This window comes from Megalobrama amblycephala, linkage group LG17, assembly GCF_018812025.1.
Source record: "Megalobrama amblycephala isolate DHTTF-2021 linkage group LG17, ASM1881202v1, whole genome shotgun sequence".
NCBI classification, from domain to species: Eukaryota; Metazoa; Chordata; class Actinopteri; order Cypriniformes; family Xenocyprididae; genus Megalobrama; species Megalobrama amblycephala.
The window spans coordinates 44,666,310-44,810,488 of record NC_063060.1 but is presented as its reverse complement, the minus strand read 5'-3'; the positions used below and the strand labels follow the sequence as shown (position 1 = coordinate 44,810,488).

Below are 144,179 nucleotides of genomic sequence, written 5' to 3'. Positions count from 1 at the left end.
GAGGAAACTGAGGCTTCAACAGCTCTGGCCGAACTGTGATATAAACAAAACACTATTGGATATTTTAAAAAGAAGAGGAGCTGTTCGATGTCCTGCCCTGTCTTCCTGTTTCATTGGAAATTACATCAACACAATGAATAATGCTGTGCGTTCCAAGGAACTTCAGTGGACATTTAAAGGGATCATGAATTGAGAAATCAACTTTTCATTGAGCTTTTGATATATATGAGGTCATCATACTATAAGAATATTCTGTAAGTTTCAGGACTGAAAACTTCCTTGTTAGTCCAATAAAAGCTTTTACTGACACCAGACCCAGAGAATGACTGATCCTGGAATGTGCCTATCTATGATAAGTGAAACTCCGCCTCTGCAGAAGAATTCAAGGCCTACTTCATCATTGCAACATTAGCCCCGCCCACTGGCGTGTTAGTGAGATGAGGACAAAAGAAGAGCGATATAAAATAACATTACTTTTCAAAGGATCCTAATGCTATGTGAATGTGAATGTCTCAGTTGAGTTTTATTTATTAGTATTGTCACGTATGCACTGAGACTTGCGGGTTAGATCCAATTGCAGCTTTAATAAGGGTAATCCAAAATCGTAGTCATCCATGCAATAGTCAAACTTCATATAAACAGTCCACACATGAAGCCAGAAAACAAACAATGAAACAGCAAAACAAGAATCCAGTGTGCTCAGACATGCATGTAACAATAGCTAAAACTCGACAACAAAGGCAGAAACAAACTCAGTATAAATAGACAGACACTAATAACATAATACAAGATAGCTGGGTGCAATGAAGTGATAATGAGTCCGGGAAGTGGGTTATGGAAAATGAAGTCCGAAGTGGTGAGGCAATGGTCCGGGGTGGAGTGCCCTCTGGTGGCTAACCAGGACACTCAAACTGGTGATCATGACAAGTATTCAGTATTTAACTGTGGATTCTTTGGTAAATCAATGGCATTTCGGCACAGGCTTTGCAAACAGACTTTTACGATATGGAAAGTAATGCGACAACATGTCAGTAACTGTTAATTCTAATGCCTGATCTGATATTAATCATTCATGTACAGTCAGATGATCTTTGTCTGTGTGTCACTAAATCAAACCAGTGACTAAACGCTCAACTTCACCTTGTTTCACTTAGTAGGATGAAAATAATCTGTTATTTAAATGGTGGTTAAATTATATATATATATATATATATATATATATATATATGTAGAAACTGATCAAAGAACGCTCCCTTTACAATAGCTGGAGCTGTCAATCAAACAGTGTGAGTTTATCAGTGACTGAGTTCTGGAAAAACTCCCGTTTTATTCAACAAATCTCTTTGTCATCGCATTTGCACTGTTAGTGATGATAGTGTGCAGAAATTGAGTTGAATGACGAGATCACTGCTTTCATGCACTCAAAAACGTCTGTGATCGACTACAATGTTCATCACTGCAACCTTTCATGCCACAATCTAAATATAATGGCATTGATCTAAATGTGATGCAACACTTTTCACGATTAGTAAACCTTGAGAGCTTTAATAGTAAAAACATGCTTAACGTTTTTGAGATTGTGATACTTAGCTATTTCAAATGGAAAGATGTTAGCCAATCACAGCAGTGGGCGTTTACACTGAAGTCTCACAGCAGACACGCCCCTTAAAACAGAGCGTTCAAATCACATTAAAATCATGGGTGATTTTAATAATTGTATATTGGAAAAATCGGTAAAGAACATGTATGGGTATGTCATGTGTCCAACTAGGTATGAAAGGACATTGGACCAATGCTATGGCTCTATTAAGGGAGCATACAAAGCTTCTCTATTACCTCCTTTGAGTTCGTCAGATCATAATTGTATTCATCAAATTCCATGTTATACTACTGAACTGAAGAGGGGAAAAGTTGAAACGAAAACTGTGAAATCTTGGACTGATAAGCTCTATTGAGAGTTTAAGAGGATGTTTTGATTGTACCTTATGGAATGTTTTTATGGATTCATCTGCTGATATTGATGAGCTTAATGATGTGGTTAGTTCCTGGGTAACTTATTGTGTTGACTCTGTCATTCCTGAGAAAGTTGTTAAGATATATCCAAATAGTAAGCCATGGGTGAGCACCAGTCTTAAGGGTCTGTTGATTAAGAAAAGAACGACTTTTCAATGAGGGGATTTGCTTGAAGTTAAAAATGTACAGAAATTAATTAGACAAGAAATTAGGAGGAAAAAAATATGTTATAAGGAAAAAGTGGAGATTAAATGAAGAACAAACTGTATGGGCTCAGTATGGGATAGTCTTAAATTAATGACGGGCCTAAATAATGGATGTAGAAAACCAGTGAAAGTAACCGGCTATGAGCGAGATAGTGCCCTTGCAGAGGATTTTGAATGGTGGCATGAGGCATGAGTTCTATATCTGCTCTCAAGAGGGAAGTTTATTTGTTTCTTTTAATGTAAAAATGTAGTCAATCTTTTTAAACAATGTAAAATTAAAGTGAGTCCTGGTCCGGATGGAATAAGATAGGGTCCTGAAACAGTGTGCAGAAGAATTGGGTCCAATCTTTACTTATATTTTTAATTGGTCTTTTGAGGTTCAGTATGTACCAAAACTTTGGAAACAGTCGATCATTATTCCAGTAGCAAAAAAATTATTGTCCTAAAGGCTTGACAGATTATAGACCTGTCTCCTTGACCTCACTTGTAATGAAGGTATTTGAGAAATTAGTAAAAGAGGTATTATTGGAAAAAACTAAACCATTTCTTGATCTGATGCAATTTGCCTACAGGGTGGGGAGAGGTGTGCAGGATGCAACACTGACCTTACTGGACCTGTTATAAACATCTGGAGGGTAGTAGTAACCATGCAAGGCTATTATTTGTAGATTTTTCATCTGCATTTCGGATGCAAGAATGCCCGCTTGGTTACTAGACTTCCTTACAAATAGGTCTCAGAGGGTAAGAATTAATTGTGTTTTGTCAAGCCCTATAATTACATCTATTGGCTCCCCATAGGGGTGTGTACTCTCTCCTCTTCTCTATATCCTATACACAATTGAGTGTCGTAGTCAGCTTGAGAATCGGTACAGTCTTAAGTTTGCTGATGATACAGTTATTGTAAGTTTGTTGGTTGGTGAGGAAGGGAGGGAACACGGGCCTATTGTCGAGTATTTTGCAAATTGGTGTCGAGAGGCGGGTCTACTTCTGAATGCTGGGAAAACCAAGGACATGTGCATTGACCTGCGGCGAAATCAGACAGCAGCTCCATGTACTAGTGTCGATAATCATTTGATTGAACTGGTCGAAAGTTATAAGTACCTAGGTACTATTATCGATAATAAACTCAATTTTGCAGAGAATACCGATAGATTGTGTATGATGAGCCAACAAAGACTTTATTGTTTGCAGAAACATTGATGACTGCTTTTTATAAGGCATATATTGAATCGATTTGTTGGTTTGCCTCTTTAAAAGTCAAACAGAAGAATTCTCTATCAAAGGTTTGAATAACTGCAGTAAAGTATTGGGTGTGAAATTGCCTGGGTTGTCAGATTTGTTTGATATTCAGGTGATAAAGAAAGCGCATCACATCATATCTGACACATCTTACCCTCTTTATGAATCATTTCAGACCCTCCCCTCAGGATCTTTGTATAGGGTCCCTCTAGTTAAGACAAACAGATTCAAATTTCCGTTTGTTCCATATGCTATTAACTTGCTTTATTCAAATAGGAAGAGGTCATTTTTTTTGTTGTTTTTTGTTTTTAAATGTGCTATTAATGTGGTGTATTTGTCTGTCTTGTACGTGGTGCTATCATGCTGCAGAACAAATTGCCCTAAGGGGGACAATAAAGTTTACAATACAATACAAATCAGAGGGCTAAAATCAGGGTAGGAAAAATGCCTTTTATTTCTAAATGATGACAATTTTTGATGTAAAAATCATACTAACATTATAAATGCACCCCAGGAAACATTATAAAACAATAAAACAGCGTAGTTCGTGGTGCCTTTAACTGTTTTCTATGTGAATATACTGTAAAATGTAATTTAGCAGAATTTTCAGCATCATTACTCCAGTGTTCAGTGTCACATGATCCTTCGGAAATCATTCTAATAGGATGATTTGCTGCTCAAATGACATTTCTTCTTATCATCAGTGTTGAAAAACAATTATTGCTTAATATTTTTGTGAAAACCATGTTTTTTCAGGATTCTTTGATGAAGAGAAAGTTCAAAAGAACTGCATTTATTTGAAGCATACATCATTTTTAACATTATAAATGTCTTTACTGCTGAAATTATTAGCAGTATTTTTTTTATCTTTCACAAAAAAAGTTGGAAAACTTACCTGGCCCCAGACTTGTATGTAAACTCACATCTTTGTGGTACAGTAGATGTAACTGAGAAAGTGTCGTCAAGTAGGGCTAGTGTTAACCATACACCTAAATCCAAAACCATTGATCTAAAAACCCATTAGAAATTCCCGTAGTGAATTAGCCTTCCATGATGGCCTACAAACTAACTTTTAATGACTGAACAGCTCCGTACTGTTATGCTAACACAGCAAATTCTGTTCGTCAGGGTGGTTACAGCGCCAGCTTCCTATTGGCTGAGGGGATACTGGGGATTTGCACTCAGCATGACCCAATATTGAACAGGTGATTGTAAGGATTTGATTCTTATATTGAAAATGAGCCTGTGTGGTTTCCTCTCCAGCTTAAGAGAAAAGCACACAGGGAGTGTACGGAGAGATGAAACAGATTAGCGCGAGTCAACATGTTCTCTTCCTCCTTCACTCCCCTTCATTTTCTCTCCTCTCACGCTCAGTTTTCCGAGCCAGCCTATATAAATAGCATGCGATCCATCTATTATGTCTGTGCGTCTCCACTCTCCCCGGATCCTGTTTAGCTTCTCAGCTCTCCTTGAGAGCCCTGTTGCAAAAGCAGCATTAAAGAGTTTTCTGGAAGCACCAATGTTCCCATAGAATAGTCTGATTTAATTTAGTGCTTCCAGGAATATTCTGGAAGACTCTCTGCAAGGCTAAAAAACATCACAAAAAAGAAATGTGTTCCACCCTGTTTTTGTGTGTGTCCCTTTAAATGCAAATGAGCTGCTGCTCCCCGCCCCCTTTCCAGAAGAGGGCGGAGCTTTAACAGCTCAACAACAACAAAGCAGGAGAATCTCACACAGCCAAAATGAGGATTGTCAGTAACGGTGTTCAGCCTTACATTGTTCAAACCGGAGTCGACACTGATGGAGAGACTCAGGAAGAAGTTACAACTTTTAGACGTTTCTGAATGGTTAGTGGATAAATTGATGTAGTTGCTGTGGAGTTGATTCAACTCATCCACTAGCATGTGCCGTCATGTTCATCTTTTGTGTTGAATTGACCCTCGTTTGTGAAGCAGTCCGGTGTAAAATGACGGCATGACAACAACACTCTACTACAACAACTCTTCCTCTTCTCTAAAGCAGCCCAACATGACCCCGCCCCCTTTGTTGTGTGTTCTAGGGGGCGGGGTTTATGTACATTTTGGGGTTTGTGATGTCACTAACCCAGGAAGAAGCTCGTTGTAGTCCTTACCAGCTGTTTGTTGTAGTCATTAAAAAGTGATTTCTGTAAAAGAAAATATCTCTCTTTGCATTGAACTTTGAACGTCATAACTTTGCAGATGTTGTTTATGTTCAAACAGCAACATTACACACTAACTAAAGTTAAAAAAGTGAAATCATAATCAACCACCCCTTTAATATGCAAACAAAAAGTTTAAATGGTCACAGTCACACTTGTATTGAAATGAATGGGAAGCGAATTTCATCTAGTGGAAGCGTTTGGTACTGCACCCAAACAAAATCTTACTGAAAGATAATTTTTTGAGTTATCACCCTCAAATTTGGAATACAACTTGTTTAGATTTTTAGTTTTGATTTTCTCACAATTTTTGAGTAAAACATGTTTTGGAAAATATATATTTCATATAAAATTTAAAAATAGTATTTTTATGCATTTTTCATAATAATAAACTTAAACTTCTATAACTTTTTTTGTTGTTGTTGTATTTCTTAACATTAGTTAATGCACTGTGAGCTAACGTGAACAATGAATGAATAAATACAGTAATAAATGTATTGCTCATTGTTCATTTCAGTTAATGCATTTATTTCTAGTAAATTTTAACAAGAAACAAAGCTGTGATTCATTCCCTGCCATCTTCCAACAAATCAATAAATGAGTACATAAAAATAATTAAAAGAAAAAAAAAAAAAATGATAAAAGGAAATAGTGGTTGCCATGGAAACAGAGGGGCTCAACATAAAAATGAGAGTGACAGGTGGGGGTGTCTGGTGTCTTTCTGACATCTGCAATATGGCACAGTGACAGCTGGAAATCCCCCCCATCTACACCTCAATTCTCTTTATGAAATCTGATGCATTAAAAGATTCTGGCCACGATATAAATAAATGAGGCATAATCTTCAATGTCACCTCACTAAATGGTGTCCTATTAACATTACAGGTTAGCATGGCTTTGGTTTAATGATTTGTGCCATTTGCTAATGAGTGTTAATGTTAAACCAGCCCCTGTGTCAGCATTTATTATTCAGCACCAGATTGGACCTCAGAGTTAAAGAATTGGAAAATTACTCATATTAAGCATGTGCAGCAGAATCAATTTGTGGTGTTCGCCGAGATTCAACTGAATTAGGGATGTGCTTTGATATGACTTGCTCGCTGTTCAGTTTCTTTTTCCCACAAACCCTTCTCCTAATGACTCCATGCAGACACTGGAAAAAGTGAAGCCCTCTTAATTTGAAAAACGCAGAACAGGCCCTTGGGTTCATCTGTGTCTGTGCTGGTGCTGCTCAAATTAGGTTAATTAGCTCTCACAGCCAGGAGAAATTCTTAATGAGGTCTGAGCTACCAAACACTCTGGGTGAGCGCGCATGCGTATAAGAAGCATTCAAAACCCGCTTTAACCCTCTGGAGTCTGAGGCTGATTTGGGGCCTGGAGAAGTTTTGACATGCCCTGACATTTGTGCTTTTTTCAGTTGTTCATAAACATATAAATGACAAAAGTGTCATTACACTGTATTCAGCACAAACTAGGCTACAATAATATGTGAGGAACATGTATGTACATGTTTGTGTTTTTGAAGGAATAATGTTTATGCGTGGTTATTGAAAAAACAAAAAACTTAAGTCACTGAAATAAGGCCAAAAAAAGTATAGTAAATCTGTGTTTACAATACTTTAGGGTATTGGAGGTTGTAAACTAGAGTTTTTGCTTCAAAATTATGTAAAAATTATGCTGCCTACTCCTTCATATAAAACAATATATTGATTTAGTTTTTGTAAGACACTTTTTGCCAAGAAACACAGTATGCGTGGAGGCGTGAATCACCACTGAATAATGGGCCATTCTCACCTGAGAAGACAAAAGAATTGGATAGTAATGAGCTGAAATGACTTGCATATTAATGAGGCATTTCAGTCAGGTAGGCTGTGAAAAAAACCTTCTGTGATGTCTCAAGCTCATCATGATATATGAAACATACAGAAAAATATTATTACAATATAAAGTAATGGTTTTATATTATACTTTAAAATATAATGTATTTCTGTGATGCAAAGAGTCTGAATATAGGCTTTTAGTTTAAAAGCATGCACATTTGGAGAAATATTGGATTCTCATATGCTTATGTCAATTTTCTATACAGAGGAGTTATTTAATATTCATTGTCATTACTATGAGCGCTGGTGTTTTCAATTCATCCTTGAAGTCGGAGGGCGCTCTCTGTGCATTTTTAGTCCACAAATTCATCTAAAAGAAGAAGAGGCTATTCCATGAATGGAGTTTCCAATTCATACTGCAGCGTTTCATACTGCATACGGCGCGTTTTCAGACCTCAGAGTGTTAAGCCCAAAGTATACATACTTATGCAATAAATATACACAAATATCGTCACCAGAATAGTGTACTGTATGCGTCTCGCCTGAGAAATGGAAAATTAGTTCAATGTGACCTCAGTATCTGCTAATAAGAAAGCTATAAGAACTGTTAGAATTTGCTCTGCTTTTAGGACTATTTGTGAAAAATTTTATTTCATATAATAAAAAAATAATTGAATATATATATATATATATATATATATATATATATATATATATATATATATATATATATATATATATATATAAAATGTTGTTGTTTTTGTTTTGGTGTTGCTTCTGTATTATTGTTATTGTTATAAAAAAACAAAAAACAAAAAAAACAAAACACAAAGCATTGAATTTGTTTTGCACAAATCAGTTGTCCCACAAGGTGGCAACACTGACCCCGGCCGTTGTTTCACAGCAGAAAACGAAGATGGAACAACTACAAAATACCAGAATTTAGCGATTTTGTCACTAGATTTAGTGACTTCCTCGCCACTTTTTAGACTTTTTCAAAATTTTAGGGACAAATCTAGCAACTTCTTGGACAAACCTTGTCTAGATTCTTATTTTGCCCTCTGAACTATATTCATATTTATATAGATCAATGAATTTGCCATTATGATGTCATCTAGTGACATTTAGCTACAAGTTTTAGCTACTTTTAATTGAAAGCATTTGGCAACACTGACTGCAACAACAGCACCTCTGGGTGTCCAGCGCATGTTTACAAGGAAAACAATGGAAAAGCAATGTAAAAATGTGTTTTTTTCAAAAATGTCAGTACATTCACACTGTTTAGTACACAAAAATCGCATCCTTACAGGTGACGGAGAAAGGCTGTTTCTTCAGTTCTAACAGCGCTTATCATGAACAGAGCCATAGACATAAAGGACTTTAGAAAACGTCTCATTATATAAAGCAGGCTTATGCTTTAATAAATGACAAATGAATAAGTAGCTAGATTCACCCTCATACTAGACAAACTGCTCTAAAGAAATCCAAAATTTGAGCACTTTGCCATATTGTGCCATCAGCCCGTTTCACAGTGCAGATTCTCGGCCTTCACAGAGGATGTGTTAAAGGCAGAGGTATTAGAGGTATTATTTTTGCAGGTCACTTTAGGGGCTCCATACATATTATACCTTCAGTAGGCCTTTTTTTCCACTGTGTATATTACTAATGATGAGACTTGATCCACACAGTATCAAGCGTGAACCTGAAACACATGCACACATGGGCTACATGTGCTCTGTGAAGATGACAGATCTCATTTTTATGATTCAGGCTCCGGTGGCCTTGCTTCATTGTATGAAGAGGTGGACTGGCAGTAAAAGTTAATAGTGTAATAAATTGTGAGCTGTAAACGATTGGCAGTACCCTGCAGACTGAGACAATGTGACAGATTGGACTTTCGGTCAGGAGTGAAGCAGGACTGGCATGAACACAAACGTGACATCACAAGCCTCGTGTTATATACCGCTTCATTCTTCTTCATCATGGATTAATATGTATTAATATGCCATCATTAGCATTCATTACACACCGTCATTAGCTCAAACTGCCTTTCTTCCAATATGATCTGATGCTAGCAGCATATTCATTTCCAGTTCTGACTGAAACTTTTTTATTTGTAATACTCTTAATGTGCAATTAATATGCACTTGCAATTTCCAGCCAAAATAACTATTTCATGATATAAACTGTCACCAAGATATAAACATTATAAATATAAAACTTTTCATACAGTAATAGTCTATACTACTTACCTGACATCTTACTACATCTAACACGCCACACACACACACACACACACACACACACACACACACACACACACACACACACACACACACACACACACACACACACACTATAACATTTAAGAGTGAGTGATTACAGGATCCTGCTTTGAGGTTTTATTTTATGTTTCTTGTTAACAGGCTATCTGGAGACCTCTAGAGGCATTCAAGAGTCAACACATCCTCTCTGAACTGACTGCCTGAAGCAGTTGAAGGCTGCCCTCTGCCGGCTGAATATAGTCATTACAAGTGATGATGTCATGCACAAGTCCATCATATACATGAGTCTGAAGAAACACATTACAAACACTCATGTTACTGTAATTAAGTAGTTTTTAATCAGAAATTGTACTATTTAAAGTAGTTTGAAAACGGTTTACTTTTACTTGAGTAAAGTTTAAGCAATGTATCTGTACTTTTACTATGCTATTTTTCCTCTGTTAGTGGCAGGTATATGTAAAAATATGTAACTATTCTAGTAAAATATAAAACAGTTTTGCTCAGTTATTCTCAGCTCTAAAATATTTTATCAGCATATTGCACTCTTTGTTGTATAGTAGCCTATTTGAAGTCATAATTTACACACACCTTACAGAATCTGCAACAAATGTATAATAATCCACAAAATATAATAATAGCTGCATTTGCACAAATGAAGCAGTTCAAAAGTTTACATACACTTAATTTAATTTTGATTCTCAGTAATGTTTCATTACATGATGGTTTTTATGATAAATCCCATGTTTGTCCTGTTCTGCCCACAGTTCCTCAGAAAAAATCCTCCATTCTTTGGTTTTCCAGCATCTTCTGCATATTTTAACCCTTCCCAGCAGTGTATAATTTTTTAGATCCATATTTTCACACTGATGACAACTGACATATAGGCTAATCAATCACTGTTCAATAAATGTATTTATTTGTGTAATTAACATGTTTAATAATCAACAGAGCATTCAAGTGCAGACAGAGTGCCTTCAGAAAGATGCCAGATTATTCTATAATTCTAAAAACTTTTAAAGATGCTTGGATTAAATTCACATTCCTCATTCACTTGAAATAAAATTATATTACATAATGTGTTTGTTTATTTTTATTCGTCATGTGGGATAGAATGTGATATTATGTGCGTTAAACTATCTTCCTCCTAGCTCTTCCATTAAAAAGAGTTGCAATACTCCAGATTTCCAAAATACAAAACTTTAATCCAGTTGATATAGGCTAAAACAATCTTGAGATGCTTTGGGAAGAGTGTTTATGTGTATGTGTGTTGTTTCCTACAAAGAAATGTAGAAAATACAATAGGTTACACACTATCACTGAATTAAATGACATAGGTACGGTGTTCATATTAGGACTTACTCACACCTCGGTCATACAACGAAAAGGAGTCATGCCTCAGACTAAAAGGCTTCAGTCATCGGACAAAACGGCATCGCGCCTCAGACTGAAAGGCTTCAGGTCTCAGGAAAAACGACGTCAGGTTTCAGGTCTCGTACAATTAGGCATCGAACTAAACAGCCTCAGACCAAAAGGCTTCAGACGAAAAGGCATCGGATGAAACAGAGACTAAAAGGCATCTTTTTTTTCTTTTTCTTTTTTTTTTTTTTTTCTATAGCCTAACTTTCTATTGGCTTTTATCCCATCATATGTCGTCCTTCAGTTGTCTTTTTCTTTACTGTTACTATTCCCAAATTAATGTAAGGGGTATGCGTGCATGTTAATTATGTAGAATCTATCTGTTGATGGTATTCGTGTAGGCTATTTATGTAATCCCTTGGCGAATAAGAAAAGAAAAGAACAGAAAAGAACATGCTGATTTTCACATTGGTCTGCAGAAAAACAGCAACGGGCTGAATGAAAATGTAAATGTGACTCTTCCAACCAGATAGTGGTATTCTGTTTTTATTGTTATTTTTTATGCATTCCATTTTTATTCTTATGTATTTATTTCCTTTTTATGTAAAGCACTTTGAATTACCATTATATATGAAATATGCTAAATAAATAAAATTGCCTTGCCTTGCCTTGCCTAATCGACTCTCTGACAGTAGGTGGCGCTGGAACAGCAGAAATAAAGCCGTTTCCTTGGTAACCTCTGTACACAAAGCAGCTGTACTTAAAACAACGCATTCAAATAGCTCGAAATATTTTTTTTACCTCTCTTATAAAAATTAACCATGGGTTTACTACAATAAAACAAAATGGCTATTGTAGTTAACCATGGTAAACACAAATTAACCATGGTTTTGCTATACTATTGTTTAAGGTATTTATAGTAAAATTATTGTTATACAAATAGCCTATCAATCCGACAAAAAAAAAAAAATCATAGTCACACACTTTTAACCATGGTTAATTTTCGTATGTGTTCACGATAGTTTGCAATGCAAGCTAGTTGCAATGTGTTATTTTGCTAACTTTTTATAGCCTACATGCAAATAAAACTAGTGAATAATACAAATTTACAAAATAATCTCAGTGGGATATGTTTTATACAGGTTAGTGACCGTAACATTTAACAGAAAACTGCGTGCACGTGACATCACATTGAGGCGGGGCAATTCGCTTCTTTCTAAGTAAGTTTCATCTGATGCCTTTTAATGCCTTTTAGTCTGAGGCCGTTTTGTCTGATGCCTTTTTGTCTGAGTCTGTTTAGTTCGATGCCTAATTGTACGAGACCTGAAACCTGACGTCGTTTTTCCTGAGACCTGAAGCCTTTCAGTCTGAGGCGCGATGCCGTTTTGTCCGATGACTGAAGCCTTTTAGTCTGAGGCATGACTTCTTTTCGTTGTATGACCAAGGTGTGAAGAAGTCCTAATATGAACACCGTACATAGGCTATAAATCATAGGCTAATTCTTATCAATAGGCTATACATTGAGTGACATAGTGAAGTAAACGAACACTGAAACTGCGATGATTAAAATAGCGTCTTAAAGATACACAGTAAGGTGCAAACAGAATACTATACTGTGACATCAAAATTTGTTTTAAAGGCAGGGTAGGTAAAAAATTTTGTTCCAATTTGTTTAAACTTTCTATATATATACATGCATAATTAAAATGTAAGAACTCTGATAAAAAGAGTATAAAAATCGAGTGACTCTAGACCGTTTAATCTGTATTAGACACAGCTCATTATTTCCATCCGGGACGAAACATAGGACTGGCTTAGGCGACTGTCACTCTCTCGCAACCATGGCAACCACCCTTTTGCCACACATGACCTGCCCACTTGCGTGCGCACGTTTGATTTGGGGAATTCAAGAGGCATGGATCCTAGGAATACCAAAACAATGGCAGAGAAACAGCAAGCAAAATTCACAGTACCGGCCTATGCAGTTAGTGAAGGCAAACCAGGCAAAAAAGGAAGACAGTAACAGTACAAGAAAAGGCAATGAACAAAAAGTCTTTGGATAAACAAAGAAATAAAACGCGAGTTAATATCGGCGTGGCTTTCCAGCGATGGCGAGAACTGAGGGAACTCAAGGGGCTGAAAAGTGACTCCTTGATGGCTTTATTTCTGCTGGACAGGTAAATCTTTCTTTTTGTATTTTGATCATACATATTTTTTTGTTTATTTGTTCATGAAGCATGTGTCATTAGCACACGTAGCTGCGTAATATAGCTAACATAACATTACTCAGCGAGCCGTTGTAGAGACGATAAATAATCTATAGGCTTAGCTCAAGATGATAGCTATAGTGTTGAATTGTGCATAATTTTGCTTTAGATAACTAAATACATGTTTAACAGATAGTAGGCCTAACGTTACTCCGCATCTAGGAACTTTTCTTAGAACTATATTTACCCTCTGTCTAACTCTTTTACCATGTTCACCTGTAAGCTTACCTGCACGTTTTTTTTCGCCTTTGTTTTGTTTTTATATTCTCTACCTATGTTTACTGATGTCTTTATCTTGTATCTGTGTGTGTCGTACACACTTTGTTGTATGTGTGTGTTATTATTTTGTGTCTGCAATGCAGTTGTGAGTTGATATTTGAGTGTATGTTACTCTGTTTATCTGTAGAACAACGTATATGTTATGAATCTTACACGAAATTCATCTTCATCACAGTGTAAATGATGGTAATGGAAAAACGTGTATCATGCAACCTGTTTTTAGCTTTGCCTTATAGATAACTAGCTCGTTAGCGAATCAAAAAATATATATTTTAAACTTTACCAATATCAATATGCTAGCTTGATAGTGAGTACTAAAATACATCTTGTTTGTTTATCTTCATAATTATAAAGTTATTTTTATTACATGTGATTCTGACATGATGTCACTACATGCACTGTGCTCCTTCCTCTCCGCTCGTCTCAGGTAAATAATGCGTCTTCCAGGGTAGCGTTTCCCAAAAGCATCGTAAGCCTAAGATGATCGTAGCTCCATTGGTTTCAATGGAGCTACGATCAACTTAAGCTTACGATGCTTTTGGGAAACACAGCCCAGCTCAGTGGTCGGAGTCGCACGTTCATGCGTTTTGGGGGCGTGGCTTTGGAAGGAGCCCAGAAGGGAGGGGGTGGAGTGAATGGAAATAATGAGCTGTCTTTAAAACAGTCGTGAGAGGTCTACAGACACTCGATTTTTATACTTTCTTTTTCAGAGTACTTACATTTTAATTATGTATTGATATATAAATAAAGTTTAAACAAATTTTGAAAAAAAGTTTTTTTATACATTTTTTACCTACCCTGCCTTTAATAAGCAATAAGTTTAGTATCACACCGAACTATTGCGGTAGTGAAACTGTGTGTCATGCATCTAGCAGCCAGAACGTGACGATAACCAGTGGGACTTAGAGTGGGAAGTGAAAGTGCCCTTCGCGGCCGCATCACTAACCATCACGAGAAAACAAGATAGAAAAAAAATAAATAATAATAATAACCCATGGCCGTTTAGGGCTTCCGTATGTTCGGGTCTCCGTACGAACAAGCCAGACAAAAGATCGAATGGACGGCTACAGGCCCCCCTTCAGGCCGAATAACTACCTACCTGGCCACACCTACAAGTAGCCACTTCACCGGTGTTATGAAATATTCTGTGTCTGAGATTTTCGGTGACACTGGGCGGAGCTTACATGAATATTTACGAGTTTCCTGTTTTGAGTTAAAGCGCCACTGAAAATGTTAGTGGACTGTCCTTGGATCACAGAACCGTTTTCTGTAACGTGATTGTGTTTCCGCGTCGAATGAATTTATGATTCTTTTTTTATTAATAACGTTTATGTATGCTCAATTGTTTGTAGGTTACATTGTGTCGTGAGATATACTTTAGTAGTGATTACAGTCACTGGTGGTCTATCATTAGGAAATTAGCCAACATCGATTTTGTTTGTTTTAGTAGGCTAGAACTGTTTTGATTTTATTTTAGTTCGTTTGAGAAGATAACTTGTATAAATGTATCTGTGGTTGCATAATAAAAGTTTCAGTTGTGATTGTGTCATTCCCTATTGCTTTCTCAGATAGCCTGCATAACTTTAACCAGACATTATTATTTTGAAAACACATTGAGAGTTATATTTATGTTCCGTTTATGTTTTTGACTTGCATTAATTAATGTAAACCTTCTTTATCCTTTTCTGCAAAACGCACAATGCTCTATATATGAACAGAAACATGATGAGACAGTGATATTAGCTTCCCTGCAGCACTTTCACAAGGTTTTATTTTAATGCGCTTTCCACAACAATTAAAATGTTAAAATTGAATTACAAGTGGTTAAATTGATCAGCTACAAAACTAAAAGTTACTAATGCAGGTTTTATTTAAAAAATATTTAGGCTATATGGAGAAGACAATTGTATGAGGAGTATGAGGAATATTATTGTTATGTGGATAATCAGACATATATACATACTGTGATTGTTCTGTCATTTATTAATTGCTTGCTCAGTTGGTAAATATTTTTAAAGAGACTTTATTAAATCCTAAAGTTAAGTGTTATTTTTTTCATATTATAAGGAAACATTCTCGATCTTTTTTCGCACAAAAAGATGCATTTCATTGACAAAAACAATTTTTAATGTGGAAAAAACATGAAGCACTGTGAATCAGGATTCAGTTTAACATTGATATGAAACTATATATGAAACTAAATGATCAAACCTGCAGTAAATTCACAATGAAATGTTTTAGTTATATTCTACAAGCTTTCCATAACAATTTTAAATTACGTTTATTTAGCAGATAAAAAAATAGCCATGTAGTCATTTGCATATCTGTAATATCTAAGATGAAAGTAAATAATGAGAGTAGTTTCATTCTGAATAAAAAAGAGCAACTGATTCTGTGTTGGAATTTTATTCACAAATGAGAAGTCACGACATATGACATATTTAATTAGCAAAAACACTTGTATTTAAACACACTTTAACACACTTTACACAGGGTCTTGTGATCCCAGACAGATGAAAGTTTGGTCTGCTCTTGTGATCCCAGTGATACCAGCCTTTGCTACTGACACATTCAATCTGAAATATATAATAAAATATCATTACTACAAACATGTATTATTAACATTTTTAATACACTGTCATGTTCAAAACAAAGTGAAAAATAAAAGTGTCTGCTTTGTCTGGTGTACAGGGATATTTATTGGCAAAAGTCATATTTGGGAATGAAAGAATATTGGCTATAGGTATTATATTAGTTATCACATGCGTAATTCACCGTGGCCTATTTGGATAGTCATTAAACTATATTTAAAGTACATTAACATGTTTTCTAGCATGTGTGCAATTTTTGAAACATATTACATATAGAAATTCAAGTCTACCCAGATAGAAGTGCTTCTGAAAACTAGGAAAGTTCACTGCTGCCTTCACCACAGGAGTTTACAATTAATATTATTATGCTACCATACATTTCGGCAAACTTTTAAAACTATATGTTTAAAAGACTCAAGCTAATACAGAAATAGGCTACTTAAAACGCTATTGGCTCGTTTAGCGAATCCTAATGACACCTCTAGCGAATCATTGGCTGTGTTTGTATCAAACATAGCTAACACATGACAGACACAACACAATATAGCTTATATATAAAATCTTGTGCATCAATAACAGTTAGAATATAAGCTTGACTCCGCTTAACGCTAAAACATATGCTAATTACCTTTAATGTAAGCCGAAGAGCGTGCACTAACATTTTCAGTGGCGCTTTAACTCTAAACAGGAAACTCTTGAATATTCATGTAAGCTCCGCCCAGTGTCACCGAAAATCTCAGACACCGAATATTTCATAACACCGGCTACTTATATATAAAAAGATTCAGTAACTTCGGAGGTATAAAATACAGATTAAGTATTTAAATATGCACATATGTACATAAATTAGTAAAGATAAAATCATCCAAATAAATTATAAACAGAATAAATCAAAATGTTTATTTTAAGGCTGTTTGTAAATCCTGCAGCTGTCAACTGTGATATAAAATTGAGTAGGGTTGCCAGATCTATGCAACAAAACTAACCCAAAGGCCAATCAAAAGTTGGTTTTGTGCTGGATAGTTTTACGTTTTTCTGGGAGCCCATGACATGTCTCGTCCTAAATGCAAGTGAAAGTGAATCTTTAGAGCTGTTGTTTCCTCATTCTCATTTCAACAGACAGAATGGATTATTTAACAGACAGAATATCTTTAAATCTGTAATAAAGTCGCTTATAAACGTTTAGGCAGGAATTATGTGTAGCTACTCAATTGAAAAGCTGTAGGATTTCGGTATGTATGATATTATTCATCCTGAAAAAAAATGAACAACATCTCTTGTGTGTTTCTGCAGACTGTGATTCTTCAAAAGTCTAAAGATCATTTGTGTTTACTTGACTAACCTTATGTGTTTGAGTGAATGATCTTCTCCAGCTCTCAAGATCATTCAGCTGAGATATAAAGGCTGTTTGATTATTTAGTTTTTGTGATTGTTTGTCACTTCCTGTTCAGATCCATCATGGATGACACACACACATCCAGAAATGAAGATTATTTTCCAGGACACAGGTACTTTTACTTACACATTAAATAGCCTTTAATGTTATACATTATATTACTGTCTAGAAAAAAAAAAAAAAAAAATCTGTAGGCTATGTTTTTTTTTTTTTTTTTTTTTTTCGTTTATTGAAAACAATAAGCCTCCTTGAGTGCTTTTTATTAATTTTTTTTTGAGATCTTATCTTATTTTGATGATTGTAATCATAAATGATGCTCTGTCTTAGCTCAGTTCATCAGAAGAGATCAGAACCAGAGTCCAGCTGTGTGTCTATGAAGAGTGATGTGTCTATGGATCATCCAATGGAGTTTAAGAGTGGAGATACACTGCCTGGTCTCAGGTATATTTCTATGAAAAAATATGATTATAGTATGTCATTTTATATTATAATGCATTTTGTACAAGAGATTACATTCTTCTTGTGCTTTTGTGCTTTCTTTGTAGGTATTTATCTTTATTTTTTTAACTTTATAATTTAATACCCCCCCCACACACACATATACATACAGCTGATGCGAAAGTTTGTGAACCACTTGCAGAATCTGTGAAAATGTGAATAATTTTAACAAAATAAGAGAGATCATACAAAATGCATGTTATTTTTTATTTAGTACTGTCCTGAGTAAGATATTTTACATAAAAGATGTTTACATTTAGTCCACAAGACAAAAAAGTAGCTGAATTTATTAAAATAACCCCATTCATAAGTTTGGGAACCATTGATTCTTCATACTGTGTGTGGTTACCTGATGATCCACGACTGTTTTTATGTTTTTTTTTTTTTTTTTGTGATGGTTGTTCATGAGTCTCTTGTTTGTTCTGAGCAGTTAAAATTAACTCTGTTCTTCAGAAAAATCCTCCAGATCCTGCAGATTCTTCAGTTTACAAGCATTTTTTTTGCATATTTGAACCCTTTCCAACAATGACTGAATGATTTTGAGATCTGTCTTTTCACACTGAGGACAACTGAGGGACTCAAACTCAACTATTAAAAAAGGTTCAAACATTCACTGATGCTCCAGAAGGAAACACGATGCATTAAGAGTCGGGGGGTGAAAACTTTTTGAATTCAAATATCAAGGTAAATTGTACTTAATTTGTCTTCCGGGAAACATGCTTCCGAAGGGCAGTACTAAATGAAAAAAAAAAAATCAACAAAGTAAGAAATTTGGACTTCTTCATCCTGTTCAAAAGTTTTCACCCCTCAGCTCTTAATGCATCGTGTTTCCTTCTGGAGCATCAGTGAATGTTTGAACCTTTTTTAATAGTTGAGTTTGAGTCCCTCAGTTGTCCTCAGTGTGAAAAGATGGATCTCAAAATCAGTCAGTCACTGCTGGAAAGGGTTCAAATATGTAAAAAATGCTGGAAAACTGATGAATCTGCAGGAGCTGGAGGATTTTTCTGAAGAACAGAGCTCAGTTTAACTGCTCAGGACAAACAAGAGACTCATGAACAACCATCACAAAACACAAAAACAGTCGTAGATCATCAGGTAACCACACACAGTATTGAGAATCAATGGTTCACATACTTATGAATGGGGTTATTTTAATAAATTCAGCTACTTTTTTTGTCTTGTGGACTAAATGCAAACATATTTTATGTAAAATATCTTACTCAGGACAGTACTAAATAAAAAACAACATGCAATTTGTATGATCTCTCTTATTTTGTTAAAATTATTCACATTTTCACAGATTCTGCAAGTGGTTCACAAACTTTTGCATACCACTGTATATGGAAGGACATGATTATAAAGTGCTCTTTAACGTTTAACTTGATTTTTTAATGATAAATAAATAAATGAGTTGTTGAAAACAGTAATTTGAAATATTAACATTAATCTCTCTCTTAGCTCAGTTCATCAGAAGAGATCAGAACCAGAGTTCTGCTGTGTGTCTATGAAGAGTGATGTGTCTATGGATCATCCAATGGAGTTTAAGAGTGGAGATACACTGCCTGGTCTCAGGTATATTTCTATAAAAAAATATGATTATAGTATGTCATTTTATATTATAATGCATTTTCTACAAGATATTACATTCTTGTGCTTTTTTGTGGGTATTTTTCTCAATATTATTTTTATTAGTTTTATAACAGCAAACACCCCTCACCCCATCCCAAAAATTTTATGGGTATTTTTATCTTTACTTTATAATGTAACACACTTTAAAGTGATTTATTTAAGGATAAGTAAATAAATGAGTTGTTAAATACACTAATTTTAAATATTAACATTAATCTCTCTCTGTTTTAGCTCAGTTCATCAGAAGAGATCAGAACCAGAGTCCAGCTGTGTGTCTATGAAGAGTGACATGCCTATAGATCAGCCAATATATGTAAAGAGTGGAGATACACAGCCTGGTCTCAGGTAAATCATTTCTATAACAGATATTTGAATTTGAATATATAATACAGAACTAGGCATTGTGCTTATTAAACCATGTAATAATGTGGAGTTTTTATTTTGCAGTCATAAAGCCTACAGCCTCAACACATTTAGATCAAACCTGAGGGAGAAGTTTCAGTGTCTGAATGAAGGAACAGCAAAGCAGGGAAACCCAACACTCCTGAATGAGATCTACACAGAGCTCTACATCACAGAGAGTGAAAGTGGAGAGATCAATAATGAGCATGAGGTGAGACAGATTGAGACACAATCCAGGAGAGCAGGAACAGAGGACACACCGATCAAATGCAATGATATCTTTAGACCTTTACCTGGACAAGACAAACCCATCAGAACTGTTCTGACAAAGGGAGTCGCTGGCATTGGAAAAACAGTCTCTGTGCAGAAGTTCATCCTGGACTGGACTGAAGGGAAAGAGAATCAGGACGTCCAGCTCATATTTCCACTTCCTTTCAGAGAGCTGAACTTGATGAAGGACAAAACACTCAGTCTTTCAGATCTTCTTCATGCATTTTTCCCTGAAACCAAAGAAATGGAAATATCCAGTGAAGAATATAAAGTGTTGTTCATCTTTGATGGTCTGGATGAGTGTCGTCTGTCTCTGAAATTTAAGAGCAAAGTGAAACTGTGTAAAATGTCTGAATTAGCCTCAGTGGATGAGCTGCTGATGAACCTCATTGCGGGGAATCTGCTTCCCTCTTCTCTCATCTGGATCACCTCCAGGCCAGCAGCAGCTGATCTCATCCCCTCTGAGTGTGTCCATCGAGGGACAGAGGTACGAGGCTTCAATGGGCCACAGAAGGAGGAATACTTCAGGAAGAGAATCAGTGATCAGAGTCTGTCCGACAGGATCATCTCACACCTGAAGTCATCAAGAAGCCTTCACATCATGTGCCACATCCCAGTGTTCTGCTGGATCTCAGCCACTGTTCTAGAGAAGATGTTGAGTAAAGCAAAGAGAGGAGAGATTCCCAAGACTCTCACTCAAATGTACACACACTTCCTGATCATTCAGACCAACATCAAACATGAGAAGGACTATCAGAAGAAAGATGAAGACATGATTCTCAAACTGGGGAAACTGGCTTTTCGGCAGCTTGTGAAAGGAAACCTGATATTCTATGAGGAAGACCTGAGAGAGTGTGGCATTGATGCGACAGAAGCATCAGTGTACTCAGGATTGTGCACTCAGATCTTCAGAGAGGAGTTGGGCTTGTATCAGGGGAAAGTCTTCTGCTTTGTTCATTTGAGCATCCAGGAACATCTAGCAGCTCTATATGCACACATTTACTGTACAAACAAGAAAAGAAATGTGTTTGAAAAAAACAAACAAAGACTTTTTTCTAAAATTTCAAACCAGAAGAAATATCATTCATTATCTGAGTTGCATCATATAGCTCTAAATAAGGCCTTTAAGAGTAATAATGGACATCTGGACCTTTTCCTGCGTTTCCTTCTGGGTCTCTCATTGGAGTTCAATCAGACTCTCTTACAAAAACTAATAACACAGACAGGAAGCTGCTCCTACAACAAAGAGGAAACAGTTAAGTACATCAAACAGAAGATTGGGGAGAATCCCTCTACAGAGAGATCCATCAATCTGTTCCACTGTCTGAATGAACTGGGTGATGATTCACTGATGCAGGAGATCCAACGTTATCTGAAATCTGGAAAAATAGGAGAAACCAAACTCTCCTCTTCACAGTGGTCAGCTCTGGTTTATGTGTTGCTGACATCAGAACAGATGATGGAAGTTTTCAATCTAAAACCGTTTATTGGAGAACAAAATACAGCAGATGAAGTTCTTCAGAAGCTGCTGCCTGTGGTTAAAGAATCCAGATCAGCTCAGTAAGAAACACTGACATCACTCCACTTTCAAATCATGATCATACTGTATAATGAATTTAGTTTGTGCTGTTTTATAGTTTGATGATAAACCAAATAGAAGAGTGTTTGTGGCATTAAATGTAAAAATCTATTAAATGCAGTTGTTGGGATAAAATATTAGTGTGATGCATTAAAAATTAGACAAGGTGATTAATTTATACAAATATTTTTTAAACATTACACATTTAGATATAAACACTCATCATACGAACCTCAACAATGGTGACAACAAAATATTCAGATAAACAGATCAACTCAACATCACAAAACAAGCTCTTAAAAAGTCACAAGAAAAACAACAGCAAAAATAAAAGCGGAAAAAGACAATTAAGACAATTCAGCTTCATAACTTATTATTGATGCAGTGAATGCTGGGAGCTATTGATGAGTTTTGTACTATGCTGTTACCCAGCATGCACTGAAGCATAAAGATTTTAATTGATTGTTACCATTGATGAGTTTCATGTGCTGTTTGTTGATGTCTGTGAGTCTGCGTTCCTGATTATCACAGTACTGCTGGATTTCATGGTGTAGTATCACAGGGATGGTAGTGCGCAACAAAATATCAGTCATTAGACTTGAAAATGTAACAGGATGTTAAAGTAACCTTTAAGTAACCCCATGATAACTGTTTTATCTGTTATTCTTTAATTAGTGACCTACATTATATGTAGTTTAATTCAGAGCACTGATAATCCAGATTTGGTCATCTGGATCATTAACACTCTGAGGTCTGAAAATGCGCCGGCGCGTTTTGCAGGGTTTTTTTCACATTGCAGCAAAACAGACTTAAAATACTCCATCATTTTTTGTCATAGAGACATAAGTAATATATCAATTGAAACTATAGAATATCTTCTTTTATTTGTATACACTCAGAGTAAAAACAAAATGTTGTGCTTTTTGTAAAATAAAGAAAACTAACATGATGCATGATTTCTCCTCTCCCTCTGAACGAAGTCCAATCTGATAGTTCTCAGAAAATGAACTGTAACTTAGTGAATACTAATCACAGAAAAATTAAACTTATGTCTAAAAAAACGTTAAGATGTCAGGTTTTAAATCATGTAAGTCAAATCGAAAACAAACCTTCTGTGTTTATGTAATCTGTATGAAAAGAGAGCCATGTCAGAAGTCCGTGATTCAGCTCATTATCTGCTAATGCGGCCACGCCCACAGAGCCAGCGTTATTCAGACGCAAATTCAGAGGCAATACATGCATTCATCGTCTCAATCGTGGATTTATTGTCTTGAAAAGTGTTTATCTGGATGTAAAAGTCATGGTTAGCGATCTCTAGAAGACATGCAGTTAGTTCCTGTTTTCTTTTCTTCTATAGATGAATTTTAGATGAGTTTTTGTTTCTTTAGCGCCCTCCGGCTGCAGTATGAATTGGAAACTCCATTCATGGAATAGCCTCTTCTTCTTTTAGATGAATTTGTGGACTAAAAATGCACAGAGAGCGCCCTCCGACTTCAAGGATGAATTGAAAACACCAGCGCTCATAGTAATGACAATGAATATTAAATAAATATAACTCCTCTGTATAGAAAATTGACATAAGCATATGAGAATCCAATATTTCTCCAAATGTGCATGCTTTTAAACTAAAAGCCTATATTCAGACTCTTTGCATCACAGAAATACATTATATTTTAAAGTATAATATAAAACCATTACTTTATATTGTAATAATATTTTTCTGTATGTTTCATATATCATGATGAGCTTGAGACATCACAGAAGGTTTTTTTCACAGCCTACCTGACTGAAATGCCTAATTAATATGCAAGTCATTTCAGCTCATTACTATCCAATTCTTTTGTCTTCTCAGGTGAGAATGGCCCATTATTCAGTGGTGATTCACGCCTCCACGCATACTGTGTTTCTTGGCAAAAAGTGTCTTACAAAAACTAAATCAATGTATTGTTTTATACGAAGGAGTAGGCAGCATAATTTTTACATAATTTTGAAGCAAAAACTCTAGCCCTGCATCCCAATGTGCATACTGTCCACCCTATCCGCCCTAAATAGTATTGAATATTACTAGTGTCACATACTATTTAGGATGGATAGTATGCACATTGAGACGCAGGCTAGTTTACAACCTCCAATACCCTAAAGTATTGTAAACACAGATTTAATATATATTTTTGGCCTTATTTCAGTGACTTAAGTTTTTTGTTTTTTCAATAACCACGCATAAATGTTATTCCTTCAAAAACACAAACATGTGCACACATGTTCCTCACATATTATTGTAGCCTAGTTTGTGCTGAATACAGTGTAATGACACTTTTTCCATTAATATGTTTATGAACAACTGAAAAAAGGACAAATGTCAGGGCATGTCAAAACTTCTCCAGGCCCCAAATCAGCCTCAGACTCCAGAGGGTTAAATGAATCATTTGATCTTTACATAAAATAGTGGGTAAACCACACAGGTCAGATGCTTTATGAAGAGTTGAATTATTGAAGCATTTTGCACTTTTATAATCTAAAGGAAGACAATTAATTTTGTGCTATAGCCTTAAATTCTTAAATTCAATAATCATTGAATATATCTGTTTTTTTTTGCCTCAAATACATCACTACAGTTAAAGATACAGTCAAAAGTTATCTGTGCTTCAGAACCCTGCCTGATAAACCCATTATATTACTGTTTGTTTTGTACTCTACACAGGCTACAGTTCTGTAATCTCACCGCTCATTCCTGTAAAAGTTTGTCTTCAGCTCTACAATCCTCAAACATGTTCCTGAGAGAGCTGGACTTCAGTAACAATGACCTGCAGGATTCAGGGGTGAAGCTTCTTTCTGATGGACTGAAGAGTCCAAAATGTCAGCTGCAGATACTGAGGTAAATGGTTTTCCATAAAATCACAAAAAAAACTACCATTAAATTTTGTCACTAAATATGACATCTGCTCTCAATGAATTGCCATAACAAGAGTGGTAGTGGTATTAAATGTGAAAATCTGTTAAATGCAGTTGATGTGATAAAAATATTAGTGTGATGCATTAAAAATTAGACAAGGTGACTCGTTTGTACAAATATTTATTTAAACATTACACATTTAAATATAAACACTCGTCATACAAACCTCAACAATGGTGACAACAAAATATTCAGATAAACAGATCAACTCAACAAAACAAGCTCTTAAAAAGTCACAAGAAAAACAACAGCAAAAAATAAAGCAGAAAAATTCAGCAATTCAGACAAAAAAAGACAATTCAGCTTCATAACTTATTATTGATGCAGTGCATGCTGGGAGCCATTGAATGAGTTTTGTACTATGCTGTTACCCAGCATGCACTGCAGCATAAAGCTTTTAATTGATTTTTACCATTGATGAGTTTCATGTGGGGTTTGTTGATGTCTGTGAGTCAAAATAATACAGTAGTTAATAACTTTTGCTCTTTGCATCTTTTTAACATTTTTAACATCTGATAAACCCATTATATCGCTGTTTGTTTTGTATTCTACAAAGGCTACAGTCCTGTAATCTCACTGCTCATTCCTGTGAGAGTTTGTCTTCAGCTCTACAATCTGTTAAATGCAGTTGCTGTGATCAAAATATTAGTGTGATGCATTAAAAATTAGACAAGGTGACTCATTTGTACAAATATTTTTTTAAACATTACACATTTAGATATAAACACTCGTCATACAAACCTCAACAATGGTGGCAACAAAATATTCAAATAAACAGATCAACTCAACAAAACAAGCTCTTAAAAAGTCACAAGAAAAATGAGAGCAAAAGTAAAAGCAGAAAAATTTAAGACAATTCAGCTTCAAAACTTATTATTGATGCAGTGCATGCTGGGAGCCATTGATGAGTTTTGTACTATACTGTTACCCAGCATGCACTGCAGCATAAAGCTTTTAATTGATTGTTACCATTGATGAGTTTCATGTGCTGTTTGTTGATTTCTGTGAGTCAAAATAATACAGTAATTAATAACTTTTGCTCTTTGCATGTTTTTAACATTTTTAACATCTGATAAACGCATTATATCACTGTTTGTTTTGTATTCTACAAAGGCTACAGTCCTGTAATCTCACTGCTCATAACTGTGAGAGTTTGTCTTCTGCTCTACAATCCTCAAACATGTTCCTGAAAGAGCTGGACCTGAGTAACAATGACCTGCAGGATTCAGGAGTGGAGCTTCTTTCAAATGGACTGAAGAGTCAAAAATGTCAACTGCAGATACTGAGGTAAATGGTTTTCCATGAAATCACAAAAAACTACCATTACATTTTGTCACTAAATGTGACATCTGCTCTCAATGAAATGCCATAATGGGAGACAAAACAAAATTTGCAGGAATGTGATTTTCCCCACATAATGTGTGCATTCTCCAAACTGATAAGTGACTCGAAAAATTTGTTTAGGGTAGGAAGATGAGTGGACAGTTTGATGATGGAAATCATGACATGGTCTGAAACAATTACTACAGATACTGCAAAATGATGTTTTTCATATAAATGTATGAAATGCATGGATTGCTTCCGTCATACAAACTGGTAACACCATCTAGTGGCTGTGTGCGAGACACCTCAAATGGCAATTGTATGAAATAATGTTACTTGTCAGTTGGACGGCATTTTTTTTTTTTTAAAGAATTCTAACAATGCCTGGCTGAGAGAATGGGATATGGCTTATTATGATTATCAAATTATGAAGGTTGCTATGTATTTTTTATAAATATACATTCTGAAATTTGCATGTTTCAGAGTGAAGTGAGGCACTGCATTAATTTACACACGAGAAGCTCATGATCCTGTTTTCAGCATTTCAGAGCAGCTGAAGTCACAGTAAATACTGCAAACTCCTGCAAGTGAGTTTGGGCCACTAAAAACATGGACGTAAAAAAAAAAATTACAATTTTTCCAGTTTTCGAATTTTGTCTTCTAAGCAATTGTGAAGCATTAATGTGTGTCACTATTTGTTATTAGCTCCCTGTTTTTTTCTGCTAAAAAAAGAGCTTTAGTTATTTTAAATTAAAAGTTAAAGTTTTTAAATGTATTCAAGAGAAACGAATAAGGAATTTATTAGCACTGCATTTGAACTATTTGTAAATAATATTTTATTGTAAAATATGCACAAATTCCCTCAAAGTTCTTTGTCAATGTTTTTTGTGTCATCATATTCAATTAAAAATTTAATGAATCACATAAACTATATTTTCAATTGGAAAAAAAAAACAATGAAATTTGAAAAAAGTAGGTTATTTAAGTTTTTTATTGGTTAAACATAAATAATGCCTACTGAATGGATGAAATAGATATAAATGATTGAAAAATGCACACAAATATAAATGTCTGTTGAATTCACTACTGTTACAACCGGCTCTTAATTATATCATGAACAAGAGGCAACACGGACGGGCAAGTAGAGAAAAGGAATTATTTATTTAACAAAATAACATATTTAACAAAAGTATTCAAACAATCAGTAGTCAGTATGTGAAGAGTGCATGGAAGAGGACTGTAAGCTCAAGGTCTGCATGGATGTTAACACAAAATAAACTGAATAACAATCAGAGTCGCTCGGTCAGGTGCTGTCACATCGTAACGCGCTTCCCTCCAATCCACCATGCTGGAATTCTTATAGCCCCAATAATGAGCCTCAGGTGGATAAAACCACACCCCCACGAACGTCATACCTGCAAACCAAACAAAACAAGAAAACACAGGCCCAGAACCAGTGTTGGGCAGTAACGCATTACTAGTAACGCATTACTGTAACGCATTACTGTAACGCAGTTACTTTTGACAGTAATTAATACTGTAACGCATTACTTTTTAAATAAATTAACTCTGTTACCGTTACCATATGGTGCGTTGTCAGTTACTTTTTTAAATGAATTAATTTTGGCTGAAGTGTAGCCTACAGCCTAACCTGTTTACAGCAGCGACGCATTGTAGGATTGGTGGATGCCAACCACTGTAAACAAGAAGACGCACTGTGGGCCTGTTTCCGTTTATTCCGTTTATAAGTATGTGCGGCAGTCATGGCGAGTCAAGGCGAGAGCAAGATGAGTTTCTCAAAGTGGAAATATGCTCATTATTTCACTTTAGTTGAGCATAAAGACAAAAACCTTTTAATCAAATGTAAGCTGTGTCTTTCTGGTTCGAAGGTCCTATCTACTGCGATAAACAGCAACTCCAATCTGTTGAAGCACCTCCAGAAACGTTATTCATTTAAGCCATTAGTTGACTAATCACATTTATATTAATTTAATTTCTTAAATACTGGAGAGAATAAACCATAATAATGATCGTAATATAGGCTATAGCGCACGCATAAAGCTTGCCACAAAGAACCGGCAAAATTAATGATTATGAATGTGACCAAAACAACAAGGAGACATTTTAATTGTTTATTAATAAAGTAATGTTTTCTGAATCAGTGTCGGCTGCGAAGATGAAGTTGACATTGCTGACTCTCATCATCTCCGTATACTGGATGCGCTTAGAGAGAAAATGCACATTTCATTCGGATTAGGCTACGTAATCAGAGTAGCCTATTTCTTTTCGTTTTTAGATATTTCAAGCTTTCTATAGATATATTTCTCATGTATGTGAGGCAAGCAGCCGCTGAGTTTCAGTTCATTTAGCCTATAAGTCACGCTCCAGTTTACGCGCCAGTGATCGCGCCCAAGCCTGCCATGATTATATTGTCTGCTACATTTGCTTCTTATTTATTAAATCCAGGCAATTGGTTGATGAAACATTGATTAAAGTTCACAAAGCTCACAAAGTTAAACAAAATTCACTTTAAAAGGCTTTCTACGAAACAAAACTTAATGAAGTGTTTAAAATCATGTCTGACCCACTCCATGCCTCCCGATATATTGCGCATCTTATGATGCATCTACTCATGCTGTTTGCTTTTCATAATCAAGTAAATGAATTTAAAACATAACATAGGACTATTTAAACATAAATATGAAACTACATTTTCTTTAATGGCTACCAACACGTATTGTACAGTACAGAGAAATTTCATAAGCAAGAGCGGATCATGAGTCACGAGTCGGATCAAGAATAATTTATTCTTAGACTTATATTTAATATTGGGGGCATTCAAGTTATTTGACATATTTAATTTTTTTTTTAAAGTAACGCAGTAGTTACTTTCCCTGGTAATTAGTTACTTTTCTAATGATGTAACTCATTTACTAACTTCGTTACTATTTGTGAGAAGTAACTAGTAACTATAACTAATTACTTTTTTAAAGTAACGTGCCCAACACTGCCCAGAACTGACTGGGCCCTAACATCTCCCCCCCAAAAAAATTCTTCTTTCCTCAATACTTTTATTACTACATTAAAATATCAGTACTGGCCAAATTAGCAACCCCAAACACAATCCTTATAATCAAAAGCAAGCAGTAAAATGACAGCCATCCACCTTTAGCTTTGTATGGAATGTAGAACAGTCAATGGATTTTGATCCGAATAAATTTCAATTTGAGCTCCGACCCCTACATACACATCAAAACATTGAAGACTCCATATTAAGGCAAGTCCTTCCTTCTCAATAACCGAATAATTCGCTTGATAGGATTTAAACTTACGCGAAAAATAAGTCACTGGGTGATCGACCTCATCCATTCCAGTTTGAAGGAGAACCCCACCTGCCCCGATTTGGCTGGCATCCACTTGGATCTTAAAAGGTTTATCGAATTGCGGCGCTGCCAAAATCGGAGCAGAGGACAGCAAAAGCTTGACATTATCAAAAGCTTTTTGACAACCTGAAGACCAAACAAACGTTAACGGGCACACAACAGATGAGAAATTTGGGCAAAAAGCCTGATAATACCCAGCCATACCCAGAAAGCGCATTAATTCTTTTTTCGTAGAAGGCACAGGAAATTTCTCAATAGCACGCACTTTTTTTTGCAACGGGCGAATGCTACCTTGTCCCACCTCCCTTCCCAGATAGACCACAGTTGCTTTCGTGAATTCACATTTGGCCAAATTGACTGTAAGATGTGCTTCAGCGAAACGGGAAAACAAAGCGCAAACTCGTTCCAAATGCTGTTCCCAGGTATCGCTATAAATAATTACGTCATCTAAATAAAATGCGCAGCCCACAAGTCCCCATACAACACGGTTCATGAGTCTTTGAAACGTCGCCGGCGTGTTTCTTAATCCGAAACTCAAACTCATAATGATTAGCTAAATCATTATCCAATAAATACTGAACTTCAACCTCTAATGCCCGTTGCTTCTCAATTGGCCCACGATAAAAGCGCTGACGAATTGGTAACACGTCACCAACATCCACATCATGCTCAATTAAATGAGTACGCGATGGGGCATCCCCAAACAAAACTAGAAATTCGTCTATAATCTTTATTAACTCTCTCTGCTGAAAACTAGACAGATGGGTCATTAAACTATCCAATTTGAGTAAAGTTACAGAATTTCTCAATCTAGGTTGCAAGACACAGTCTGCAGGAGCTTCAACTTCCTCCATTACCCCCGGCACAATACCATTCCCCTCGGAAACTGGTAACACAGCAGTGATTTTAGATTCTTCACAATCACGAGAGAAATATGGCTTTAAAAGATTGACATGACAGAGCTGCACAGACTTTTTTCCAATCGAGTGTAGAAATAAAATAATTCAACTCCAACAGGCACTGAGTGACAGTATATGGCCCTGAGAATTTTGCCCGAAATGGCGAAGCAGGCAAAGGTAATAATACCAAAACCTGGTTGCCCAGAGAATACTCTCGCATTTCAAAGTCATGATCAAATAATTGCTTCATTTTTTTCTGTTTTCTCCAAATTCTCTCGTGCAGCTTGGCCCGCCAAATCTCCTTCTAAACCCATTCACACAATCCAATAAACTTATTGGAGGCTCCTTCCACTTCAAATTATCCTGTAAAACGGCTAACGGACCACAAACTTTATGCCCGAAAACCAGGCAGTTGGGACTAAAACATAAACTAGATCGAGTTACCTCTCGTGCTGCCAAGAGAAGCCAAGGAACTCCTTCCTCCCAGTCACGACCCAGTTCAGTGCAATAAGCGCACAACAGAGCTTTCAGCATCTGGTGAAAATGCTCCAGAGCGCTCTGGCTTTGTGGATGGAATGTGCTTGTTGATGTCGCACCCGTAACTGTTTCAATATCTCTGCAAACATTTTAGAGGTAAAATTTGTTCCCCGGTCACTTTAGATAATTCTTGGGATACCAAAAATGGCAATAAATTGTAAGAGAGCTTTGACCACGGCCTTGGTGGTATTGTTCCGCAACGGAAAAGCCGCGGGATATCGGGTGTTTTGACACATGACTGTCAACAAGAATTTATTCCCTGATTTTGAGGGAGGCAACGGTCCCACACAATAGATCAAAAGATGCTCAAACAGTTGCCCTATAGCTGGAATGGGACATAACGGGGCCGATTTAAGAGGTTGATTTGGTTTACCTGTCATTTGACATACGTGACACGTTTTAGTAAACTTAGGAACATATTTTTTTAACAGGGGCCAATAAAAATGTTTTAAAATTTGGTCATAAGTTTTGTAGGAAATCAACCCAAATAATTAATCAAAAATGTAATTAAATTACACTGAATAAGAACTGGATTAACAGTAAATGATTCAGAATCAATATTTAACACTTTTTTTCAATTATTCATCCACCGAAAAATTGAGGTTACAGTATTTTTACCAATTCTGGACAAAATTATTATTCCGTGGCCAACAGTAATAATAATTTGTTATCAATATTAATTATAATTATGATTATGAGCAAGGTAGCATGATCTTTGTTTAAGGCAGCAATTTGGTAAGCACAGCACAAGACACTGTATGTATGGAAAATCAAACAAGACTTTATTGAACTAAATCTACTACGCACAAACTAATCTAATGAAAAACATATACTCACACACACACACACACACACACATACATTCATTCAGTTACAGGGAAATGGTGAGGTTATTGTTTGGAGGTGAATAGATTCCCCAATTGTTTAGCTTTTAACAAGTTTCTCTGACCGTAACCTGAGAGAATTAATACACGAGCAATTCAACCATAGTTTAATTTGCTTAATATAATTGCACCAGCTCAGCAAAATTAGGAGACCTGTGTTACTTGCGGTGGCTGCTCCTTTAAGCACGTGTTCCCTTCGTGATGGAGTTGAAGGAAGCGGCGTGGCTCGGTCAAGAGTTCTGAAGGACGACGTCCGTGGGGAAGTAGTTGGCTTTGCAGAAAATGGAGTCTTCGTTGAATAGCTGGGTTTACGCGTTGCTGCGTGAGTGTCTCTCTGCGTCTCAAGGAGTTGCTGGAAACAGAGGACTTTTGGTGAGTCCTTGGCTGCGAAGTTCAATGAAGTTTCTTGCAGGGGTTTGAGTGAGTCTTGAAGTGGTTTGGCTTGCAGGCAGTACGATGTTCGGTCCGCCGCCTCAGCGAAGGCCAAGACGAAGTGCAAAAGCAAAAGCCATTTCACAATGCGCGGTATTGAGTTTTGAACGGTTTGTTGGTTCCGTCTTTCCGATTGTTTTAGCCAATCAGGTCCTGTTTTGGGCAGGGTCCAACGCCCAGTTCTCCTGTCCTTCTATGCAATTAGCATACTGTCCTTACAGTCCTTTGTTCTCAAACTTAGGGATTTTGGTCAGAACTTTGAGAATTTAATTTTGCTTGTTCAGAAGTCATACATCTCACATAAATCAATTTTGCATCAAAATACTTAATTCTTAATTCTTAATTCTTCAAATTTACCAGTAATCAATATTTAAAACACACAGAAAGAATTACATACATTCCATGAACAAAATAATACATGCTTAATACGTATGATATGTTAGAGACTGCTTTTTGGTGATAAGTTCATATCTCTGGCAGTATTTTTCTAAATTGTCTCTGTTGTCTCTGAAACTTTGGAATGTCTTTTGAAATGCAAAGCTGGGCAGAGGGAAAGTTTCTTGTGGGTGATTCCCATGGTGCCTTGCTGTGATCTTCACCTCGAGATGTGTCACAGGACTGAGTTTCCTGATAACAATGAATTTACACCTTGTGTCCTGGTGTTTGCTGATCCATCTGTTTTCTTAAAGTCAACACAGCGAAAGAGAGTCTCTTTGATCTTTTGCTCTGTTACTACAATCAAATGCATTTGTAATTAAGCAGACATTGAGGGGCCATCTTCGATCAGCCATTTTAGTTCCCAGGTCCAACTTTATGGCTCACAAATGTGACCAGTCACGGAAAGTAGGGACACAAGTCGGTTTTGGGGGATTTTGAGTTATTCACAGATTCTGAAAGTGCAGTCTCCAAGCTTTCCAACGATGTGTGACACATGGAAATCTGATAATATTTGGAGAAGTTGTGGCCATTTGAAGGTAGGCAATCAAGAAAGCTCAAGAGGGAGAAAAACCCCTTTAAAGTTTGTGCAGTTCTCACCTGTTCTCACCTGCTGGGAGTGACAATAGGGCTCATTTACATCTCATTTAGATAAGCCATACCCCCTGTAAAGCTGCATGGACCGCATACTATTAATAATAAAGGTTAATGTGCATTGTAAATGTCAGTAATTGATTTTTTTTTACTTTTATAAAAATGATTTAGAGGCTGAAATATGTGACTTTTTTGTCAAAACTCTATTTGAACTTGTGCATTGTAGATAACATGTTGCAAGACACTCCTTTAAAATCTGCCCATCATTTTTAATGTTATTATTTTAATGTTTATGTAAAGAAAAAGTACATATTGATGCTAATTTTATTTTTTATTTGCTGGTTTTCCACATAAAACTTGGTGAATTGACTTTTTGAACAGGATTCTATGATAACCGTGATCATTTTGGTCACTAATCATGAAATGAAATGTTCTCACCTGAGAAGCCTGTTAAAGAAGAATAGGCAATCCAGGAAATAACTGGACTAACAGAGGCCAGAGATCGCTAACTATGGCTATTCAAAACACTTTTCAAGACAATAAATACACGATTGAGGCGATGTATGCATGTATTGACTGAATTTGCGTCTGAATAGCGCTGGCTCCGTGGGTGTGGCCGCATTAGCGGATAATGAGCTGAATCACGGACTTCTGACATGGCTCTCTTTTCATACAGATTACATAAACACAGAAGGTTTGTTTTCGATTTGACTTACAAATTTTAAAACTTGACATTTCAACGTTTTTTCAGACATAAGTATAATTTTTTTATGATTAGTATTCACTAAGTTACAGTTCATTTTCTGAGAACTATCAGATTGGACTTCGTTCAGAGGGAGATGAGAGATCACGCATCATGTTAGTTTTCTTTATTTTTCAAAAAGCACAACATTTTGTTTTTACTCTGAGTGTACACAAATAAAAGAAGACATTCTATAGTTTCAATTGATATATATTACTTATGTCTCTATGACAAAATATGATGGAGTATTTTAAGTCTGTTTTGCTGCAATGTGAAAAAAAACCTGCAAAACGCGCCGGCGTGTTACCCGACTCCAGAGAGGTAATGTCTTATTATGCCGCTTTCATCGTCGCTCAGATCGTCTTCAGAATCAGTGAGCGCTTGTTCATAAGCATCCGGCTTGTCGAAGAAGTACTTCAAAACATTTTCGGTGTAATTTTGATATCAGCTAGAGCCGGCCAGAGCGCTGCATAATAAGTAGCCACGCTTCCCAGTATGGAAATACACACAGACAATGACACGCCCCTACTGCGTGCTAGAATCTCCGAAAAACAAGCCGATTTCGACCTCAAAATGTACGCTTTTAAATATACCAATACTGCTATCTCAAACACGGAAAGGCTTCTTCATTATCTCAACTAACAGATTCTGCAAAAAAACGAAAATCACCAATTTTGAAAAAAAATGCTTCTTTCTCATTTTGCTCGAGAGTTGTGCTGCCGACTTGTGTCCCTGGATTTCATGACGGGTCACAAATGGTTCAGTAAGGGAATGAGTTGACTCTTTGATCTTTGGAATGTGGAGTTTGTGGTAATTTGGTGGGCTTTGTTCTGGAATAATCCTACAGTTTTCTTTACAACCAAATGTCCCCCAACAGGACCATGTGCTACATTAAGCACCACCTCTCGCAACTTCATGGGAACTACCACCTGCACCAAGGACTCACCCCCGCTATTCTCGCTCTGGAACATCCATTTCTGTAACAGCATTCCATCTTTCACAAAATAGCCAGTGGCTGCACTTTGCACCTCATCTGGGGACAGAACAGAGTCAAATAAACTAGCCAATGTAGGGTCTTCCCGCTGCGCGGCTACCAACTCTGCATGAGAAAAAGCTGGGAGAAGAGAAAGACCAGGAACAGCATAATTACAGGACTTCAGCAAAGGAGTTTGATCAAATTCTCCCTGAACAGAATTACAAGCTGCTTTTGTTTTAAAACGAGTCACAGCACATGAAGAAAACAAATTGACAGTAGATAGTGGAGCGACAATGGGTAACGAAGACACATCTGGCCACACACGCTCTCCAGCCAAAATATTACCCAAAATCATATCCACTACCTTTACTGGCAAGGATGGGCGAACACCCATAATTACCTCACCCTTTACCAATTCAGATAGTAAAACAACCTTGTGCAATGGAACGGACATACATGCAAGTGCTATTCCTTGAACTAGCACATTTCTTTCCAAACTTGAGGCTGCTGAAAACGGTAGGGTAGATTCTAAAATAAATGATTCCGAAGCACTGGTATCACGCAGGATCTTAACAGGTACATTCTCACCTCCCCCCGACAATGAAACAAACCCATCTGTTACAAATGGAACATAACTTGGATTTAATCCAGTCAAACCTTCATTCTGTGGGAAAACCTGAAACAGCTTACCTGCAGAATACAGCTCAGGGTGAACACAATCAGTCAGTAATACTGGTGAGGAAACATTTTGCGATCTTATTAAACCCTTACCTCGAATTTGTTTATTTCTGAGCACAGGACATTCCTTTTTCCAATGCCCTTCCTCAAAGCAGTAACGGCACATGGAGTCAGGAATAAGTCTTGGAGGCCCATTATGCACTCTCTCTGTATTTAATAAATCAGGTTTCCGAAAATTAGACTTTTTTTTAGTCTAGTGATTTTCACTAGACTTCTATTCACTCGAAAATCACCAACCCTATTTTTGTGTGTTATCACGAAATCATCAGCTAACACTGCAGCCTCCCCAGCAGTCTTAGGCTTGTTCTCATTAATATAGGTAGCGATATTATCAGGATTAATACTTTTAAGCTGCTCAGTGAGAATCAATTCTCGCAGGCTCTCAAATGTATGCACATTAGAGGTAGAGCACCAACGATCAAAATGAGTGGCTAATTCACAAAGAACTTCAACATGGGTTTGTCGCAAAATTTTTTTCCAAGTGCAAAAATGTAATCGATATCCGCAATATGAGGATGTGCAATAATGTTGATTGTGCAATGTATTTTCTTTCTTTTTTTTATATGAAATGTGTTTGTCCATGTATTGGCCCTTTGTGACCCCAGCCCCCGGGACAACGGGTGGAAATTAGCCTTCGGCTACAATCCGGTGTGTTTACATTCATGTACTATCATGTCTGTCCATTAACACATACTGTCCCTATCAAATAAATATATAAATAAAAATTCTAACATTTCCCTTCGCTGTTCAAATGATTACTCATCGAAAAATCAAATCTCCGTGATCCCACATCAGCCGTTTCCGACACATCAGTTATCACGCCACAATCAATCAATTTCTTTTTGATCAATGCTCTCAACTCATCTTTTCGTAAGCGTTTATCGATCCCCACCTATTTGTAACTTTCTACAATCCCCCATAATTGCTGCTTCAAACACACATTAAATTTTTTTCTGACGGGGAATTAACGAAATCTTCTAACAAAGTCATCTCTAAACAAATTCCAAAGTAGCCCAGTAACTGATAAATATACTACGTCATTAACAAACATCAGACACGATAAAACAATCCGGCTCATAACCAAATCTCCCCCTAAATATCCCACCCCCACAACTAACTAACTCAACCCTAACTCTTCAGTGTTTTCCCAAGAGTCGAGCCTCTTTAAGCAACTAATTCCGCTGGCGCAGAGCTGAACAATCAGTCCAGACCTGCAACCACGGCCGTGCACTCAACCCAGGAATACACACACACACACACAAAAAAAAACTATAACCTATCTGGGGAGCATAACAAATCATCATTTATGAGCCGCATTGACTTACCCGTCCGAAGCCAAACACGAACGACCTCCTTACCACGAGTGCACCTGATTCTTTTCACCAATTACCACGCCATGTGCCTCTTGAGAAAAAAAAGATGGCCCCCATATGTTACAACCAGCTCTTAATTTTACCATTAACAAGAGGCAACATGGACGGGCAAGTAGAGAAAAGGAATTATTTATTTAACAAAATAACATATTTAACAAAAGTATTCAAGCAATCAGTAGTCAGTATGTGAATGTTAGTAGTGAAGAGGACTGTAAGCTCAAGGTCTGCATGGATGTTAACACAAAATCAACAGAAAAACAATCGGAGTCTCTCGGTCAGGTGCTGTCACATCGTAACGCGCTTCCCTCCAATCCACCATGCTGGAATTCTTATAGCCCCAATAATGAACCTCAGGTGGATGAAACCACACCCCCATGAACGTCATACCTGCAAACCAAACAAAACAAGAAAACACAGGCCCAGAACTGACTGGGCCCTAACAACTACATTATTAAAAGTAAATGAATACCTTTACTCTAGTACATTTCCACAGACACCTTAGTTAATTTTGTGTCTGAATTTACAGAAAATACCTGCAAATGCAAAAGTGTGTGATAGTGACTGATCTGATTGTCAAACTAATGTCATATTTGCTGTTGCTGTGTGTGTTTGTAGGCTCTCTGGCTGTATGGTGACAGAAAAAGGCTGTGGTTATGTGTCTTCAACTCTGAGTTCAAACCCCTCACACCTGAGGGAGCTGGATCTGAGCTACAATCACCCAGGAGATTCAGGAGTCAAGCTGCTCTCTGACAAACTCAACCATCCAAACTACAGACTGGACAAACTCAAGTAAGTCAAGCTAGAGGAGTTTTGTAACAAGCTTAGCTTTAGTTATACTTCAGAGATATTCAATGCTTGAATCTGATTGGTTGACCAACATTCTAAGGTGTGCTAATTATTTTCCAGTAAACACACAGCTAAAGTTGTTCTAAGCAGGTCTTGATCCCTTTTACAGTTCAATATAACTTTCCAAAAATATTGAAAAGTTATATCAAAGGTCCTTACAACCTACAACAAAACAACTAAACCTACAAAGAAAATGATCAAGCAAATAATATAACAAACAACAGGATAAAAAATTACAAATTATTTCCATTATTTTACCACAAAATTATGTTTTATTTTCTCTGGAAAGCACACACTTTCTCCTAGGGCTGTCGCAGTGAAGGCATTTCCTTTGCAGGGATTTTGTGTGGCTCAACATCACAATATTTATAATAAAACACAGATTCATGTATGAATGAAACAAGTCTCATTCATTAAGCATGTGTACGCATAAATGTGTGTGTGAAATCTGCATACAAATGTTTTTACAAACAAATCATGATTCGTCAACATTTGCTCTAAAATGAATTCTAAATTTATGAAAAAATGTGAAATGCAAAAATCACATTCATAAATATGTGACTTGACCTGAAGAAGGACAGATGAAGGTATTCGCAAACGCTCAATCAATATCTCTCTGTCTATATAGGCTTGTTCAGTGCGAATCTATGGTGCCTCTGTACTAATCACAATACAAAGTATTGAGCAGGACAGAGTAGAGACCTGAGCGAGACGGATATGTTACCTTCTCCCGCCCACAACATTAATGTTTTGTCCAGCTCCCAGTTTGTAGTAAAGTTTCGCCTAGCCACAACCTATAATGCTTCTGATATTATAAATAATAAATTATTCACAAACCATTGTTAATTTAACATAAAAGCAAGCATAGGCTATGTGTACATGGTTTGGCATGGCAGAATGCCATGAGCTCTCCCTTTATAATTCCTAAAAAGCTGACATCAGTTCATTAGAATCTCACAAAACTCTGTTATAATCAATGAAGCTGACTGCACAATAAATCTTTCATAATGTCTACACTTTGTTATAATTTGAGGATTCACTAGCAGAATGCAGCACTGAGCAAAAACTCTGGCATTTTGAGCAGTGAGTGGATTCTAACTTACATACATCTTATTGGCCACTGTGTCCAAGAAAACAACAGATATGTCTGTCATTGGGTACATTGCTCAATGTTGCAAAAACATGTTATAAATCAAAACTCTGTCTATGCTTGCACCTGTTAATCATTTTTATTTTATTTTAGTTCTTGTTGCTGCAACAGATGAATAACAATTTATTTGTTGTTAGATATTTTATTTTTCTATTTTGCGGGAGTACTGCATTTTTTTTTTTTTTCGCAATCCCCACGCGCACTTCACCATCAAATCTTGTCTCATGGCGCACTCTGTTGCATCGGGTCCTGTGGGAGTGCTTGTCTCTAGTACAGAGTCTTAAAGGGGACCTATTGTGTGCCTTTTTTGCAAGATGTCATTTAACTCTTTAAGACCTGAAAGCATTTTTAGAGTGTTTTTTTTTTCCTCCTGAGCAACATGCACAAAAATAAAGATTCAAAACTATAGCAAGAAGAGTCAAAAGGTTGGTTATATACAGTATATTAATAGAACACAGGTTGTTGGCTAAAAGTTTTGTTTCTACAATGACAATAGCGGGAGGATAAAAAACTGACAGCACTGCTTGGATATTATAACTAAAACTGCTGCATTTTGAAAAATTATACTTTGGACTTGGGCTCATTTGTTTGTTAGATATATATGATCATATACAGTTTTACAACATAAACCCTGCTCAGGTTGCATAATTTTTTGAAGAACGATGATGGAGAGCAGATCATTCAAAAGAAATGTGATGCAGTTCCAACCACGTCCAGCCTCTTTTCCCATTTTCAGTTATCCGGGAGTGACATGTGGTGATGCGCTAATAAGATGGCAGCAGCCTCATTTTCTCTTCAAAAATGCTCTTCAGAAATCAACGGGTGACGTCACGGACACTACGTCCATATTTTTTTACAGTCTATGGGTACTTCTCAGCACTCGTTAAGAGTTTATCAAAATGGTTGGATGCATTAAAAGTCTGAGTTTCTAAGCTTCAAAATGATACCTATTTTGTGTTATTCCACATTGGAAAACGAGCATGGATGGTTCCGGGAACATTGGATACACATTGCATCCCAGAAAGATGTTTTTAGCCAAGTATGTTACATCATTCTGTGAGTAATATCTTGTGATCAACACAATAGATTGTTGATTTGGGCTCATTTTAATCATGATAATCTGCTGTAAATAATGATTTTCTGCAATCTGTCCATGTTTCATGAAGTTATGAGTAAAAACACCATGTGAAATCTACATATTTGTATTCAGTTAGCGGCTGTGCTGTTTTTGTTGTAAACGCATATTACTCAGACTCATTGGAGGCTAAAAACAATGCAATAGGAGCATTTTGGAGGCTCGATCTGAACGTGTAAAGTCTGTGATTTTGTATGCAAAAGAATTATTGTACTGCCTATTTGCTTTGTTTATATTGGCTCTTAAACAGAGACACACAAACAGAAACACTGACGCTCCTGTATGTCTTAAAGGGTTAAGTCACAGATGTCCCCAGAATGTGTCTGTGATGTTTCAGTTCTAAATACCCACAGATAATTTATTATGCATGTTGTAAATAACCATTTTGATTGCAAGCAAAAACATGCTGTTTTCATGCATGTGTCTTTAAATGTAAATGAGCTGCTGCTTCCCGCCCCCCTATCCAGAATAATGCCTGTCTTTGATACTTTGCCAAATACTAACAACATCTGCTTGGTTTTGATTATTATCTATATCACAATCACTGTACAAATTCCCTCCTCATGCATGTGCAAGTCAAACTTGTTTTATCTGGTGCGTGCGCAGGACATTTTGTTTCGGCAGCGTCCAGTAGCAGAGTTATGTTATATGAGTTTTCTGGCTTTGTTTATTCCTTAAAGGTCCCATGGCATGAGAATATCACTTTATGAGATTTTTTAACATTTAATATGGGTAACACTTTAGAATACTGTATCGTACTTACTGCATAACTAATAAGGAATTACTGCAGAATTAATCGGTAGTTCGTCATTAACACTCAAGTAACTACTATTAACTACTAAGGAATATGTGTTAACTAATCAGTATGTCATAGCGTTTTTTAATTGTGTTAAGTAACTATTAGTTAATCAGTAACTAATCAATTCAGTCATGCCTCCTGAAGAACTACGATTAAGTAACTACTAATTCAGCTTCAGGAGGAATAACTATTAAGTAACTATTAATGAACTGTGAAACTCAGTATCAGGTTATGGCCCTTTCTTCTTTACTACTAATGTTAGTTGATTTACTTAGATTTATGCCTACTGTACTGATATATATATATATATATATATATATATATATATATATATATATATATATATATATATATATATATATATATCAGTATATATATATGCTCTGCAAATATTGTTAAACATTCGTTCATTTGTGCCACTGTATGTTTCTGTCGGTGGGTGCTATAATGTTGCACGTCTTGCATCACATGCAGGTCAAAGTTTGAGCGCACACATGTAATATCTGTGAGTTTTGTAATATCTCCCGTTTTGCAAGAGAAAAGGGACTGGGATTCCAACTGTCAGCGGAGAGGTACATCGCTCTCGCATTATAACAATGCGCTGGCGACACTTAAACTAAACACTGTAGATACCACATTAATGAACTGTAGAATTAGAAGAAAGTTGTTTATTCATTTATGTTTTTTAAACGAATGGTGAATTCTTCGTGTTTTTCCTCGTGCTCGACCATTTCCGTGGATGGCGCTTGAGAGTGTTAATTTTTTTATTCAAGTGTTGTCTGCAACCAGAAAATCAGGATGGATCCGTGACCTGCCAATACCTCAGGTATGTTTATGGCCTTATATATATTTTGTGTCTGTTTTTACTCAAGATATTTCACATTACTATTATAAAGTGATGCCAAATGAGTTCTGTATTTAAGGCAATGATCATTACCACATCATGCTCAAAGAATTACTTCAAACCCACTGATAATTAATAAAGAATTACCAAATCATTCTCAAGGAATTACTAAGAACCTGGAACAGTATTCTAAAGTGAAAACAATGGGAACCCATTGATAATTAATGAAGAATTACCACATCATTCTCAAGGAATTACTAAGAACCTGGAACAGTATTCTAAAGTGAAAACAATGGGAACCCATTGATAATTAATGAAGAATTACCACATCATTCTCAAGGAACTACTAAGAACCTGGAACAGTATTCTAAAGTGAAAACAATGGGAACCCATTGATAATTAATGAAGAATTACCACATCATTCTCAAGGAATTACTAAGAACCTGGAACAGTATTCTAAAGTGAAAACAATGGGAACCCATTGATAATTAATGAAGAATTACCACATCATTCTCAAGGAATTACTAAGAACCTGGAACAGTATTCTAAAGTGAAAACAATGGGAACCCATTGATAATTAATGAAGAATTACCACATCATTCTCAAGGAATTACTAAGAACCTGGAACAGTATTCTAAAGTGAAAACAATGGGAACCCATTGATAATTAATGAAGAATTACCACATCATTCTCAAGGAATTACTAAGAACCTGGAACAGTATTCTAAAGTGAAAATATCCTTGTGCATAAGTAATAAAGCCTAAAGTAGTACTAACATAAAAAATGTAATTTTACTTTAAAAGATGACACATTTTAAGAACATTTACATTTATTTCAGTGTTAATAACATTTTCAAAAAAAAATATATAGAGATTTCCATACAACAAAACAATGAAAAAAGTGAACACTAAAACAAGAAAACAATACCAAAATTTTACATCAGATTACTAGGAACTTACCAAATATAACAACAGAAGACAGCAAATATGTGTATGCCTAACTTCAACTTTCAGCCAATGGTTCTCTAATACATCTAATTCATGTTATTTTTTTCTGGCAAAGTCAATAAGCATGCCATTCTTCTTTTTTTCCTCGATGATGCTTCGAAGTGGCTCCCTTGTGCACATTTCTTTGCACTGTTTGGCAAACTCTGACAGTTTCTGGCCTCTGTGGAACTTTTCACGCAATGTCTTGTAGGCTTCAGCATCACAATACTCCAGCTCTGCTATCGCTGCCGTATCCACAACCGTTTTTCGATCCACCCCACACTTGTGGTACGACACATTGATGTCCTAAGACACGAAACGATCGGTTTTTGTGAGAAACCGAACGGTATTTATATCAATTTTTAACTCTAATACACCACTATGTCCAACTGCCTTCATCCTTCCATGACGGAAGTGATCTCTAGCACACGTTGAAGTCTACGCGCGCGACATCACTTCCGTCCAGAATGCAATTTGACCTTATTAACATGGAGGATGAAGGCAGTTGGACATAGTGAATCAGAATCAGAATCAGAAAGAGCTTTATTGCCAGGTATGTTGTTTACACATACTAGGAATTTGTTTTAGTGACAGAAGCTCCACAGTGCAACAGAGTAACAGCGACAAGACAAGACACATAATAAAAAGAATAAAATAATAATATACAAATTTACAAGATAGACAAAGTGCAAAAAATGCAAAAGACAATATATATTATAGACAATTGTATGTACAATTATGTGTGCAAATTGAGATATAAATAAGTGTTTTAAGTAAATAATATGTAATAGTGTTGTGTGTTCCGTGTTTGTCAAGTGTTCATGAGATGGATCGCTTGAGAGAAGAAACTGTTCCTGTGTCTGGTCGTTCTGGTGCTCAGGGCTCTGTAGCGTCGACCGGATGGCAACAGTTCAAAGAGGGAGTGTGCTGGATGTGAGGGGTCCAGAGTGATCTTCTTTGCCCTTTTTCTCACTCTGGATAAGTACAGTTCTTGGAGAGTGGGGAGGGTTGTGCCAATGATTCGCTCAGCAGACCGGACTACCCTCTGTAGTCTTCTGAGGTCAGATTTGGTAGCTGAGCTGAACCAGACGATAATTGAAGTGCAGAGGATGGATTCAATGATGGCAGAGTAGAACTGTTTCAGCAGCTCCTGTGGTAGGTTGAACTTCCTCAGCTGGCGAAGGAAGTACAACCTCTGCTGGGCCTTTTTCACAATGGACTCGATGTGGTTGTCCCACTTCAGGTCCTGGGAGATGGTGGTGCCCAGGAACCTGAATGACTCCACTGCAGTCACAGTGCTGTTCATGATGGTGAGTGGGGGGAGAGCAGGTGGGTTTTTCCTGAAGTCCACGATCATCTCCACTGTCTTGAGCGTGTTGAGCTCCAGGTTGTTAAGACTGCACCAGAAAGCCAGCTGTTCAACCTCCAGTCTGTAAGCAGACTCGTCACCGTCCTGGATGAGGCCGATCAGTGTGGTGTCATCCGCAAACTTCAGGAGCTTGACAGAGGGGTCTTTAGAGGTGCAGTCGTTGGTGTAGAGGGAGAAGAGCAGTGGGGAGAGGACACAGCCCTGAGGGGCGCCGGTGCTGATGGTGAGGGTGCTGGATGAGAATTTCCCCAGCCTCACTAGCTGCTGCCTGTCTGTCAGGAAGCTGGTGATCCACTGACAGACAGAGGTGGGCACGGAGAGCTGAGTTAGTTTAGGCTGGAGGAGTGATGGGACAATGGTGTTAAAAGCAGAGCTGAAGTCCACAAACAGGATCCTCACATAAGACCCTGGTCTGTCCAGATGCTGGAGAACATAATGCAGTCCCATATTGACTGCATCATCCACAGACCTGTTTGCTCAGTAAGCAAACTGCAGGGGGTCCAGTAAGGGTCCAGTGATGTCCTTCAGAAAAGCCAGAACCAGTCTTTCAAATGACTTCATGGCCACAGACGTTAGAGCCACAGGTCTGTAGTCATTTAGTCCAGTAATTTTGGGTTTCTTTGGGACGGGGATGATGGTGGAGCGTTTGAAGCATGAGGGGACTTCGCACAGCTCCAGTGATCTGTTGAAGATCTGTGTGAAGATGGGGGCCAGCTGGTCAGCGCAGGTTTTCAGACAGGCTGGTGAAACGCTGTCTGGGCCTGGTGCCTTTCTTCTCTTGTTCTTTCTGAAGACCTGGCGCACGTCATCTTCACTGAACTGAATTGCAGGTGTGGGGGAGAGTGGGGTTGATGGAGGTGTGAATGGTGATTTTTCAAACCTGCAATAAAACCCATTCAGATCGTCTGCCAGTCGTTGATTCTCCACAGAGCTGGGGGATGGTGGCTTGTAATTGGTGATGTCTTTCAGACCTTTCCACACTGAAGCTGTGTCATTAGAAGAGAACTGATTCCGAAGTTTATCAGAATAATTCCTCTTTGCCACTCTGATCTCCTTTTCCAGTGTGTATTTGGCCTGTTTGTACAAGACTCTGTCCCCTTTTCTGCGAGCATCTTCTTTGGCCTGACGGAGCTGGCTGAGTTTTGCAGTGAACCAGGGTTTGTCATTGTTGTAAGATAAATGAGTCTTTGTAGGAATGCACAGATCCTCACAGAAACTGATATATGATGTAACAGTCTCTGTGAGCTCGTCCAGATCGGTGGCAGCAACTTCAAAAACACTCCAATCAGTCCATTCGAAACAGGCTTGTAAAGCCCGCTCTGTTTCGGTGGTCCATCTCTTTACAGTCTTTGCTACAGGTTTAGCTGATTTCAGTTTCTGCCTGTAGGTTGGTATGAGATGAACTAAACAGTGATCAGAGAGCCCCAAAGCTGCCCGTGGGACAGAGTGATATGCATCCTTTATTGCTGTGTAACAATGGTCGAGTATATTACTGTCTCTGGTGGGACAAGTAACATGCTGTCTGTATTTGGGCAGTTCACGTGAGAGAATCGCTTTATTAAAGTCCCCAAGAATGATTAGAACAGAGTCCGGGTGTTGTTGCTCGCTCTCTGTGATCATATCAGCGAGTAACTGTAAAGCCGAGCTCACGTGCGCTTGCGGAGGAATGTAGACGCTCACCAGAATGAACGAGCAAAACTCCCGCGGCGAATAGAACGGTTTGCAGTTAATGAAGAGTGTTTCAAGATCTGGACAGCACATCTTCTTTAACACCGTTACATCTGAACACCACCTTTCGTTGATGTAAAAGCACGTCCCGCCGCCGCGCGATTTCCCCGTTGATTCTGCGTCGCGATCTGATCTAAACAGCTGAAAGCCCGGCAGACATAACACGCTGTCCGGAATGGCGTCGTTCAGCCAGGTTTCCGTGAAGCACAGAGCAGCCGAGTTCGAGAAATCCTTATTTGTCCGGGAGAGCAGAAGGAGTTCGTCCGTTTTGTTGGGCAGAGAGCGGAGATTCGCCAGATGGATGCTAGGCAGCGGCGTTCTTAATCCGCGCTGTCTGAGCTTCACGAGGGCGCCGGCGCGCTTTCCCCGTCTGCGCGTCCTGAAGCGTCTAAACAGCGCTGCCGCTCCGCCGACTACAACATTCAACAAAACGTCTGAATAATCGAAATCCGGTAAAAGATTTTGTGGTGTGAACTGCCGAATGTTCAGCAGTTCATCCCTGGTAAAACTGATGGTGTTTGAAAAACAGAAAACAGGAAAAACTAACAAAAACAGAACAAACACTGAAGAGCTAAGCACTGTGGCTGCCATGCGCGGCGCCATCTTGTGTGTATTAGAGTGTGTATTGTAGTGGTGTATTAGAGTTAAAAAATGATATAAATACCGTTCGGTTTCTCACAAAAACCGATCGTTTCGTGTCTTAGGACATCAATGTGTCGTAATACAAGTGTGGGGTGGATCGAAAAACAGTTGTGGATACGGCAGCGATAGCAGAGCTGGAGTATTGTGATGCTGAAGCCTACAAGACATTGCGTGAAAAGTTCCACAGAGGCCAGAAACTGTCAGAGTTTGCCAAACAGTGCAAAGAAATGTGCACAAGGGAGCCACTTCGAAGCATCATCGAGGAAAAAAGAAGAATGGCATGCTTATTGACTTTGCCAGAAAAAAATAACATGAATTAGATGTATTAGAGAACCATTGGCTGAAAGTTGAAGTTTAGGCATACACATATTTGCTGTCTTCTGTTGTTATATTTGGTAAGTTCCTAGTAATCTGATGTAAATTTTGGTATTGTTTTCTTGTTTTTAGTGTTCACTTTTTTCATTGTTTTGTAGTATGGAAATATTTTTTTTTTTTTTTTTTTGAAAATGTTATTAACACTGCAATAAATGTAAATGTTCTTAAAATGTGTCATCTTTTAAAGTAAAATTACATTTTTTATGTTAGTACTACTTTAGGCTTTATTACTTATGCACAAGGATATTTTCACTTTAGAATACTGTTCCAGGTTCTTAATAATTCCTTGAGAATGTTGTGGTAATTATTTATTAATTATCAATGGGTTCCCATTGTTTTCACTTTAGAATACTGTTCCAGGTTCTTAGTAATTCCTTGAGAATGATGTGGTAATTCTTCATTAATTATCAATGGGTCCCATTGTTTTCACTTTAGAATACTGTTCCAGGTTCTTAGTAGTTCCTTGAGAATGATGTGGTAATTCTTCATTAATTATCAATGGGTTCCCATTGTTTTCACTTTAGAATACTGTTCCAGGTTCTTAGTAATTCCTTGAGAATGATGTGGTAATTCTTCATTAACTATCAATGGGTTCCCATTGTTTTCACTTTAGAATACTGTTCCAGGTTCTTAGTAATTCCTTGAGAATGATGTGGTAATTCTCTATTAATTATCAGTGGGTTTGAAGTAATTCTTTGAGCATGATGTGGTAATGATCATTGCCTTAAATACAGAACTCATTTGGCATCACTTTATAATAGTAATGTGAAATATCTTGAGTAAGAACAGACACAAAATATATATAAGGCCATAAACATACCTGAGGTATTGGCAGGTCACGGATCCATCCTGATTTTCTGGTTGCAGACAACACTTGAATAAAAAAATTAACACTCTCAAGCGCCATCCACGGAAATGGTCGAGCACGAGGAAAAACACGAAGAATTCACCATTCGTTTAAAAAACATAAATGAATAAACAACTTTCTTCTAATTCTACAGTTCATTAATGTGGTATCTACAGTGTTTAGTTTAAGTGTCGCCAGCGCATTGTTATGATGCGAGAGCGATGTACCTCTCCGCTGACAGTTGGAATCCCAGTCCCTTTTCTCTTGCAAAACGGGAGATATTACAAAACTCACAGATATTACATGTGTGCGCTCAAACTTTGACCTGCATGTGATGCAAGACGTGCAACATTATAGCACCCACCGACAGAAACATACAGTGGCGCAAATGAACGAATGTTTAACAATATTTGCAGAGCATATATATATACTGATATATATATATTAGTAAATCAACTAACATTAGTAGTAAAGAAGAAAGGGCCATAACCTGATACTGAGTTTCACAGTTCATTAATAGTTACTTAATAGTTATTCCTCCTGAAGCTGAATTAGTAGTTACTTAATCGTAGTTCTTCAGGAGGCATGACTGAATTGATTAGTTACTGATTAACTAATAGTTACTTAACACAATTAAAAAACGCTATGACATACTGATTAGTTAACACATATTCCTTAGTAGTTAATAGTAGTTACTTGAGTGTTAATGACGAACTACCGATTAATTCTGCAGTAATTCCTTATTAGTTATGCAGTAAGTACGATACAGTATTCTAAAGTGTTACCTTAATATGAGTTCCCCTAGCCTGCCTATGGTCCCCCAGTGGCTAGAAAAGGCGATGGGTGCACCAAGGGTATTTTGCTTCGCCTTTGTGAAAATGAAAGCTCAGACGGCCCAATCTGGAATCTTCCCTATTTGTCGTCATACGGGGAAAGGTTACCTCCCCTTTCTCTGCTTTGCCCGCCTATGAGAAAATGAGCTACTACAGTGGAGGAGAGCGCAATATTTTTTTTTTTCCTCGAAAGACATCATGGCTTGGAAAGGAGCGAAGCATGGCAGTTGCTCAGTGTCTGGATGTATAAATGAACACCTTAGTATTTTTTTAGTTCCTTCATCCAAGCCATTGTGAAACAGTGGGTTAATTTTATTTTCTCTGGTAATGCGCCGATACAACTTCCCAAATTTTTGTATGTCTGCGCCACACATTTCACAGACGACTGGCCAATACAGCCCAGTTACTATCGCTAATGTAAAGTTAGATAACATCAAGTATGTGTGTAAATACACACACTGTAATGCAAGTGTTGTACATTTTTTTGTTGTTTGGATAACCATTTCCATTTTGCAGAGCTTGATGTAATTGTAATAAAGAAAGATTGTAAAAACTTTTAAGATATATGAAATATAACACATGTAAACAAATAAATGATGTTGGCATGGTAGCACATTTTTCACAAAGGCACCTATCCAAAACGGTAGATGTAATTATGGCAGAGGTCTGACTAATATAGTGGTGCTGGTTAGTGTCTGTAGCTGATATAAAAAAAAAAAAAAAAAAAAAAAAAATATATATATATATATATATATACACACAATAGCAAATCAGAGCAACATGAAAAGCCAACAACATAGGCTAGCGTTAGCTACATGATAACTGTAACAGCATACATAAACAAACCAACTAAACACATTATTTACATGAACAGAATCTTTGATCAATTTCATGCATCCTTGCTGTATAATTTTTTTTTTTTTTTTTAAGTACAAAAATCATACTAATTCGGAACTATTGAACAGTAGAATATAATGAAATGTTTAATAAAACAGAACAATGACCAATTCTAACCGCATCAGAACATTAAATAGACCATAAATCATTCCTCTGGGATACATCAGTAGATCTCTGCATGATCTCTGAACTTCTGGATCTTCTCCTCTTTCCATCATCACAGTCTCCAGCATTACAGAGTCATGATTTAATAGAAGTTTCCAGTGTGATACAGACACAGTATTTTAAACTAACCATTCGGAGAAGTCCTGCTGTAGCCGCTGAGTTGCAACTTCTTCATCCGGTGCTTCTCCATCCAGATCAGATTCTAGGTCAAACTGAACAGCTTGAACGACTGTGTGTCTACGAGCCATTGCGATATATCCACTGTCAACATTAGCGCATGGTACAGTGGCCACAAGCTGGTTAAGGCCACACCCACCCTCCACCTTGCCCCGCCTCTCTCTTCCTCATTAGCATTTAAAGCTACAGACACAGAAATGGCACGTCCTGAGGAAAGCTCATTGTGGGACTGGCTCGTAGTGGCTGAAATTCTGCACCAAAGCTGAATTTCGGGAAAGAGACTTCAGATACAGTACTACGGACCACTTAGGCCTATATAAAAGCATCCAAAAAGTAGCACGTCATGGGACTTTTAAAAGTCTGCTTTTCCCTGTGTGGTATTGCTGTGCGTTAATAACTCTGCAAGTAATAATATTTATTATCATTGTAGATGTGTTTCAGAGTGTTTCATAGCATAATTCAGTTGATTTTACCTCAGAAGTATTATTGTGTCAATATACATACCATAGCTGTAATGCTCACATATTCGTCATTAGTTTATTTGTTTATTTGATTCATCCAATATGTGAGCATTAAGGAATAAACAGTTCTTCTTCATTATGAAAGTTTATTATTTGCATTATTTGAAAGTTTTTAAAGCTATATCAGTTTAAACTTCTCATTTATGGTTTTCTGAGCGCACACATCTGAAGCACACACACAAAAAGCTGTCTGTCAGCATGTCTCGTGAGTATTAAATTAACTAACTTCTCTTTCACGTCTTATTGTGCTTAAACTGTCAAATACACACAAGGTTATGGAAAATTCACATAAACACTGCTGGTTATGTCTGAACAGCAGGGGGGAAAATCGCATGTGTATAGATCTGTGTATTAAAGTGACAGCACCTCTTGAAAAAAAATAATTAAAAAGTGAACATATTTTGCGGCTGCTTGCCATCCTCTGCAGTTGGCTTGTCAGTGTTGCTGTATTACAATATTACGGTTATCATGACAGCACTAATTTCTCCAGCTTTCACTCAAACACAAGCACACATACAGTACGAGACACTCTCTCACACACAGAAACATACATGCGCACAGAAAGTTGTTGTCAGCGCTGCCTTGCAACTTTATCAGTAAAATAGTTTCCCAACTTACTTAGTATGACTGAAAAAGTGACTGATTTCACTGATTTCTAGCTCTCCTCAAGGGTTGTTGGTCAAAACACAGTATCCAATCAGCTTCATCCAAAGGAAGTTTATTTGTTCTTAACACAATGCTAATTTTCATTCAGGCTGAACACAACACATTATGCATATATAAACAGGAATATATATGGGTTTGTGTATGTGTGTTTTGGTCTACAATAGAAAGAGAATAAAGATAGAAATTAACACACGTCTCAAGTATTATCCAAACACATTATTTACATGAACATAATCTTTGATCAATTAATGCATCCTTGCTGTATATATTTTTTTTTTCAATACAAAAATCGTACTAATTCAGAACTATTGAGCGGTAGAATATAATGAAATGTTATTAATGAACATTAATGAACAATGACCAATTCTAACTGCATCAGAACATTAAATAGACCAAAAATCAATCCTCTGGGATACATCAGTAGATCTCTGCATGATCTCTGAACTTCTGGATCTTCTCCTCTTTCCATCATCACAGTCTCCAGCATTACAGAGTCATGATTTAATAGAAGTTTCCACTTTGGATGTTGTGGCCTGAATGTTTATTGTTCCAGCATCTAAAATGAGAAGAAAACAACAGTTAATGTGTAAATATAAAAACACAACAAGGTTTGTCCCAAGTGCAAAGTATACACTTGTGTTTTCCTACTGTTAGGACATTTCTACCTAATTCCACCTCATATATTCACTACCATTTTGATGAATTTTAACAGAAAATTCAAAAAATACCTCAGAAATCTAAAAAGCTTACTTGTGTCTGTGTGTGAATGTGACACTGTGTGTGTTTTCTAGTGTGGATAACGGAGGAGAGATCAGGATTAGAGCAGGAGTACGCAAATGTAAGTCCACACACACACACAAACACACACACACACTGTAGCTGTTCGTGTTGTATACATGTACATGTTCAGAAGATGCTGTTTTCTGCTCTGCAAAAGCAAATTCTCTTTTTAATGATTTTCATGATTGCTTCTCAAATCTCTGTGAGGTCTAAATGGGATTTACAAAACGCCATTAAAGATTGGACAATAGCCACATTATTTGAACCAACTTGCTCCTCAGAATCATTATTATTTTGATCATTATAATTATTGATGTAATTTTTTACTGGGTGGTGATGATCCAAGGATCCCTGTGGGATTTAATTGAGTTGAAAATGTTGTTAATGGTGACAAAGAACATGAGTGTGAAGTTTGTACCATTTTGGTTTGCTCTGAAAAAGCTGGCCTAGTAAAATGAAGTAGGTGTAACATCTGGAGAAAGCAGGCTGAGACGCAGATCTAAATGCAGGGTTTTTAATAAAGAAACTAACATACAAACAATAAGCAACATGAAGACTAAGGAACAAAAGCATGAGGGAAACAGACCATCACATTCAACACTGTTAATGTTTAGGTTATTTCAGCAAACAGTTTGTAAATTCAGCTTAGCATCATGCAATAAATGAATGTCTTCAAATAAGGATGTTTTACTTTAAAGCTGCAGTCCACGATTTTTCCTCTTTGTCGCCATCTCTTGTTTGAAACCTGCAATTGCAGTCATATGCGGAACAGTTATCAGTACGTGCGTTGTGCCTCGGCACGGCTCGTCAGCGCGGATGAATCTAATGCTTGCTGTCAATCACCGCACCGGTGGATACTGTACTTCAGAATCACAGATTCTACGTCTTGAAAGTATGACCAATATAAGATTTTTCACTGGAAAATATCATCTGAACAAGTAAGTAACATTTCTACCACTTTTGTTCTGACCAACTGAGGAAAAAAGCATTAGGCCTACAATAAATCACGCTGCCAATGATGATTAAATCTAACGATCGCTTAGCTCGGATCATGCCAAACCGTGCAAATTATTATTACCGTTATACTTTGCTCTCAAATTGTTAATGTTAACACCATCAGCATTGCGTGACTGTGTATTTAGTGTGTATTAGCGTTACCTGTAGATTTCAATTTCTGTAGCCACTCAACAGTCCTTAAGTCTTTTGCTTTTGGCTACAGGTGAATCTCCAGTTGTCACTGATGACTGTCATTTGGATCTTTCTGGATTACAATCCACCATCAAAATGATAAGTTTAATTATTTCAGCTGCTGTGAGAAAAGGCTATAAATGATCCACTACCAGCGGCATCCTCACATGATAAAACCGATTAGCCTGGACGGGACTCCTTCCTTTCTGTTTACGGACGTGACATAATGACGCACAGAGGAACTGCTGCATGCTTGAATTTCCACCATGCGGAAATCCGCCATGTCGCTCTTATTATAAAACATTATTACAAGCTTATCGTTGTGAATCGGATTAAGATAAGTAGATAGTTTTGAACACTGGCTGGTTATGTACTTGCTCAAAAATTGATTTTGGATTATTTTTAACCCAAAAAAGTTACGGACTGCAGCTTTAAGTGTGCTCTATATCTTATTTGTGCGGCACACCTCTCTTTAAGTTTTATAACTGGATTGATGACATTTGCTCATTAATTCATGTGCTGCTCTGACCTTGACCAACTTCGAACACATTTTCTATCATGAATCCCTATGAAAGACAACTGAACCAATCAGAGTAAGTGTGGGGCGGGCCGACACATGCAGCTCTGCCCCAATCTGCAGCCAGGTGTTCTTGTGGGAAACTGCAAAAGGCAAATAAAAAGGATAATTTAAAAAATAGCTTTAAAGCCTGGATCCCATGAATTAAGGACAAAACTTTTTTCCCTTTAAAGAATTTTCCTGGAAGGAAAATATTATTTCACTGAGAAACTTATGAAAGTGATATCAGTGTCTTGCATGAATTAGGTGTAAACTTTAAAAATGATATAGGTTTCAAAGTTCATTACTTTGATGACAAAACACTGATAAATAATTACAGACTCCACAGTGATTTTCTATCAACATTATCAAATCTTTTTCTATCAAGCACATCATTGGTTGATTGGTAACAGACCTGAGAGTTGAGCAGAACTGATGGAGCTGTAAGATTTCTGAACTACAGATGAGATGAAATTCTGTAAAATCAAGTTAAGATTTGCTTCTGTAATACGAATTTGTGAAAAAACCTAAATTAATTTGTCAGATCTAAACTTAAGATAGAAAGTTTCTGTAATGGATTCAGATGATGACAAAGCATGCTGGGAACTAAAAATCCACTGTCCAGTTTCAGTTTATTCAACACTAATGGATGAAGTAAACTTCAGTTTTACATATTTAACTGGATTTTACACAATTAAATTAGGACAAAATGTTCATAATTGTGTGGTTTTAACAAATTAAGTACATTTAACAAGCAGAACAAATCATTTACAGTGTAGATTAAAAGATGGGACAGATTGATAATTCCTGATTGTGATGTGTTTTATCTCCATCAGATTCCCATCAGTTCACTCTGGATCTGAACACAATGAATAAATACCTCCATCTGTCTGAGAGGAACACAGTGATTAATGGCACTGACACAGAGCTTCAGTCGTATCCTGATCATCCAGACAGATTTGATTGTGTGTCTCAGGTGTTGTGTAGAGAGAGTGTGTGTCATCGACGCTGTTACTGGGAGATTAAGTGGAGTGGGATTCGTGTGTATATATCAGTGTCATATGAGAGCATCAGCAGGAAGGGATGGGGTAAAGAGTGTCGGTTTGGATGGAATGATCAGTCCTGGAGTTTGATCTGCTCTTCCTCCAGTTACTCATTCATACACAATAACATACAGACTGAACTCTGTGTAAAGCCCATCAGCAGGAGAATAGGAGTGTATGTGGATCACAGTGCAGGAACTCTGTCCTTCTACAGCGTCTCTGGAGACACAATGAGCCTCATCCACACAGTCCAGACTACATTCACTCAACTGCTCTATCCTGGGTTTTGGGTTTGTAATAGATCATCAGTGAAACTGTGTTATTGAATCAGAACAGACTGTAGAGAGACTCTACCCATAATGCTTTGAGCTCATGATGAATCAGTGACAGTGAGATGTTATAGAGTCTCTTCATTACATTAATACTGAAATATAATGTCAGAATAAATGTGTGAGAAACAGTCAGGTGTGTGTGTGTGTGTGTGTGTGTTCTTTTCTCAGCCTCTACTTGTGCTGATGGAAATCAGTTTTTATTGTAGTGTCACATCAATCTCTATTACTGTCAAAATTACCTTTCAGTTGAAAAGTGTCATAATTCATGTGATTTTTCAGGTGTTTCTGCTCAAATAATAAAACAACTAATTAATTTGAGATCAGATTTTAATTAATGATGAATATTTGAAATGTCTGAATACTGTATTAATCATCAGCTAAATGTGAAATATAATATATAATAATATAAGATATAATATCTTAATCACTAAAAATACATGATCTGATTATTTATTGATATTCATTTTGATCAGTGTAGTTCACTGATGTAACATTTGAAGGATCTAAGAGTTTTCAATAACCACATTTTACTTTAAGAAAACAACCACTGGTGTTTTATTTTCTCATCATTATTTTAAAGATTATTTTCTTTGTTTTTATGTTTAATTTCGTAATCATTTATAATCATTAGTCATTTATGTAGTTGTCATTATTTATCATTTATTCATATTATTATTGATTTACATCATTTTCCATTTTATCATTTAATCCTTTTACTATTATTATTAATTGATGTCATTTTATGTTTTATATTTTATATTACTTCTCATTTTATTTTTATTGCTGTTAACTCTTATGATTGTGTGGTCTAAAGGGATGTTTGTCTTCATGGGTAGGAGATAAGAGAATGTCTTCATTTCAGGGTTTTTATCGTCACAGAATGATGTTGTGAAGCAGTCATTTTTTCCCATTGTTTTCCCTTGGTATAATAACACTTGTTAGAATTACTGGTCAGACGAAGTCTGAGCATTGAACCATATGCAACTAAGATTATTCAATAAAGATTTGATTTATTAATTTAACCAGTCTGTTTATTTGAACTTGATAAACCATAATAATGACACAGAACTGAAATTATATTTGAGCTAATATTTTCTAAATTATTACAGTGGATTGTCAGAATTGTGTTTCAAAATTCAGTGCATAATATCACGAATGCATCATAATAATTAAAGTGTTTCCAGCGTGAAGGAGAAGCGGCTCATGTAAGCGTCTGTGATTCCTCTCTCTGACTCCTGACTGATCTCAGGACAGTGATAAACCCAGGACTGCCCTCCTCTTTCTCCTCTGCACACTTCAGAGTCTCCATCAAGCTGGGAGAAAGTAGAAACACAGAACTGTTATTATTCATGTTACTTTTAAAGCTACAGTCAATTTACATTGAAATGTTCTGCTATGAAAATATAATCTGTAATTAAAAATATGCTCTGCCATTCTGGTTCATATTGAATTGATGGTGTTGTGAATATCAGTGTCACAGCGTCTTCAATCTGAACTGAGATCAGTCTCTGAGGATCCACCAAAAGAACATGATAATGGCAGGACTGATCCAGAAACACAGGGTCAACATGTAGAAATGAGTGTCCAATCATCCTGAATGAAATTAAACTAAATAAATCTGGGTTACAGTGAGGCACTTACAATCATTGGGATCAATCCATAAATGTTAATATTCATTTCAAAAGTATAGACACTATGTATAAAATTATTTAATATATTGTGACATTACAATATGCAGGGTAATCCCACTCTAAAATTATCACCTCTGCAAAGTTATGTATATATATTTGTGATAATCAACATTATTGATGATGCTGATTGAGCTTGTTCAAGTTGTGACCAACCTGCCTGCCATCACAAACATGTCACTGTCAAGGAGAAACTGAGATGTTGATGGAGTCAGATGGTCTGGCTGTCCTTTAAAATGTTTTGTTTCTTCTGTGTTTCTGTTTCTTTCCAGAAAGCTTTGCACTGGCTGTTAAACACCTTTAAACTGCCATTGGTCCATGATGAAGATATAATAGATGTGCTTTGGTCCTCCACTTTTTTGACGTGAAAATCTCTTCTGGTTAATTTCTTCAGTTCAAGGTTAGACATGAGTAAAAATATAAACACAGTGTGAAGGTGCTTTAGTGTTGAAATTGAAGTTATAATTGAAATTCAGATTCCTGAGATTGAAGAACTCTGGCACACTTATGCTGTATTTCCAGTGTTGCTGCTTTGAAGCAATAAAGAGCACTATATCAATAAATGAGACTTTACTTGAACAGAGGGCCAAATCTGCAGATCTGGTGCATATCCATATCTCTATGCTCCTTTATCATCTTAGATCTAGTTAGATCTAGTTTCTAGAGTACATCTGACGTAGACGATAACATGAAAGAGCAAAATAATACTTTTTGAAAAGATATGGGTGCCTCTAAATTCAAAGAATATTATATAAAATAAAGGAATATATATTACACCAATTACTGTTCTACCTACCGGCAGTGGGAGTTGTTGTATTAAAGGAATTAAATAATTATTAAGTATTAAAAGGATTAAGGGAATAAATAAAAGTAAATTGTAAAATAAGTTCTACTTCAGTTGTGTAGGCCTAATCAATTTAAACTATTTGCAAATACGGTTTTAAAATATGCACGTTCACTCCTACTGATATCTGATCTGTCGCAAACGCAAAAGGTTTCTTGTCTCGTCACATTTAGTTATGAGTTACAAATCAAATGAATCAAATGTAAATTATATCATATTTTACATTCAAAACAGTGAATTTTTTTTTTTTTAAAAGTTGAGTTGCCTGCATCCCTGGATATTACTGTCGGTCGTTCAGCATTTCTCTCGTAAAACAGTTAAATATTAAAGTCAGCGTGAACCGGAAGTTGCAAACAACTTTTCTCCAGTGTTGTGACGTATTTCCAAGCGAAACAGAATATTGAATAGAGGGCAGAGTTTTACTTTAGCACTCCTTCTCTCCATCATAGCAGACTAACGGTTGGAGAGGAGTGGTTTATGCGTTTTCAACCCAAGCCGTCAAACTGACGTTATCAGAGAAGGAACGGCATTCCAGACCGGAAGTAACTTTTCAGATTTTGATTAAAGATTACTGCGTCTGTGTTTTAACTTGCACAGATTAATTGTTTACCACAAGACAAGTAATATGCACTAATAAAGTAAATAAGGTCAATTTTGATTTCATGTGTACTTTAATGTTTAGCTGTCACGTGCTCTTTCAGAGACAAAACTAAAGCGTTCTGCTGGAATTCATACTCGTCTTCTGTTAGACCCGCCTTCTTTGATTTGATTGGCCATCTCACTAGCGCTGACAGAGTGACACGCGTCATAATCTGAAAACCACGCCCACCAGCGGGGAAAAACAATCCAACAGCCCCCATTGACTTTATATAGCGTGAGGCTGCCTCTTTGTCATTTCTGGCTTATAACAAAAAACAGAACAATGTCTAAAAGCTGCTATGTGACATGGTGTGCAAAAAAACAAGCTAAAAAACCCCAGAACTAAGTTTTTATAAGCTGTCGACCCACCAAAAAACTAATGTTTAAGGACACAAAAGTGGATAGTGAGACAGCACAATGGGTCATATTACTATAAGAACTACATTGGAGCGGAACGTATTCAGCGACAGGTGAAATAATTATTTGACGGTTAAAAATAATGAATGTTTTTTTTCTTTGTTTGTTTAGCATAACCTTATGTTCCCCTCCAATGTAGTTCTTAAAGTAATAGGACCCGTTGCGCTGTCTCACTGCCTGTATCCACTTTGGTGCACCCCTGGTGTGGGCGTGGCCTAAATTTGCTCTGTCTCTATTGAAACAGAGCAACCTAAAAACTTCTGAAACTTTTTGTCCTCCAGATTACAAACAGAGCTGCGCGTAACAAAGTGCAGCAGAACAGCATCAAGAATATCAAATATTGAGGGACATTTTGGCAATTTTTTATTTTTGGGGAGACTTTGAGGAGTTCCTCTAAGTGTCTATGGTGGCTATATATCTAACATATACTCTACATTTCATAAAAGATATGCATCATATGTTCTACATTTAAAATTTATAATAAACAACTACTATACACAGTGTAAAAAACAGGCCTAACTTAGTTTAACATTTAGTTTAGTTAGCCTGCTATTTAGCACAAACATAAACTATAGTGGGAACAGAGCGAGAAGTCTTGTGTACCACCGGGATATGATTCACGAGTTGGGACTTGGGAGAGAATGGGTTTCTTGTTTTTTAGTATAGTACTTATAAATTATTTAGCCCTAATTTACTCATTATACTCACTAAAATAATAGGATAAGACAAATAAAATGAGAAAATATAAATTCAATAATTTATTTTTATTTTATGGTTATACTTCATTGCATTTGGTCATCACAAGGAAATTACTGATACCAATAAGCAAATTTTATTCTGGGGTCCTAAAGGATGGTTCCAAATATGACAGGGGTCCATTACTCAAAAAAGTTTGAGATTCACTGCCATCTAATGTTAGGGAGTGAATTTGCACGTTCACTAGGCTCATCGCCAGTGAAAATCGCTTGGGTATGAACACAAAAAACGCAGCGAAAAACGCTGGCGATAAACGTGTGTGATATTCGTCCCGGTGTGTACAGTCCTTTAGAATACTGATCCATCATTAATGAATACTACACAGGAACAAATGAATAATGCATTATTAACACTCTAGTAACTACTATTAACTAACAAGTAACTCTGATGAATTAATTAGTAAGTAATAGTGCTCAGTTGAAGGTGGTAGTTCACTATTAACTAATCAGTAACTTCTGTTTTTTCATTCCTCAGAGAACTACTAAGAACTACTATATACAGGTTCATAATTAACATGAATGATGCATAATGTATAATTAAATAAAACTAATTATCTGGATCAGTATTCTAAAGTGAAGATCATGGTAAAACACTAGTAATTACTAGAGTGTTACCAAATACATCAGAAGGAATTACTGTACAAATAGTTGTATAGTTGAATAGTTGCCTAAAACAAACCGCAAAATCAACAGTGAAGCCCTTCACCGAGCCACACACTACAAAACCGGTGTTTTACAACGCCTGGAGAATATGTGAGAAATACTCTACCAACACCTCCAGAGCCTGCTGGACCCATGTTCAGGTCAGACCCGATCCAGACGACAAAGAACTGTCTGAAGGCAAGTAAAGACAAGTTTGAGAAGCTTCTCCACCCTTCCACACCTCCAGAGGTCTCTGAGGATCATGCTGAGCCACAGGTCAAAAGGGAGCATTGGCCAGACACTAGATATACACACCTGCGTTATGAGCCTTATGTGGAGATGAGCTGGAGAGAGAGGCTCAAGATGGTAGAGAGGAGGAGAAAAGACAGGCGAGAAGTTTAGCTTATTAAGCCCGGACCCAATTAAAAGATAAGGGCTATAACGCAGATCAAAACATGGGTCCTACGAAGCAAACTCTGCTGTGCCGCCCTTCAAGAGCTGCCTGAAGAAACAGAACGATGATGATGATGAGCCCTCAACGTCACATGATACATGAACACAGTCTCGCTTAAATTGGCTTTGTGAAACATTTGTGAAGAAAAGGAAATGCAAACTTTGCACAAAGTTGAAAAGGTGCAGGTGTGAAGAAAAAGTAAAGGAAAAGAAAAAAACAACAACAAAAGCTGTGATCACATTTACAAAAATACTTCCCTTTCTGTTAACCCCCCTCCCCCCAACAATAAAAAATAAAGTAAAAACAAAAATTGTGTTTTCCAAAGGGAAACATTTTTAAATCCTGTTTTATTTGCATTCTTTACTGTATTTTTATGAAGTAAATTTCAAGACACACTTCTTTATAAACTAATTTTCTAAGTAAATACAGTCGTTTTCATTACAGTATGAACAACAGAACATTTAGAGGAAAGAGATGAACTGAGACGTTTACAGTCATTTCCATATTTGCAGTACATGTTTGTCTATGACGTCCTTTTGTTTTTGATTTTCATGAAACAAGGAAGTTCACATGATCAATGCAGATTTATAAAAATGACATAACATACAACATGGATGCTGCTGTAAACTAGGATGTGGATCTTTAATATTCTTAACACACGCACATACACACACACACACACACACACACACACACACACACACACAGACACACACAGAGGCTGGTCCTCACAATGTAATATAAACCTGACAGCCGTGTCACATGATGCTGGTCAGGATGGGTGTCTAATCCTCGTATAAAGTCATGCAATTTGTACAAAGTTTTTAAAATCACAGCATTGTTAAAAAGATGATTTGGCTCCTTGAAAAGTTTTCCACGAGTTTAGTTTGGTGACGGATGTTTGTTTTTTGTGCCTTAATGTTCAAACTCAGTCCTAATCCTGAAGGATTCCTACAACTAATAGGTCACTCTAGACTCAATCCTGATGCAGTTATAATAGGCTAAATAACATGAAGCATATAAAGCATTTTAAACAGGTTAAACATCCGTCTAAGCATCTTTTTAAGGGGACAGGATGACAGTGCTGTTCATCTTCTGCTGTCTGAGAAAAAGAGAACAAATCAGCATTATGATGTTGAACAATCTCTGCTCTTTCTGATAGGCTTATACATAAAATTTAAATCAGTCTTTGTTATTTTTAATAGGCTACTGTTGCATTGATTTTTCAGTCTTACCGTTGAAGTTTCATGAGCTCCTTGACCTTTTCCCTCACCCATTTTATGCCCCCGTGAACGCACATCTCACCCTTAGTTGTGTTGAAACTGTGCCAAGACAGGTTTAGAAACAGCATTAAAAAATGCATATAAGACAACAACATAGATTTTTTACATTTTTTATCTAACATATACTTACATGACTGCTGTGACACAAGGAAGATTTTGTTTTTGATATCTGAATCCTGTTATAGGTACCGTGATTTTCTTGGTGGAGACAGATGTGCAGCAACCAAAAGGGCTTTCTTCTCCATCTAATAAATAGATGAGTTTGATTAGATTTCCTTCTGTAAATCAGACACCACACAGATTCATTTGCAAGTTCAGCATCTTAAATACTCACTCGTCTCCATGATCATCACTGACATAATGACAGCAATGGCAGCGAGACTCTTCATCATCTTCTGGTTGAGCTGCATGTTGTGTCTTGGGATCTACAGAAGTCACTTTAAACCAATATTGAACATGAGCAAAATCTTTGTGGGAAACGCTTTCACACTAATGCAAAGCTCACAAACGTGTGGATTCATATTGAAACGACTGGATTTCAGCCGTGAAATTTCACCGAGCAACGATAAATGTGACCACACCCTGAGGTAAAAACAAATCTTATGCCTATCACACACTACACAGCTTTATTTAAAATCGGTCAACTCTGGCTGCCCAAAATCTGTGAATTGGCTCTGACTAGCATTGACTTGTCCAGACTGCAAATCAGGGGGGAAAATCTGTGCAAAAGTTGTGTACTGCATTCCAGCCTCTACTGTTAATACATAACTGTCGGTTTCTGTTTCTCTAAACTGGGCAAATCTTCTCTCCATTAATCTACCCACAACTCTCTCGCCTTCTTTGTGGGGAAACTGACAGGTAAAGATTTAGATGTCACTCCCCTTCACTTGAAACTCTGGAAACATGTGGGAGAGAAAGGCACATTGTCAGTGAGGAAATATTGTACTGCAGGTTTTGCTGATTTTTTTTATATATATATATATATTTGCTGATTTTTAAAGTTTTAAACTGTACTCTTAGGAGCACTTGCCTTGGTGTGCCAGTCAAAAGTCAGGGAATCAGTCAATCACAGTTCTTTCCTTTGATGATGTTACTATAGCACAGAAGCATGGAGTATGTGTGTGGTCTGTACATACAGAATAAGCTTTTCAAAGAATACGGAAAGCGGAACCACTTGGAAGGCGATCATTTGTTTATATAAAGCATATACATTTATATTTTTTTAGAAAATGACCGATCGTTTACTAGATAAGACTTTTATTCCTCGTCTGGTATTGTTTAAAACTCTTTGAAGCTGCACTGAAACTGACATTTGGACCTCCAACTGTTTGGAGTCCATTGAAGACCACTATATGGAGAAAATCCTGGAATGTTTTCATCAAAAACCTTAATTTATTTTTGACTGAAGAAATAAAGACATGAACATCTTGGATGACATGGAGGTGAGTAAATTATCAGGAAATTTTTATTTGAAAGTGAACTAATCCTTTAATTTACCACACATCTTTGGTGTAGTAGATTGTCCACTTTGGATGGACATAAAAGGCTGGTGGATTGGTCATTTATCTCCATCCAAAGTGGACAAACTATGCCAAAGATGTGTGGTAAGTTAACTATTTAACTTTAGTTTACTTTGGTTACTCCACTGTAAAAAAATAAAATTAAAATAAATCTGGTAAGTTGCTGGCAAGTGACAACAGCTACAATGCCACAGGTTACAAGTCAACATTTTTGTTAGGTTCACTAATAAAGAGGCCATGAGGCTGAACTTCTTGTCTCTGTTGCCACGTATTTGTAAAGTAACTGTCTGGCTCTGAGACAATTTACACCAACCATTTTGTGAAGCTCGACTGTACACAGACTTTCTAATGCTGACCTAGAGGCAAGAGAAATTAATATTGTTTTCGATATTATTATTTGTAGCTATAATACTTGCTATTTACTACAGACACCCGAAATAAAACAATCAATCTCAACGCAACAGAACAAGCAAGGCGATAATCTGTATATAAACGTGCATGTAAAGAGCGCTAGTTAAACAAGCTCACTCATTTGAACTTTACCATAACTTCAGTTGCATGCAGGAATTTAACTCTATCCTAAATGTATATTAACAACAATAACTCACTTTATAGGATGCACGCGCACTTACATTGTAACGTAGATCGGCTCGCATCTCTTCTTCACACACTTTCACTTCACTGCGTCATTTCAAAGGGCAACAAGTCTTAAAGGGGCCGTACATGTATGGAGTTAGATTTGATGCATTATCCCAAATAAAAAAAAAGATTGAGATTCACAAATAACCATAAAGAGATCCACAAAAATTAATCAAATTAACAAATAATTATCAGTTTAATTGGTTTATGTCACACACGCAACTCCTGGCATTCATTTGTGAATCACTTCTGTGCATTTGTAGATTCCTGCATGAGGATTTTGTTTGGGAGTTTGTTTCTGCCACTAAATAAAAAATAAAAAAGTAATTGCAACTTTTTATCTCACAATTCTGACTTCTTTTCTTAGAATTGCGAGATATGAACTTGCAATACTGACTTTTCTCAAAATTGTGAGATTTCTGACTTTAACACGCAATTGCGACATTATATCTCACAATATCTCACAATTCTGACTTTAGAGTTCACAATTGCAAGTTTATCTCACATAGTAAAGTCAGAATTGCGAGATAAGTCACAATTATACCTTTTTTTATTTTTTATTCAGTGGCAGAAACAAGCTTCCATAATTTTGAAACATTTCTAGCATCAAGATGAACCAACAGATCCTCAAATAATGGACTCCACTCACTGTCTACTTAAGCCAATCAGATAAAAGTAATTTGCCTGACCAATCATGGCACACTCTTGTTCCAACTATTTGCTTTACAATCAGGGTCTTGCCCTGAAATAACTTTGCTCATTGATCTACATTGGCTCCAATAAGAAGTATAATGCCCATAAAATTGATACAGAAAATGATGTATAGAAAAGCATCAATATGTAGCTGACTAATGAATAATTGGATTCAATCTTGTGATAAACTTTCCGAGCTTCTGTAATAGGTGAAATTATTGTCACTGTCGTGGCACACATTCGCTTATTATTTCTTAGCACCATCTTGTGGCAGTTTGGTGTAACAACAAAGAACATTGGCTGCTTATTTTAGTTTAGTTTATTTCTTTATTTGAAAGGGGACAATGTACATTAATAAACATTAGAATAATGTAAATGTACCCGAGTTAGCTCAAAAGTGCTCATTTTCATCGGTAGTCCCCCAGCCAGATTTAAACAAGGCAACCTTTAAAAATAATCACAAGTACAAAATCAATTCATATAAAAATGATATAATATTTAAATACACACATAAAAGCATTAGTGCCCACAAGTTTGGCTCTCTACAAGCCTTTTTTTTTTTTGCATTCTTTTTGAAAAATCCTGCTGTTGGAAAATCCAGGATGCAAATATATTTTTGTGTTACCCACAGATACTATGAGTCTCGGGTTGTTTCCTAATCCTTTTCTAACATTTTCTCTATATATATTATTTATTTGTCAGATCTAGTGGATATCTGATGCTTCCTCTTACAGTATAAACATCTCACTTCTGGGGTGGCTTATAAAGCCTGATCAAGATTGATGTTTGAAATGAACTTTAAAGGTTTGGGTCACAATGACAGTTTGACCAAACAAGTGTTAAAAGATAGGAAATGTGGTTTAAACAAAAGCTTCCCCTTTCACCACCCCATCAACCCACATTTCTCGTGTCTCATATGCATCACGATTTGAGGGTTGGCCACAAAAAACAAAACAAAAACACTTGCATGCAAAAGGATGCCGCAAACAGTCACTATTAGTTATTTAACTGATTTGCTTTTATTTCCATCTTCCTTTTTTCTTTTTTTTCCCCTTTTCACTCAGATTCTTCTGTTTGGAAAACCCATTAACTTAAAATATTTACAAAATATTTTCTAAAATTATTATTAGATTATTATTTATAACAATGTTTGGTTTGTTTTTCCTCAAACATTTTAAACATTTTGTAAAAACTAACTTATCTAAAAAGTCAAATAAAAGGATGTGCTGCATTCAAAGCAGAAACAGTTCGAGATAAACAGACACTTTCTTATGAACCTCTGAGCCACAGAGATCTGATATATACTGTATGTTCTGCTGTGAAACTGCAAAAGACCCTCAGATTGTGGTTGGAGAAAAAGAGCAGGACTCCATGACCTAGAAAATCAGGAAACGCAGTGAGCAAACTCGTTCGTAAAGATGCTGTTAACACATTTGAAATGGTGATTGTGTTTGATATCCTCCTTTCCGACTCTGATATCTAATTGTAATATATTTTCTTTAGTACTGGTTACATTTTATAATCACTGTGGTGCATCGATGGGAATGCACAAAGTTCCATTATTTGCTGGCTCAACATGTGGCTCAAAGTGTGTGGTTACTATAACAAAACAACAATATTGACATAAGTAACAAGTATAAAACCATCAAACACTAATACATTGCTGCATATAACAAGCAGGTTTCAACAATCCTGCTCTCCGATCGAGGTAAAGGATGTCAGTTGAAGTAGAACTTACTAGACCACAAGATGTTCCCTTTGCTTGGTATCTCCTTTCCTCGGCTCATCCGAACACACAAATACTTCCACTTGTATCTATAATTCATATTCCAGCCAATCTGCAAAATCTAGAAGGGATGGTACTCCTCTCTTTAAGGGGTAGAGATTTGAAAGTCATATGGGAACTTGTTTGCTAACATGTGACCCATAATGAAGTTCAACATGGCCTTCATCACCCAGTTGCTCTAACATCCCAGCCAATGCTTGTACTCTCAATGTGAATTTATAAGATTAAGGACTTAAACCAATTTAGTGCAGTATCAGAAACAACAAAGACAGTCTCTAAATGGATGATTAAGAGAGAGTGATCTACAGTGTCAAAAGTGGCTCTGAGGTCAAGAAGAATCAAAATGGAAAGACAGTCAGAATCAGAAGTGATTTACAAGTCATTGATGACCTTAACTAAAGCTGTTTCAGTGCTGTGGAGTTTACAGAAGCCAGATTGAATGGGCTCAAAAAGATATTTTGCAGTAAGATGAGAGTGCTATTGAGAAGCAACAATTCACTCTAAAATTAAAGCAAGGAAGGGAAGAATGGAAATGGGACAGAAGTTATTAAAGTTGTCAAAGTCCATGTTAGTTTTTTTTTTTGTACTGGGGTGTCAGGCTTGGTTGCGATGAAGGTAGACAAGGAAGACGAGTACAATTCAACAACGTAGTTTAATGTATAAAGATCCAATGGAAAGTTAAGAAGGTAGCAACACAAACACATACTAAAGATGACACCGGACAATGAACAACTCAGGCAGGAACTAAATACAAATGACCAACAGCTGTGGAGATGATTGGTGTCCATGGTGACTGATGAGTGGCGGGAACAGAGAAGCACATGACAATCAAAACAAACAGAACATGACAGTGACCGTGACAAGGGGTTACCGCAGCATTTTTAAATGCACAACACCAATACGCAGGGAGTCATTTATAATACTCAAAACAACAAGACATAAGGAAGCAAAACATGATTGTCAGGAAAACGTGACAAGTTGGTAATAAGATCACCTATGGAAGTGGCAGCTCACTGCTAAGAGAATGAAAGTTGAGTGTGGAGAAATAGGAGAAAGAGGTACCAGAAAAAAAAAATGTAAAGGAGAAACAGATGGAGTAGTAGTGATAATGCACTTACGAATATACTCAATCTTGGTGCTGAAGAAATTAAGACATTTATAACCACAAATGTGAACACATCCTAAGACAAAAAATGGTTATTTTAAGAATATTCACTGGAAGGTTCTTTAGAAAACCGCTGAGCAAATATGACTGCTTATTAAAGCCTAACCAAAAGAAAATTAGTCCATTAAAACATACAAAACGATTGACTTCGACAGAGAAAAAAAAAAACTTTAAATGCCAATGAAATGGGGATGAAGCAACAACCCATAAATTAATCATTTTTATGAATGATGATTTGCGGTCCCAGGTTGGACATCTGTTTCTGAACACTCTGACCAGTGGAGATTATTATTATCACTGGAGATTATTATGTGAGTAAATCAATAACAGCTCAGTCATGTCTTCCATGTCACCAGAAGTGTGAAGCAGGTAGGCGGTTTCCTCCTCGTTTATGAATACTATCGTCCAGGACGGTCAGATCAGTTCGGCCAGTCGACATGAACAAGACGATGCTGATTTTCACAGTTGGTGATTGTAGGGTCTGTGGGCCTCATTTATTAAGCGTACACACAGATTTGATCTTAGAGTGTGTGTACGCTTAAATCCACGCCAACGCTCATATTTATAAAAACGTCTTTGACGTGGAAAAGTGCTTACAGCCACATCAGGGACTGAGCAGATATACGCACTTTTCATTGTCAGATTACTGCAGATTTTTAGAAATCTAAGCTATTCTTGCAGCTCATCATTCTAAATTAAATGATTTGGACAATGACTGAAACCATTTAGCTGCACACAAGTTCAAAATCATTTGTGATTTATAGATCTCACATCTGAAAGAGAGGATGACGCTTGTTTACTGTGTGTATGTTCGTTCTATGAATCACACATCTGAGAAAAGATCGTAAGATCAAATTTAGGACTGTTTCTTTGCAATCTTTTATAAATGAGGCCCCTTCAGCGTGCCCCAAGTCTCTGTGAATGAGGTTGTATGACGTGTGCTGTGGTGTGAAATAAAGTGAGAGAAAAGTTCAAGCGTGCAAATGTGGTTTTGGAGCTTCACCCTGTAGCTCTGCCACAGAACCGAGTGGTTTTGTGTTCATGTTACCTTGTGTGAGAATGAAAAAAGAAAACTGAAATATTCAATCAACGTAAAGGACTGTGTCCCTTAAAAACAGTTGTATAAGTAAACGACAGATGTAAGTCTGTAAAAGGACAAAACATATTTATCACAAGAGAAACTAGACCTGCCTGATACAAATACAGGTTAAACTTTACTTTGACATTCTAGTAACTATACAGTAAGTAACTTCCCAACTACATGTCAACTAGCAGTTATTAGAGGTTTAGACATTAAAAGTGGTAATTGAGGCCCACTCAGTCAAACCATTCACTCGAGTACCCAATCTTTATTACAGCTCAAGCACATTATGTTTTCTATTGTAAAACAAACTTTTTGCAAAACAGTTCTCTACATTACTCACATCATTCAAAACTAACAGGTCTTGTGTTTAATTTGGGAAACACTGCCATTTAAATGCCAATTAATGTCCTTTTTGGCATAAACCCTTTTTTAATTCCTGGCAGCAAGAATATAAACTGGTTGATTAATCACATAGAAATAAATGTAATATGCAGATTATGAATATATGTTTTGAAAAAGTTTTTTCCATGGACTCTCTCCAGTACCTTCAACCTGCAGTACCACAAACCCCTGTATGAAAGCCCTTGTAACCTAGCCAAAAGTTACAAGAGTGGACGACTACCATTTTTAACATAAGTGACATGGCATCTGATGCACAGAATGGGCACCAACAACACTGGCATTACATTTAACATTCAATGGTACATGCCACTCAGATACAGATGTGCCACAAACTGATATTTGAAAAAAAAAATATTACTGACTTTAATACATTTTTAATTGACAATTGGCATTTTACTATTTTAAAATATAACTAAATTAGGCTATTTATTTAGGATCACAATTACACCAGTAAAGCTGCGCAGCTCATCTGTCAGTCACTACTGGACGTGTCACAACATACGGCCACATGTTCTGCGACTCAGTGTCAGTGCTCTGTACATCAGATGATATGTCACTTAAAGGGTTAGTTCACCCATCACTAATTACTCACCCTCATGTCATTCCACAAAGGCCTTTGTTCTGTTACAGACAGATACTCGGGAGACACAGAGGTATACGTAGATGGATGTTTATTGACAAACAACAGTAATGCAGGTGAATGAACTGGAGATGAGAACGTGGTAGAGAGGTAACTGGATAATGAAAGTCCTTTATCTTACAAATGATGGATTTGTGGATGGATGGATGATCGTTGATGGTGAACACACAAGGTGGAGGTAAGTAGACATACACAAATGTAGGATCACAAAGACAAAGGAAATCCATTGGAGTGGAAACAGGTAGGTACTTGGAAATGCAGGAGACAATAGGAATAGTCCTTTTGCATTAACAAGACCAGACAACTGAGTGAGGTAAGCGGCATGCTGAAATAGTCTGGTGATTGTGTGCTAATGGGAAACAGATGCGTGTGATATACAGATCAGGAGCGGTGATGAGGAAGTGTGTGCAGGTGTGGGCCAGGGAGGATGATGGGAAATGGAGGTATGTTTGATTAAATCTGAGAGGTTTTAAACATGGTTAAAATAGTCAACATGACTGCAGTGGTTCAACCTTAATGTTACAAAGCTACGAGAATACTTTTTGTGCGCCAAAAAAAAAAAAAAAAAAAAAAAACTTTATTCAACAATTTCTTCTCTTCCCTGTCAGACCCAGTTTAGTTTCACATCTTGTTATAGAGGAAGAGGGATTTAAGATAGTTCTTGTGTATTGATATGCATTGACTGATTTTCTTACTGTAGCTGCTGGATGGATGGATGGATGGATGGACTGACGGATGAGCGAATGTGTTTAGGTTACAGGAGATTGCAGTACTTTTATAATCATAATATTATAATCAGAAGCCATAAAAGTATAAAGAGTAAATACAAAAAAAGAAAGATGTAAACAAGAATTGTTTTGTCCTTTCAAAGTAAAAATAAAAATACATTTATCTTTATTATTTTAATGTTTGCAGATGTGCTGTTTTTGTTTGTTTATATTTTGATGAAACAATCACTGTATTTTTCCATCATAAAGTCTGTAGTGACCGATAGGAAGGAAGTGCTATTCTCATGCTGCACTTGAAAAAAAGAAGAAGAAAAAAACTCGTATCACAATAACACACACAGACAAGTAGTAGTAGCATCATCCACAACTGCAAAAGTTGCTTCTCTATATTTCTACTTCTGCAAGTAAGTTTCACTTTTTTAATTTATTTATTATTTTTCATTTCAGTTGACATAAATGTAATATAATGCTTTCTTTGTTGCTCGTGCAGCAGTTCTTTAACTGAATGAGATGTGCTGATGCTCTTCTGACAGATCTTCCTCAACACAGACCCTTCAGCTCAGCAGAGCTTCATTAGAAGAGAACAAGATGAAATTTACTCTGTTTACTGCTGTTCTTTTCTCTGTCTGGATGAACGCTGCAGATGGTGAGATTTGACCATTTCAATTCATAATCAAATATTGTGGTTTGACCTCAGTAACTTTCACTCGACTGAATGCAGAAGTTGAGCTGATATTGTGTCTTTATGAGAGAGAGTACATGTGTGTTCATCTTATACTGAGAAAGTAATGATTATTTACCTGAATACTGATGTGCTTCTCCAATAGGTCAGAGTCGTATAATAACCTGCTGTCATACTGTGACAAATACCAGAATACGATTTAAAATCATTGTGGATTATACCATACAAGAGCCACCAATATGTCCTATCAGAGCTGTAAGGCAAGTTCAAAATTAAAATAATCTATCATCTATATAAATGTGACATTTTTTTGGGATAATGAAATGAACATCAAGTATTATTTTTCCACATTCCACATTCAGATTCTACACCAGGACAGGCTATTTTTTTTGTTCAGATCCAGATAACTTCATGGTTAAGAAAGCAATGGCGATATTAAATAAGAGAATGACAAAAAAAACTTCAAAAAATCTACTATAAACCTCTCTTATAAAAAAAAGTACAACAAAATTGATCACAGCTACAACTACAACACATGAAACATCTGGACTGAAGACTGAGACCAGCGAATCAACCACGGATGATCATCCAGACTGCTGTCTCACTGTGACAAACACCAGAACAGATGAAGACATCGTGGATTATCACATACAAGATTCATCTCTGTGTCCTATCAGAGCTGTGAGGCAAGATCAGAGTTATTATAATAGATCACGATATGAAGTGTTATTCTGTTATAAATGGGGGAATAAATAAACAATGAGTTATTTATTTATTTTACATATACAGGTTCTGCACCATGAAAAATGAAATTATTTGTTCAGATCCAAGTGACAGCTGGGCAATACGTGTTATGACGGCACTGACAAACAGAGCTTCCACTGAACGGTTTGTGTTTAGTATAACAACAGCAACACAGACAGAGACCAGCACAAGTCAAACCAAATCAAATCAATCTCTACTACAGCTAATCAAGTAATAAGTGATGTGGATGGAAAGAATTCATTTTTAATTTATCATGTAACTTTTAATTATTTGAACTCTTCAGATATACTGAAACTGTTGGGTTGGAGTAACTTAACCTTCATTTCAGTGGAGATGATATTATAGCTTTATGAAAGAGTGTACATGTGTTTTCAGACTACAAAATAAGATTACTGATGTGCTTCAATAGAGGACGAACCTCCATTAAGATGCTGTAAACATTGACAGACAACAGAATACCAATTAATAATGTATTATTGCATTATTATTTTCAGGCAAATTTTGTTCTATCAAAGCTGTATAAGTTCACAGTATCACAATATGAAGTTTTAAGTACTGAATAAGATACTGAAATGGTTAGTTCATTAATGACTCTCCCTCATGCCGTTCCACACCTGTTAGACCTTCATTCACCTTCAGAACACAAATTAAGATATTTTTGATGAAATCCGACAGGAATATGATTCATCCATAGACAGCAATATAATAAACACCTTCAAGGTCCAGAAAGGTACTAAAGACATCATTAAAATGGTCATGTGACTGCAGTGGTTCGACCTTAATGAACCTTATGAAGAGACAAGAATACTTTCTGTGCGCCTTTATTCAACAATATCTTCTCTTTTGTGTCATTCTCCTATGCTGTTTATTTTCAGCTCTTTAGAGCAACATCTACGCTTTAAAACATCTACAGCCAAAGACTGCTGCTCAACAGTAATGAAAAACAAACCAGCGTTTCATGAAATTGTGGACTACAGAGTTCAAGAAACACCGCTTTGCTCTGTCGCAGCAGTACTGTGAGTTCAGGACTAAAATTCCTATTTACATGGCCATAATATTTCAACCATTATCTGATAGCATTATCTATTTTTCTGTTTGGACTCTTATTATAAATGTATGTTTTAAACTGCAATAAAACAATTTATACTCTTTTGATTCTTTACAGATTCATAACTGTGGAGAACAACACAATCTGCTCTTCTCCGACAGAAGAATGGGTCCAGGATTACATACAGGACCTGAGCAGAAGAAAAACACCTGAACAAACAGACAAGAGAGAGTTTGCCATTAATAACTTTTTCAATCTTAAGGAACAAGTTGAAAACTTTTGTATCAAACAGCCTTAAAACTTCTTCTGTTTGAAAAGAACTGCTTTGTATGCCTGTATGATAATCCCATGATGACTGAATGACTTCTCAGTCTAATAAATGAAAAGGTTGATGGTAGTCCAAAAAAATTAATTCACGCTTAACTAATGCAGATAATCATGTTTTAATGTATGACTCATAAAGAACTAAACCATTAATTAATGATTACTGCATCAGCAACTAATAAAGTTTTTATATGATTAATAGATATAAATAATAAATAAATTGTTATTAATTAATTGTCATAATGTATTAATTCCTTAAAAACATATTTTATTAACTAATAGTGTAAGTTAATGTGTTAAATACCACAGTGGGTTACTTCAACTTCCAGTTGTCTGCTTTAATTAATCATTAACTAATGATTTGAAAATGTATCATTATGTTATGACTTTACTTGTTGAGGCACATGACTATATTAACTAACTTTTAAGTAATATGTCATTATGGTTTTGACATCTACATTAAGCCAAGTCAATTTCCAACTATCTACAACTGGATGTACAAAGCGAAGAAGAATGACACAGAAGAGTATTGTAATTGTAATGGACTGGAGCTCACAGTTCAATTGGGAAATGGGAACACGGGGGCACCGCGATGCGACCGCAAAGGGCACTTTCACTTTCGCGATCAAAGTGCATGCCACTGATAAGCATTATGCAGTATTACAGTAGCCCATACACATACCTATTAAACGCTCCTCTCGTGCGTCCTCCCCACTGCGTTGCTGGCCGAGGCAATAATCACTTTTATTTCGCTTTCAGAGATCTCTTTTATAGATGCCATCAATGTTTTTACCTTTCTAGATGTAATTACAGAAATCAAAACAGTCCATAAACTATAAATCCTCACGAAAACTTCAGTCAATCCAGCTCGCGCGTCAACCTGAGAGATCAGCCTCCTGTCAAATTTCTCGGTTTCTGAATGGACGGTTTGGCTTTGATTGACAAACGCTAACGTTCAGGCATGATTTATATACCATCGACCTGTCCTATAACGTTAGCATGCTCTGATCGATTGCTTGGAGATCGCGTGTTTCTCCGTTCGAGAGCGCATTTCCTGTTCACATCCGTGACAAAATAGTTGATTATTTACGAACGAAAGCTCACAGAAACGTGAAAATGGTCTCATTTTAAAAAAAATATCCTAAGCTAAAAGATGATATAGTTTGACTGATTGAAGCCCTTATCAAAAGTGCGGGGGTCGATTTCTCTCTTTCTCCCCTGTCCCCCGTGCCAACGGCGCCCCTGCTGTTGGGGTTCACAGCACTGACACCTCTCTGACTCCAGCACTGCAGTCAAACACACACCTTTGAGATCATGTTCATCATATTTCGTGTGCGCAAGATGGATGAAAAAATCTTCAAAAATACAATGAGTTCTTTTCAAGTAAAAATAAAATTGTAAGGAGTAAATGTAGAGATTTTTCTTCAGAAATGTTATTAAGTAAAAGTACAAGTATTGAGTTTCCATTGTACTTGAGTAAAGTACAACTACCCCACAATAATACTTAAAGCTGCAGTCCGTAAGTTTTGCCTCCTTGTCGCCATCTCTGTTTGAAACCTGCAATTGCAGTTATTTGCAGAATTGTCATCTTTATGTGGGTTGTGCATCGGCACGGCTCCTCAGCGCGGATGAATCTGATGTTTTGAGGAGAATGTGGGCAGTGAGTCACCGCACCAGTGTGGCTATTCAACATGAGATTGGGAAGTGATATACAAACAAAGAAAAAAGTAGATGGAAAAAAGAAAAGAAAAAAATCTAAACAGCCCCCTAGCCAGTCCATTTCACAACAACCATAAACATAACTGCTCTAGAGCGATACAGCGCACATATGCAGGGACTGACTTGGAAATAAAACAAAAACACTGGAGGAACAGTGATCAACTAAACCTAATACAAAAACCATCACAAAAACACAATTCACAATCCCATTAAAATAATAAAATCAAAACACTTACAAACACTATTTAAAATGCTCTACAATTACCTGCAAAACAGACATCAGCCGGACTAATTTATGAGATCAAATACGGGCGTGACTAATGGCTTACAGACCCATGATGATTGTGTCTGTATTAAAAACATAATACTCTAATTTAGTAAAACAAGGCTTTGAGAATATGAAACAAAATTATCAATATCTACTTATCCTTCCTGCTCACCCAGACCATGTCTGTGCATTAGCAAATGGACTGCAGGGTTTGGCCAAGACCAAAATAACAAACAAAACCTTTTTCCCAAAGAAAACATACTACCCTAACAAATAAAGTCTAAATGAAAATACAGGGACTGAACTGACTCCTTAACTAACCAAAAACATAAGAAAACAAAGTGTTTAAAAAAAAGAAAAGAAAAAAAAAGTGGCACCCAACCCCTAGGGCTTCCATGCTGAAGTGATATTTACAGTATTTACAGTAACAGGCGAAACACTCAGCACTCATGTTAAAAGAAAAGAAAACAGTCTGCAGAAAACAAAAACACAGGGTGGGTAAGGTAAATATGAATATTTGACATATACAGTATTTACAGAAGGCACTACACAGAATTATTTAGAGTTCTTATCAGCAAATCACAACAGTGTTAACCAACAGCACTATCAACAATATCATTCCACACCCAGATCAGAGTCTAGATGCGCAGTTCCACCTCAGCCAACCACGGGACACGTTACTGGCTCATTCACTTAGGGCGGGGCAACCTGTGAGAGTGACAGAGTGAGAGAGAGAGAGAAAGACCCAAAACCACAACATACGTCTCAACGTAACACTACAAAAGAGTGCTACCGGTGTCATAACAAATGTTGTTATTGTGATGTCTTGACCTATTTTACTATTATATAATGTTTAATTGCACAAACAACATGCTTGAAATATAAAAGTAATGACTATGTATCGCATAATGAAACAAACTGGACACACAGCTATGCCTAAAAATTTATTTCTTTTACAAAGATAAGGATTGTTGCAACATACTATAATCTGTAAAAATAATTTAATATTAAATTTACACAATATTAGCAATGTGGTATAGTATATAATAGAACTATAATCATTTTTTAATAAAGTAATTGTCATGCTAAGTACACACAAACATTAATTTCATTAATTTAAAACATGTAATTGGAAACCTGCCAAGACCTAGGTTGCCAGATCGTGTGACAAAACTAACCCAATTGCTAATCAAAATTATTCTGAAAATAGAGCAACCTTTAACTTTCAGGAGGGGGAATCAAGACGGCAGCAACACTTTAACAGTATCCCATTCCATGGTAAAACCACAGACTTGGCAACACTGAAACTGAGCTAGTTTTCATTCCTTTTTGGCAGGTCTTGAGTCAGATTTGTGCTGGACATTTTTTTCGACTGGCAACTCATGACATGCCACTCTGGTCATAAAGTCTAAAGTCTAAAGATCATTTGTGTATACATGTGACTAACCATATGTATTTGAGTGATTGTGATCTATTTCTCCAGCTCTCAACATCCATTTCAGTGGAGTTATGAAGGCTGTTTGATTATTTAGTTTTTGTGATTGTTTGTCACTTCCATCAGGAGTCAGCGGTGGAGATCAAACTGTTCAGATCCATCATGGATGATACACAAACATCCAGAAATGAAAATTGTTTTCCAGGATGCAGGTACTTTGACTAACACATTAAATACTGTATCTTTAATTATATATATAAAATAACTCTACAGAAAAAAACAACATTTTTAAAAAAACGTAAAAAAAATTTATTTTATTTTTTATTTAACATTTATTGATAACAATAAGCCTCCTTGAGTGCTTTTCATTAAAAAAATGCTTTTTTGAGATCTTATCTTAAGATGATTGTAATCATAAAGGATGTTCTGTTTTAGCTCAATTCATAAGAAGAGATCAAAACCAGAGTCCAGCTGTGTGTCTATGAAGAGTGACATGTCTAGGGGTCAGCCAATAAATTTTAAGAGTGGAGAAACAAGGACTGGCCTCAGGTATATTTCTATAAATATGATTATAGTATGGCAATTTATATTATCATGTATTTTCTACTAGAGATTACATTCTTGTGCTTTTTTGTGGGAATTTTTATCTTTACTTTATAATGTTTAATGTTTCACCGTTTGAATCACTCCACTATCAACATTCTCACAGCGAGTGTCATGGTAGACGAGCAAACCCACCATATTTTTATAGATACTACAGTTATTTTTTAACAAAATGTAGTTTTAAGAGTTTTTTAGGCGAGAATATAGTTGTTTAGACCTCAGAAATGTGATTTATATGTAAACATATAGCGCCTATTTGAAAATATGTTTAGACGCTTTAGGAGATGTGAGCTCCAGGCTCACATCATGTACCCGCAGAGAACATCTTTAAACAACATCTTACGAGACGTGGCTGACAAATGCATTGACTAGCGCTGTCATGGGAATGTCTTAAATGTTAAAAGGACAAAGACAATATCGCTTTCCTCAGCGGACATTTAAACTGATTTTCTGTTAATGAATATAAGATTGACCTGAAGAAAATCAGATGCAGGTAATGCAATCGCTTAATCGATCTCTCTCTCATAATACTCTACATATTACAGCGAGTTTCAATGAAGCGACTCAATGTTCTTTTGTTACTAGTTCTAAAGTGACGTTTTAGAATTGGTAACAAAGGATTGGGCTCAACCGTTAAACTGTCAACTTGAGATTTGAATCCGTGGCGGAGGGAAGTAGTTCCTCACAAAAGAGGGGTTTTAAAAACAATCTGTTGTAGTTTCATATTTATTTACACTCTCGTGCCGCCGAACTGTTGTATAAGTGCAATATGACACTTGTAGCCATGCGATATGGTGGTATCTCAGCATGCTGTGATTACATACGGCACTCAGCCTGCGGCCTATATATATATATATAGTATTTATGGAAGAAAATTATTATAAAGTGCTATTTAATGTTTTATAAATATACAAATTGTTGAATACAATAATTTGAAGTATTAACATTAAACTCTCTCTGTTTTAGTCCAGTTCATCAGAAGAGATCTGAACCAGAGTCCAGCTGTGTGTCTATGAAGAGTGATGTGTCTAAGGGTCAGCCAATAAATTTTAAAAGTGGAGATACACGGACTGGCCTCAGGTATTACATTTCTATAAAATTAGGATTATAGTATGGCATTTTATATTATCATGTATTTTCTAGGGCTGTGTATTGCCAATAATCTGGCGATATGATACGTATCACGATACAGGGATTGCGATACAATATATTGTGATATATTGCGATACTTTAAGAAAGGCAATATATTGCAATATTTCTTGTTTTTTTAGAAAGAGGATCTAATTTTAGAAAAAAAAAACTGTCATGAAGAACACACCACCATATGCATAAAACCTGACAAAAAAACTTTATTTAATCAAGACAGTATTATTTACATTTATATCACAAATCACTATTTTGTACAATCTAAGTAAAGGGAAAATAGTAAAAAATAAATAAATAAAAGGTGTAAAATAACACAACTGCAGGATTATTTAGATGTGTAAGTTTTAAAGGTTCACAGAATAGCAATTTTTAATTTCTAAAGTATTTAACAACAGAAAGTCATCATAGTCCATTCCATGACTGTATGACTTTTTCATATTTGATACTGTAAATCTGTTTGGTTTAAAGCAGTCTATTGTATAAAGTGCTATTTAAATAAACCTGCCTTCACTGAAGTGCTGAACAGAGCTGATCAGCTTTCTTTCTGCTGTCATTTTTGTTGTGTGTTTACTTTGTTATTGAGAGGAAAGCATGCAGTACATATTCTATCGAATGCCTCTCAGTGTGGGTGACATCATTATGTTAAGTAAGCTGTTACAAATGAGGCTCCCGCACTTCCCTCCTCGCACCACCGGAGGGAGCCCTCACCTGAATATTGACTATTACCCATTCTGACTTCATTTCCCAGAGGCCCTCATTCCTGGGACTGATTGCGCACACACCTGCACCACATCACAATCACACACTTTATAAGCAGCACACACACACACACACACACACACACACACACATTGCGAAGTCTTGATTTGCCCCGGTGATCATTTCTGAGCGTTATTGTGGATTGTTATTCAACCGATGGGTCATTGTGTACATCGACAACATTCTCATTTATTCCAACACCTTTGACAAACATGTTCATCCCGTTTCCTGGGATTTGCCAACTTCTACAGGCGGTTCATCAGAAACTTCAGTGGAATTGCTGCTCCCTTAAGTGCCATGACCAAACGCTCGTCCTCTCGTCTCACCTGGTCACCCGAAGCTTTGCCAGCCTTTCAGAGTCTCAAAGAACGATTTACTTCTGCTCCCATTCTCTGCCACCCAGACCCAGAACTCCCATTCATCATAGAAGTTGACGCATACAGTACAGGTATCGGGCCTGTTCTCTCACAACGCCACGGAACCCCTGCCAAAATGTTTCCCTGTACATTCTAATCACGAAAGTTATCATCTGCCAAATGAAACTACAATGTGGGCAATCGTGAACTATTGGTGATGAAGGCAGCACTAGAGGAGTGGTGACACTGGCTGGAAGGAGCGCAACATCCCTTCACAATTCTAACCGATCACAAGAACCTGGAGTACTTATGTTCAGCCAAACGATTGAATCCCAGGCAGGCAAGATGGGCCATGTTCTTCACTAGATTCCAATTTACTGTCACATATCAACCAGAGTCCAAGAATATGAAGGCTGATGCACTGTCCCGACAAGTAGAGGAGATTGAATTGCCAGAAACCGAGGAAAAGATCATCTCCGAAAGATTACTTGTCACTCCATTACAATGGGATATCATGACCGAAATCACGCAGTTCAATGGTCAGAATCCACCACCTCCTGATTGTCCCCAGGACCGCATGTTTGTCCCTGTTCCACTTCGCACCAAACTACTACATTAACACTCTGAGGTCTGAAGGTATCGCCGGCGATACCACCGTGGTTTTTTCTTATCAGTGTGAAAGAGACTCAAAATACTCCGTCAATGTTGCACATACAATTAAGAGTTATACACCATTTTAATCTGTGGAATATCTTCTTTCATTTGTGTACACTCAGAGTAAAAACAAAATGTTGTGCTCTTTGTAAAATAAAGAAAACTAACATGATGCGTGATCTCTCCTCTCCCTCTGAACGAAGTCCAATCTGATAGTTCTTAGAAAATGAACTGTAACTTAGTGAATACTAATGACAAAAAAAATTTTAGATGTCAGGTTTTAAAACATGTAAGTCAAATCAAAAACAAACCTTCTGTGTTTATGTAATCTGTATGAAAAGAGAGCCATGTCAGAAGTCCGTGATTCAGCTCATTATCTGCTAATGCGGCCACGCCCACGGAGCCAGCGCTATTCAGACGCAAATTCAGAGGCAATACATGCATTCATCATCTCAATCATGTATTTATTGTCTTCAAAAGTGTTTTGAATAGCCATATTTAGCGATCTCTTGCCTCTGTTAGTTCCTTGATTGTCACATGATATTCCTCTTCTTTTACTGAGGCATTTGTGGACAAAAGGGGCAGAGCGCCCTCCGGCTGCAAGTATGAATGATGAAAACACAGTATCCAGCACTCATAGTAATGACAATAAATATAGAATAATAAATATTATCTCTGTATAGAAAATTGATATAAACATATGAGAATCCATCAATATTTCTCCAAATGTGTATGCTTTTAAGCATATTAAGAAATTATGGTCAATATAAGATTTTAAGAGTCAAAATGTGAAGCTTGAGTCTTAGATCTTTTTAATGATGTATAGTTTGTCAACTGCACATCAACATTTAGGCTCTATAATATAACAAATATAGTAGCCTATATGAAATGCCCTAGAGGTAGGAATGTTCAGACGCTTTGCATCACAGAAATACATTATATTTTAAAGTATATTAAAATAGAAAACCATTATTTGGTTAGAGACTTGAGACTTCTTTTAAAAACATTATAATGGCATTATAATGTGTTCAATCTTTTGACTGGTAGTGTAATTTAACATAGGCCTATACAAAATTTTCTTCATATCATGTGCAATAATACGTGCATGCATGAGATCACAAAAATCATGTTTTTTTTGTCCTGAGTGGACTTTAATCCTGTTATTAGCATGATCACAGAGGGTTTTTTCACAGCCTACCTGACTGAAAGGCCTCATTAATATGCAAGTCATTTCAGGTCATTATTATTCAATTCTTTTGTCTTCTCAGGTGAGAATCACCCATTATACATGAGGATTCCCGCCTCCTCGCATACTGTGTTTCTTGACCAAAAGTGTCTTAGACAATTTAAATCTCTCTATTGTTTTATATGAAGGAGTAGGAAGGATAATTTTTACTTCATTCTGAAGCAAAAACTCTAGTCTACAACCTCCAATACCCAGAAGTCTTATGAACACAGATTTAATATACTTTTTTTGGCCTTATTTCAGTGACTTAAGTTTTTTGTTTTTTCAATAACCACGCATAAACGTTATTCCTTCAAAAACACAAACATGTACATACATGTTCCTCACGTATTATTGTAGCCTAGTTTGTGCTGAATACAGTGTAATGACACTTTTTCCATTAATATGTTTATGAACAACTGAAAAAAGCACAAATGTCAGGGCATGTCAAAACTTCTCCAGGGCCCCAAAAATCCTCAGACCCCTGAGGGTTAAGTTCATGCTGTTCCCAGTTCCTGGCATCCAGGTATCACAGCCACATCTACTCAAGAACCGTTTCTGGTGGCCCAAAATGTCTGCAGACACCACCCAAGTCATAAACGACTGTACAGTATGCCATACCACCAAACCATCTCATCAGTTACCAGCCGGTCTCCTTCAACCACTACCTATTCCACAATGCCCATGGTCACACATTGCCAAAGACTTTATCACAGATTTCCCTCGACTACTCGATTCTAGGCGCCGGGGCAGAAGACTCCAGTATCTGGTCGATTGGGAGGGGTACGGCCTGGAGGAGCGATCCTGGGTCGACGTGGATGATATCCTTCTTGTATATGACTGGACTGTTCCCCGTGTTTGATTCTCTGCTGCCTGCCCTGACCCTTGCCTGTTGTTGGATTGTGTACGTTTGCTGCCTGCTCTGATCTCTGCCTGTCTTTGAACTCTGTTTGTCTGCCGCCTGCCCTGACCTCAGCCTGTCCCTGTTTACACCTCTGCATTATCCTTACACTGTTGTGTTTGCTTTTAATAAAAGCTGCAAATGGATCCACGCTCTGTCGACCCATCGTTTCATGAGCTCTCAGATTCAATGTGTTTCCTGAGTACTGGATTTTAACATAGCCTATTTTGCAAACAACATGACTCTTGTCAATCTCCATATGGTTTCTTTATAGTTGAAGCCAAAACGAGTCCACATGAGTCAAGTCAAGTCAAGTCACCTTTATTTATATAGCGCTTTTTACATTGCAGATTGTGTCAAAGCAGCTTTACAGTGATAACTGGTACATAATTTTGACTGCACAGCAGCTCTTAAAGAATAGTGTCAATGCAGGCAGATCAAAAGCACTGTTGAATAAATGTCAAGAATACTGTTGAATATCAAATGTCAAGTCAAATGTCAAGTGTCCCCAACTAAGCAAGCCAAAGGCGACAGCGGCAAGGAACCCAAACTCCAACAGGTGACATCAGGTGGCAAACAGGTGGCAAATAGGTGTTAAAATGGAGAAAAAAACCTTGGGAGAAACCAGGCTTAGTCGGGGGGCCAGTTCTCCTCTGGCGAACAGTGCTTTGTTACGAATCAGGTTGCTATCATAAGTCTGATAGGATTGCAACAATCAAAGTATTTATTTCAGTTCAATCCAGTTGAGGATCGTATTCATCACGCCGGTATGGACGGTCTGTTGAGGAACTGTGCTACTGGCTGTGCTGTTGATGAGGCCTTCACAATGGATGATCTAGTTGACTCGATCTCTGCTAATACTTCAGGGCTGTGTTGTCGTTGTGTCCAGTTGAGGATCGTGTTCATCATGCCGGTATGGACGGTCTGTTGAGGAACTGTGGCACAGGCTGTCGTGTTGATGATGTCTTCACAATGGATGATCTAGTCGACTCGATCTCTGCTGATACTTCAGGGCTGCGTTGTGGTCATGTCAAGGCACAGGTCCTTGGTCTCAGCTGGATACGGCCCGGATCCAGTTGACTACGGTAAACCTCGGGATAAAAAGAAAGACTAATATTAGCGTAGATGCCATATATCTCGATACAGTGTTTTGAGAATCAACGCAGTATCGCCAAACATAATATCGTTATATTGACGTGTATCAATATTTTCTTACACCCCTAGTATTTTCTACACAACATTAAGTTCGTTTTGTGCTTTTTTGTGGGTATTTTTATCTTTAATCTTTATCTTTATAATGTAACACACACTTTCAATTGATTTCTTTCAATAATAAATCAATAATTGAGTTGATGAATACAGCAATTTAAAGTATTCACATTAATCTCCCTCTGTTTAAGGTCATTTCATCAGAGGACATCGGAACCAAAGTCTAGCTGTGTGTCTATGAAGAGTGACATGCCTATAGATCAGCCAATACAATTAAAGAGTGGAAATTCACAGCCTGGTCTCAGGTAAATCATTTCTAAACCAGATATTTGAATTTGAATATATGATACAGAACTAGGAATTGTGCTTATTAAACCATGTAATAATGTAGAGTTTTTATTTTACAGCCATAAAGCCTACAGCCTCAACACATTTAGATCATACCTGAGGAAGAAGTTTCAGTGTCTAAATGAAGGAACAGCAACGCAGGGAAACGCAACACTCCTGAATGAGATCTACACAGAGCTCTACATCACAGAGAGTGAAAATGGAGAGATCAATAATGAGCATGAGGTGAGACAGATTGAGATACAATCCAGGAGAGCAGCAACTGAGGACACACCGATCAAATGCAATGACATCTTTAGACCTTTACCTGGACAAGACAAACCCATCAGAACTGTGCTGACAAAGGGAGTCGCTGGCATTGGAAAAACAGTCTCTGTGCAGAAGTTCATCCTGGACTGGGCTGAAGGGAAAGAGAATCAGGACGTCCAGCTCATATTTCCACTTCCTTTCAGAGAGCTCAACTTGATGAAGGACAAAACACTCAGTCTTTCAGATCTTCTTTATGTCTTTTTCCCTGAAACCAAAGAAATGGAAATATTCAGTGAATATAAAGTGTTGTTCATCTTTGATGGTCTGGATGAGTGCCGTCTGTCTCTGAACTTCAAGAGCAAAGTGAAACTGTGTAATATATCTGAATCAGCCTCAGTGGATGAGCTGCTGATTAACCTCATTGTGGGGAATCTGCTTCCCTCTGCTCTCATCTGGATCACCTCCAGACCAGCAGCAGCTGATCTCGTTCCCTCTGAGTGTGTCAATCGAGTGACAGAGGTACGAGGCTTCAGTGACCCACAGAAGGAGGAATACTTCAGGAAGAGAATCAGTAATCTGAGTCTGGCTAACAGGATCATCTCACACCTGAAGTCATCAAGGAGTCTCTTTATTATGTGTCACATCCCAGTGTTCTGCTGGATCTCAGCCACTGTTCTAGAGAAGATGTTGAGTGAAGCAGAGAGAGGAGAGATTCCCAAGACACTCACTCAAATGTACACACACTTCCTGATCATTCAGACTAACATCAAACATGAGAAGGACTATCAGAAGAAAGTGAAAGATGAAGACATGATTTTCAAACTGGGCAAACTGGCTTTTGGACAGCTTGTGAAAGGCAACCTGATCTTCTATGAGGAAGACCTGAGAGAGTGTGGCATTGATGTGAAAGAAGCATCAGTGTACTCAGGATTGTGCACTCAGATCTTCAGAGAGGAATTTGGCTTGTATCAGGGGAAAGTATTCTGCTTTGTTCATCTGAGCATCCAGGAACATCTAGCAGCACTACATGTGCATCTCTCCTTTATAAACAATAACATCAATGTGATTGAACAAATCACCAAACCAAGTCTGTTGTCTAAGGTTTTGTACTTTTTCCAAAATAATTCATCAGAACATGTTTCATTATCTGAGCTGCATCAGAGAGCTGTGAGTGAGGCTTTACAGAGTAAGAATGGACATCTGGAACTTTTCCTGCGTTTCCTTCTGGGTCTCTCATTGGAGTCCAATCAGACTCTCTTACGAGAACTACTGAGACAGACAGGAAGCTGCTGCTACAACAAAGAGGAAACAGTTCAGTATATTAAACAAGAGATCAGGGATAATCACTCTCCAGAGAGATCCATCAATCTGTTCCACTGTCTGAATGAACTGGGTGATGATTCACTGATGCAGGAGATCCAATATTATCTGAAATCTGGAAAAATAGGAGAAACCAAACTCTCCTTTTCACAGTGGTCAGCTCTGGTTTATGTGTTGCTGACATCAGAGCAGAAGATTGATGTTTTTTATCTAAAACAGTTTATTGGAGGACAAAATACAGCAGATGAAGTTCTTCAGAAGCTGCTGCCTGTGGTTAAAGAATCCAGATCAGCTCAGTAAGAAACACTGACATTACTCCACTTTCAAAACATGATCACATTTATGAATTTAGCATGTGCTGTTTTGTAGATTGATGATGAAGCAAATAGAAGAGTGGTAGTGGAATTAAATGTGAAAATCTGTTAAATGCAGTTGTGATAAAAATATTAGTGTGGTGCATTAAAAATTAGACATCTTGACTTGTTTGAACAAATATTTTTTTTAAACATTACACATTTAGATACAAACAGTCATCACACAAACCTCAACAATGGTGAGAATCAACAAAATATTCAGATAAACATATCAATCCAACATCACAAAACAAGCTGTTAAAAAGTCACAAGAAAAATGACAGCAAAAATAAAAGCGGAAAATAGTAATACAAATCAGCTTCATAACTTATTACTGATGTAGTGCATGCTGGGAGCCATGAATGAGTTTTGTACTGTGCTGTTACCCAGCATGCACTGCAGCATAAATCTTTTAATTGATTGTTACCATTGATGAGTTTCATGTGCAGTTTGTTGATGTCTGTGAGTATAAATAATACAGTAGTTAATAACTTCTGTGCTTTGCATGTTTATAACATTGTTCTGCATTCCTGATTGTCACATGCTGCTGGATTTCATGCTGTAGTATCACAGGGTTCATAGTGTACAACAAAATATCAGTCATTAGACTTGAAAATGTAACGGGGTGTTAAAGTAACCTTCAAGTTACCCCATGATAACTGTTTTACTTGTTATTGTTTAAATAGTGGCCTACATTATGATATGTAATTCCATTCAGAGCTCTGGTAATCCAGATTTGGTCATCTGGATCATTGATTGAATAATCTGATCTTTACATAGAATAGTGTGTAAACTTCCCTGTTTCGATGCTTTATGAAGAGTTGAATCACTGAAGCATTTTACACTTATATAATCTAAAGGAAGCCATTTAATTTTGTTTTATAGCCTTAAATTCTTAAATTCTATAATCATTGAATATATTTGATGGTTTTGATTGCCTGAACTACAGTCAAAGATAGTCAAAAGTTATCTGTGCTTCAGAACTCTACCTGATAAACCCATTATATCACTGTTTGTTTTGTACTCTACACAGGCTACAGTCCTGCAATCTCACCACTCATTCCTGTAAGAGTTTGTCTTTAGTTCTACAATCCTCAAACATGTTCTTGGGAGAGCTGGACCTGAGTAACAATGACCTGCAGGATTCAGGAGTGAACCTTCTTTCTGATGGACTGAAGAGTCCAAACTGTCAACTGCAGATACTGAGGTTAATGGTTTTCCATGAAATCACAAAAAAATGACCATTACATTTTGTCACTATGAGTAACATCTGCTCAATGAATTGCCAGAACAAGAGACAAAACAACATTTGCAGGAATGTGACCCCCCCCCCCCCCCCCCCCCCCCCACACACACACACATGCACACATTATAATGTAAAAAATTCATAAGTGACTCGAAAAATTTGTTTAGGGTGGGGAGGTAAGTGGACAGTATGATGATGGAAATCATGACATGGCCTGAAACAATTACTAAAGATACTGCAAAATTATATATTTCAAATACATTTATTAAATGCATGGATTGCTTCAGACATACAAACTGGTAACACCATCTGAATTATATGAAATGGTGTTATCTGTCAGTAGGATTTTTATAAGAATTCTAACAATGCATAGCTGAGAGAATGGGATATTGTTTATTATTAGGAATGCACCGATACCATTTTTTAAGGACTGAGTACAAGTACCGTATTCTTACAGTATTTTTTTCTAGTACTCACCGATACCGATACATTTCTTAATTTATCTCTCTCTCTCTCTCTCTCTCTCTCTCTCTCTCTCTCTATCTATCTATCTATCTTTTGTTTTTGTTTTGGTGATGTTGCAGTTTTCCAAGCACAACACAGTGAGACTAATGAATGTAGGACAGGTTTTTATTAATACTCTAATGAAAAAAGTAATAATTTTTATGTGCTTGTCACAAACAAAGAATAAAAATTTCACAGTGTCCAATAACCTTCAAAGGGCATAATTACATATCTTTATATATATATAAAATTGTTGTTGTATAAAAAGAAATTTACTGACCCACTTTATATTAAGTGGCCTTAACTACTATGTACTTACATTTAAATTAATCATTTGATACAATGCACTTATTGTGTACATACATGTTTTTACATTGTACTTATATTTTAAAAACACCTGCATGTAATTACATCTGTAATTAATTTCTGTAATTACATTTATAATTACACTGTTGACCCATCCCTTAACCCTCACCCCTACCCTTAAACCTACCCATACCACCAAAGGTTTCCCTAACCTTACCCGTCTTCCACCTCAATAGCAGCAAACGTGTTTTGCAATTCAGTATGAACCCAATAAGTACATTGTACTTATTTTTTGATGTAAGTACATAGTAGTTAAGGCCACTTAATATAAAGTGGGACCAAATTTACAAACAATACAACAAATACAGTAGGTGGCCATCCAAAACGGTGGTTCTACCGCCGCGTCGCGAAGTGCATTTGCAGCTTTTGACCGCTGAGTGGCGCTTTAACCACGTTATCCAACAAATGCATAAAAGCACATTTATCTTTATGCAAAATGTCAATTTTCTCACATATTAGGCCTATATTTATCACAAATACATTTTTTATTTATATTTTAAACTCCTTTAATAAAACAGCATGCATTTTTGACACGCACATACTTTGTTGTCCTTTATTTTGACAGATAACTAGTACTTAGGGAAAATATATCTGTTTGGACACTGATTAAGAAATTGTTACGTGTTTCATGAATTATATCCTTTATTTTAGTAAAACGTGAGTCACTGAATAATTTCGCTCCCATTATTAAGGCACAATTTAGCTACATCATTGAAACTAAAAAGAATGGACGGATTAATAAAACGTCATAAAAAACTGCAACTCCTGCAGCCGCATTTAAATGCAGGAGTGTATTCTATTCCTTAAAATATCAAATATCAAGTTCAGAAACAACACATTCCAGCGGATAGATAGATAGATAGACTCTTATTTAACACAGACCTACAAATTTATTATTATATCTTGCACTAATCTGCAGGCTATTGCCAAAAATGACAGAAGGCCTGTTTTAAGTTGTTTCAGCTGTCATGAGGAGAAAATCCATCAGAACGCGCCGGCGCTTTTGTCAGCCAGAGGGATAAAAATGTAACCAATTTAGTTTCATATTTATATTTAAATATTGGGCTATAGGCTAATATAATTTTTTTTAAGATGTCACCAATGTTGATTATGAAAAGTGAATAGCATGACAGATGTGCAATGTCGGGAGACAAATGCAGCGGGTCAGACCACTTCGACCACTTCATTAAGTTTTGTTTTATAGTAAGTCTTTCTTTAAAGTGAATTTCGTTTTGTAGAAATTGTATCTTAATTTCAATCAACGTTTCATCAACCAATTGCCTATATTTAATAATTAGGAAGAAAACCATGAACGTGGGGTGTGGAATGGATTGCATAACAAATGAACTCATGTTTCCGCGGCCTTTGAATAAGGCTGAAGCAATAGATGTCTTTCTGTTTTTATAAAATTTCTTAAATACATGTCTTTATTACTTAATTAATTGATAAGATGTTTTGGTCTAACAATATATTTTAGCTGATCTAAATTCTAAGTTAGACACAAATTTGCATATAGGCTATATATAAGGTTCCCTTATAGACAAGCGCGTAAATTGCTGTTTCGGCCGCAAATTTTCAGTAATTTCGATCGGTTCATCAAGTGATATAGGCCTAAACTAAATTCATGTATTTACAGTAAAATAATAAAGAAATAGCCTAACTCTAGACTTATTGGCTAGGATATTTACGTTTGGGCAATATATAATAATAATAATAATAATAATAATAATAATATCTCAGCAAATAATGAACATATTTATTTGTCTCGGCACACGACCGCTAACAATAACACAGTAGCACAGCGCATCAAAGCTTGCTGTTGTCTTGGCTACCTTACAAACGGCGATGGAAACAACAGTGATTTTTTTCCCCCTTTTGTGGTAATTTAGCACTATTTTCTATGGTATTCTGCTTGCATTTTTAGGCTTCAGTTGGATGCTTTATTTTTATCTTTAGTCAATTGAGATTAGTTCTAAAAAAAAGCAAAGGCTAAATAGTAAATAGTCTGCGACGGGGCCCATCATAGGGTGGGGGCTGCGGAGGTGTCCCGTACGGCCATGATGTAATGGTAATACATCTCTTACAAAGGGTTCATGTTAACTACTGTATGATTATCAGACGATTTTAATGTGTTAATGTTTCAACTATATCGTGCAATTATAGCTATGTAACAATCTGATAAACTGCAATTGTGCAGTTTGTATCCATTAACACGCTCATAAACATTACAAAAAGAAATGTCATGCCATAAGCTAACCGTTGATATCCCAATAATCAACATTTTGTTATTCAACAAGTGCTAGGCTATTAAGATAAAAAGTTTCTGCTATAGATATTTTGCACCTAATCTGACTCTCCACAATAGACTACACAATGCATATGAATATTTTATAGGCCTATTTGTATTTTGACTGCAGTTAAGAGCAAAAATGATGAGAACATGTTTAACATTGGAAGTTTAAAATTCTTTATGAAATATTCTTACTTTATGCAAAACATATAGGCATCTGTACATTGTACTTCTATAACATCATAACATAAATCATTAAATTATAGTTCAAATGAACCGTGCAAACCCAATCTTTTTTGCTATCATTTTTGCTATTTATTTAGGCCTATTTATTTATATCAGCAGATCTGTGATGATTCAGTTCATTTCAATAACTGCTGATGTTGCAAACTGTGGTTAAGCTGTAAAGCAGCTTGAAAGAATTGACCAAGGTATGTAACATTATGGCTCCGTATTATTAGAACAATAACTGTACAGAATCTTTACTGCCATCCAATGTTCCTTAAAGACAAAGAAATAAAATAAAAATGTTAAAGAAAAACAAACAAAAACAACAAACCGATTGTGTTCCATTTATATATCAATGTATAATGTTTACATTTATCTTGTGTGTATAAAAAGCACTCACCCAACCTAACAGTGCTTGCTCTGGAACACTTGACAAGTTTGAGATAGGGGGAAGTGCGCTTTGTTTAAAATGTTTGTCACCAAAGCCATTAATCCAGAGGGCGGGAGACTCAAAATATTAGCCTAAGCTATGCACATGACCGACCTTTTTGCAATCTTAGTGCTTTTTGTTAATTTGAACATCTTGATCTGATCATATGAATTTTTTGCATATTATTAGCAAAATAAGCTGACGAAATACACAATTGTTAGACTCTGTTATGAGTATTTGCAGTAAGTTTCTTTATTTGTTTGTGTTATGGGGATTTGCAGTGTTTTGCAGTGTTTCACGCTCCACTCCAGAAGTTCCGAATGGGATCAACGCCTGCTGCTGCCGAGCAGAGTATGTGCGAAGTTTTGACTAGAGCGAGGAGGGATTTTTTAAAAGTCGGAGCGTTGTTTTTTTTTTTTTTTTTAATCTGCAAGAAATGTTATGAGTTTGGCGTGTGGTAGGAAAAAAAAACTTTGCACAATAAGCCACTACGCAAATTTGTGTCTAACTAGACCAGCTAAAATATATTGTTCGACCAAAACATCTTATCAATTATTTAAGTAATAAAGACATGTAATAAAGTAATAAATAAATTTAATTAAAACAGGAAGACGTATATTGATTCAGCCTTATTTAAAGGCCGCAGAAACATGGTTTCATTTGTTACGCACTTCAATCCATACCACACCCGACATTCTTGGCTTTCTACCTATTTATTAAATATAGGCAATTGGTTGATGAAACATTGATTGAAATTAAGATACAGTTTCTACAAAACAAAATTCACTTTAAAGAAAGACTTACTATAAAACAAAATGTAATGAAGTGGTCAAACTTATGTCTGACCCGCTGCATGTCTCCCGACATTGCGCATCCGTCATGCTATTCCCTTTTCATAATGAACATAGGTGAAATTTAAAAAAATAAATAATAGGCAATAGCCCAATATTTAAATATAAATATGAAACTAAATTGGTTACATTTTTATCCCTCTGGCCAACGAAAGCGCCGGCGTGTTCTGATGGATTTTCTCCTCATGACAGCTGAAACAACTTAAAACAGGCCTTCCGTCATTTTTGGCGATAGCCTACAGATTGATGCAAGACTACAAATGGTCTACTTTTATTTGTGTACGCTCACAATAACAACAAAACCTTGTACTTTTGAAAAATATATATATAAAAAAAAAAAACAGGGTGCGCTCTCAGCTGTCTCTCTGCAAGAATCTGAAACATCTCAAAAGTGAACTTAAACACAGCGAATAATTGTACCTAAAAAGAAAGAAATATCTCAATTCCATAAGATATAGGTCTGTGTTAAATAAGAGGCGATCTATCCGCTGGAATGTGTTGTTTCTGAAATCATGGCCAGTGCTCGTTGCTGCTGTTATCAGTTCTCTTGGCGCTCGTGCACACGCACAGTTTTCACACAATCGAGCGTTTTGTTTTGGTAAAAGCACAAAACAAAATGTACACAACGTGTCCTTGCTCTTGATGTACAATCACTGATGAACACCTTTGGTTTTAATGAGTAAATTAGCCTAAATATTTATTCCTGCCGGTATTTTAGTCTGCGATATCAAAATCACTGAACATTACATAGCATATATAATAGCCAAAAAAAAAAAAAAAATCAAGAACAATAGCAGTTGATAAGAATTATTGCTCTTAATGCGGTCTTAATGCTGGACCGTTCTCATTTCACTCCGCATATGGAACTTGAAGGATTTTTTTTTTTTTTTTTGCTAAGAGCAAACCAGAATGAAAATATTACATTTTTAATCCGTGTGTGTGTGCTCCTATATATATATATATATATATATATATATATATACCTAGTAATGACTGTTTAATGACAATAGCATGCAGTAAGACTTTGTGTAAAGGTCTTTCTTTTAATTTTTGATGCATAGACTGTAGCCTAAGATTATCCCACGTTTTGAAATTAACTCTCACTTTAAATTTTCTAATGGTTTTTAAGGATGTTAAAATGTTATATTATAATGTTATTGTTGTTTTGCTTCATCCTTTCATCTCCGTTTACAAACCGACATTTTATTATTACAGTCACTTTCCAATCCATCCCTTTGCACCACCTGGCGGTAGTTTTTTTACACGCGACTGAATTTCAGTTAACGCAACAGCCCTGCGGCAGCGGTATGCGCAGCGGTAATACCCATTTTGGTTGTCTACCTACTGTACTATAGAGATACAAATTGAATAAAATTGTTTTTAGATACAGTAAGTTTATTTACCATGTATACATTTATTTAACATATTTTGTTGTTTTATTAACATTAATGACAAATATAGGCTACGGTCCCTTTAAAAGTCTGCGTGAACCGGAAGTTTCAAATGACTTTTCTCCAGTGTTGTGATGTATTTCCAAGTGAAACAGAATATTGACTAGAGGGCAGAGTTTTACTTTAGCACTCCTCCTCTCCATCTCTCGCGCTCCTCCTCTCCATATCTCATATTTGTGCATTTTCAACCTAAGCCGTCAAACTGACGTTATCAGAGAAGAAACGTCATTCCAGACCGGAAGTAACATTTCAGATTTTGATTAAAGATTACCGCGACAAACAATTTTTTTCTGTGTTTTAACTTGCATGGATTAATTGTTCACCACAAGCCAAGTAATATGCACTAACAAAGTAAATAGGGTCGATTTTGATTTCATCTGTACTTTAAGACCGAATCCATGGATACTGACACGTATTCTGTTTTCACCCAAATGTTTATGTCCACTTAAGCCATCACCGACTGTACTTACGTGAGATAATCCACACGATCGACATTTTGACAATTATGTGTGCATTTGACTATTCAGGCACAAGGAGAACTGATTGCACGCTGTCTGAGAGAACTGGGATTGCGCGCAAGAAAGAGAGACAGCGTGCGAGAGAGAGAGTGTTTCTGGTCTATCTCATTCAGTGTGATCCTGCCTATCCTGCCTTCACTAATCGATAACAAATTGTGATTGAAAGCTTTCAGTTCACAATGTGTGTTTTGTCATTATTTTGAAGTATTTCCACACCTCTGAGGCTGACATTGTTTCTGCTGCTGCCGCCGGTGTCTCTGTGCAAGGACAATTCTGTCAGTTACGTCACATGAGGTATCGATCTTTGGTATCGGTAGTATTTTTATGACAGTTTTTATAAGTACATGAGCTTGGTATCGGTGCATCCCTATTTATTATGATTATCAAATTATGAAGGTTGCTATGTATTTGTATAAATATACATTCTGAAATGTTGCATGTTTCAGAGTGAAGCGAGGCTCTGTATTCATTTATAAACAAGAAGCACATGATTTCAGCAATTCAGAGCATCACAATAAATGACCATTAAATTTTGTCACTATGAGTGACATCTGCTCTCAATGAATTGCCAGAACAAGAGACAAAATTTGCAGGAATGTGATCTCCTGATAAGTGACTCGAAAAATTTGTTTAGGGTGGGGAGGTGAGTAGACAGTATAATGATGGATATCATGACATGGCCTGAAACAATTACTAAAGATACTGCAAAATTATATGTTTCAAATACATTTATTAAATGCATGGATTACTTCAGACATGGTAACTGGTAACAAACTGGTAACACCATCTGAATTATATGAAATGGTGTTATCTTTCAGTAAGATGGCAATTTTTTTTAAGAATTCTAACAATGCATGTCTGAGAGAATGGGATATTGTTTATTATTAGGGATGCACCAATACCATTTTTAAGGACAGAGTACAAGTACCGTTACTTTTTTCTAGTACTCGCTGATACCGATACATTTATTAATTCCTCTCTCTCTCTCTCTCTCTTTTGTTTTTATTTTGGTGATCTTGCAGTTTTCCAAGCACAACACAGTGAGACTAATGAATGTAGGACAGCTTTTTATTATTACTCTAATAAAAAATGTAATAATTTTTATGTGCTTGTCACAAACTTAAAGAATAAAAATTTCAGTGTCCAATAACCTTCAAAGGGCATAATTACCAGTATATATATAAATTTTCACAGAAATTTTCAGGTAACGATATTACTCATTACATCCTTCAACGTCAAAAAACTATTGCACTGAAAACCACTTGTTACAATATGTACCAGTTGGAGACAGAAGATCACAGTTCAGGTTGTTTATTGGACACAAGCAGAGGTAACAGAGATAACAGGTGAGTTGGTAGTGGTTGTATAAGTGAATGCTGATAGAATGAATGGTAATACTGTCCTTTGTGGTTTGCAGGTTGGATGCTGGAGAATAGTGGTAGCAGATAGGAGACAAGGATGGCGGATGACACCCACACACAGACTTGGAACACAGGAGGAAGCTCAGAGACACAGGAGACAGGTAAGTAGCAATGGGAATCCTTGAGGTAAGCATGGAGGTAAGTTCCTTGATGCGAATGAGACCGGACAATGTGACTGAGTGTGTGAGTGTCTTTTATATGAGTGCTGATTGGCGTGGTGTTGAGGTGCAGGTGTTCGTGATCAGTACTCAGGGGAAGGTGTGCGCTGTGATTGGTGGGTGCTGGAGCCTGGCGTGTCTGTGACACCACTAGTAGTAGAAAACAAATACTTATAAATCGAATCTTTTTGGAGCAGTACAAACCCTCTGTGGATATCTACGAAAAACATTTTCTGAGGTTGCGGTGCTCAATGGACTTCTTGGAGTCCAGTTCTCTGTATTTCCAGTAATCTCTGGCTCAAAAACTGGCATAGGGTTGTCTCTGACAGAAGGATTGTTCATGGCTCCAATGTTGTCAACACTGACAACTGGATTTGGGATCTATAACACACCATGCAAAAGAGATCCTTCTGCAACATTTCCCGGCAGAATATGGTCCACATGCACAGTGCGTCTTCTTTGACCCTCCTGTAATAGATAACTTACAGGACCCTTCTGCTTGATCACAGTTGCACTCAACCATTTTTCCTGCCATCCTCTGAAGTTTCAGGCTCGTACTGTTTCTTCCTCAATGAAAAATCTTAAGGCTTTTTTCATTCAGTCATGCTGTTTCTTTTGTTCCTGCTGTTTCTCCTGAACAAATTTGGCCAGATCATGCTTCAACAACGAAAAACGTGTTCGGATGTGGCGCTTAAGAAACAGCTCCGCTGGTGTTTTCCCTGTGACTATATGAGGTGTACTATGATACATTATTAAGAAATTGGCCAATTTGTGCTTAAGTGAAAGCATCTGCTTGCCCTGTTTCTCACCAACACATTTCAGGAGTGACTGTTTCAGTATCTGAATAGATCTTTCTGCAGCACCATTTGAGGCCGTATGATAGACAAGAACTCGCGTATGTTTAATTCCGTTTCCTTCAGGAAACTTTTTCTGCGAAATCAATGTGGATTCTCTGCCATGGCCACTCAGGCCATCTCCACGGGTGAAGGGGTGCCACTGCAGGTAACTTTTGAACTGACATGCAACAGTTACAGCGCCGCACTCTTTCTTCAATGCAGCCTTCATACGTCAAATTCCTGTATGCCCATGGTGTAGCTCATCTAGTAATCTGGATCTGTATTTGGGTGGAATTATGACATGCATAACCCACAACACACACCCTTGGTCCTCTGACAATTCATGGCAGCATGTGAAGTATGGTTTCAGACTCTCCTCTGACACATATTTTGGCCAGCCATTCACAGTGTAATTCTACACTTTGCATAGTGTTGGACTGTTCCGTGCTGCTTGTGCTATGCCCTTAGCAGACACAGGGAGCTCATCCACCTGGGAAAAGTAGAACACACTTCCTTCTTCCCCGATACAGACTTTGCCCATAGTTGGTAGTCTGGACATTGCATCAGCATTCATGTGGTCAGCTGATTTGCGGTACTCTGTGTCATAATTATAAGCCATCAGCACTAAAGCCCAGTGCTGCATTCTAAGGGCTGCCAAGGTTGGTATTGCTGCCTTCAGTCCAAGTATCACCAGCGAAGGCTTGTGGTCGGTTGTGAGTGTGAACTTCCGTCCATAGATATATTTGTGGAACTTTTTACCCCGTAGATGATGGACAAGGCCTCACATTCTATTTGGGCATACTTTTTCTCAGTTTCAGTGTGCAGGATGCAAAAGCTATTGGGCGCTCTTTACCATTGTCCATAATGTGCGAGATCACAGTGCCCACCCCATAAGGTGAGGCATTGCATGCTAATTTCGGTGGTCGGTTCCCATCATTATGTACCAGCACTGTACTACTGAGCAGCAGCTGTTTAGCTTCCTCAAAAGCTGTGTCACACTGTGAAGTCCAGCTCCAAGGTTGCTTCTGTTTTAGTAGTTCAACAGGCCTAAAAAGGACCATAGCTCTGTGACATTGTTTGGTTTTGGGGTGTTAACATTCGCTACAATCTTTTCCTCAGTTGGATGTAGACCCTCTTTGTCGGTATGGTGGCCTAAATACTCCACACTGCCTTGCATGAACTGACACTTAAAAAATTTTACTCTAAGTCCATACCTCTCTAGTCTGGAAAGCACTTCATCCAATCTCCTAACATGCTCCTCTTTTGTACTGGCAGTGATAAGGATGTCATCAAGGAAACAGGTGACATGATCTAGCCCTTGCAGGATTTGATCCATGACAGCCTGGAAAATAGAAGGAGCACTGGCCATTCCAAAACTGAGACGATGGTACTTGTACAGGCCACAGTGAGTATTGATGGTGAGGTATTTTTCTGAGAGCTGGTCTAATTTTAATTGCTGATATGCATGCACCAAGTCCAATTTGCTAAACAATGTTCCACCTGCCAACTTAGTGAACAAGTTCTGTGTTGGGCAGTGGATATGTTTCCTCCACTATTTTCTGGTTTATAGTGACTTTATAGTCACCACAGATGCGGATGGACTTATTACTTTTTGGAATGACTACTATTGGGGCCACCCATTCACTTCTTTCAGTCTTGGATATTATGCCTGTTTTTTCCAGTCTTTTCAGTTATTTTTCCACCGTTTCTTGTAAAGCATAAGGAACAGGTCTCGCTTTCTAAAAGATTGGAGTTGCAACAGGACAAGCTCGGATGGTAGCTTTAACTCCCTGAGGTCTGAAAACGCGTTGGTGCGTTTTGCAGGATTTTTTTCACATTGCAGCAAAACAGACTTAAAATACTCCGTCATTTCTTGTCATAGAGACATAAGTAATATATCAATTGAAACTATAGAATGTCTTCTTTTATTTGTGTACACTCAGAGTAAAAACACAATGTTGTGCTTTTTGTAAAATAAAGAAAACTAACATAATGCGTGATCTTTCATCTCCCTCTGAACGAAGTCCAATCTGATAGTTCTCAGAAAATGAACTGTAACTTATGAATACTAATGACAAATTGAAAACAAACATTCTGTGTTTATGTAATCTGTATGAAAAGAGAGCCATGTCAGAAGTCAGTGATTCAGCTCATTATCCGCTAATGCGGCCACGCCCACGGAGGGAGCGCTATTCAGATGCAAATTCAGAGGCAATACATGCATTCATCGTCTCAATCGTGTATTTATTGTCTTGAAAAGTGTTTATTTGGATGTTAAAGCAATGGTTAGCGATCTCTAGAAGACATGCCATTAGTTCCTTTTCTTCTTTATATTATGAATTTGTGGACTAAAGGTGTAAAGAGCGCCCTCCGGCTGCAAGTATGAATTCAAAACACAGTATCCAGCACTCATAATGATGACAATAAATATTATTTCTCAGTATAGAAAATTTACATAAATATATAAGAATCCATCAATATTTCTCCAAATGTGCATGCTTTTAAGCTAAAAGCCTATATGAAATGCCATAGAGGTAACATAATTGTTCAGACACTTTGCACCACAGAAATACATTATATTTTAAAGAATATAATAGAATACCATTATTTTAAATTGTAATAATATTTCACAGTATTGCTGTTTATGATGAGCTGAGACATTATTACAGAGGGGTTTTTTTTCACAGCCTACCTGACTGATAGGCCTCATTAATATGCAAGTCATTTCAGATCATTACTATGTGATTCCTTTGTCTTCTCAGGTGTAAATGACCCATTATTCATGCAGATTCACGCCTCCACGCATACTGTGTTTCTTGACAAAAAGTGTCTTACAAAAAAATCAATATATTGTTTTATATGAAGGAGTAGGCAGCAAAATTTTTACATAATTCTGAAGCAAAAACTCTAGTCTACAACCTCCAATACCCAAAAGTCTTGTGAACATAGATTTAATATACTTTTTTTGGCTTTATTTCAGTGACTTAAGTTTTTGTTTTTTCAATAACCACGCATAAACATTATTCCTTCAAAAATACAAACATGTACATACATGTTCCTCACATATTATTGTAGCCTAGTTTGTGCTGAATACAGTGTAATGACACTTTTATCATTTATATGTTAATGAACAACTGAAAAAAGCACAAATGTCAGGGCATGTCAAAACTTCTCCAAGCCCCAAATCAGCCTCAGACTCCAGAGGGTTAATGCTGGGTCAGATGCCACTTCAACTTTTTCCACCATGAGAATATTTGGCCAATCCAAATGAATTTTCTCTAACCAGTTTCTGCCCAGCAGGGTCAGTCCCCTTTGACGATGACCAATGGCAGTGTGACATTTTGCTTTTCATACTTCACTGGCACATAAATGGCTCCCAGTAATGGAATTCTCTCCCCTAAATATGTAGTTAGCTGCATGCTGATTTTGCTTAAAGGTATGTGCGACAGGAACTCCTTGTATGACAGTTTTGACATCAGCGACACCGCTGCATCCTATGTCTAGCTGCATGTCCATGCACCCTCCATCCAAATTCACATTTACCACAATTTACCACACCTTTCTTTCCGTTTGAGGTTGTGTACACTGTATACACTCCAAATAACTATGATTTATCCTCTTTTCTTTAATTAGAACACTCTGCCTCCACATACTGTGTCTATCTTCTCGTATTCCTACAGGCCCTTGCAATGTGTCCAATTTTGTTACACACATGACAGTTGTCATTCTTAAACCTGCAGTCTCTAGCTTCCCAGCACATCTGTAGCATTTATTGCTTTCTTCTTTTCTCTGTTCGCTCTTCTGGTATTTTCCTTTTTCAGAAACATCTCTACCTTTAAACTTTCCTTTTCCTTTCTTTTGAAAAGTTTAGCTTTGCTCACTGCATTAACTGACTGTAAATTCTTGGTCTTACCCACAATTTCCAGCGTGTTTCTTGAGGCCAGCTCCATAGATGACACAATTTCGCAAGCCTGGTTGACGTTCAACCTTCTGACTCAGCAATTTGCATTGTATCGACTCAACATCGAATTTAGTTCACTTACAAATCTGTCTCTGAGCGCATCACTCAAATATGGTAAAAAATCACAGCTCACTGATAGATGTCTCAAAGCCACGATGTAATCCGCCATGGATTCACCTTCCTTTTGGTTGCGTTTGTGAAGTTTGAAATGCTCCGCGATCACTAGTGGTTGCGGTCTGTAATGCACTAGCAGCGCTGCTTTCAGATCGTAATATGTTATTGCACTCAGCTTCGTCGACGTGACTAGATTCTTTACCAGTCCATATCTCTGCCCCAATCACGGAGAGAAACACACTAACCTTTTTCTCACTTGCAATGTCATTCGCCAGCAGCCACTGTTTAAACCACTCAATGTACGATTCGAAATCCTCCTTCGATTCCATGTACTCATCCACATGGCCAAACTGTATTGCTGCCATGTTAGCTACGTTGTTAGTAGCTTTTCACTCGTGCCTTGTTCCTTTCTTTTTTAGTTTCTTTTACGACAGGTGCAACAGTGTTTCTCATCAACTATCATTCTACTCTTAATCCTCATCAGCACTATAATATATTATGACTTGAAGGCTGGATCGGAAAGATGAACGACAGACAAACGCTTTGCATGTTCACTTGCTTTACTGAGTGCTCAAACACATACAGAGAACTTGCATACATACAAATCGGCGTTGCTTAATATTCCAGTCAATCAGCACATCTATTATAACAGTTAATACTGTAAACTCCTGCAAGTAAGTTTGGGCCAATTATAACATGGACGTGAAAAAACGTCTCAGGTTACTTATGTAACCCTGGTTCCCTGAATAGGGAACGAGACGCTGCGTCATTACACATTGGGAACGCCTCTGCGTGATTGCGTCGTGAAGCACTTGTGTATCTAACCAATAACGTGATGAGACGTCAGAAGCTGGTGACGTCACGGACCAGGAAACTATAAAGCATACCCAGAACAAAGAACGCTAGCTTCTGGATTATGGCTGAAGCAAGACGCTCACAGGTATGCATGGGTATGGCAAAGCGATGCAGCGTCTCGTTCCCTATTAAGGGAACCAGGGTTACACAAGTAACCTGAGACATTCCCTTTCATGGGAACTGTCGAAGCTGCGTCATTACTCATTGGGAATGCTGTCCCAACTACGCCATAATACCAAGTACCTGTCTGTTATCTTTGAGACAGAACTGATGACCCCGGAGTGGAGCCGACATCCAGGTTGTAAAACCAAATAAATGTGTGCTGGGATGACCATCCAGCTGCATCACATACATAATTGATGGATACTCTTGACATTAGAGCCTTTGAGGCCGCCATGCCCCTGTTAGATTGGGCACGGACAGCTAATGGAGATGGCTGTCCGGCCGCCTTGTAAGTGAGATAGCCTTGACAACCCACTTGCTCATCCTCTGCTTAGATGCTGGGCCTCCTTTCTTAGGAGACCCATAACACATGAACAGTTGGTCTGTTTTACGCCACAGGGCAGCTCTGTGGACGTATGTATCTAAAGCCCTCACTGGGCAGAGCAGATTGAGTTTCTCCTGATTCGGACTTGTAAATGGAGGAGGACAGAAGGCCTGGAGTACAATGGGACCCGGGACGTTGGTGGGGACCTTGGGCACATAGCCTGGTCTAGTGTGCAGGAAAACTTTGACCATTCCAGGTGCAAGTTCCAAAAACGAAGGAGCAACTGAAATTGCATGAAGATCTCCTATTCTTTTAAGAGATGAAATAGCTAATAGAAATATGGTTTTTAAATTGAGGAATTTTTCAGAAACTTCCTCTAGTGGTTTGAAGGGAGCCTTGATTTATCATGCCGCCCGCTTGAGACAGGAGGTCCTGCCTGAGAGGAAGCTCCATCGGGGAGCCATCTAGAAGTGACACTAGGTCTGAGAACCATATCCTGGTTGGTCAGTACGTTGCTACCAATATTATACTGATCCCTTCCTGGCTTACTTTCTCCAGAACTCTTGGGAGCAGAGTGAACAGGGAAATGCTTACAGACGTAGCCTCGGCCATGTCTGTTCCATAGCGTCCAGACCCAATGGTGCTGGATGCGTTAGGGAGAACCACAGTGGACACTGGGTTGACTCTCCTGAAGCAAATAGGGTGACTTCCCCTTGACCGAAATTTTTCCAAATGAGCACCACTTCGGGGTGGAGCCTCCATTCCCCGGGCCTCGGCCCCAGCCTTGACAGGGCGTCTGCTCCCACATTTTGATGCCCCGGGATATAAGCTGCTCTCAGTGAGAGGAGCTTCCCATGAGCCCACAGGAGGATCTGACGGGCCAATTTGCAAAGTTGGCTAGACCGCAGATCCCCCGATGGTTGATGTATGAGACCACCGACATGTTGTCTGTGCGGACCAACACGTGATGGTCCCTCAGGACTGGGAGGAAATATTTTATTGCAAGAAATACCGCCATCATTTCCAGCCAATTTATGTGCCAGGAATGCTGATGGTCCTCCCATAGACCCTGAGTTGAGCGACCACTCATGATCGCCCCCCAGCCCGTGAGGGAAGCATCTGTCATAAACATTACGCGACGATGAGGAGCCCCCAGCACAGGTCCCTGGGACAGAAACCAAGGCTTTTTCCCACACGACCAGAGCACGAAGGCATCACCACGTGACTTTAATCGTGCGAAAAGGATTTCCCTTCTGAGAAATTAAATTTCTCATTTCACCCCATTCACGGCATCGAGAATGGAGCTCACACGAGCAGGAGACAGATGTGCCTGCATTGTGGTGGAGTCCCAGACTACCCCTAAGTAGTTGGTAGTTTGAGCCGGAACCAGCACACTCTTGGCATTGAGCCTCAGCCCAAGCCTGTTCATATGGGACAGAACAACATCTTGATGTTGAGCTGCCAGATGCTCTGATTGAGCTATGATCAACCAATTGTCGATATAATTCAGTACGTGAATTATCACTTAGCACTTCGGAAATGTGCAGGGTGATAGGGATAGGCCGAAAGGCAGAACCCTGTATTAGTAAGCTTCGCCCCCGAAAGCAAACCTGAGGAACTTCCTGTGCTGAGGATGGATGGACACATGAAAGTAAGTGTCTTTCAGGTCTATCGCCACAAACCAGTCCTTGGACCTGATTTGTGGGATAATCTGTTAGCATCTTGAACATGAGCTTTTGTACAGATCGATTTAGCACACGTAAATCTATGATCGGACACAGTCCTCCATCCTTCTTTGGAACAATGAAGTATCGGCTGTAGAACCCTGACAACTTGCTGGGAGGAGAAACCCTTTCTATAGCTCCTTTTTGCAAGAGCGTCATAACTTCCTGTTTCATGACCAGAGACTGTTTGGGGGTCACCACTGTAGAAAGGACCCTATCTACTAAGGAAACCAGTCTCTCAAGACTGGCCTCTGGTGTTTTTTGAGCGCTTTGGTGTTTTTTGAGTGATTCGGCGCTGCGCCCTGAAGGACACTGGGTGGCAGGGTTAGCAGAACGGTCGCCTGAGGGCGCTGAAGAGGGATGGGTGCCCGATATTTTAACACCAGACCCTCTCCAGAGGGGGCTACCCTCGTGGGTCCTGGACCACAAGCGTCAGGACCTCTTTGAAGCCTTCTTGGCAATAATAACGGTCCTCAGATCCGTTTTACCCCTCGAAGGCTTCACTTGTGTTGACCGCACCGGTCCACAGGCTCTCTGCGGGGGAGTACGGTGGCCACACTGGCTTTGTGCAGCTCTCTGTGCGTGGAGGAGCTTGTCAACGGCCGAGACTGCTCTCGCTCAGCAGTCTCGGGGGGATGAATACGGCGGGGAAGAAATCTCTGGAACGCCGCTGATTGCTTTCTCGTCTCCTGGAACCTCTCGACGACCGATGTTACAGCATCACCGAAGAGGCCCACAGGAGAGAGCGGCGCATCCATGAGCATGCTCTTATCTCTGTCTTTTATTTCTGAAAGATTGAGCCAAAGGTGCCTCTCCGTAGCCACCAGGGCTGCCATAGAGCAGCCTATTGACTTGGCCGTCTCCTTGGTGGCCCGGAGAGCTAGATCGGTAGCTGCTCTTAGCTCCTGAATACACTCAAAGGTTGCTTCCCCGTTATCATCAATTTCACCCAGCAGGTAGGCTTGATATGCCTGGAGGATCAACATTGTGTGGAGACACGCTGCCGCCTGACCTGCCGCCGAATAAGCTTTGCCCACCAAGCCCAATGTTCTCTTTAAAGGTTTGGTGGGCAGCATCGGGGTTTTCAGGGATGATGCAGACTCGGGCGAGAGATAGCTCGCAAGTGTCTCTTCAACCTGAGGCATTGCCCATAGCCATCCTGGTCACTACCTCCAAGAGCTCGTCATAAGCTGAAGATGAGGATGGCGAGTCCTCATCACCAGTATCGACGCTCATCACATCCACCTCCTTGGAGGAGGATAGATGAAGCACCGGTGTCTCTCTCCGGGGGGGAAGAAACCGCAGCACGTGCTTCCACCACCAGAGGAGAGACACTGGGTCTGACAGGTGAAGGCAGAGATAAGGTTGGGCCTGTCTCTAATCCCTCTGTGATATCCATTTGTGAACACCACGAAATGGAGCCACCGCTGTGCCTAGGTAGCAGCGGGACCCGATCTGCGGGGGAACACTAGCCGCGGCACCCTCCTTATCTTTATCAAAGAGTGCCCGGCGTGATCTCAGAGTTCTGAGAGTGAGCTTCTCACAATACACGCAGACAGCTCCCTTGAGAGCTGCCTGGGCATGCTCAACTCTCATGCAAACAACACACATCTCGTGTGTATCCCCACCCTTGATGAACCGGGTGCAAGGATGAACACACTTGGTGAATTGCTGCTTATCCACCATAATATTGTGTCTTTATATATATATATATATATATATATATATATATACATATACATATACATATACATATATATGTATGTATGTGTGTGGTGTGAGAGATACTCTTGTCCTCAGATGAAGAGATTGTGACTTTGAACAGACAAACACCACCAAATAAGACACACAAGATACAGAGAGCGCTTGCTGAAGACAAAAGAAGCTAACATTCTTTGTTCTGGGTATGCTTTATAGTTTCCGTGACATCACCCACTTCTGACGTCTCGTCACGTTATTGGTTAGATACACGAGGCAGATGCTTCATGACGCAATCACGCAGAGGCGTTCCCAATGCGTAATGACGCAGCGTCGAAAGTTCCCATGAAAGGGAACAACAAAAACATTTTTCCAATTTTTCCATTTTATTAATTTTGTCTTCTAAGCAATTGTAAAACATTAGTGTGTCACTATTTGTTATTAGTTCCCTCTGGTTTTCTGCTAAAAAAAAAAAAAAAAACTTTAGTTATTTTAAATTAAAAGTTGTTTAATAACATTTTTAAAGGTATTTATGAGAAATTAATAAAGAATTTATTAGCAACTAGAATTCACTGCATTTTAACTATTTGTAAATAATATTTTATTGTAAAATATGCACAAATTCCCTCAAAGGACTTTGTCAATGTGTATTCATTGTATTCAATTAAAAATTAAATGAATCACGTAAACTATATTTTCAATTTAAAAAAAAAAAATTGAAAAAAGTAGGTTATTTAAGTTTTTTAAATGGTTAAACATAAATAATGCCTACTAAATGGCTGAAATAGATATAAATGGTTGAAACAAAATTCTATAATGCATACAAGTATAAATGTCTGTTGAATTCACTACATTAATAAAAGTAAATGAATACTTTTACTCTAGTTCCACAGACACTTTTGTTAATTTCTTGACTGAATCTACAGAAAATACCTGCAAATGCAAAAGTGTGTGATAGTGACTGATCTGATTGTCAAACTAATATCATGTTTGCTATTGCTGTGTGTGTTTGTAGGCTGTCTGGCTGTATGGTGACAGAGGAAGGCTGTGGTTATGTGTCTTCAGCTCTGAGTTCAAACCCCTCACACCTGAGAGAGCTGGATCTGAGCTACAATCACCCAGGAGATTCAGGAGTCAAGCTGCTCTCTGACAAACTCAACCATCCAAACTACAGACTGGACAAACTCAAGTATGTCAAGCTGGAGGAGTTTTGTAACAAGCTTAGTTTTAGTTATACTTAGAAATATTCAATGCTTGAATCTGATTGGTTGACGAACGTTCTAAGGAATGCAATTATTTTCCAGTAAACACACAGCTAAAGTTGTTCTAAGCAGGTCTTGACTGCTTTTACAGTTCAATATCACTTTGCAAAAATATTGAAAAATTATGTCAAAGGTCCTTACAACCTACAACAAAACAACTAAAACCCACAAAGAAAATGATCAAGCAAATAATCTAACAAACAACAGGATAAAAATTATAAATTATTTCCATGATTTTACCACAAAATTATGTTTTATTCTCTGTGGAAAGCACACACATTCTCCTAGGGCTGTCACAGTGAAGGAATTTCCTTTGCAGGGATTTTGTGTGGCTCAACATCACAATATTTACAAAAAAAAAAAAAAAATGATTCATTAATAAATGAAACAAGGGGTCTCATTCACTAAGCATGCGTACGCAAAAATTGGTGTGTGAAATCTGTGTATAAACGTTTTCACAAACAAATCATGATTCATCAACATTTGCTCTAAAATGAATTCTAAATTTATGAAAAAATGTGAAATGCAAAGATCACATAAAAAAATATGTGACTTGACCTGAAGAAGGACAGATGATAATTTAACATGAAAGCAAGTGTAGGCTATGTGTAAATGGTTTGGCATAGCAGAATGTGCACAAAGAGCTCTCCCTTTATAATCCTTAAGAAGCTGACATCTCAGTTCATTGCGATCTCACAAAACTCTGTTATAATCAATGAAGCTGACTGCACGATGAATCTTTCACAATGTCTACACTTTGTTATAATTTGAGGATTCACCAGCAGAATGCAGCACTGAGCAAAAACTCTGGCGTTTTGAGCAGTGAGTGGATTCTAACTTACATACAGTTGCAAGAAGTGCAGAATCTGAGAAAATGTGAATAATTTTAACAAAAGAGAGATCATACAAAATGCATGTTATTTTTTATTATGTACTGTCCTGAGTAAGATATTTTACATAAAAGAGGTTTACATAAAGTCCACAAGACAAAAAATAGCTGAATTTATTACAATAACCCCATTCAAAAGTTTGTGAACCATTGATTCTTAATACTATATTGATGATCCACGACTGTTTTTATGTTATGTGATGGTTGTTCATGAGTCTCTTGTTTTGTCCTAAGCAGTTAAACTGAGCTCTGTTCTTCAGAAAAAATCCTCCAGGTCCTGCAGATTCTTCAGTTTTCCAGCACCTTTTGCATATTTGAACCCTTTCCAGCAGTGACTGAATGATTTTGAGATCCATCTTTTCACACTGAGGACAATTGAGGGACTTAAACTCAACTATTAAACAAGGTTTAAACATTCACTGATGCTCCAGAAGGAAACATGATGCATTAAAAGTTTAGTTCACCCAAAAATCAAAATTCTGTCATTTATTGCTTACCCTCATGCCGTTCCACACCCGTAAGACCTTCGTTAATCTTCGGAACACAAATTAAGATTTTTTTAGTTGAAATCCGATGGCTCCGTGAGGCCTACATAGGGAGAAATGACATTTCCTCTCTCAAGATCCATAAAGGTACTAAAAACACATCTAAATCAGTTCATGTGAGTACAGTTGTTCAATATTATGAAGCAACGAGAATATTTTTGGTGCGGCAAAAAAACAAAATAGCGACTTATTTAGTGATGACCGATTTCAAAACACTGCTTCAGGAAGCATTGGAGCGTTATGAATCAGTGTATCGAATCATGAATCGGATCGCGGGTCAAACCGCCAAACTGCTGAAATCACGTGACTTTGGTGCTCCGAACTGCAGATTCGACACACTGATTCATAACGCTCCGAACAGGATAGAGATGTCCCAATTTGTCTTATTTTGTTTAAATATCATTGTTTTTCATTTAGTACTGCCCTTCCGAAGCAACAGAAGATACTTGCATGTTTCACGGACGAAATATTAAATACAATTTACCTTGATCTTCAAATTCCAAAAGTTTTCACCCCCCGGCTCTTAATGCATCGTTTTTCCTTCTGGAGCATCAGTGAATGTGTGAACCTTTTTTAATAGTTGTGTTTGAGTCCTTCAGTTGTCCTCAGTGTAAAAATATGAATCTCAAAATCATACAGTCAATGCTGGAAATGGTTCAAATACCCAAAATTGCTTGAAAACTGAAGAATTTTCAGGACCTGGAGGATTTTTCTGAAGAACAGAGCTCAGTTTAACTGCTCAGAACAAACAAGGGATTCATGAACAACCATCACAAAACAAACAAACAAAAAAAAAATCTTGGATCATCAGGTAACCACACACAGTATTACGAACCAATGGTTCACAAACTTTTGAACGGGTTTATTTTAATAAATTCAGCTATTATTTGTCTTGTGGACAAAACATCTTTTATGTAAAATATCTTACTCAGGACAGTACTAAATAAAAAATAACATGCATTTTGTATGATCTCTCTTTTTTTTTTGTTAAAATTATTCACATTTTCACAGATTCTGCAAGTGGTTCACATACTTTTTCTAACAACTGTACATCTTATTGGACACTTTGTTGAAGAAATCAACAGATGTCTGTGATTGGCTACATTGTTCAAAGCTGCAAAAACATGTTATAAATCAAAACTCTGTCTATGCTCTGGGACCTATTGTGTGCCTTTTTTGCAAGATATCATTTAACTCTTTAAGACCTGAAGACATTTGTAGAGTTTTTTGTTTGTTTGTTTGTTTGTTTTTCTGAGCAACATACACAAAAGTAAAGATTCATAACTCCAAAACTATAGCAATGAGAGTCAAAAGATTGGTTATATACAATATATTAATATATTAATAATTTTAACAGTAAATGGAAGGAAGGAAATAAGATTGGAGAAAAATTTTTTTTTTTTTTTTTTTTTTTTTTTGGTGAAAACATATGAGCTGCATCTGGATCAAATTTTGTGGCATAAAGTATTTAAAAGTTACAGCATTTGGAACCAATGTTGCATTGATATTATGCACCCTGATGGGAATTTTTAAAATGGTTGAATATCTTGTGATCAGTGCAATGGATTATGTTGATTTCTGGGCTCATTTTAATCATGAAAATCTGCTGAAAATAATGTTTCTACAGCCAGTTTCTACAATCTGTGCATGTTGTGAACAAAATGCAATGAAGTTATGAGCAAAAATACCACATGAAATCTACATATTTTTTTTTTTTTAGTTAAATAAATTATGAACACTTTTTTTTTCCTATTTATCAACAAATAACTCAGCACTACTTAGGAGTTAATCAGATTGGCTACATTGTAAATTTCAGACTCTAAGCTTTCAAATGACACCAATTTTGTGATGATCAAGGCAGTAGTTTTGAAAAATATGATTATTCATTTTTTTTGCATCTAGATGTTGCTCACCGGCAGTACACTCCGGTTTAGGGGGACTTCCAAGTGGCAACCTCCCCCAGTTTCTCTTGAAGCCAATACGGAAATGACTTAAACTGCGATTCATCGACTAGCCACTAGGGACAGGCTTTAAAAGAGAGCAGAATCTCATTGATCCCCATGTTAAAATGGCCAACTTTACAGCTGAAAAAAACATGTTTACAGCCTGGATCAAATAGTGGTGTTGGTCTATACAGCTAATTTTGCCCTTCATGACAACTCTGAGGGGGGTAAAAATTTTTATAACTCATCTGTTTAAATTATTTTAAGCCTTAAAGTTCAGCATAATTAAGGGAGTGATCACTTGAGTGACAGGTTGATTGTGCTGTCTGTGAGCCATCATTCTAAATCCAGCTGCTGAATTTGGCATCTCTGTCATGTTTGTGCTTTTTTCTGGATTATTTTATACAATTATAAAATAATAATGGTAACACTTTACATTAAGGTTCCCTTTGTAAAGGGTTTATAAAGGTGTTTGATAATGAGTAATACGTCATTTACAAATGCATTATAAATCATTATTAATGCAGTTATAACTGCATGAATAAAAAGGCGACTTTAATGCAATACCTGCCAAATAGTGAGCTGTTTTTAACTCACATGTTATAAATGCTTAATAAATGTATTTATTAACATATATTTAACTCAAAACCAGATTCATGGTTTATTTCATGATGCAGCAAAAATTGACTATCATAATTAGACTGAAGGGTGTTGTATTTGTGCTTTTCTTATTAATATCTCATGACTGCCACTTTTCTTACTATGTTGCTTACCAGACGTTTCTGTCTTACCCATGATACTCTCCAAAAAGGTCATGATGCCTATTCACAGCAGTGTATAAAAACAATTTTATTGTTTTTTAAAGACAAAATTCCAACTGTATTTTGAAAACAAAAGATAATAACCATAACCTCATTAGATATTAATAATGAAAAAATTCATTCCAATATTAGTTACCTGTGAACCCTAATGTAGGGTGGACACTTGTGAACCATTTATTCATGAGTTATAAACATTAATAACCTGTGAAAGTGAACCTTAATGTAAAGTGAAAACATTTGAACTATTTATTAATGAGTTATTAACATTAATAACCTGTGAAAATGAACCTTAATGTAAAGTGGAAACCTGTGAACCATTTATTAATGAGTTATAAACATTAAAGTCCCTGTAAAGTCATTTTAAAGTATGTGTTCTGAGTTTGTCACACCACAGAAAAATCTGTTATTAACCACCCAGCCAAATTTGAATAAAAAAAAATCTGCAAGTAAATGAAATAAGTAATCAAAATCTCGAAAAATTAGGCAGCGCTCTCTGCTCTCAAACACTGGGGGCGTGTCCGCTGTCGGCGCTGAAACCACACCCACTTGCGAGAGCTGCAGCCTCAATTGATTTGAGTAATGAGTCAAACATACTGATGCAAAAATAATCATGTTAGGGGGTTGCAAATTTAAGTAGAGTTACTGTGGACTACCTACTAATTACAACATAAGCAAACTCGGCAACTTACACTCATTGGTGGGCACGAACTGCCGACTGTTGTCGAGTGGACAAATGACGGTGCCGCGAGACGGGAGGATGAAGGCCGGGATGGGAGAGACTCTGTCCGGCCCCATATATCATCGGTTATCGGTGGGACCGTAGGAAAGTATCTGTGAATCCCAGCTGTCCGATGAAAGTTTGTAAAAATATCCGGTGTAGAACGATCACTTTCGAATCCTTCATATCATCGTTTTAGGAAATTTAAATAAGGAGACCGAGCATATTGTATATTATAAAAACCATGTAATATGCATTTGCGTGATGAAGGCATTACTAGCTAAATGTACAAAGGGCTGTATAACTGTAATGACACTAGAGATTGAGCGAGTGAAACGCTGTAGAGGCGACGCCATGCTCGGTGCGTCATCGACAGTTATATAGTGTTAGGGGAGGGGCTATGTTTTAGCTCCGCCAAAAAAATACTGAGCAGAGACTTGGTGAAAAACTGTTTAACGCTCTAATTTCACAATTAAGGATTACATAATTCACAGTCTTTGTAATGTGTTTCAGCAATGCATTTGTAACATTTATAAAGTGTTTAGAAAGAATTCTCAGAATTGACTTTACAGGGACTTTAATAACCTGTGAAAGTGAACCTTAATGTAAAGTGAACACATTAATCATTTATTAATGAGTTAAACATTAATAACCTGTGAAAGTGAACCTTAATGTAAAGTGAACACACGTGAATCATGTCATTTATTAAAGCAGACACAGAAGATAATTTTTTTTCCCATGTGACATATTTTATTGTTGAAATATTAATAAGCAATTCATAATTATTCTTGATATCATGATAAAGGATACTATAACTTTAGTATTTGGCCATAAGAACAACGAACCTGCGCGTGACAGAAGCGGGAGCGACGGAGCGGTTATTTGTTTAAAATAACTACAAGCTAACACAGCGATTACACATATATTATACAAATTAACACAGCGATTATAATATAAAAACTTGAAAAACATAGTCTGCAATGTCACTTCAAATTTCACTTCAGAGCATGTCGGAACAGTACTGGTAACTGCGACTTCTTCTCATGAAAGAGACAAGGCACTATTGGATGCTCACTAGCGGCAACTCCTGTCACACGCCAGAACACGCATGCTTAGTGATGTAACACTGAAAGAGTGATGTGACCTGACAGAGTATATAAAGTATAGCCTAATATATTATTGTCACGTTTAGTTTTCTATAACTATAGTTATCTTCATAATAATAATAATAAAAAAATGCTGCATCTAAATCCTGCTTCCTCAATGCTTTTTACAACCAAATGTGACAATAATGTATAATAAGCAATGTATTCTACTTCTTCTTCTTCTTTTTATTATTATTATTATTATTATTATTATTATAAGTAGTAGTAGTAGGCTATATACTTTATTATGCTCTTTCAGGTTCTCATCACTATGCGTGTTAAAGCAGAACTAAGTAACTTTTTTACCTTCATAAATAGTTTTCTAAGTCCTTACGATGGTTAATTGACTTGTAGTGGTGTGTTTGAGGTGAGCACTAACCCCCTCTGGCACGTCTACGCCAGAAAACAGCACTTGCAAGTTGAGCTACGCCGACCCAACATGATCTCGCCTCATGTTCACATTCACGCGAAAGTGACAAAATGCTTTACGGTAATTCAATATACACATAGCGACCTCACTTTATAAGACAATTTCGAAAATTACATTTGTAAATTTGTAAAACTACTGCGCTGGTGAGCGTTGTAGTCGTTGTAGTCCAGAGCTGTGCTTGGAGTATTTACGACAGTGTGATTCACTGAAGGAACCTGTAGGCGGAGTTTCGAGTTTCGTTTTAATTCTGGCATGTGACAGGAGTTGGCGCTAGTGAGCATCCAATAAAGCCTTGCCACTTTTCACGAGAAGAAATCACACAGTACTGTTCCAACATGCTTTAAGTGAAAATTTGTGTTTACTGATTTGATGGGTAAGCTAACTGAGGTGAAATCGCAGACTACGTTTTTTCTAGTGTTTATATTATATGAGTAATTGCTGTGTTAGTTTGTGCAGGTACTGTAAGTGTGGATGACCAAAGCCAAATACTCATGTTACAGTGGCCTTTATCATGATATCAAAAATAATTATTGAATGCATATCAATATGCTAATGTTCTGTAACGGTGCATTCGGTCATTGATTTAATGATTTACACAACTGTTAAATAAAATAATACATATTTAGGTGCCTTATTCAGCTTGTATCAAATATGTTTAGCTTATAGGTGTGATGCTTATTATCTTTTTTGGAATACTTGATTGTTTCTCTGAATGTTTTAATTTGAGTTTACTTGCATAAGCCACTTTTTATGAGTCTCTGTAATTTTGTGCTGTAAAAAAAAAGTTTAAACTTTTTTTGTTTTAAGTTTAAAGTGGTGTTTTCTAATACATGAATCAAAAATAAAATATTTCATCTGAAAAAATACTATCTTCTGTGTACATTAATAATTAATAAATACATGATTTACATGTGTTCACTTTACATTAAGATTCACTTTCACAGGTTATTAATTTTTGAAACTTATTAATAAATGGTTCATGGGTTTCCACTTTACATTTAGGTTCATTTTCACAGGTTGTTAATGTTTATAACTCATTGATAAATGGTTCACATGTGTTCACTTTACATTAAGGTTCACTTTCACAGGTTATTAATGTTTATAACTCATTAATAAATGGTTCACATGTGTTCACTTTGCATTAAGGTTCACTTTCACAGGTTATTAATGTTTATAACTCATTAATAAATGGTTCACATGTGTTCACTTTACATTAAGGTTCACTTTCACAGGTTATTAATGTTTATAACTCATTAATAAATGGTTATCAGGTTTCCACTTTACATTAAGGTTCACTTTCACAGGTTGTTAATGTTTATAACTTATTAATAAATGGTTCAAACAATAAATTTGTTTTTATACACTGCTGTGGTTAGGCATCATGACCTTTTTGTAGAGTATCATGGGTAAGACAGAAGTCGCCTTTTTATTGATGCAGTTATAACTGCATTATTAATGATTTATAATGCATTTGTAAATGACTTATTATAGTGTTACCATAATAATATATACAATTATAAAATAATGATATATACAATTATAAAATAATATGGCTTGCTGCATTAATGGTTGAGACAGATGTGCATTTGTGTAGATAAACAGAACACACATTGTTGGCTAAAAGTTTTGTTGGTGAGATTTACTACAATGACAGGAGGATAAAAAAACTCTGACAGCACTGCTTGGATATTATAACTAAAACTGCTGCATTTTAAAAAATTATACTTTGGACTTGGGCTCATTTCTTTGTTAGATATATACGATCATATACAGTTTTACAACATAAACACTGCTCAGGTTGCATAATTTCTTGAAGAACGATGATGGAGAGCAGATCATTCAGAAGAAATGTGATGCACTGCTAAGATGGCAGCAGCCTCATTTTCGCTTCAAAAATGCTCTTCAGAAATCAACGGGTGATGTCAAGGACATTACGTCCATATGTCTTTTACAGTCTATGGGTACTTCTCAGCACTCGTTAGGAGTTTATCAAAATGGTTAGATGCATTAAAAAAATGAGTTTCTAAGCTTCAAAATGATACCTAATTTGTGTTATTCCACATTGGAAAATGAGCATGGATGGTTCCGGGAACATTGGATACACGTTGCATCCCGGAAAGATGTATTTAGCCAAGTATGTTACATCATTCTGTGAGTAATACTGTATCTTGTGATCAACGCAATAGATTGTTGATCATGGGCTCATTTTAATCATGAGAATCTGCTCGTGCACAGAAAGTTGTTGTCAGCGCTGCCTTGCGACTTCTTCAGTAAAATAGTTTCCCAACTTATTTAGTATGACTGAAAAAAGTGACTGATTTCACTGATTTCTAGCTCTCCTCAAGGGGTGTTGGTCAAAACACAGTATCCAATCAGCTTCATCTAATAGAGGTTTATTTGTTTTTAACACAATGCTAATTTTCATTCAGGCTGTACACAACACATTGTGCATATATACACAGGAATATATAGGGTTTATATATATATATATATATATATATATGGGTTTGTGTATGAGTGTTTTGGACTACAATAGAAAGAGAATAATTATAGAAATTAACACACGTCTCAAGTACTATCCAAACACATTATTTACATGAACAGAATTTTTGGTCAATTTAATGCATCCTTACTGTATACATTTTTTTCAATACAACAATCTTATTAATTCGGAACTATTGAACGGTAGAATATAATTAAATGTTTTATAAAACAAAACAGTGACCAATTCTGACTGCATCAAAACATTATTTAGACCATAAATCAATCCTCTGGAATACATCAGTAGATCTCTACATGATCTCTGAACTTCTGGATCTTCCCCTCTTACCATCATCACAGTCTCTTGCTTTACAGAGCCATGATTTATTAGAAGTTTCCATTTGGATGCTGTCCTGGATGTTTATTGTTCCAGCATCTAAAGTGAGAAGAAAACGTCTCAGGTTACGTGTGTAACCATAGTTCCCTGAGAACAGGGAACAAGATTCTGCATTCAAACGCACTGGGGGAACGTCACTCGTGAACCGGTGTCTGAAAGCCAAGAATCAAACCACTCCAATACCTTTGGCCGGCGACAGCCTATGACGTCATCATAACATGACCCGGAAGTATAAAGGGAGCGCCTAGATAATTAATCAGTACCTTATCGTCTTAAAGAACTGTTCAGCAGGCAGCCCGAAGCATGGCATGGCATGGCAACACAGAGTCTCGTTCCCTGAGATACGTAACCTGAGACGTTCCCTTTCAAAGGGAACTTCAACTCTGCGTTCAAACGCATTGGGGAGCGAAATACCCACGCCGTCATGCTGAAGGAGAGTGCATGCCAAGATGGCTAGACAAATGTCCAGCAATTTCGAAAGAAACGCCAGAAGCAACTCACCCTCTTTTCACGCAAGGCTGTCAGTGACAGTATTCCCTATGGCCAACAGCCCAAGCTGAGCTCAAAGAGGCCTTCCACAGAAAGCCTACCAAGGCTGATCAGAGCTTCTGGGACCAACATTTCCAAGGAAAAGTGGTTCCTTAAAGGAAATGTGGCCAGGGAACTGAAAGGAGCCCCGGCCAGTCACTAGAGGGGAACGAAGTCGCCCTCATTGCCACCAGGGAGGCCGACCTGGTCTGACGAAGGACAAACTTAGTCTTGGCCAACTGTAAGGAACCCTGCATCGGCCCAAAAACGGACTCCGACGCCCCCGGGCGAAGGTTAACGCGTGTATGCCTTTTCAGCGTCTCTATTAAGTTCACTTAATTTCACTTGCGTAATCTGACTCCAATTTCAAATGATTCTTACACTTAGGTTGTGTTTCCAATTAGAAATTCATCATTAGTTATGCATTAATTTAGATATTTGATGATTCTGGATATTCCATATTTCAATTGTTCAGTCATTAGGGACCCGATGCCGCACAGAGATACTCGCCCCGGGATTTCGCGGTAAACTCACGGACATAAACTCGCCAGTCTGATCTTCGTCAGAGGGTGTAAAAAGTTGGCTAATACCTTTAGTCGGTTGCCTACTGCTCACTCGAACAAAAGTGTATTTTAATTTAGCCACTTCCATACAACTTGCTAAATCAGCGGTAAACAGAAATCAAAAGGTCTTCAGATGAAGTGCCTACTGCTCCTTCATTCATGCGCCTTCAGTTTGTTTTACCCTGGACACAGATTTACGGTAGCATTAGCCTCCCATAATTTACTGGTAATAATGATATCAGGAGAATCCAGAGCAAATCAAATATAACATTTTATTTGTCAGGTAACAGTGTATCGTGTCAATTACACACATAACCAATTAAAGCCAATTCAGAAATGATAAATGCATAACATCGATTCCTCAAAGAAATGCATATATACACAGTGATGGGTGAATGTCCTCAGAACCCTCCACTGTATGGGGGTTCTGGTTACAGAAGGTCCCCCCTGACTGCTTTGCTCTTTACCTTTTATACCAGACCAGAACAAAAGGGTTGTAAATATTTACTACACCAACACCTGTTTTGGGGGAGAGAGGAATGGGTTTTCACAAAAGGCACCAAATCTCAAAAGAGGACAGAATTTTCCTAAGTTTTCAATCTTCTTCGAAATACCATTGACTGCTGTGAAATTGAGACCATTTTACCTATCGCACTGAGACAATTTAAATGATACCAAACATGAAAGGGAAAAACAATATATATACAAGTTACATTATACATGGAATATAAACTTTCAGTGACTTGAGGCAGGGGGAAGGAGAGTTTGTGTGTGTGTGTGGGGGGGTTGCATACTGTAGATGTGTGGGGGCAAGGCGTTGTCCTATGCTATTCTTTTAAGATCTTCTCTCCAGATACGCTTTATTGCAGGATGCTCGATCTCAGTTTTCGTTTAGCAGGAAAATCAAGCCTTACACAACCCTGTCTGAATACAGAATCTCAATAACGCATTCTTCAGAGAAGAGAGCTGTGATAAGAGCGACTGTGAGAAGGGCAGTAAGCAACTCAAACCCACGCATAGAGACGGGCATCCTGGAGAGCAGAACTCAGCTGAGTGCTATAAACCCTTGTATTGAGGGGAGTATAAATCGCTCATTTCTAGGATCTACTCAGCGCCTAATATTTGCACTGAGGAGGCTGTTCACTAGGGAACCCTGATACAGGGGAGCACAAACCAGCCTGGGGCTGATCTCAATGGGAGACTTAATAGAAGTCTTCAACCAATGATCAGCTTAGAGAGCTAAGCACAATTACACAAACAACCCAAAAAGGGGAGTACGAAGCTCACCTAACAGATAGGCCATACTGTAGGCACATAATCATGGAGGCCGGAAAAGGGCCTACAACATGACTAAAGTTCTGCATGAAAAACTAAATATCACACCAGAATACTCAATCACATAGTAGTATTCCAAGGCTGCACACCTGAAATCTAACTTGCTGGGAGCAAGAACGACCACATGACTTTAGTAACTGTGAGTGCCCACATAACAGTCACAACACAATCGAACGAGCAGTGCACTAGGTAAAATAACCTTTTTACTCTTTAAAGCAAGAGGAGTACAACATACGCCATCACACGCTAAGGAAGTGGGGTGTGTATATGTAGGGGTGGCGCTAGGGGTGGGCTAAGGGGGCTGGAGCCCAGAATGTTTTCCCAAAAGCCCTGAATCTTTCAGGTTTGAGGTTTTCTTAACAGTGCTCTCAAAATATAATCTCTATCTCTTTCATATCTCTCTATTAAAATATGTTAAGCAGTTCAATATCACTTTCTACATTATATCCATACACCGGCAGCGCTTTCTCTCTCTTCTCTCCGACAGCGCGTTCACGCACACCACAGCTGAACACAGACACGCCCCCTGTCACTCACTCAGAGCAGCGGCAGGCCTCGAGACATGCGCTCTCTCTCTCCGTAACAGACATAGAGCTGGTCTGAGGTCCTGAAGCTTCGAGTTCTGTCTGTGTACAGTCGCAAAGCACGAACTGGACAGAGCAAAGCCAGGGCTGGGTCTGCCTCCTCCTAGGGCAGCGCTTGCAGGCTCACTACCTGATCCCTGAAGGGAGTGGTAGGAATCTTGGGCACATAGCCAGGCCGGGGTCTCAGTACCACATGGCTGTCACCCGGCCCAAACTCTAGGCACGATTCATCGACCGAAAATGACTGCAGGTCCCCTACCCTCTTGATGAAGGCCAATGCAATCAGCAGCAAAGTCTTCAGAGACAGAATCTTTAAGTCTGCTGATTGCAAGGGCTCAAAGGGAGCATGGGAAATACTTTGACAAGTGGAAGGGTCAGAGTAGTGATTAAGTCCAATAAAAAAATTGAGATTTTATGTTATTTCACAGTTACATGTTTTTCCACATTAGTTCACAGCGGATATGTAAATTTACATTATATTTCTGTGATTTTACAGAATATTCAAAATACAGAAAATCTGTAAAATAAAACAGTAAAATTCTGTAAAATTACAGATTTTTTTTTTTAAAGTGTAGGGCTTGAACACCACAGGCCAGGTTAGGGCTGGAATTTTTGGCCTGTTGCAGGGCTCTAATATACAGTATATATATATATATATATATATATATATATATATATATATATATATAGGAGGTGGAAAAAGAAGAGGAGATTACAAATGTAGCAGTGTTTACAGTCGATCACCCATCTCACTCTCGCTTCTTCCTCCTCCCGTCTGTCTGGGCTCAGATACAAATCTGAATGGCTAGGGGTTTTTCCTTGCCCTTCTGATCTCAAACATGTAGATCAGAAAGAGCTAAGCTGCAGAGCTTATGGACAGAAATAAACCGCTCTTTGAGCCGTCCGCGTGTGGCCCCTTTCTTAACGCGCTCTCACAGCAGCCGCAGCCTGCCAGAAGCGCATCCCACAAACACCAGCAGCTCCGCAGACAGAACAGTCCCGAAAGACGAAAAGATACTGACTGATTCTCTAGGCGCTTCTTTTATACTTCCAGGTCGTGCTATGATGACGTCATAGGCTGTCGCCAGCCAAATGTATTGGAGTGGTTTAATTCTTGGCTTTCAGACACCGGTTCACGAGTGACGTTTACCCAGTGTGTTTGAACGCAGAGTTGAAGTTCCGTTAGAAAGGAAACAACAGTTGACGTGTAAATGTAAAAAACACAACAAGGGTTGTGCAAAGTATACGCTTCTGTTTTCCTACTGTTAGGACATTTCCACCTAATTCCACCTCATATATTCACTACCATTTAGATGAATTTTAATGGAAAATTCAGAAATCACCTCAGAAATCTAAAAAGCTTGTGTCTGTGTGTAAATGTGACACTGTGTGTGTTTTCTAGTGTGGATCATGGAGGAAAGATCAGGATTACAGCAGGAGTACGCAAATGTAAGTCCACACACACACACACACACACACACACACACTCAATCACTGTAGCTGTTCATGTTGTTTACATGTACATGTTGAAGACACTGTTCCCTTTCAAGGGAACTCACGCAGCGTAGTCGCTATGGGAATGCCTCTGCGTGATGTTGTCATGAAGCACATATGAAATCTGTCTAATCAGGAGACGGTACGTCATAGGCGGGTGACGTCACTGACCAGGAACCATAAAGCCGGCCCAAACACACTCACATTCAGCTTCTGTGTCTTCAGCAAGCGCTACGTGTGATCTTGTCTGTCTTATTTATTGTTGTCTGTCTACCACGATTGGTTTATATTATGGCGAGCAAACAGCAGCAGTTTAGGAAGTGTGTTCATCCTTGCCCTCGTTTCAGTATGGACGGGGATACTCAAGACCTTTGTGTTGTTTGTTTGGGAGTGCAGCATGCCCAGGCAGCTCTCGAGGGGGCTGCCTGCATGCATTGTGAGCAGTTTCCACTGCATACACTGCGCTCCCGCCGAGCTCTCTTCGAGAAGAGTGGCTCGGTTTGCGTTCCCCAGGGCTCGGGTCCCGCTTCTGCTGAGGCAGGGCGGCGCCTTATGTCCTGGGGTTTGCAGATGGATGTAGCAGCGGGGTTAGAGTCAGGCCTAGCCTTATCTCTGCCATCGAGATCTGCTCAACCTCCACTTAGGGCACTGCCGTTTTTTCCCGATCTCCACACTGAGGTGTCGAGATCGTGGAAGAGACCGGTATCATCCCGTGTTTTCACCCCTCAAACCTCCACTTACAGTAACGTGGTTGGTTTAAGAAAACACGGGTATGGAGCGATGCCAAGAGCGGAAGAGCGGAAGGCAGGCAGCATCGTCTCTTAAAGCCCCGACGTTGCCCACTAAGCCACTGAAAACAACCTCAGCGCTAGTGGGCAAAGCGTACTCGGCAGCAGGTCAGGCGGCAGCATGCTTGCACACTATGGCAATCATCCAAGCATACCAAGCCGACCTGCTGAAGGACTTGGGTGATAGTGATGAAGTGGGGGCGGATTTCATCCACGAGCTCTGCCAGTCAGCAGATTTAGCCCTCCGTGCCACCAAGGAGATGGCCAAATCCATCGGCCGTTCTATGGCAGCCCTGGTGGCCACGGAGCGTCATTTGTGGCTGAATCTGTCTGACATTAAGGACAAAAACAAGACCTTTTTGTTGGATGCCCCACTAAATCCTTCTGGCTTGTTCAGAAGGTTTTAGGAGACGAGGAAGCAGGCTGCTGCTATGCAGCAGTTTCTTTCTCGTCGTACCCAAGTCCCTTCGGCTGCTGGGCAGGAGCAGCCGAAGCCGAGTACCAGCTCCTCACAACACCAGAAGCAGAGCGTTGCTACCCGTGCTCCACCTCTGAGGAGTTGGGAGGCGGAGCGATGCTCTCAGCTGAAGTCCTCTAGAGGCAAGACGGATCTGAGGGCTGTCATTGCCGTTAAGAGGGATAACCCTTGGCGTCAGGATTCTGAGGGTGGTCCCCTCCGGAGACAAACGGTGTTCACCTCTTCCATCGGTGCCCATGAATCTTCGGTGCCCTCAGAGAGATACTCTGCTAACCCTACCAGCAGACCGGGGCGCAGTAGTGTCTCGCGTGTCACCCGAGGGTGGCGCGCTTTCTCTGCAGTCAGTTCAGTTGTTCCCTGCTGGGGCTCCGCTTCAGGGCACTGTACTGGCTGCCCATATTACACCAGAGACCAGCCTCGAGAGGCTGGTTCCCTTAGTAGATTTTTTGTCAGAGTGGAAAAGTCTACACGACTTTTTGCACACGATACAAAAGGGGTATGCGATTCAGTTTCGAACACGCCCACCCCAGTTCAATGGGGTCCTACCCACATTGGTGGGACCCGAGCAGGCTCTGGTAATGGCACAAGAAGTAGAGACTCTCTTGCAAAAGGAGGCTATAGAAAGGGTTCCTCCTCCCAGCAGGGAGTCAGGGTTTTACAGCCGCTATTTCATTGTGCCAAAGAAAAACGGTGGGTTGCATCCGAATTTAGATCTTCATCAGCTGAACAAAGCAGTAGCAAAACTAAAGTTCAAAATGCTGACAGTCAAACACATCATGTCACAAATCAGGTCCGAGGACTGGTTTGTCACGATAGATCTAAAGGAAGCATACTTTCATGTATCAATCCTTCCGCAACACAGGAAGTTCCTGAGGTTTGCTTTTGGGGGTGAAGCTTACCAATACAGGGTTCTTCCATTCGGCCTAGCACTGTCACCTCGAACCTTCACCAAATGTGTAGATGCGGCTCTGGTACCCTTGCGTATGCCGGGCATCCACATACTCAACTACATAGACGATTGGTTGATTCTGGCTCAATTAGAGCAGATAGCGGTTCAACATCGAGATGTTGTTCTAGCTCACATGAGAAGGTTGGGGTTGAGACTGAACGCGAAGAAAAGTGTGCTTTCTCCAGCTCAGAGAACCAGAGAACGATGATTATGCGGGCCCGTCTATCTCCGGTGCGCATAACATCAATTGACTAATTGACTGATCAAATCGACTGTCTCAGACATAAAGCTAGGCCAGTCACTTACTGTCAAACAGTTTCAGAGACTGTTAGGTCTTATGGCAGCAGCGTCCAACGTGATTCCTTTTGGCCTGCTGAACAGGAGATCACTGCAGTGGTGGCTCAAAACCAAGGGGTTCTCACCGAGGGGGAATCTTTTTCGTATGATCAGAGTCACGCGGCGATGCTTATGTGCTCTAAACATATGGAAGCAACCTTGGTTTCTGTCCCAAGGACCTGTGCTAGGGGTCATCAGTTGTCGTGTCATGCTAATGACAGATGCATCCCTCACGGGCTGGGGGGCGATCATGAGAGGTCGATTGACTCAGGGTCTGTTGCAGGACCATCATCTCTCATGGCACATAAATTGCCTGGAGATGATGGCGGTATTTCTGGCTCTGAAATATTTCCTCCCAGACCTCAGGGATCAGCATGTGTTAGTTCGATCAGACAACACAGCGGTGATCTCATAAATAAATCATCAGGGGGGTCTGAGATCACGACCACTTTACAAACTGGCGAATCAGATCCTCCTGTGGTCCCAAGGAAAACTACTCTCCCTCAGAGCAGTTTACATCCCGGGGTACCTGAATGTGGGAGCAGACATCCTGTCGAGGCAGGGGCCAAGGCCCGGGGAATGAAAACTTCACTCCGAGGTGGTGAAGTTATTATGGGAGAACTATGGCGAAGCCCAAGAGGATCTGTTTGCGTCTCGAGTAACGACTCACTGTCCACTGTGGTTCTCAATGTCAAGCCCAGCACCTCTTGGGCTGGATGCTATGGTACAGCCGTGGCCGAGGCTACCGCTGTACGCATTTCCACCGATTGCGCTTCTCCGGGGAGTTCTGGAGAGAGTACGCCGGGACGGGACCCCTCTGCTACTAATAGCTAGGGCTGGGTATCGTTAAAAAATGTTCAATACCGAGACGATACCGATACCTTGACTTCGATACAGATACCTGAACGATACCTTTTTTCGATACCAATTTTATAAAATCTGCTTTAACAAGATTACATTACCTCAAAAAAATCTTTGGTTTTATATTTTAAATTTGTTGACTTTTTTTTCACTCAAAGACTCATCTCCTGAGCCACTGCAGGGAATAAAAAAGCATAAATGAACAGAATTTACCTAACACAATAAATCAGTGCAAATAGTTTAATAAAGCTTTGCGTCTTACCGTGAAATGAGAGTTCTGTGTCTTTATTAAAATCAACACATTAATGATTCATCTCTCATCCACCACGCAATTAATTGGAATGTTATTTTTTTATTACTTGGCCCGACCCGCGGATTATCCGCAGTATGGCAGTATCAGGAGGATGCTGATACCCCTTTTCCAGCAGAATTGTTCGCGTTCTGGAGCCAGAGCCAGAGCATGTGCTTGTGCAGGCGAACTTTCCATAGACACGTGTTTCCATAGACTTGAGGGACGAACGCTGATGTAAAGCTGCTGTGTGTTGTCCCTGTCCATAACTAGTCTAAAAAACATTGCGCGTTCCGCTGTTTCTGCAGGCAGTGCGACACTTCTGTTTTCTGTTAACAGTATCTGTAGTGAACCGGCTGCTCACATAAACAGCCATTTCTCACCCGTCCATTCGGAGATAAACTGAAAACGAAACCGTTGATTCACTCGCCCTCTCAACATAGGGTCTCTCGTGCGCGCATAGTTTTATATATTTAGATATAAATAATGATGTAGTGCAACGTTACTTGCTCATCAACGAGACAGCGAAAGCATTTCTCCGCCTTCATTCTGAGGTATCGAAATTTGGTACCGAATGACAAGACACTTTCGATACTCGATAGTACCGAGGCAATTCGATCGGTACCTAAAAAGTATCGAGTTCGGTACCCAGCCCTACTAATAGCCCCGTTCTGGATGGCCCGAGTGTGGTTCTCGGACCTGGTATCTCTTCTCGACAAGTCTCCAATGGAGATTCCGATCAGGAGGGACCTTCTCTCTCAAGCGGGCGGTCAGATTTTGCACCCCCACCCAGAGTCATGGATGCTGTGGGCGTGGCCTCTGAGGGGGCACAGCTCATAGATTCAGGTCTCTCAACTGAGGTTGTTGAGACCATGCTCCAGTCCAGAGCTCCCTCCACGAGGAAACTGTACGCCTTGAAGTGGAAATTATTCACTTCTTGCTGTGAAAATCACCAGTGGGATCCTGTCAACTGCCCAGTTAGCGCAGTTCTGGACTTCCTGTAGGAAAGGTTTTCTTCAGGGTTATCCCCCTCCACACTAAAGGTTTACGTGCCGGCCTTATCTGCTTACCACACTCCTTTCAGTGGAGTATCTCTGGGGAGACACCCGCATATATCTTGTTTCCTTCGTGGCACTTTGAGGCTCAGACCTGCAGTACGCACGAGAGTACCGGCTTGGGATTTGGCTGTTGTATTTTAGGGCCTGTCTATGGCACTCTTCGAGCCCCTCGAAGAGGTGTCAGACAAGTTTTTAACACTAAAAACAGTGTTCCTTCTAACTATTTTGTCTCTCAAGAGAATTCTAGACATTCAAGCCCTGTCGGTATCACCATTGTGTTTAGAATTTGCGCCTGGGAATGTGAAAGCATTTTTACATCCCAGGATAGGGTATATCCCTAAGGTCCTCACTAATCCTGTGAGACCTATTGTGCTGCAGGCATTCTGTCCGCCTCCTTTTACATCACCGGACCAGGAAAAACTTAATCTGCTGTGCCCAGTTTGTGCACTGGATGCTTATGTCCACAGAGCTGCCATGTGGAGAAAAAGTGATCAATTATTTGTATGCTTTGGAGCACCAAGGAAAGGTCTCTCTGCATCCAAGCAGAGAATGAGCAAGTGGGTGGTTGAGGCCATCTCACTTGCTTATGAGTCACTTGGACAGCCTTCACCATTGGCTGTTAGGGCTCACTCGACGAGGAGTATGGCTGCCTCTAAGGCTTTTATTTCTGGGGTTTCCCTATCTGACATTTGTGATGCAGCAGGATGGTCATCACCACATATGTTCATGAGGTTCTATGAACTAGACCTCGGCTCCACTCCAGGGGTGCAGGTGCTTCTGTAATGTGTGCACCTCGGCTTCACACGTACGGTCACTTGCTCATATGGCGAAGTTGGTATTGTCGTTCCCATAGCAACTACGCAGCACGAGTTCCCTTGAAAGGGAACGTCTCGGATATGTATATAACCTTAGTTCCCTGAATAGGGAACGAGACGCTGCGTTGCCATGCCATACTCCCAGCATGCCCGTAAGCGACTTGCTTCAGATTTTTCAGAAGCTTTCAGATTTCATACGTGCTTCATGACGACATTACGCAGAGGCGTTCCCATAGCGATTATGCAGTGTCTCGTTCCCTATTCAGGGAACTAAGGTTATATACATAACCGAGACGTTTTCTGCTCTGCTAAAGCAAATTCTCTTTTTAATGATTTTCATGATTGCTTCTCAAATCTCTGTGAGATCTAAATGAGATTTACAAAACACCATTAAAGATTTGACAATACCCACTTTATTTGGACCAACTTGCTCCTCAAAATAATTATTATTTTGATCATTATAATTATTTATGTGATTTTCTACTGGGTGTTGATGATCCTGTAAGATAGGATAAGAATCATGAATCAAGTTATTTGCTTCTGTAATATGAATTTGTGAAAAATCCTAAATTAATTTGTCAAATCTGAACTTAAGATAAAAAGTTTCTGTAATAGATTCAGACGATTGCAAAGCATGCTGGGAACTAAAAATCCACTGTCCAGTTTCAGTTCATTCAACACTAATGGATGAACTTCAGTTTCACACATTTAAGTGGATTTTACACAATTAAATTACTGTAGGACAAAATGTTCATAATTGTGTGGTTTTAACTAATTAAGTACTTTTATCAAGCAGAACAAATCATGTTTACAGTGTAGATTAAAAGATCAGACAGATTGATCATTCCTGATTGTGATGTGTTTTATCTCCATCAGATTCCCATCAGCTCACTCTGGATCTGAACACAGTGAATAAATGGCTCCGTCTGTCTGAGAGGAACAGAGTGATTACTTACACTGACCCAGAGGTTCAGCCGTATCCTAATCATCCAGACAGATTTGATATGTGTCAGGTGTTGTGTAGAGAGAGTGTGAGTGGACGCTGTTACTGGGAGATTGAGTACAGTGGATTATATGTGTGTATATCAGTGTCATATAAGAGCATCAGCAGGAAGGGAGGGAGTGTGTGTGTGTTTGGACGTAATGATCAGTCCTGGAGTTTGTTCTGCTCTTCCTCCAGTTACTCATTCAGACACAATAACAAACAGACTGATCTCCCTGTAGAGTCCATCAGCAGGAGAATAGGAGTGTTTGTGGATCACAGCGCAGGAACTCTGTCCTTCTACAGCATCTCTGGAGACACAATGATCCTCATCCACACAGTCCAGACCACATTCACTCAACTACTCTATCCTGGGTTTTATGTTGGTTTAGGATCATCAGTGAAACTGTGTTGATGAATCATAACAGACTGATGAGAGATTCTACTCATAATGCTTTGAGCTCATGATGAATCAGTGACAGTGAGATGTTATAGAGTCTCTTCATTACATTAATACTGAAATATCATGTCAGAATAAATGTGATAAATCCTCATATATACATTCAGATCTGTGTGTCTGTGTGTGTGTGTGTGTGTGTGTGTGTGTGTGTGTGTGTGAGAGAGAGAGAGAGAGAGAGAGAGTAATGATGAGTGTGTGTGTGTGTGTGTGTGTGTGTGTGTTTGTTCTTTTCTCAGTCTCTACTCTGATGGAAATCAGTTTTTATTGTAGTGTCTCATCAATCTCTATTATTACTGTCAAAATTAACTTTCAGTTGAAAAGTGTCTTTCACAAACATGATTCATGAAGAACGTCATTGTCATAATTCATGTGATTTTTCTCTATTTTTCTGCTCAAATAATAAAATACGACAAATGAATTTGAGATCAGATTTGATGAATTGATGAATATTTGAAATATCTGAATACTGTGAATCATCAGCTGCATGTGAAATATAATCCATTTCTGACATTTAATACCTTAATTACTAAAATACATGATCTGATTATTTATTGATATTAATTTTGATGTAACATTATAGTGTCTTCCATTTGACTGTAGGCTTTTATGAGATAATATTCACTTCATGTTCATTCTGTAACAAGAGTATGGATATTTAATATCAAATATACTTTTTATTTTAAAATTCAAAATAAACATTAAAGTGCAACATGTACTTCTCACATAAAAGCCATTGGTAACAAGGTTTCATGTCTTTAGTTTTATTTTTAAAGTGTCATGAAACCCCAAAACACTTTTTTTGAGATGTAAACAGATATGTATAGGCTGCACATCATTGAAAACACTAAAGGTACTCATTAATGTTATTCATAAGTGAAAAATAATTATTTTTGCATTTTTCAGAGCGATTTCTGACTTCCTGTTTGAAAAGCTAAGTCGGAGCAACGTCACAAAATCTGACGTCATCGTGTATTTTCGGCCCAAGTACGTATGGACATGGTCGAACATGGTGACGTAGACTGTTTCTCGACATATATTCATGACATAAAGCTCCTTTAATCCAATCACTGCGCTGTAGTATGCATAAGATTATAATTGCGGTATTATACATGAGGAAGTATCACTTCTCTCGCCTCGGTCTGTTGTCATTCAGAGACATATCGTTGGTGTTCGTTTCCTCAGCGCCACAACACAATGTGTTTTCCTGCAACGCGACCAGAGCAGAGGTTTGTGTGCATGTGGATTGTTTTGCTGTAATCTACAGGCACAAATGGAAAATATGTTCGCGTGAGATCGCATTACAGCAGAGAATTCAAATGTCACTAAAGTGCGGCTCATTCACCTCTGCCTGCTCTAGCTGCATTCAAACCTTCAAACAAGTCTTCAAACACGTTTCCTTCAGCACAGCACGTGTGTTTGTATTTTGCTCGCGATGCGGTCAGAACTGAAGTTTGATTACGAACACATGAAAAATACGATTGTGATTGATAAACACGCGGAGCGCGGATATGCTCGGTTTCAGCGCGGAGCTCCGCGTTGAGTTTAATAACACTAGCCACGTGGCAAATAGCTCATACAGAATAAAGTATCTGTGTTTAAAGTTTTTATTTCACACATTCTCCTGCACCAAACATTAACCAGCACGGTGTAGTTATGCAGACATATTTCATCAAGTCTTCTTCAAATGAATTATATGTGCAAACTGGACACTGATACAGTGGTGTAGCCTATCTGAACACGACGACACAATTATTCTAAAAGACTGATTTTGACTGCAGTGTTCGTAAATGTAATCAAAGTAGTTATTATTAGCCCTATTAAATATTCTTTCGCATTTCTCCCTTGTGCTTGGGAGTTTGTCATTTTCTCCATGCTCATATATTAATATTCATTATTCTGTATAATGAGTGTGTTGTATGTCTCTGTTTCATTGGTTGTTCTCTCCCTTCTTCTCCCCCCTCTACACTCCCACTTTTCCAGAGCTTTACACGCCCATTTTCACAGAGTTTTTTTCAAGTCATAGGTGTGAACAACCAGGGTAAAACAGGGGGGTTTCATGACCCTTTAAGAAGTAAAAATTTACTTTTTTAAATTATACAGACCTTTCTGGGTTAAAAATAAAAAAGAAGGCTGATGAATGAAGCCAGTTTCAGTTTCTATCCAGGTAAGTGTGAGCAAACAGTTTTTTTTTTTTTTTTTTTTCCTCGGGCTCAAGAAGTTAAGCGATCTTCATTGCTATGGGAATCTGGACACATGGATAACCTGCTCCAGAACAGGTTTCATTCTGGGTTAGAGATCGCAAAACCAAACTGGAGTCACATGATTACTTTAATGATGTCTATGCTGCCCTCACTGCAGTGTAGCAACTGTAGCTATACAGCCAGCTAACTCTGATGCAAAATGACGAAAAGTTGTAGTGAGTGATTTCTTGCTGTTTACTGTGGCTTTCAACATCATCTTACATGACAGAGTGAAAAATTTAACAAAGGAAAAAAGTTTGAATGTTTTAACAAATCTTGTCTAATGAAATATACCTGTATCTGCATGTAAATAAACACTGTAACTATGTTTGTTCTTTTCTTTTTAAACAGTATTGTAACATTAACTTATTCACATAATGAATTGTGTACTTACGACATTGCTTCTAGTGCTAACAACAGGTGGATTACATGTGCACACATACTGTCAGCTTCCTTTCTTCCATACAGGAAATAACCTCTAACCCCGAACTCCAGGTCTACATCGTATCAAAATAAAAGTCCTTAACATTTTACCTTGATGGAAACACACTCCCCGCCTGGTATCTGTGAGGTCACTACACTTAACAAGTTATGAATTAACTACACATATGAACATCATTCTTTACTCAGAAGCAAAACAAGTTCTGTCACTGGTCTAAGGTACTTTTTTGAATGTCCTTGATCTGTGGTTTTCAATTCCACCTTATGGACTTTCCCATCTTCTCCAGGAATAGCCTTTGTGATTATCGCCATAGGCCAGTTGTTGCTGACAACTAGGTTGTCCTTGAGGAGGACGACGTCTCCTTCTTGCAGATTTCGGTGGGACTTGGTCCATTTCTTCCGGCCTTGTAAAGTTGACAAGTACACCTGTCCCCAACAGCGCCAGAACATATTGGACAAGGCTTGTACTTGTCTCCACTGCTTGGTTAGGAGGTCTCTGTCCGTAAAGTCTCCTGGAGGAGGTGGAGTACCGACTTTCTGAGTTAACAACATAGATGGTGTGAGAATGAATGGATCCTCTGGATCATTTGAAACTGGAACCAGAGGCCTTGCATTCATAATTGCTGCCACCTCCGCCATTAGTGTGCACAAGACTTCATGGGTCAGGTGAGTGCCATTTTCAAGAAGCATTGACTCCAGGATCCTTCGAGCCACTCCAATGAGGCGTTCCCATGAACCGCCCATGTGCGAAGCATGTGGTGGGTTAAACACCCAGGAGCATCCTTGTTGGTGTAGGTACCTCAGCACAGCACAGCAGTGTCTGGTTGGTCTGCGCTCATCCCGAGTTCTCTGCAGAAATTTGTGCCACAATCTGACCGTAGTTGTTTGGCTGGTCCTCTTATGGCGAAGAAACGCCTTAAGGCATTGATACAGCTTGAAGTGTCCATTGAGGCAATCACCTCAATGTGAACCGCCCTGGAGCTCATGCAACAGAATAATATGGCCCACCTCTTGCTCTCAGGCTAAACTTCTCTTGTACATATGGTAGTGATGTGCCATGGTCCGAAGACATCTAGCCCCACATATGTGAAGGGAGGGCAGGCCTTGAGTCCTCAGTTAAGAACTTGGGTGTGCTCTTCGACACCAATCTTTCATTTGAAAGTCATGTTTCTAGTATCTGTAAAACCGCCTTCTTCCATCTAAAAAATATATCTAAATTACGACATATGCTCTCAATGACAAATGCGGAACAGTTGGTTCATGCATTCATGACCTCAAGACTAGATTATTGTAACGCTCTACTGGGTGGTTGTTCTGCTCGGCTTTTAAACAGACTACAGTTGGTCCAAAATGCGGCAGCTAGAGTTCTTACTAGAACCAGAAAGTATGACCATATTAGCCCAGTTCTGTCAACATTACATTGGCTCCCTATTAAACATCGTATAGATTTTAAAATCTTGCTATTTACTTATAAAGCTTTAAATGGTTTAGCTCCCCAGTACCTAAGTGAGCTCTTAATGCATTATAGTCCTTCACGTCTATTGCGATCTCAGAATTCAGGCCAGTTGATAATACCCAGAATATCAAAATCAACTGAAGGCGGCAGATCCTTTTCCTATTTAGCACCTAAACTCTGGAACAATCTTCCTAGCATTGTTCGGGAAGCAGACACACTCTGTCAGTTTAAATCTAGACTAAAAACACATCTCTTTGCTCTTGCATACACATAACACATTATCAATACATTTACATTTTTCAAATCCGTTAAAGGATTGTTACGCTGCAATAATTAGGTCGGCCGGAACCGAGAACATTTCCTATAACACTAGATATACCTGTACATCAGAATAAGAATGGCATCTACGCTAATATCTGTCTCTCTGCTTATCCTGAGGTTTTCCGGGTGCTGGATCCAGGCCGTATCCAGAGTATGGAGAACCTGTGTCTGGACCTGACTACAACGTAGCCCAGGAGACAATGGGCCTACAGATCCAGTTCTGGCTGCATCTATAATTCAGATTTTTAATCCCCGTATCCGCTTACATATATTTATATATAATCTATTTTTAATCTCTATAATAAAAATGTATAATTCAGATTTTGATCTCCATATCCATTTACATATATTATATATAATCTATTTTTAATCTCTATAATAAAAATGTATAATTCAGATTTTGATCTCAATATCCATTTACATATATTATATCTTCCAAGGGTTTTTTTCCCTCCTAGGACTTTTTTCCCAGTGTTAGCACGCTGGGTTTTTCTCCTAGGGGTTTTTTTCCACCCCTGGGAGTCAGCCGACATTGGCTTAATGTAGCACCATCTTGTATATGTTACATATTACCACGCTTGTTTGTACAGCTCATTTTTAACCACTTCTCTTTTTTCTGTGCTTCTAATATGTAAAGCTGCTTTGAAACAATTACCAATTGTAAAAGCGCTATATAAATAAATTTGACTTGACTTGACTTGAGATGCTCTGGTGGCAAATCCGCCATTAGTTGCTCCTGCATCCGTCCTCTGAGTCTACAACAGGTCACGCATTTGTGAAGAGTTGAGTTAATGAGCCTTTTTCCTCCCAAATTCCAGAGTCCTGCAGCTCTCACAGCGCCTTCTGTTAAATGGCGGCCCTGATGTTTTACTTGGGTATGATGATGTCTGATGAGCAGCAAGGAAACATAGTTGTCTTTTGGGAGAATTACAAGGTTCTTTTGATCAATCTCTAAGTCTGTGTTTTTCAGGCAGCTTCCGATACAGATGAGGTCATTCTGCAAGATAGGGTTGAGACGACGTAGACAGCTGTTTATAGGAATTGGCTTGTCTCTTTCTAGAGTTTCAAATTCCTTTCCAAATGTTTTTCTCTGAATGGCTCTAATGATGACTTCTCTGGCTTGGGAAAGCTCATCCGGAGAGCGAGGCAGCTCACATTTATGCCATCCTCTACACTTGTCCATCATGTTAGGGGACTTGTAAGATCTTGCAACATGAATTAAGAGTGCCACGGCTCGCTGGAGAGTGTTAAAGAACCTCTCAAAACACTCTATGCTGAGACCTTTCTCATGTAGCTGGGTGGCATAACTCTTCACATCCGAACAAATCTCCGCATCCAATTCTGGTGAGACTAAACTGAATGACTGAATAGGCTCTGGTTGAATGGAAAGCTTACGCAAAAAGGTAGGTCCGCTGAACCACATTGTTTGTGTGAGACGTGATGCTGGAACAGACCTTGACGCAATGTCAGCCGGATTGTCCTCTGTGCGTAGGTAGTGCCACTGTTCAGGATTTGTGGTCTGGCGAATACGCTGGACTCTACTGTGGACATATACATAAAACCGTCTGGATTGGTTATGAATGTATCCAAGGACCACTCTGCTATCAGTGTAGAACTTAATGGAATCTAGCTTCAAGTCCAGTTCATCCTGAATCAGTTCGGCCACTTCCACAGCCAAAACCGCAGCACATAGTTCAAGTCTCTGTATGATTGGCTCTGATTGAGGAGCAAGTTTAGACTTCCCCATGACAAATCCAATGTCAACAGTGTCTTCTTGGATGGTCTTTAAATAGGCTACAGCCCCAGAATTCCATCCGTTCGGCCTTGGTTAGAGAGAGGCCTGTGTACATCCTTGAAATATGGAAGTGCTTCAACTCTTGAAGTGAGTTTCGCCAAGCCTCCCACTTGTCTAATTTCTCTTCAGGTAATGGAGTGTCCCACTCTGAAGCCTCAGAATTCAGCTCTCTGAGAAAGGCTCTGACAGGAGCCAAAAAACCCAAGGGATCCGTAGCTACCTCCCACAGGAGGCCTAAGCTGCGTTGGATGGGTGACTCCTTCCCACAGAGATCTACCTCTTTTCCAGCTGTCACACAGTCCTCACTTGGGAAAGCTGCCAAGACAGCCGGACTATTCGATGCAAACTTGTGGAGCCTGAGGTTAGACTCAGCAAGTGAAGCCTGAGTCCTACGCAGCAAGTCAATGGCTTCAGCATCAGTAGGGACAGAACAAAGACCGTCATCGACATAAAAGTGACGCTCAACAAAGTTGACGGTGTCTTGTCCATATCTTTGTGCACCCTTTCTGACAGCCCTTCTAAGCCCATAAATTGCCACTGCTGGAGACGGGCTGTTCCCAAACACATGGACCTTCATCCTGTAGTCTACGACTTCACTTGTTACATCATTGTTCTTGAACCATAAAAATCTAAAATAGTTCCTTTGTTTTTCTTCTACAAGGAAGCAGTAAAACATCTGCTGTATGTCTGCCATAACAGCCACCTTTTCCTTTTGTAACCTCATGAGTACTCCCAGAAGGGAGTTGTTAAGATCAGGGCCAGTCAATAGCACATTATTTAAGGAGATTCCGGAGTGTTCGGCACTCGAATCAAACACCACCCTGATTTGACCTGGTTTTTGTGGGTGAAATACTGCAAAGCTTGGTAAGTACCAACACTCTTCGTCTTCCCTTAGTCCTGGTGCCACCTCAGCATGATCATTTTCCAGCAGTTTACCCATGAATGCCACATATTGCTGTTCCATCTCCGGCTTTCTTCTCAAGTTGCATTGAAGTGATTCAAATCGTTTGAGTGCTTGGCTGCGGTTGTTGGGCAACCATTCTCTAGGCTGCCTGAACGGTAGTGGAGTGACCCAACTGTTTGAATCATTTCTGTAGACTTCCTTGTCCATTATGTTCAAGAAAGTCTCATTCTCAATTGATGGTGCCAGCTTGTTGTCCTGTTTGGTGCGGTCAAATACATTTTTACCCAGCCTGTCTTCTTTAGTCCTGCTGAGCCCTAAGACACTCTTCCTGGGCTCTTTGCCATGAAGTTCATCACTGACATGCATAAAACTTGTGCACGGTTGGAGGAGCGAGGGCCGTTGACAATCAAGCACTGTTGTCCTGTAAGTGCTGACATTTGGCTTGTGCGCATTTCCTAGGCAGACCTCTCCAATCAACACCCAACCTAGGTCAAGACGTTGAGCAAAAGGGGCTTTGGGAGGGCCATTTACTTGTTCCCTTACCTTGTGCACTCTAATTACGTCTCTTCCAAGCAGCAGGAGGATTTCTGCAGTGGGTTCCAACTCAGGAATGTGTTCTGCTACTTTGATGAGGTGAGGTTGATAAAGAGCGGCGTTCGGCATGGGAATTTCAGCCCGGTTGTCAGGTAAGTCATTACATTCAATAAGTGGGGGGAGAGGGATTGTCACTTTCCCATCAAGTTGTCATGATCACCAGTGAGAGTGCCCTTTCAGCCACTAGAGGGCACTCCATTCCGGACTCTCATTTCCACCCATTGCATTCACTACATTACCCATAACGCACTGCCGGACTCATTATCCCTTTATCACATCATTACAACCAGCTGTCATGTATTATGTAATCAGGGTCTGTCTATTTATACCCTGTCTGTTTCTGTTCACATCCTGGAGTTTTCAGTTCACATTCCCCGGTCTGTGTTGTTTCCTGTTCCCGTGTTTTGTTCTTGTTTTTTGATGGACTGATTACCTGGCTTTTGACCCATGCTTGTTTGTGGACTACGATTTTGGATTACCCTAATAAAAACACCTGCACTTGGATCTGTCTCTCGTCTTCGTGTGTGAGCCACCGTGACACAAGTGCTTTGACCATAAAATCTTCAGCCCTTCTGCCAAATGTTTCCTCTGTGCCGGAACACGTTCTCAGTAAGTAAGAATATGGCTTACTCTGAATGTTGAAAAGCTCAAAGAAACTGGACGTCGCCAATGACCGGTTTTTCTTTCACGGAAACCTTAGCGAACTTATCGAGTCGAGTGAAGAGGGCTTTTTCAACTACCTCTGGTGCTGCGTAGCATTCCTGAGGACGTTCCCAGGCTTTTCTGAGTGCTATGTCTGGACTTGCTACATGCACTGAACGCAGGCATTTCACTTGGTTGCTGGATTCTTTGCCAAGCCATTGAGTCATTAAGACTAGCTCCTCAGTAGCAGTGAGAGCCAGCCCTTGTGTAGCATTTTTATATGAACATTGCTTCTAGTGCTAACAACAGATGGATTACATGCGCACACATACTGTCAGCTTCCTTTCTTCCATACAGGAAATAACCTCTAACCCCGAACTCCAGGGGCCGTATTCACAAAACATCTTAAGGCTAAAAGTAGATCCTAACTTGCCGATTTAGGAGAAACTCTTAAAAAAAAAAATGGGTATGTCAGTCCTAATTTTAGGAGTCCTAAATTTGTGTTCTAAGAGTATTTCACAAAGCTTTGTAGCGTTAAAACTAGCTCCTAAATCTGTGAAACGTTAGGAGTAGTCAAGAGGACTCCTAAATCACTAAGACCAAATCACAAACAGTCCTAATCCACCCAAAGACACTGTACACCATTGAGGCAATAGCGATAGAGCCTTAGGTGCTCAACATTTTCTTCATAAATGTAATACATTTTGATTTATATATTTGAATCTACGATGAGATGCCTAAAATAAAATCTTTAACAAATAAATAAATATTGCCCAATTACCTGTGGCAGTGGTTTTCATGAGTTCACATTTACAAATGATTGAATAGAGTAAAAAAAAATATAATAAGTGTAGCGTGTCTGGACCGGTCACTCTCACACTCACACAAGGACCACACAACCACTTGTTGAGATTCAGCACTGTACTTCTGTAATTAAGAGAAATAATCAGTGGAGCAACGGGGCGACAGCTTCTCCCACTCTGGTACACACAGGATATTTTGTGGGGAGAAGCGAAAATCACATGCGTCATCAGCTTCATACACAAGTAGACTGACTTTATACAATAATGGAAAAGAATTATATAAATTTAAATAAATTATACTGCTTATAAATATATAAATATCTTGTTTTTCTTATACATCAGATCAATATTCTTATTCTATTACAATAAATATATTACAGTAGTGTATAATATAAAATAATTAGTATATTACAATAGTATATTAAATACAATATCTATATTACATTATTAACATATGCATTAATTCAAATATTTATACAATTTAACATCCTATAATAACATATAAACAATTATAATACCATTTGTATGTATAAACCCATATTTCGCACATTATATATCAAAAATGGAATAAAACATGGGATATAATCAGCACCGTACCATGTGCAGGCTGCACAAAGTGCGTCACAGACAGCATAAACGATTAAATCAGATTCTCTCTCCCGTAACACACTCTCTGTACAATATACATTCATTATCAGTCAACTAAATCTCTTTTCTTTTTGAAACAGAACTGATTGATCGAACATACCTGTAATTAAGAGAAATAATCAGTGGAGCAACGGGGCGACAGCTTCTCCCACTCTGGTACACACTAAGCATACAATGCTAATTAGTTAGCGTCATGATATACATCATTTAAACCAAATAACACATTAAACGATACATTTTCATCATAGCTAACATAATCAAATGTTACTATAAATCAATCACATTCTTCCAGCAACAAATATGCATTTTAAACAAGTAACATCATCATACCAGGATATTTTGTGGGGAGAAGCGAAAATCACATGCGTCATCGGCTTCATACACAAGTAGACTGACGCAATCGCTTGCCGTGCAAGAGGAAACCCCGCAGGTGCGTTCCACCGATAACGTTCCCTTCCCCAACAAATCCCCAAAGAAAAGTTCCGCTATTTTAGCGCTATTTTCATATAACTTGTGAATGATAATATCGAAACAAAATTTCGTGAAGTTCACTATACCAATTTGTACAAATGTAGAAAAATATAAGCATTTATAAACCAATTTAAGAGAAGGAAAAAATAAATAAATAAATAAAAATAATACAAATACAGAAGGAAATAAACAAAAGTCAGATTAAATCAATAAATTTTTCACACCAGTTACATTCTCCCCCCTGAACTTCACAAATTTTGACTATTACAGGGATAGTACACACTGGAGCGATTAGACAATCTGTTACCCAGAATATCGTGCAACAAAATATGTTTCCCACTCACAGGGAAGGCGAGTACGGCAGGTTGATCAGGCCCACTGCAATCACCCGCAAAAGGTGCCTTAAACACTATTCATCTCAGATGAAACTTCATCTCCGATCTGGAACAACAATGTACTGAGATACATTAACTCACAGATGTTTAATTGTACAACTCAAAATGATAGAAGAAAATAAAGTTCTAATGTACTGTACATTCTTATTTCAATAAAGATCTTACAACCCCACCAACTGGATTCAGAGATTTGATAGATTGAGTCATGTTCTCTATCAATCTGTTGACGGGTTTCACAATCCTACCCACTCTGGTCCGAACTCCCATTTCACCTTGACCAGGAGGTGGCTCAACAACTTCAGCAAGTGAAACATGATTATCATCATGGAGAACTGCCTCAGAAAGCAAACTGCAAGAATCACAACTTTCATCTGGATTGACTACATTGCTGCTCTCCTCGGTACAATCATCTTTTGACACAGGTTGCTCCTGTCCCAATGACTCAGGTACTATGTCCAATGATGCAGCACTATCAGGACTGCAGGAAAACCTCTGAGAATCCTCAGAAGCTGCGGTCTTTTCCACCCAACTGGCAACTCGATCAGACAAAGAACACAACTCGGATGCAGGACCAACATCATCCATGGACACACTTCTACTGCTAAGGACAGATCCGCCACTATACTCGGGTAATTCAGGTTCTTCCAACTCAAGTGGCAGGAAATTAGCTTGTAACAACAAATTGCGGTGAACAGTTTTCTCCTGACCCGTTCTGGTGTTACGTATGCGGTAAATGTGGCACTGGGGGTTCAACGCAACTACCCTATAAGGCGTGGACTCCCACCTGTCTGCCAGTTTTCTCTTCCCACGTTCACCTTTGTTGGCCAGCAGAACTTGATCACCCAACTCAATGTTACGACCTTTCGTCCTTTGGTTGTACAACTCTGTCTGACGTTGCTGACTAGAGTCTATGTTCTTCTGAGCAACAGTAAGTGCCTCTTTCAGGTCAGCTTTTAATCTCTTTACATACTTGTCGTAATCAACAACGTCACAGTCTCTCTCGATGTTGCCAAACATTACATCTACGGGCAGCTTTGGGATCCTACCAAACATTAAGAAAAAGGGAGCGTAGCCGGTGGACTCGTGCGCGGTACAGTTATACGCAAAGGTTAGAGTCTGAAGCAACTGTGACCACTTTTCTTTGGACCTTGGCGGGAGTGCTCTGATCATATTGCCCAAGGTTCTGTTGAACCGCTCAACGCTCCCATTTCCCATTGGATGATAGGCAGTTGTTCGTGACTTTTTTACTCCGGCAACCTGCAGCAACTCTCGAATCAGCTGGCTTTCAAAGTTGGCCCCCTGATCCGAGTGGATCCTGTCAGGAAACCCGTACACACAAAAATAACGATCCCATAATTGTTGTGCTACCTGCTTTGCGGACTGGTCACGGCAAAGGAAAGCATGAGACATTCGAGAAAAATGGTCAGTCACGACCAGCACGTCCACATTACGACCTTTTGAGCTTTCTGCTGTCCAAAAATCAACGCATACTAGCTCCATTGGACTTGATGTTTTCACGCTCTCTAAAGGGGCTCTGCCTTCGGGTTCGAGTGTTTTACTGACGACGCAGCGCTTACAACACTTAACGTACCTACGGACGTCTTGTTCCAACCCGACCCAAAAGAACCTTTGTCTGGCCAGGTGCATAGTTCTACCCTGGCCCTGGTGCCCTGCTTCATCATGAACGGCTGTCATCACTCGCGTAATTAAAGAAGATGGGACAATGTACTGTAACCGTTTCTTTCCTGTCAAGTTATCTTTGCTTATGCGATACACCACACCATTGAGTAACTTTAATTTGTCCCACTGTTTCAAGACTCTGAGCACCTTATACGTCTCACCAGCACGCTCACGACGTGAGGCTCTCTTGCCCCTATTGACGTAAAACAGGACCCTGGACAGACAAGGATCGTTTTGTTGTCTGTCTCGAAGCTTGTCTAACGAGAAGACTGGTAACGGGCACTGCCCAGGAGGCAATAGATGTTGGGTGTCTTGGGCAATCCAGGAGATTGCCCTTGACTCAACTCCTGCTTCCCAGTCACTGTGACCCTCTAACACCGCGGACACTTCAGCACTGGAGAGTGGACAACGACTTGGTGTTACACAAGGAGAAAATTCAGCACTCTGGATACCAGCACTAAGCCTGAATGCATCCTGCACTGTGTCTCTCTCAAATTGCTCTGCTTCATTAAGCAACGCACTGTAAGGCTCATTCAGTAACCTCTGACTGACCCGGTTATGGACAAAGGGTTGACGACTTAAAGCATCGGCCACTACGTTCTTACTGCCAGGTATATACTTGATACTGAAACGATAGGGCGCCAACTTGGAAACCCATCTCTGCTCACACGCGTCGAGTTTAGGCTTTGTAAGGATGTAAGTTAAGGGATTATTGTCCGTCCAGACAACAAATTCATGGCCTTTCAGCCAGTGGCTGAATTTGTCGCAGACGGACCACTTCAAAGCCAAAAACTCTAAGCGGTGAGCAGGATACTTCACCTGAGCGCGAGTAAGGGCTTTGCTTGCAAAAGCGATCGGACGAGCTCTAGTCTCACCCTCTGCAACCTGTGATAACACAGCACCTAAACCGTCCATGGACGCGTCAGTGGACAAAATAAACGGGCGACCGAAATCAGGATGTGTGAGTACCACAGAATCGATCAAGGCAGCTTTTAACTGCTGGAAGGCCCTACTGTGCTCTTCCTTCCAGTCACCAGGACTCAACTTTCTGAATGCAGCAGCACCCTTCCCCGGAGGCTTCTTGCCCCTTGGTGCAGCGGTCAAAGCAAAAAGAGGTTTCGCGATGGTGGAGCAATTTTGGATAAACCTCTGGTAATACAGCACCATACCAAGGAACGATTTGATCTTTCTTTGGGAGGGAGTTACCCCATCTTCCATCCATTAAATCAGACTCTGCCACTGCTCCAATAAGCGCTGACCTTATCTGGGTCAGTCGCTACCCCTGAACTGTCAATGACATGCCCTAAAAACCGCACGCTCCTCCGGAGGAAATGACACTTTTTGGGCGCTAACTTTAAACCATGCTCTCTGAGCCTACTGAACACTAACTCGAGCCTCTTTAATGGCCTCTCCTCTCGTTTGGGGCATACATGAGTAGGTCATCCAGATAGCAAAGCAACGTCAGGAAGTTTTGATCGCCGAAGATGTTAGTCATTAGGCGCATAAAACTGGCGGGGCTATTGCACAACCCTTGCGGTAACCGATTAAACTCAAACAGACCCATCGGCGTTGTGAAGGCCGTAAGTTTTTTGTCCTCCTCGGCCATTGCGATATTATAAAAGCCGGAGGTAAGATCCATCGCGCTAAAGATCGCGTTTCCGCCTAAGGCCGCCAAGCAGTCTGCTTGGTGAGGTAAGGGGTGAGCGTCCTTTGATGGTCCGGGCATTAAGCCAGCGGTAATCAACGCAAACACGAAGATCACCGCTTTTCTTCCATACCAGGACCAGCGGAGACGCCCATTCACTACAAGACTTTCGGATAATCTCTTGCTCTTCCATATCCAGAGAGCACTTTTCTCAGTGTCTGATACTGAGCTGGAGGAACACGCCGATACGGAAGTCTAAATGGCCGGTTATCAGACAGGATGGATCCTATGGACAAATTCTTTGGCCTTACCACAGTCTAACTTATGTTTAGAAAACACATCTTGATGTTTCTGAATCAACTGCAGAAGCTGGTCTTTCCAATATGGAGTCACCTCGCAGGACTCAATGTCAAGATCACTAAGACCGAGCTTCTGCAGTGCTTCACGAATACCCAAGGAAGAACTCACCCCCGCGTCTACGCTAGAGGAGACGGACTGGCTCTGCACGTTCACATTCTCCACATCACAGTGTTCGGGCTGCACGTCCAGGTCTTCAACTGCTAAAACAGGAGACACGTCTGCTATTTTAGTGTTACGTCTCAAAGTGACAGGTTTATCGGATGGGTTAATCAACTTAATCGGTACCCATCTGTCACCAGGCAATGTGGCTATAACACGCCCAACAAGAACACCTTTCTTATGAGTTTGTGCCTTAGATGGCTCAACTAACACGGTACTACCCACAGAAATGATGGAACTGGTCGGGAGTCTGCCCCACACAAGGTGCTCTTGTTGAGGTAAAAGCGTGACAGCTTGAGTGAGCTTAGCGGTACCGACAACGGTTGGGATGCTCCCACCTTCCCATCTGTCATGCCCAGACAGCATACTCAAAAACCGCTGAATTTCTGGTTCTCCCGTTGAGTTTGGCTGGTTCATAACGCGCCAATAGCTTTGGGACTGCTTAAGTTGACCGAGAACATACTTGATGACGTTAGTACCAACAATTAATTGGTCTTTTTGCCCTGGTACAACCAAGGTAGGCACAATGACTGAGAATCCATACACACACATCTTTAGCTGATGGATACACTTGGGTTTGACCCGAACACCGCCACACCCTACAAGCAAAACATCGGCATGGGGCTGCCCAGACTCAAGAATCCCACATGTATCCAGCAACTTGCGCTCGATTCCCTCATTAATAGTACATGCCATAGAACCCGTGTCTAACAGGCCTTGGCAAGTGACTGTATCATTCACCAACACATCAGTATAAAACAAACTGTCAGCTTTTTCCAGCTTCGCGATGTTTTGGAACAAAATGATACTGCCATTTGACTCAACCTGACAAAGGTTGCTATATACGACCATTCGGATCATCTTCGCTGGTGAGAGGCTGACTCTCAACACTCACACTGCCCTCTCCCCAGTGTGAGTGGTCTAGTTTCCCTGACCGTCGCTGGTCTGGGCTGCACCTTTGGCCAACAACTCTGTGACACTGTTTACGCTGATGTCCAAACTCTAAACAATCAAGGCGTCTTCTTTCCCTCATGCAGTGTGAACGGGTTGAATGAGATCGGTCTCCGCACACTGCACATGGGGATGCTCGATACCACGGTGATGTACGAGGCTTTGGTTCTGAAACAGGTTAGAGTTGTGCATTCCAAGCACCCTTTCTAGCATTTTCAGTACACGCTCTAAAGTGCCCAATTCTGCGGCTTCACTTGTTTTAGGGTGTGGGCTTGCAGTACACGCAGCAGAGGGTTACACCTACACTTTCGCTTCCCACTGCTACCTGCATGCTGACTGGCTTTTCGGCAACAACAACCTGATTTACTGCAACTTTGGGCGCAGATGGAAGAGGCTTTCGTGACTTAAAGTCTCTCTCATGCTCGTCGATGGCCTCTTGGACCTCCTCAGCTGACCATTTGCTTATGGGCTTACACCTGAAGACATTGGAAAGATCAAGATTGGGACAGTTCCTGATAAACATCATTGCTATCTCCTGAGCTCATATTTTCCATCTTGCTACCACATCTTTGCAGGTGAGCATCTGCTAGCTCAGCTGCCTCGTTCAACCTGACCCAATAGTCAACAGGGTGCTCGTTATGCTTCGGATGGGTTGCATAAAAATCGGCTAGCGGCTGGCACGAGCCAGGACTCTCACTGAAATAGCGCTGCAGTACTTCGTAGACAACTTCAGGGCTAAGCACAGCAACCGGGCTACTTTTTAGTTTAACCTTGACAATGCTCTTTGCACGGCCACTGAGATGGTTCAGTATTTCCTCTACCCCGTCGACTTTGCTGCAGCCCTTTTTGGACAAATACACATTCATCTGTTCAATCCACTCTAGGATGGAACATTTGTCGCTACCATCCCCTCTGAACATTTGTGGTTCTTTAATGTCAGCTTTGACTATGAGGTTTAATTTGGACAGATCAAGGCTCGTAGAAAGGGGCATTGTGCTAGAGGGTTGCTGTTCAAATAATGGAACGGAACCAGGTGATGTTGAAGTCTGGTTTGTTAACAAACGTGTGACAATGGAGTCACCTATCTGGCTTCCGAGCTCACCAATAAGGTCACGCAGTTGCTGCGTAACACTGTCAGGACCAGCATTGGCAGGGGTGGAAGACTTTGGTTTACTCGACTCATTAAGCACAGTCGGATCAGTCGCAGAATCATAGACCAAGATACGTGGTTTGCCAACTACAGGCTCGGATACCCCAAACAACCCACGCCCCCTGCCAATGTGTGGCGTCACTAAATCTTCATTCCATCCCCCTTCGGCCATATTGCCAATTTTAGATAGTGAAAAGCATAAACAAGGGAAAAAAAAAAAAAATTAAGCTACCTCACAATTACTGTATGCTTAACCAAGCAGAAATGGGAAAAAAAAAGTTAAAAAAGTGGAAAACAGTTCAATGTGCGCAAAGTGTAAAGTCCGATGTGTGTGT

At 38.5% G+C, this 144,179-nt stretch overlaps 5 protein-coding genes and 1 long non-coding RNA gene across 9 annotated transcripts in view; 3 read left to right on the top strand and 3 right to left on the bottom strand.

Moving 5' to 3' along the window:
* The window catches only part of LOC125251599, a 6,900-nt gene extending 1,967 nt beyond the window's left edge, over positions 1–4,933 (bottom strand). Inside the window, exon 1 of one of the 2 annotated variants that reach the window (XR_007181040.1) lies at positions 4,354–4,933. This is a non-coding gene — a long non-coding RNA (uncharacterized LOC125251599). Of the gene's footprint in view, positions 997–4,353 lie in introns of those variants that run through there. The other variant, XR_007181039.1, reaches the window with a different exon arrangement.
* A 12,389-nt stretch (positions 4,934–17,322) lies between these two features.
* On the top strand, positions 17,323–55,151 carry LOC125251964 (NACHT, LRR and PYD domains-containing protein 3-like). The gene is made up of 11 exons (XM_048165020.1): positions 17,323–17,467; positions 17,687–17,743; positions 17,959–18,072; positions 19,588–19,701; positions 19,990–20,103; positions 20,206–21,990; positions 24,711–24,884; positions 26,076–26,249; positions 37,894–38,067; positions 52,050–52,096; positions 54,619–55,151. The coding sequence occupies exons 2-11, from the start codon at positions 17,694–17,696 to the stop codon at positions 55,149–55,151; spliced, it is 3,279 nt and encodes a 1,092-aa protein (XP_048020977.1). The 5' UTR covers positions 17,323–17,467; positions 17,687–17,693.
* A 5,755-nt stretch (positions 55,152–60,906) lies between these two features.
* On the bottom strand, positions 60,907–64,159 carry LOC125250602 (C-C motif chemokine 4-like). 2 transcript variants are annotated; one of them, XM_048163266.1, is made up of 5 exons: positions 64,032–64,159; positions 62,214–62,316; positions 62,010–62,124; positions 61,832–61,918; positions 60,907–61,698 (listed from the first exon to the last, which is right to left on the bottom strand). In XM_048163266.1, the coding sequence occupies exons 2-5, from the start codon at positions 62,287–62,289 to the stop codon at positions 61,659–61,661; spliced, it is 318 nt and encodes a 105-aa protein (XP_048019223.1). In that variant the 5' UTR covers positions 62,290–62,316; positions 64,032–64,159; the 3' UTR covers positions 60,907–61,658. The 2 variants fall into 2 exon arrangements, with proteins under 2 accessions (XP_048019223.1, XP_048019224.1); XM_048163267.1 differs by lacking the exon at positions 64,032–64,159 and adding an exon at positions 64,008–64,029.
* A 7,854-nt stretch (positions 64,160–72,013) lies between these two features.
* Positions 72,014–73,447, top strand: LOC125250601 (C-C motif chemokine 3-like). The gene is made up of 3 exons (XM_048163265.1): positions 72,014–72,106; positions 72,859–72,999; positions 73,149–73,447. The coding sequence occupies exons 1-3, from the start codon at positions 72,018–72,020 to the stop codon at positions 73,327–73,329; spliced, it is 411 nt and encodes a 136-aa protein (XP_048019222.1). The 5' UTR covers positions 72,014–72,017; the 3' UTR covers positions 73,330–73,447.
* A 3,355-nt stretch (positions 73,448–76,802) lies between these two features.
* On the top strand, positions 76,803–127,295 carry LOC125250598 (NLR family CARD domain-containing protein 3-like). Of its 2 annotated transcripts, XM_048163259.1 has the most exons (9): positions 76,803–76,989; positions 77,213–77,326; positions 78,347–78,460; positions 83,822–83,935; positions 84,038–85,843; positions 86,934–87,107; positions 106,054–106,227; positions 120,082–120,128; positions 126,624–127,295. In XM_048163259.1, the coding sequence occupies exons 1-9, from the start codon at positions 76,940–76,942 to the stop codon at positions 127,142–127,144; spliced, it is 3,114 nt and encodes a 1,037-aa protein (XP_048019216.1). In that variant the 5' UTR covers positions 76,803–76,939; the 3' UTR covers positions 127,145–127,295. The 2 variants fall into 2 exon arrangements, with proteins under 2 accessions (XP_048019216.1, XP_048019217.1); XM_048163260.1 differs by lacking the exons at positions 76,803–76,989; positions 77,213–77,326; positions 78,347–78,460 and adding an exon at positions 83,470–83,506.
* A 15,893-nt stretch (positions 127,296–143,188) lies between these two features.
* Positions 143,189–144,179, bottom strand: part of LOC125251963 — a 2,120-nt gene continuing 1,129 nt past the window's right edge. The window contains exon 2 of the mRNA XM_048165019.1: positions 143,189–144,179. This exon is cut by the window's right edge and continues 267 nt beyond it. Within this exon, the coding sequence (XP_048020976.1) occupies positions 143,189–144,016 (828 nt within the window). The 5' untranslated portion in view covers positions 144,017–144,179.

Excerpts from the sequence above, each read along its gene's own strand:
- LOC125251964 (XM_048165020.1), top strand. The coding sequence starts at position 17,694 with ATGGATGACACACACACATCCAGAAATGAAGATTATTTTCCAGGACAC. Across the intron at positions 18,073-19,587 it reads GATACACTGCCTGGTCTCAG|CTCAGTTCATCAGAAGAGAT; the intron begins GTATATTTCTAT and ends TCTCTCTCTTAG. Across the intron at positions 19,702-19,989 it reads GATACACTGCCTGGTCTCAG|CTCAGTTCATCAGAAGAGAT; the intron begins GTATATTTCTAT and ends TCTCTGTTTTAG.
- LOC125250602 (XM_048163266.1), bottom strand. The coding sequence starts at position 62,289 with ATGCAGCTCAACCAGAAGATGATGAAGAGTCTCGCTGCCATTGCTGTC. Across the intron at positions 62,125-62,213 it reads AGTGATGATCATGGAGACGA|ATGGAGAAGAAAGCCCTTTT; the intron begins GTGAGTATTTAA and ends TCTATTTATTAG. Across the intron at positions 61,699-61,831 it reads GAGCTCATGAAACTTCAACG|ACAGCAGAAGATGAACAGCA; the intron begins GTAAGACTGAAA and ends TCTTTTTCTCAG.
- LOC125250601 (XM_048163265.1), top strand. The coding sequence starts at position 72,018 with ATGAAAAATGAAATTATTTGTTCAGATCCAAGTGACAGCTGGGCAATA. Across the intron at positions 72,107-72,858 it reads AACAGAGCTTCCACTGAACG|CTCTTTAGAGCAACATCTAC; the intron begins GTTTGTGTTTAG and ends GTTTATTTTCAG. Across the intron at positions 73,000-73,148 it reads TGCTCTGTCGCAGCAGTACT|ATTCATAACTGTGGAGAACA; the intron begins GTGAGTTCAGGA and ends GATTCTTTACAG.
- LOC125250598 (XM_048163259.1), top strand. The coding sequence starts at position 76,940 with ATGGATGATACACAAACATCCAGAAATGAAAATTGTTTTCCAGGATGC. Across the intron at positions 83,936-84,037 it reads AATTCACAGCCTGGTCTCAG|CCATAAAGCCTACAGCCTCA; the intron begins GTAAATCATTTC and ends TTTATTTTACAG. Across the intron at positions 120,129-126,623 it reads TACAGCAGGAGTACGCAAAT|ATTCCCATCAGCTCACTCTG; the intron begins GTAAGTCCACAC and ends TATCTCCATCAG.